At 44.3% G+C, this 144179-nt stretch overlaps 1 protein-coding gene across 1 annotated transcript; it reads left to right on the plus strand.

The window, feature by feature from the left end:
• Positions 1-216: 216 nt before the first annotated feature.
• Positions 217-99249, plus strand: FRMPD2 (FERM and PDZ domain containing 2). Its single transcript, XM_064269884.1, has 27 exons — positions 217-1509; positions 2151-2308; positions 6291-6356; positions 10218-10409; positions 12524-12635; positions 13314-13401; positions 16795-16930; positions 19125-19196; positions 21790-21964; positions 26458-26608; positions 27488-27626; positions 33253-33411; positions 39051-39236; positions 46907-47063; positions 58611-58797; positions 63398-63489; positions 65798-65890; positions 66620-66727; positions 66823-66936; positions 71395-71600; positions 75347-75451; positions 80328-80421; positions 82128-82213; positions 91446-91593; positions 93740-93954; positions 96250-96348; positions 98512-99249. The coding sequence occupies exons 1-27, from the start codon at positions 1287-1289 to the stop codon at positions 98857-98859; spliced, it is 3909 nt and encodes a 1302-aa protein (XP_064125954.1). The 5' UTR covers positions 217-1286; the 3' UTR covers positions 98860-99249.
• The last annotated feature ends 44930 nt before the right edge of the window (positions 99250-144179 follow it).

The raw sequence follows: 144179 nt of genomic DNA on the forward strand, positions 1-144179 counted from the left end.
AAAAGGAAAGAAAGGAAGGAAAGAAGAAAAGAAAGGCAATAGAGGCTCAGCCCCCAATCCATTCACCTTTACCTGGATTACCTTGCACTGCCTTCCTGCCTGCAAACGGAAACAATTATCCCTTCTTCCAAACTCCTCCTGATAAATCACATCACACACATGAAGCTTCTTGCCCATGTCTTGGAACGACTCTCTTCTCTTCCCTAGGGGATTCATTGGTTTATGCCATCTACCATGGTGGGCGGAAGTTCCTGGGAGGTAGAGTTAATGTGATAGGCTGCTAACCAAAAGATTGCTGGTTCGAGTCCATCCAGAGGCACCCTGGGAGAAAGGCCTGGTGACCTACTTCTGAAAAATCAGCCACTAAAACCTCTGAGGGGCACAGTTCTACTCTGACACACATGGGGTTGCCCTGAGTCCAGACTGACTCAATGGCAACCGATACCATGGTGGGGTGGTTTCCCTTTTAAGAGGTGGAGGAGCAAGGCACTTTCTTCTGGGAGGGCTTTCTCTTCCTGAGGCAGGAGGAGGCTGATGTTCCAGGGCTATGAAAGGAGCTAAGCAGCTGGTGAGTGGAGAGCTTGGATTAGCACATTGGATGGAGAGATGGGAGTGCTACCACGTGCCCCCTGCCCCGCCCCTGGCACAGCACACACACCCTCTGAAAGCTCTGGCTGTAGAGAAGGACAGTGACGTCAAAGGATTAGGAAAAGCCTGCTTGGCGTCTTCTGGGGCTCTCCCCGATGGAGATTAGCGGGCGGTGGCTCTGTCAGGGGATAAGCATTTCAGTGTCGCCTTGGTTGAAAGCTTGCTTCTGAGAAGGAATAGCAGACCTGTCTCCCTCACCCCTCCTCCAGCTCCTTCGTCTGGATGCGTCTCTGTGAGTCCACACCTGTTACTCCTTCTAGTAATTCTGGCTCTTTGGAAGATGCTGGGATCGTTAGAGAAAAGGCTGGTACCAGCAGCAAACCCAATTTTACATGTGGAAGCAGAGAGGAAATCATTTATTGGAAGCAAAAGTGGTTGTAAACCACTTTCCTAAGTCACAGGAGGCAAGTAGGCAACAAACCCTACCTGGTGACAGGTAGTTCTCTGCCGTGACTGGGCACCAGAGCGAGGGGTGTGGTTCCTAGGGCTCATGTGCTCAGGTATGTGTTTATTCACTTAACCGCCATTTATTAGTTGATTTATTGGCTCATTCACTGAGAACCAGCAAACCAGCCCCTCAAGGAGCGCTCATTAGGCTTCCCAGGGTGTCATGCCCTGTGCCCTGGCCAGGACTGGGGATGAGAATGCTGTTCTGCACGCTGTGGGGTGGGACTACTGCCCCGGGGGAGGCTGGTACTGACACAGACCGAGCCCGGCTACCACATGTCTTTGCAGGCATGAGCCCAGCCTCTGTTACTCTGGCCAGTGCTGTGCAGGTCAGGGGAGAAGCTCTGTCCGAGGGAGAACTCTGGTCCCTCTTGTTCCTGGCTGTGGAGCGGCTCTTGGAAGATCTTCATGACGGTAAGAGAGTGTGCTTGGGGCCGCTGAGGCTCACGGGGGTGGAATGGGAAGTTTTCCAAACAAACATACTTTTTGGCTGCTGCTTCTCAATCCGTGCAGTCCAAGCATGGGACCAGCCAGCCAGTGCCCACCCCTCCTCCCAGCAGCGCTGTGAGCCTAATGGCATCACCAGGAGTTGGGGGGGGGGGTGCGGATTGCACCCTCTGATACTGTCAGAGGTGGTGACCCCAAAGTAACCCCAGAGTAGCTGTGGCGGTGGTGGCGGGGGGTAAGCCCAAGCTGCCAAGGCCAGGGTCACCAAGCTAGTGGTGTCACTAGGGCTGGTGTCACCCATCATCCAGTGTGGTAACTCGTTACCAAGCCCCCCCACCCAACAGTCAGGGTGTGGGCAGCCCACCATGGTGCCCCCACTGAGCAAAGAGGAGAGACTGCCTTGGCCAGTGGGAGAGGGGACGAGCTGTGGGGAGCCCTGGGGACAGGGCCAGGAGGGACGGCAGCACAGTGTGCTCTGCTCCATGTTCTGCTGGGTCTTGCTCACGGCCCATCCCAGGGCCTGAGACTGCGAGGCTGGGCACAATGCCAGGATGGGCCCTCTAGGCAGTGGCACTGGTCTGCACTCCTGATCGCTGCCTTGGTTTCAGAGTCTTCAGACTACGTGGTCTGCCCCTGGTCGGCCCTGCTCTCTGTGACTGGGAATCTTTCTTTCCAAGACCATGTTTCTCACGTAGAGGCTGCTCCTTTCAAGGCCCCTGAGCTGCTGCAGGGACAGAGCAATGACGAACTGCCTGATGTGTCTCAGGTAAGGCCTGCGGCATCTCTGCAGCTCCCTGGGCCCTGTCTTCTGGGAAAGGCTGGTACTGGGGACAGTGTCCCCAGCTCCCAGCTCAGCCCAAGGAGCCTGGTTCTGAACACTGAATTAAGAGTTGGCTTAAAGAATTTTATTCCCAGGCTTTCTTTCCACTCCCCTTGAACAGGGACAAGTCAACTTCTCTGAGCTCCAATTTCCACATCTGTAAAGTGGGGTTAGCATTGCCTAATCCATCCGGTTATCACAAATATTAAAAAGAAGTGCCGGAAAAGGTGTGGTTAAATGATTTAACACAATGGTACCATTGCATGTAGCAAAAACCCTGCAAAGGACCCAGCAGTCTGTGTCTCAATCCTAAAGCGTAAGTGAAGACTGATTTAGCTGCAGCAATGTTCACTGCTACATTGCTGACATTAGTGATAAACTGGAAACCAGCTGAATGTTCAGTGAGGGTGGACATGAAATATGGACAGCCATTACAATAATGCTGTAGAAGTTTATTTAATGATTTGAAAAGAAATTCAGTATAAACATTAGAATGGGATACTAGTTTTGGATAAATATACACGCATACAGACACACACACGCACACACACACATACACAGAAAAAGTTCAAAAACTGTATATACCAAAGTGTTTGCAGTGATTATTTCTGGATGGCAACACCAGTGGGATTTTTGTGTTTCCTGCCATGGCCATGTTTTGCTTCTAACTTGGATGCATGCAGCCCAGATGCATGAAAACATAGAGGCTAGGGAGGCCCTATCCTCAGCTTCTGAGCATCCAAAAGAAAAGAAGTCCCAGTTCCAAGGATGCCTCCTGAGAGGGGCAGAATGTTCAGATCTGCATTTTTTTCATGCAAGGACAAGTGAAAGGAACAGAACTCATTTACTAAACGACCACTCTGCATCCTCTCTGGGCCTCACTAGCTTCTAGGTTTTCACATGTCGGGGCCCATGTGTCTCCAAGTCAGTCAAAGCCTGGCAGTCCCAGTCACAGTGGCTCTGGCTTCTCTACCCCCTGGCAGTCATGTGGGTATCCCAGGCCCACACATCCTTTCCTGCACTGCCATGATCCCCGAGTCAGTCACTGGAGTCTTATCTTGGACACCAATGCAGGTGTCTCTCAGACCCCCTCAGCCTGAGTCTCCTGGTCAGTGTTCCATTCACACCAAGTTGCCTCCTGCACTTTGGACTCAGCTAAATTCCACATGGCATCTGGCTTTCTGGCAATCACTGAAGGGGCATGCTGATGCAACTGGAAAATGCAAGGGAGTTAGTTTCCTATGAGGTGAATCTTAACCAATGGTGAGTGAGAGTTGGGAGGGAACAGAGAAGATAAATTTCCCACCCTCCCTCTCCTTGGTAGACGGCCTTGAAATATTGTTTATCCACACAAGCCTTCCAGAGAACTCTCGAATGCCAGGAAGAAGACGTGCTTGCTACATTTCCTGCTCTGCTCTGTAGCTTACTGTAAGGATGTGGGCTGCCTCCTCACATCTGTCCTTGCCTCCTTTCCCCCTCACTGCTCACCTCATTGCCCTGGGTTTACAGTTCCTGAATGAAGTGTCAGCACTTAATCCTTACCTCAGGCCCTGCTTTCTGAAGGACCTGAGCTAAGACAGATCTGGAGTGCTCCTAGGGACCTGCCTGGGTTTCTCTCAGCACTCACTGGTGAGTCATCCCTTCTCCTGACTGCATTTTTTTTCTCCATTGACTACCTTGTGAAGCTCTAGTCACTCCTCTGCTCAGAGCATCTTTGAACTGAGCTAGAGAAAAACACCCTCCTTTCTCCAGTCTCCTCTGTGTGGAGGAACCAGGTCTCCTCAGCTAAGGCAGTGGGAGTTCTGAGGCTAAAGGAACAAAGCAAGTTAAGAACTGGGGAGGTGTGGAGTTGAAAGTCTAGATCCAGAAGATAAGGGTGAGTTTGAGCTGGGAGAGAGCCAGTGTGAGGGAGAGACTGAGTTCTGAATGAACCAAACAACCAGTTTTGTTGAAGGATTAACTCTGTAGGCTTATGAGGTATGGCATGTGGGAATGGGCTTAAGGAGCCAGAAGCCACCAGCCTGGCCCTGTTTGTTAAGCCCAGAGGCAGGGTTACCTGGGCACTCGGTCTTTGACAGCACCCTAACACCCATTTCATTAATTGCTGCTCTCTTCCATTGTCACAGGCTCCTCTCTTTCAAACCGGTGGGCAAAGAGCCTGCGGGGTTGGGCTGGGGTCTCAGGAGGGGCTGTGCTCTGCATCCTCCCCCAGCCCCAGGCATCATTCAGAGGTTAGGAGGGTACACTCTGACTCCCTCTCTTCTCAGCCTTTCTCTAACCAGTACATTCAGACATTTCTCCCCTGTTGCTTGGAGCTTTAGTCACAGGTGGAGGTGGATGGTATGGGGTGGTCTATAGTTACAAGTCACTTGTGCCACCATTGCCCCATCCCATGGTCATGGCAGACATCACCAACCGATCATGGCATTTTTTTCCACTGAGCCAGGAGACATCATCCTTCTCCAGGAAGCTTCTACTAATGGACTGGAATTGCAACGAAGTATGTGGACATTGTGATCCCAGGCCTTGCCCTGGGACATATTTAGACAGAGCCCTCGGCATCCAGTGAGGCTCTGAGGTGTGGACGGTGCTGAGGACACGGCTCCAGCATCTGCTCTCAGGTCACCTCTCTGAAGACAAGAGCACATCTTGTCAACTCTCCTGCCTTGGTGTCTAGAAACTAGTTACATTCATCAGAAGGATGGTTGGCTGCTTTTAGGTGCAATCTCAGACCAAATAAGAGCTAATTGGCCCATGTCACACTGAACACATGCTGTTGAGTCAGGTAAAAACCCCAAAACAAAGACCACACATATTAAACTCAGTGCACTGCTCAATCAGCCACATGCTTTAATAGGCTGTGGTTCATTAATTCAATGTCTTGCTTCCAAGTCCCCCAGTTCCTGAATGAAGCAGTATGCCCTGTCAGTTATAATAGAGGCCCCATTATTATAATAAACTGACATTTATTGAGGACTTGATATAATCCAGAGGTGACATAGCAAAGTAGTTAAAGGCAGGATTGCCTGGGTTCAAGCCCTGGCTTTGGGACTTACTTGGCCAAGTTCTCTAACTTGTCCTTTTTTTCTCCTCTGTAAAATGAAGATGATAAAAATATCTACCTTAGGGTTTGTGAGAACTAAATAAGTTAATATAAACAAAAGACTTAGAACAAGGCCTGGTGTATTATAAGTGTTCTATGTACAATAAAAACAACAACAATAATTATTATCATTATTACCATCTCCTGATACTTTTTACTCTACCCTCATGAGTTTTCAGGCAGAATACTCGCTTTAAAGATGAAGAAACTAAAAAGGCTCAGAGAGGTCAGACAATGCTCTTCTCATCCCACCATGCTGCTTCCTGACAAGATATGATGCTTTTTAACAAGGCCGAACCACAGTGTGTCAAGTACAAATGATTTTGATGACAAGAAACAGCCTAAACCACAGTGGCTGAAACCACAGATATGGTTATTAATTACTTAATAAGAAATACCAGGATTGGTCAGCAGCTCAGCAATGTCATCCAAGATGATATTCCGCTCTGTTCCACCTATTGCTTCATGGTGAGAATATGGCTGCCATGACTCCATGTATCACATCAGTGTTCAAGGAAGGGACAATAGGAGGAGGGTGGGGCCAGACACATTTGTTCCTTTTGTCAGTAAAGCAAAAATTTTCTCAAAAGCCTCCCAACAGACTTCTGCTATGTCTTATGTCTCTTTAGCCAAAACTGAGTGTTATAATCCCTGCTAGAAAGCAAATTCCTGGCTCTCCAGCCTGTAGAGTAGGAGGCAGCAAAGTTGAAGGGAGTTGCAGATGCTTGTTAGACTAGCCATCCATCCACTTGAATTGCATTTTGCTTGCAGGACCATTGAAGAACACAATGACAGAATCTAACCATTTGCTTTTCTTTTGGGCAGATGCACGTCTATTCTTTAGGAATGACCCTCTACTGGTCTGCAGGGTTTCATGTTCCACCAAACCAGGTCTGTAAACAAGATCCTCAAAGTCTTGCCAGGTCATGCCTTTGGGTTTATTATGAGGTTTTCTCCAGGGCGGGACCACATCTATCAAACATACATGCCACCACTCTCTATTCCTAGGTTCTAGTAAGGCATTGCCCCTTGATTACAGAACACTTTCATGCTAAGTCCAGAAAAACCTTAGAATTCTACTCAACATAGTACTTCAGGCAGCCACAGTTGGGATTGGAAAACAAGGTAAGAGTTATTTGTCATCATTTCGCAGAGAAAATAGCAAGCTAGATGCTTTTATAGACACTGAGAAATGCAGATTCACAAATGAAGGCCTTTTTTTATAATAATATCTTATCATGTTTTCAGTGAAGGTTTACACAGCAGTTTAGGTTCCCATTCAACAATTTCTACACAAGTTGCTCAGTGACATTGGTTACATTCTTCACAATGCGTGAACATTCTCATTATTTCCGTTTTGGTTTCCATTTCTATAAGTCTAGTTTCCCTGCCCCCTTACATTCTCATCTTTGTTTTAAAGTTAATTATTGACCGTTTGGTCTCATATAGGTGATTTTTTAAAGGACCACAGGATTTTTTTTTAAAGGCAGTCGCTGGGTTATGAACATCTGACTTACATACACCCTGTAGTTACAAACCAACCCCCATAAAGCTTATTATATTTTGTTTTCTGTTGCTCATGCATTTGTTGTGTTGAAAAAAAATAGGTCCTAAAGCTTTGTTCCTCTATTTTCTTCCAAGAACTTTATAGTTTTAGATTTAGCATTTAGGTCCTTGATCCATTTTGAATTAGCTTTTATGTATGGTGTGAGGTATGGCTCTTGTTTCATTTTTCTGCATGTGGAAATCCAGTTTTGCCAGCACCATTCATTGAAGAGATTTTCCTTTCCCATTCGATGGATTTGGCACCTTTGTCAAAAATCAATTGGCCATAGATGTTTGGATTTATTTCCGGATTTTCAGTTATATTCCACTGGTCTATGTGTCTATCATTAAACCAGTACCAAGCTGTTGTGATTACTGTAGCTGTGTCATATGTTTTGAAGTCAGGAAGTGTGAGGCCTCCCACTTTATAAAGCAGCCCTTCCTGAAGGGAGATGCTTCCCTGAAAAGAGTTTTGTGCTGAACAAAATGGGAAAATGCTTCCTACAATCTCTCTCTCTAAGACTCTTCTGAGTAGTTTATTAAAGACCCTGAGAAGGTTTCAAGCATCAAACTTTTTTTTAAAATTGTTCATCATAGGATTTTACAACATTTTTAACTACAGAATGTGTGTGTGTGTGTACTTTTTAATTTAACACCTGTGAGTCTAGACTTCTTTCTTCTCTGTCCTTCCCTTCCTTTCCTTTCCCTCCCCCTCGTCCCTTCTTCCTTCCTTCCCTGCTGTCCTTCCTTCTGGGCTTCTGTAATTCAACATCCAACATCTAAGTGCTTCTGGAAGGCTCTTTCTAAAACAGACCCTCTCATGTTCCTCCCTCTGGGACTCTGTCCTCACTACCCACTACCCACAGGGCTAAGTTCCAGCTCTCAGCAAGGCCTGCAGGGAGCCCAGAATGAGGTCCTGAGGTCCTCCTGTGGCTCCAGTTCCTCTCTTGAGCTTTCCCACATGCAGACTCACTTCCTGGGTGTGTGGCCTGGGCAGTTGTCACACAGGCTCACACTTGGTTTAATCTTCTGCTTAATTTTCATCATTTTGCACAGGGCCCTGGTCCCACCCCAAACTCCCTTCCTTTGTGACTCATGACAACTCATTCACCCTCACAACTTTGCATACTGTGGTTCTTCTACCTGCACCTCACTCCCCCGCTTTCCCCCGGTTAGCTCCAGTATATGCTTAAGATTTGCTCCAAGGTCCCTCCTCAGCTCCTCCCCCAAGGTGGGCTAGCCTCTTGCTCTGTTATTACCACGTGCTTTGATTCCCTCAGCCAAGGCCCTTATCACTCTGTACTGTCATCGTCTATTTCACGATCATTTTTCGCATCAGACTGCGAACTTCTCCAAGGCAGGACTGTCTCCTTCATCTTTCTCGAGTCCCTGCGTAGGCCCTGTCCATGGGAAGCACTCCGGTTTGCTATTGAGTGTAGGTTGGCCACAGGCTAAGGTAGGAATTCACAAGGGATGCTTTATGGCAAGAAACCCTGGTGGCATAGTGGTTAAGTGCTACGGCTGCTAACCAAAAGGTCAGCAGTTTGAATCTGCCAGGCGCTCCTTGGAAACCCTATGGGGCAGTTCTACTCTGTCCTATAGGGTTGCTATGAGTAAGAATTGACTTTATGGCAGTGGGTTAGTGGGCTTTATGGCAAGAAATGGTAGTACAGCCCTTATCTGGAAAATGACTTTCTTGATAAACTATGGGTTGAGCACGAGAAAAAGCCTGATTTTTGGTCTGAATCTGAGGTCTTCCCTGTATAAATGATGGCCATTTAAGTGCATGAAGGAAGTGCTTAAAGAAATATCTACTTTTTTTCCTTTTGCTCGATGTGTACATGTGATATAAAGTTCAACCAACATTTGTTGAGCACTTGTGCTGACTGCTGGCAATTCCAGAATGGAAACGCCTCAGTTCTCCTGTTCCTGGAGCACACAGTCTAGGGTGTGTTAGTCAGCTGTGGCTGCTGTAACACAAATACCACAGCTGGGTGGCTTTCAAGGACACAAGTTTATTGTCTCACAGCTCTGGAGACTGAAAGTCCAAGTCAGGGTTTCAGCGGTATCGATTCCTTCCTTGTCAGTAGTTCGGGGTGTGTATTGCCTTTCCCAGTCCTGATTGCAGCTATGTGTGATCTGCTGAGAAGTGGTTAGATTTAACACACGTTCTAGTAAATGTGGCCTAATTAACATAGCAAAGAAAACTCTCCAAACAGGATTACATCCACAGGTATAAGGGTTAGGACTCCAACGCATATTTTGGGGGGACTCAATTCAATCCATAACACAGGGAAAAGGACCAATGAGACCTACACCAATAATCTAAGACATGATGGGCTCCCCAGGTGAGTGTGAGTCAAAGGCTGATCTCTGATTTGACCTGTATGCTTGGCCCAGGAGGAACTCTGCTTTTTCAAGCACCTGGTGTCATGAGCATTCCAAGCACAGGTTTGGGCTCTCTGGGAACTGAAAGACATTACAGGTTAAAAAGCAGCAAACGACACACAACTGATGCAGAAATAACTGTTTTGCATTTTGCGACTGCAATAATGTATCTGGTGTCCATTCTTAAATTCTCATGAAGGAGCAGCATCTTTTGTGGACGTTGTTTTAGTCATGTAGTGCTGTTATAATACCACAAGTGATGGCTTTAACAAAGAGAAATTTGTTCTCTCATAGTCTGGGAGGCTAGAAGTCTGAATTCAGGGTGCCAGCTCCAGGGGAAGGCTTTCTCTCTCTGTCAGCTCTGGAGGAAGGTCTTTTTCATCAATCTTCCCTGATCTAGGAGCTTCTCAGCACAGGGGCCCCAGGTCCAAAGGATGCACTGTGCTCCCAGCGCTCCTTTCTTGGTGGTATGAGGTTCTCCGTCTCTCTGCTCACTTCTCTCTTTTACATCTCAAAAGAGATTAACTTAAATTGTAGATTGAGTCTACATAACAGCTGCTAATCCCATCTCATTAACATCATAGAGGCAGGATTTACAACACATAGGGAAATCACATCAGATGACAAAACAGTGGACAATCACACCATACTGGGAATCACGGCCTAGCCAAGTTGACAGATATTTTGGGGGGGGTCACAATTCAATCCATGACAGACGTGATGAGAATGTCCGTTTTCATTAGTCTCCAGCTGCACACTTGACAAGATATTGAATTCAGTGGCACTCCAGCCTTCTCACCAGCCCTGTCTGCTCCCTAGCCTCTGCAGCTCTGTGAGCCCCTGCACTCCATTCTGCTAACCATGTGTGAAGACCAGCCCTACAGGCGGCTATCACTGCAGTCCGTTTTGGAAGCTTGTCAAGTTCATCAGCAGGAAGTGGCTATATACCCAGCCCCTGCTGCTCTCCATATAAGACGACTGGTTGGCTTGGTCCTGGGCACCATCACTGAGGTCAGTATACTACCAGTTGCCATCAAGTTGACTCTGACCCATGACAACCCATGTGTGTCAGAGTAGAGCTGTGCTCCATAGAGTTAACCTTTGGTTAACTGCTAGACTGCTAACCAAAAGGTTAGAGGTTCGAGTCTACCCAGAGGTACCTTGGAAGAAAGGTCTGGCAGTCTACTTCTAAAAAATCAGTGATTGAAAGCCCTATGGAGCACATTTCTGCTCTGACATACATGAGGCCACCATGAGTCAACATTGACTAGATGCCAATCCGAGGTTGTATAGACCTGCACTTTCCAATATGATAGTCACTAGGCACATGTAGCTGTTTAAATTTAAATTAGTTGAGTTTACATGAATTGATATGGGATAAAATTAGAAATTCAGTCCCTCAGTCACGCCTGCCACATTTCAAGTATGCAGCTGGTGACTACCATATTGGACAGGGTAGACCTAGAACGTGCCCATCATCGCAGTTTTGGTGGGCAGCTCTAGTGAAGGTCTTTGGGCAGCTAGATTCAATTCATCTATCAGAATCTAACTCTAGGCCTCACATGAGAAGCCTTCCCTGACCATGGCCATGCCGTCACCAGGTACCCTCCCCTCTACTATCTAGTACCTTGTGAGAGTCCCCTTGTAGCACTGTCACACTGTGCTGCTTGCTGTCCCATGCACACCAGTGCCTAGAAAGAGGCCTGGCATATAGTACATGTTTGGCTTAGGTCGGGTTCCCTAGGAGCAAATTCAGAGACAGGAGTCATTGTACAAGTTATTTATCAGGAAGGTGCTTCCAGGAGAGGGACAGTGATGGGAGAAAGATACCAGTACAAGTAGCTATGGAGTGAACTCCAACTCATGAGGGCCTTATGTGTGTCAGAGTAGAACCATGCTCCATAGGGTTTTCAATGGCTGTTTTTTTGGAAGTAAATCATCAAGCCTTTCTTCCAAGGCGCATCTGAGTGAACTTGAACCTCCAACCTTTCAGTTAGCAGCTGAGCATGTTAGTCATTTGTACCACCCTGGGACTCCAGGAGAAAGATAGGCTGGAGGAAAAGCTGATCAAGGAGGTGGTCTTTATTGGACCAGCCTCAGTTGGTCTCATGGGGAACTTCGAGGATTGATTGCACCACAGAGTTGGTCCCTTGTGAGGAAAGGGCAGGGCTGGGGCTAGGTCTAGGGTGAGGCAAGCCAGGTGCCTATGGTACAAAATTTAAATACGTTTGCACTCCAGAGGAATTAGAGGGAGACAAAGCCAGAGACCAGCTGGGTGGTCATTGCACTTGTCCAAGGACAAGCTGGAGAACTGAGACCAAGTCTAATGCTAAAGCTATGTGGCTGGAGATGCACGGACAGACTGGTGGGTGGCTGCCAACCTGAAGCTAGGCAGCGCCTCTCCCATCCTGCCCTCCCTCTTGGACTCTTCTCTCTTGGACTGTGAACGTGTTGTTCCTATTAACTGAGCCAAAAGATTTGGTGGGGAAGGGGGGTATATTCATGTGAAAGACATTGAAGCCTAAAGTCCATTAGTGTGTCACTGTCCTCTGATGGGTGCTGTGCCAACCTGCAGTGTCTCCATCAGGGACCATAAAGGAGATTTCAGTTACTGAGTTGACATACTTTGGGGCTCGGCACTGTGATAGGTGAGCTGCAATGGTGCAAACATCCAGCACACAGTAACGTGGAAGAGGGGTGAGGAGTGGGGAGACAGGCAGGCAAACTTCGCGATAGGACACGGTGCACAGTAACAGAGAGCTGTGAGTTCAGTGGTGGGGAAGGCCAGTAAAAGGGCGTTACATCCGCCTCAAGGGAAGAGGTGGAGAGGACAGAGCTGGGCCTCCTAGGCAAAGAGGAGCTTACCAGAGAGACTTCCACAGTGGAGGGGATTCCAGGCACTGCCATGTGTGGGTACTGGGAGAGCGGGGCTGGGGAGGCCCTATGGTGTGTGTGGGTGGGTGGGCACAGAGTGAGTTCTAGCTGTTAGAGCAGGCTTCATTAGGTTCTCACCGTGTGGGGCAGAGGGCTCTACACCTAGTTAGTCTAACAGCCAATTTGCATGTGTCCACATGAATGGCCCCTTGGACCTTGGGACACGGATGTACGATACACTTGACCCTCAGGTGGAGAGGAGAGTTGTGGAAGAGAACACCCCCTTACAGCAGGGCAGAAGCTACCTGCTTAGGAAGAGGCTGCAGCAGGCCAGCACACCACGGTCTTTGCATCCCAGCAGAGGTGGGTAAGGCACCCTCAGCATTCCCTGGGTGGGTGGGGGACACCTGTCTCCTGCCCGAAATGGACCAGATGTCTGGGTTGTAGGGCAGAGCCAGCCCATTTAAACCTCACTCTTCCAAGAAGCCCCTTAGGAGAAGGGGCGAGCTTAGGACCTATTAGTATTCTGAGGAAAGCTTCATTTGGGGATACAATTTAACAGAGTATATCAAATGAAACTCTTTTAATGAGTTCTAACTGTCCAAGTCGATAAAACAAATGTTAAAAACTTTCCCTTTAATTAGCATCTAGAGTTTTTTTAGAAGGAACAAAAAGAAGAGTAATTCCTGAGATTGATTTTGTTGCTGCATTCCAGGTGTGTTGAAAGAGTGGCTCTTTGGAATCATCTTTAAATCCTTTACTACTTTTCAGCTAAGTCTGTGTTTTCTTTCTCTCTTTTTTTCATTAATGTTGTTATTTGTTGTCCCTAAAACAAGGTCCTCTGCTTCATTAGGCTTCCTCCCCCACCCCCCAACTCTGCCTTTTTCTACGTGAGGAGATAGACTCAGAGAGGTTAAGTAATTTTGCCAGGGTTGCACAGCTAGCAAGTTAGAATGGTGGTATTTGCACTCAGGGCTACCTGATTCAAGAAAACCATGTTCTTTGCCTCTGCTCATGCCTTCCACCATGATGTTCGGTTAGTTTCAGAGAGAAGCACAGAGATCCAGAGCTCCCTGGAGCCCTGTTCCAGCGCCTCAGCGCACAGTGGCTGCAGCCTCTTTGTTAACAGGTAAGCAGCAAAGCCTTGTGATCTTGGTGTGGGTGCTGCTCACTTCATGCTTCTCCACTGATTATTCGTGGTAAGCTCCTTGCTTCTCTGGAGGCAACAAACATTGACACGTGAGGAAGCCACACTGGATACAAGGCTAAAGGCCTGATGGCAACTGTGCTGTCAGAGGGTTCTGTCTCCTTTGTTCAGGCCCAGTTTTAGAAAAGCAATGTGCTTTGATATTATTTTAATTATCTCTTGCCACATGATGCTGCATAACAAAAAATCACAAAGCACAGTGGCTAAAAACAGCAGTTATTTATTTAGCTCATGATTCTATGGGTTGGTTATTTAGGCTGTGCTCAGCTGGGGAGGTTCTTGATTCAGCTGGGCACCCTTGTGTATCTGTGATTAGCTGCTGCTTAGCTGGGCAGCTTTGCTTCTGGAGGTTGGCTGGCTATTGTCTGAGGAGCCCTGACTCTCCTCCAAGGAGCCTCTCCTCCACCAGCAGCCTGGCCTAGATTGTTCTCATAGCAGTGCCAGCACTCCGAGTGAGAGTGACAGCGAGCGTGAGAGAGAGTGAAATAAGAGTCTCTTTAGGCCTAGGCTCAGAAATAGCCCACTGACACTTGCATCACATGCTATTGGCTAAAGCAAGTCATAAGCCGGCCCACGTTCAAGGGCTGGGGAAATAGACTCCACCTCTTTATGGGAGGAATGGTAAGTTTACATTGCAAGGGACATGGATTAGAAAGAAGAATTAAGGCTATTTTTGCAATTAGCCTAACATAGATGCTTAAATTTGATTAAAACCACATGTGCCCATATCCTTCTGAATCTGAAACCATGGGTGTTTGGAAACTTTACAGATTTACTTTTGTATTGGTTTCTACCCCCACAGGTTTGTCAGTTTGTCGTACTGTAGGGGATTGCTCATTGCTATGATGCTGGAAGCTATGCCACCAGTATTCAAATACCCCAGGGTCACCCATGGCAGACAGCTTTCAGCTGAGCTTCCAGATTAAGACAGATTAGGAAGAAGAACTCGGCGGTCTACTTCTGAAAAGCATTAGCCAGTGAAAACCTTATGAATAGCAGCGGAACATTGTCTGATATAGTGCTGGAAGATGAGCACCACAGGTTGGAAGGCACTCAAAAGATGACTGGGGAAGAGCTGCCTCCTCCAAGTAGAGTCAACCCTAACGACGTGGATGGAGTAAAGCTTTTGGGACCTTCATTTGCTGATGTGGCACAACTCAAAATGAGAAGAAACAGTGGCAAATGTCCATTAATAATTAGAGTGTGGAATGTATGAAGTATGAATCTAGGAAAACTGGAAATCAGCAAAAATGAAATGAAACACATAAAGATCAATATCTTAGGCATTAGTGAGCTGAAATGGATTGGTATTGGTCATTTTGAATTGGACAATCATATAGTCTACTATGCCAGGAATGACAAATTGAAGAGAAAGGGTGTTGCATTCATCGTCAAAAAGAACATTTCAAGATCTATCCTGGAGTACAACGCTGTCAGTGATAGGATAATATCCATATGCCTATAAGGAAAATCAGTTAATACACACCAACCACTAAGGCCAAAGATAAAGAAATTGAAGATTTTAACCAACTTCTGCAGTTTGAAATTAATCAAACATGCAATCCGGATGCACTGATAATTACTGGTGATTGGAATGTGAAAGTTAGAAACAAAGAAGGATCAGTAGTTGGAAAATATGGTCTTGGTGATAGAAACGATGCCAGAGGTTTCATGATAGAATTCTGCAAGACCAACGACTTCTTCACTGCAAATACCTTTTTTCGCCCACATGGATGGTGACTATTACACATGGATGTCGCCAGATGGAACACACAGAAATCAGATCGACTACATCTGTGGAGAAAGACCATGGAAAACTTCAATGTCATCAGTCAGAACAAGGCCGGGGTGACTGCGGATCAGACCATCAATTACTCATATGCAAGTTCAAGTTGAAACTGAAGAAAATTAGAACAAGTCCTTGAGAGCCAAAGCATGACCTTGAGTATTTCCCACCTGAATTTAGAGACCATCTCAAGAATAGGTTTGACTCACTGAACACTAATGACTGAAGACCAGCTGAATTGTGATATGACATCAAGAACATCATACATGAATAAAGCAAGAGGTCATTTAAAAGACCGGAGAGAAAGAAAAGACCTAAATGGATGTCAGCAGAGACTCTGAAACTTGTTCTTGAAGATTGAGTAGCTAAAGCAAAAGGAAAAATGGATGAAGTAAAAGAGCTGAACAGAAGATTTCAAAGGGCAGCTCAAGAAGACATGTGCAAAGACCTGGAGATAGAAAACAAAAGGGAAGAACACACTCAGCATTTCTCAAGCTGAAAGAACTCAAGAAAAAATTTAAGCTTTGAGTTGCAATATTGAAAGATTTTACAGGGAAAATATTAAACGATGTAGGAAGCATCAAAAGAAGATGGAAGGAATACACAGAGTCAATATGTTCAAAAGAACTGATCGAAGGTCAACCATTTCAGGAAGTAACATATGATCAGGGACCGATTGTACTGAAGGAAGAAGTCCGAGCCGCCCTGAAGGCATTGGTGAAAAACAAGGCTCTGGGAATTGGTGGAACACCAGCTGAGATGTTTCAACCAATGGATGTAGCATTGAAGTGCTCGCTTGTCTATGCCAAGAATTTGAAAGACAGTTACCTGGCCAACTGACTGGAAGAGATCCAAGTTTATGCCAATTCCCAAGAAAGGTGTTCCAACTGAATGTGGAAATTATCAAACCATATCATTAATATCACATGCAAGCAAAATTTCACTGAAGATCATTCAAAAGTGGCTGCAGCAGTGTATGACAGGGAGTTGCCAGAAATTCAAGCCAGATTTAGAGGAGGACGTAGAGCCAGGGATATCATTGTGGATGTCAGATGGATCCTGGCTGAAAGCACAAAATACCGGAAAGATGTTTACCTGTGTTTTATTGACTATGCTAAGACATTTGAACAATATAAATAAGGAAGGAAGTAAAAAGCACCTGTGGTCCCAGCACCCACTTCAGGAATCGTTCAGGACTTGCCTGTTATTAGCACCCAGGAGCCAGGAGGCAGAGTCGTGGGGCGGTGAGGAAGCGGACTGCGGCATGGCGGGGCGGCGGTGGGGGGCTCTGGGTTCAATGCTCCCACAAGCCCCCACCCTCATCCTGTGGCTTTGCAACCTTCACTTCTCTGGCCTCAGTTTCCACCTTTGAAAAATTCATATGACAACACTCCCCTAGGTTTGGGGCTGAAGGGGACATGAGAATGAGGCTGTACCTGGCCCGCTGAGGGCCTGCACCTGATGAGCCTCTCTGAAATGGAAGCTCTGCCACGGCTGACAGTTTTCTTCCCTTCTCTGACCCTTGGCAGCGCTCTTCCTGCTGAAGTACCCCAGGACCTTCAGGAGGGCCATCGGTTCAGCTCAGGATCTGCTTTCTCTGTGGCGTCAGAAAACTCACGGCCAGCTGCTCCTTCGCAAAGGGGTTTCCTGCAAAGAAAAGAAAAGGTGAGACAAGAGGGGCCTGCAGGACACTCTCCCAAGAGGTTTGACACAGCAGCTGACATGAGCAGGGGCCTCCAGCAGCTGACCCAGACCATCCTCTCTGTGGGCCAGCAGAATCCAGGAGGGTCACACCATGATCTGATAGTCTGACCAGTGGAGTGGCTTGTAAGCAGTGTCACTGGCCTTTCTGAGCCCTTCATTTTTGGGCTGTGTGGACTGGGTGGGGGAGTTTTGGTGTGGGGTTTAAGTCTTGGTTTTTCCACTTAAAAGCTGTGAGATCCTGGAGAAATTTCACTTCCCTGAGTCTCTGTTTTCACGCCTCATTTGTCTCACAAAGCTGCTGCTATGAGGCTTAAGCTAGGCTGTACGTAGGAAGGAAACCCTGGTGGCATAGTGGTTAAGTGCTAGGGGTGCTAACCAAAAGGTCAGCAGTTTGAATCCACCAGGCACTCCTTGGAAACTCTGTGCGGCAGTTCTACTCTGTCCTATAGGGTCGCTGTGAGTTGGAGTTGACTTGACGGCAGTGGGTTTGGTTTTTGGTTTCTTGGGTGTGTAGGAAAGTTTTCTGTGCTCAGAGGCACAGACCAAGTAGACGATGGTATTTGCGTCACAGCCAACCACACACCAAGTTCTTGGTTGTTACTTGGGATATTGTGTAAGAACTCCCAGGAACCAAGCCCCTAGGTAGGGAGAAGGTCAGCGTGGGTATAGCCGTTGTTACTCACAAATGGCCAGTGTTCCGTGCACTGCAGGTTTCCAGGGATAGATAGATTTGTTGTTGTTTTTTTATGTTCAGGCTGAAACTTACTGAATTGGATTAAAATAGCCATGAATTTTACAATTCAGGCCAGTAGGTGGCCTCACTGATGCAGGCGCTGTGTAAGCAGTGAGCAGGATATAAAGGTGGAGATGGCAGGCCCACCCCTCAGGAAGCTCATAGGCATTGGGGTACAAGACAGTAGTAGTGATACCCACGCCATTTAAGATGTAAAAGAATGGACAAGCAAAGTGGAAGGTACTTGGAAGGGGCCTTCTGAGCAGAGGAACATGCAGGAGCAAATATAGGACAGGCAGGGAGGCTTGGTTAGGGGGAGACAGTCTCTCTTCTGGATGGTTAAATAGGATATGTTTGGGGGAGTGTGGGAAGTTAAGGCTAGAGAGTACCAGGGCCAACCCAGGCCTCGAAGCCCATGCTGATGGAACCCTGACTTCTCGCAGCAGTCTAGGCTTGCCTAAGGGGCCAACTTGCTGAGTCTGTGCTGGTAGAGCGAGGTCAGGGGATGCACCCTCAGGCCCAAAGGACCTGCCAAAAGCAGCCACTTGAGGTGATCAGAAAAAAGCACCCCCAGGTACCGTAGGCAGTGGGCTAGAAGCCCCATGCAATTTTATCACTTACTGGTTGTATGACACCGATAAGTTTCTTAACCACTTGGACATTCAATTTTCTCACCTGTAAAATGGGTTAAGAATATGCACCCATGGAAAGATGGTTGGGTAGAAACAGCAATGAGCATGAAACCATTCCTGAGTCAGAGGGCAAAGCAAACCAGAAGCACTGTGAAGCCAGGAACAGCTGCCTGTGCCCACTGCTGCTTCAAAGTCCAGAGCCAAGAAAGTGTTCCATCTAATTCAAATATTACGATTTTTTGTTTTTAAAAAATATTTCTCTTACATATAATATATAGTTGTATTGCCTAATATGATTTATGGAGCCATGGTGGCCCAGTGGTTAAGCACTCGGCTGCTGACCGAAAGGTAAGCAGCTCGAATCCCCAGCCGCTCCTTGGAAACACTAGGGGGCAGTTCTGCTCTGTCCCGCAGGGTCGCTGTGAGTTGGAATCGACTTGACAGCAGTGGGTTTACAGGCTAATGTGATTTATAGTTGTGAGACACACAGAAGACTATGTAGCTGTATGTGAATTATGAAACTCGTAATGACGGGGCCATCCCTGTGCCCAAGGTAAGAGCTAGAACAATGCCAACACCATTACCCGCACCGTGAGGCTTCCAACTGGTGACTCCCAGACAATTGTGGCCTCATCCAGTTAAGTCCTGTATCACTGAAACCTGCTTTCTGCCAGCCCTGGAGCGGAGTGCTACGGTGGTAAGCTCAGGGTGAAGCCGAGTCCCAAAGCTGAGGCCTAGCTCCGCAGCGCCTGTCTTTTCTGCCCTAAGTGACTTTGCTGTGTCCCCCCAGTTCTCTAGGCCCGAATTCGTCCGTCTTGCTGGAGAGGCCCCGGCAACCTTGCATCTGCCTGGATCGATTGCGGTAACTGTTAGCTTAGACTGGGCAGGGGTGGAGGGTGGCAGCAGCCACCACAGGCTGGCAAGCCCAGAAGGCTGGTGGAGCTCTCCCTGGACCTTCAGCCTGGGACATGGAGGGGCGGCTTCGCTCTCAGCCCAGGCACCTGTGCTGTCTCCTCAGACCCCACCAGAGTGGTCTGGTCACGTGGCTCCTGCTTCACGCCCTACATCAGCCTCCTCTTCTTTAAATGTGGGGGATTCTCCAACTTCTGGCCAAATCCTGCTTATCCTCCATACCCAGCTCAGTCTTTGCCTCTCCCACCAGGAGATATTTTCTAAGCATCCTGAATGTGCCAGGTGCCATCCTAGGCTCTGGATCTATGATGTGAACAAAGTAAAGTCCTTTTCACATGGCGCTTACATGCTAGCAGGGGGAGGCAGAAAATAAACAAATATGCAAACCTGAAAGTATGCCAGGCTGTACTGTGAGCTCTGGGGTGGAGAACGGCTGCAGCGGGGAAGAGGGGTTTGCTCTGTTAGAGAGGGTGGCTGGGGGGAGGCTGCTCTAGAGGTGCCATTTGAGCAGAGCCTGGGATGAAGTGAGGGGGTGAGCCCTGTGGGCTTTGTGGGGAGGATATCCAGGCAGGGGGAGCAGGAAGAGCAAAAGCCTGAGTCAGAACTCAGGAGCTGGTGGTCACTGGGCAGGACAGGAAGGAGGCCAGGTGGGCCTGGAGTCCCAGGGAGCAGGAGAATTGGTAGCCAAGACCCCAGCCCAGGTAAGTGGAGAGGCAGTGGGAGGCAGAACGCACAAAAGCCAAGGCTCCAAGCTCCCAGGGCATGCTCCATTGTCCATGGGACTTCACTAAAAAACACAAATCCAGAGAGATGATTATTAAGAATTTCAAGATTGCGACTGCAGGGCCTTATTCCCCAAGTGCAGGGCCCTGAGCAGCTATGCTGGTCACCCGGCCTCCTATTAGCTGCAGGGTTCCTCAGCTTTGCTCGTAAGAATCACCAGGGCAGCTGTAAAAAGTACCCATCCTTGGGCCTTGCCCCAGACCCATCAGATCATCCCTGGGGGTGGCTCCCCCGCACAGCAGAGTGGGAGCTCAGGGCTCAGGTGTGCTCCTGTAGTCACCTGTGCCCACTATGCTGGGGGAAATGCCCTTCCATGGAGTCCTGGGATCCACACTGACCTCTGGAGCATGGAGACTGCCCTCAGCGTCCAGAAAGGTTGGGGGTGCTACAGGTCTTGAGGGCACTAAATCCTGTCTCCCCAGTGTCCATCCATTGCTGTCCTTCAGTGAGGAGTTCCCCTGTAGGTCCCAGACTGGCTGAGGCCCTGTCTTTGGGGAGGTCTCCATCTGAAGGAGTAGACAACATAGCCTGACGGTTCCAGAAGTGCTTGGGAGGGCCAGGGGAGCTGAGTCCCAGGGGCTATGAGTGCAGAGAAGGCCACAGACAAAGGTCCTGAGCTGCAGCTGAAGACTCTCAGTGGTGTGCTGTGTGGGGAAGAGCCCTGCAGACAGTCGGAACAGCAGGAAAGGCCTGTGTGGCACAGAATGATGGGGTGGCCTGGGAGGCCTGAGCCAAGGACAGTCATGTTGGGCGGGGGGTGGAGGCTGTGGTAGGGATGAGCCTGGTAGTAATGGGAGGAGGGGGACGAGGCAGAAGGCAGGCTCCAGTAAGTGTGTTTGAATGTAGCCTTGCTGGCCAGTTTCTAGATGGTAAATAATCCACCACCCATCTGTCAGTCTGTTGTACCCTGGTGGCTTGCACGTTGCTATGATGCTGGAAGCTATGCCACTGGTGGATAAAAAACCAGCAGGGTCACCCATGGTGGACAGGTTTCAGGGGAGCTTCCAGACTAAGACAGACTAGGAGGAAAGGGCTGGTGATCTACTTCTGAAAATTAGTCAACGAAACCCTGTGGACTGAAGAACGCTGTCTGAGACTTCCACTCACTTTGGACACGCCATCAGTAGGGACTGATTGCTGAAGGACATCATATTTGGCAAAGTGAAGGACCAGTGAAGGTGAGGAAAACCATCAATGAGGCGGATTGACACGATAGCCACAGCAACGGACTCAAATATGCCAACAATTATAACGATGGCGCAGCACCAGGCCATGTCACCAACTCAAATATGCCGACAATTATAACGATGGCGCAGCACCAGGCCATGTCACCAACTCAAATATGCCGACAATTATAACGATGGCGCAGCACCAGGCCATGTCACCAACTCGTGCTCCGTGGAGGTGGGGGTGGCGTCAGGTTGGCCCGGCACCGTGGGGGAGTAGGACCCCCTGATGAGGATCCTGGGCGGCTCTCAGAGGTCGGAACCTGAGGGCAGTGGGATTTCCTCAGGGGAAAGACATCAGTCAGAGCTGGTCCTCAGCCTTCCTGGCCCCTGCACAGGCTGGCAGACGGTGGGGATTTGAGTCCAGGCTCTGCCTCTTACTAACTGTCCAACCATGGGCAAGTCCTTCCCATCTCTGAGTCTCGGTTTCTCATTTGCTAAATGGGAATAATAAACATACTTATGTCTTGCATGTGGCGTGAGCTCAACGTCTCATAGTTATCAATATAATTGAGACTGTTATTGCTCTTTCAGGCCAAGAAAGGGAAATGCTATTTGGCTCTCAGGGACCTCCGTGTGGTCCTGCTGAGTGGGCAGTGTTTGGAGGTGAAGTGTGACACTGAGTCAACAGTGGGTGCCATCTTTAATGCCATCACGTCCTTTGAGGACCTTGGGGAAGTCACCTACTTTGGCTTGGCTTACCTGAAAGGTAAGTATCTCCTGGGTAGTCCACATCTGAAATGTTTGCCTCTCTTGTTTTTTTTTTTTACTAACCCAGGTACCTGGGTACTTGAGCTCTTTTCCTTCTGGCAAGCTTCTTCAGGTTGCGATGCCTCACTCTGCACACTTAAACGTTAGTTAGCTTGGTGAAGGCTTCAAATGTTCCTGTGTAAAGTGTTAAGTGCAGAAGACCATAGTAAAATCCTGAACATGGGATATTGTGCTTGCTGTCTCTGGTTGACCAATCTCAGGGCATTGAAGATAAGAGAAGCAAATGCTAAGAATATTTCCATCTAATCATAGAGGATTAATGAGGAATCGTCACCACCCCCAACCCCAGCCTAAGAACCCATTCCGAAGATCCTGAGCGAAAGCATTTGTACATCTTCCCATCTTTGCCCTTCCTTTAAGGAACTCCTTATTCCCGTCTAGAGCCCTTTGATGGTACAAACATTATACACTCAGATGCTAACCGGAAGGTTGACAGTTTGGGTCCACCCAGAGGCACCTTGGAAGAAAGGCCTGGTGATCTACTTCTGAAAAATCGACCACTGAAAACAGGCTTCGCTTGTGTTCCGTGCTCCTGGGTGCTAATGACCACTGTTGCGCTGCAGCCAGTCCCCTGAGACCTGCTCTCTAGGCCTTCTGCACCCCTCTGCCCCTCCCTATCCCTCCACTGCTGTGTGCAGCTAATGCCCTGAGACCCGCCCTTTAGGCCTTCTACACCCCCTGCCCCTCCCTGCCCCTCCACTGCTGCCTACTCAGTTCACTGCTCCTCCCATGGGTCTCGTGAGACAGATGAGGAGTTTGATGCTTACTGGGTGACATAGTTCAACAAGCCAAATATCAATGCCTGGAACTGCATGAAGGGATGAACATGCTTGTTGGCTACGATTTGGTACCAGAACCTCAATCTCTATGCTGCTTTGTGGGCAGGCAGACAGTTAAACGATTTCACTAGTTAGTTCACATTCTGGAGGTTGTTAAGGACAAAGCAGGCCCCCATAACGAAATCTACCACTATTCCACCCAGGAACTTAGACCAACTTTGGATAAATTGAGAATTTCCACTCCAGAGGAGCTGGGCCTTAGCAAAATGTGAACTCCCATGGATGGGCTTCCCAAGACTTTATTGGTATTGCTTCTTGATTATAAATAGTCACCTGGAAATGCTGATAACATCTTACCTCATCTGAACAAGTTTTCCTTTCTTGAATACCAAACCATGTAATGGTAACTTGGGCTTTAATAAAAGGGAAAAGAGTTCCAACTGGAAAAAAGCCCAAAAACACTATGGAGCACAGTTCTACTCTGACACACACTCAGTCACCATAAGTTGGATTGATTCGAAAGACAGCAACTGGTATTCCTACCCACCCCAAATGCCCGTTTGGCACCCTTGCAGCTCTTTAACTGCTGTATGGGGTCTTAGGAAGCAGACAGGCCTTCAGCTTAAGTCCTGGCTCTACCAGCTATCTTGCTTATGTATCACAATCTTGTCATTCTCCTATTCTTCTATCCCTAATTGAAGATCATAGCATGAACCTCGTGAGCTGTGTTTGATCATTCAGCGTACCACAGGATGCAGGGATAGGGTGTCCTTATCTCCCCATAGTCTTTATCAGACCACCAAAAGACTCCTCCAGATAAATATAACCATAATATGCTTTGATGTACTCAATTGATGTTTATGTTATCTTTTGTAAAGTGTAAATAAAGCATCTTTAGAAAATGTTTTGTTTTTTTGATCTGTAACGTGAAATCTTACCCAAAAGAATTGGTCAATGTTCAACCATTTCAGGAAGTAACATATGATGAGGAACGATGGTACTGAAGGAAGAAGTCCAAGCTGCACTGAAGGCATTGGCAAAAAACAAGGCTTCAGGAACTGACAAAATACCAACTGAGATGTTTCAACAAACAGATGCAGCCCTGGAAGTGCTCACTCATCTATACCAAGAAATTTGGAACCCAGCTACCTGGCGAACTGGCTGGAAGACACCCATATTTATGCCTGTTCCCAGGAAAGGTGATCCAACTGAATGAGGAAATTATCAAAAAATATCATTAATATCACACAAAAGTAAATTTTTGCTGAAGGTCATTCAAAAGTGGCCGTAGCAGTACATCAACAGGGAACTGCCAGAAATTTAAGCCAGATTCAGAAGAAGATGTGGAACCAGGGATATCATTGCTGATGTCAGATGGATCCTGGCTGAAAGCAGAGAATAACAGAAAGGTGTTTACCTGTGTTTTATTGACTATGCAAAGGCATTCAACTGTGTGGATCATAACAAATTATGGATGACATTACGAAAAATGGGAATTCCAGAACACCTAGTTGTGCTTGTGAGTAACCTGTACGCAGATCAAGAGGCAGTCTTTCAAACAGAACAAGGGGATACTGTGTGTTTTAAAGTCAGGAAAAGTGTGTGTCAGGGTTGTATCCTTCCACCATACCTATTTAATCTATGCTGAGCAAATAATTCAAGAACCTGGACTATATGAAGAAGAACCGGGCATCAGGATTGGAAGAAGACTTATTAACAGTCTGCGATATGCAGATGACACAACCTTGTTCGCTGAAAGTGAAGAAGACTTAAAGTGCTTACTGATGAAGATCGAAGATCACAGCCTTCGGTATGGATTGCACCTTAATGTAAAGAAAACAAAAATCCTCACAACTGGACCAATAAACAACATCATGATAAATGGAGAAAAGACTGAAGCTGTTTATCTTTCATTTTCCTTGGATCCACTATCAACACCCATGGGAGCAGCAGTCAAGAAATCAAAAGATGCATTGCATTGGACAAATTCGCTGCAAAAGACCTTTTTAAAGAGTTCAAAAGCAAAGGTGCCACCTCGAAGACTAAGCTGCTCCTGACCCAGGCCATGGTGTTTTCAATCACCTCATAGGCAAAAAAAAAATTTTTTTTTTCATATGCATACAAAATCTGGATGATGAATAAAGAAGACCGAAGAAGAATTGACGCTTTTGAATAGTGGTGTTGGACTGCCAAAAGAACGAACAAATCTGTCTTGGCAGAAGTACAACCAGAATGCTCCTCAGAAGCAAGATGGTGAGACTATGTCTCACATACTTTGGGCATATTGTTAGGAGGGATCAGTCCCTGGAGAAGGACATCATGCTTGGTAAAGTAGAAGGTCAGCGGAAAAGAGGAAGACCTTCAACAAGATGGACTGACACAGTGGCTGCAACAATGAGCTCAAGCAGAACAATGACTGTGAGGATGGCGGAGGATCAAGCACTATTTCGTCCTGTTGTACATAGGGTCGCTGTGAGTCAGAACCGACTTGACGGGACCTAATAACAGTGCGGTCTAACTAAAAGCAGTGTGCTTGCTCTGTGAATACAACCTTAGGGCTTGGCCACTACCTGCTTCCTTCCAACCAGAGGGCCACTGCCGAACCCCTCCCATGCGGACATTCTCCAGCTTCTTAGCTGGGGACCACCTGAGAAAATCACTCAAAAGTGTGTGTATCTGGTGTTTGGGTCTAAACTAACCTGGGAGGTGTTTGCCAGCCAAACTCTAATGGGAACTGCCCATTTCTTGGGGGAGAGTTGACCCTAAGGAAGGGTGTGTCTGCTGCGGTGTTGGGACCAGATTCAGCCACAAGGGCTAACGGGCAGAGTGGGCAGAGGCCTGGGCACTGTCTGGTGACTTCTATTTAAGCCACTCTGGTGGACTCCTACCCCCTCACCCCCAATTCCAGCATATGCCTTTGGGAGGAAAAGCTGGCTGCCCAATAAAAAGCTCTGCCTTCCAGACACAGGGTTATTCCCCCACCCAGGTGGAACCGAGCAGGCCCCGGCAATCCTGCAGTGGTCTAGTGGGGTGGCCCAGGGTGGCCCAGGGCAGGGTGGGAAGGGTCGGCTTTGACATGAAGAGAGCAGAGTGTTTTGAGCAGAGGGGTACAGGTGGTTCGCTCAGCGGCATTCAGTGGCCAGGACCCCTTCAGCCTCTTTCCCCCTGAAGTCCGGAGTATTGTTAGTGTGGTTCTCGAGCTGTCAGAATTCAGGTTGAAGGGCAAATGTAAGTCTCTGTACAGCCCAGACTGGGGAGGCCCGGGAATGTTCTGGCTGACATAGATGGGTGTGGCACATGGCAGCAGCATAGCAAATACTCTTTCCTTGGTTTTTTTCTTTCGTTTTATCTCTGTAAGATGATAGTTGGAAGGCAGATAGTAAGTGCAATCTTCTTTGACCCAACTAATCGTGTCTTCTCTTCCCAGTGCCAAGTTTCTCTTGCTTGGCCCGCTCCTCTTTTCCTCCCCCTTTGGGCACCTCCCAGCCCAACAAAGGCCCAGGTGGTGCCAGGTTCCCAGTGCACTTGCTTCCTGCCGTCCCCTGCACAGACTCACGCCTGACCCTCTGGGCCTGGGCTCGGGGGCTGTACTCGCAGGGGCGGCGCCTGCCTGACTGCTCCTCCCTCCAAAAACTCACGATTTCCATTCCAGGCAAAGAGTTCTTTTTCCTGGACAATGAAACCAGATTGTGCAAAGTAGCCCCTGAAGGATGGAGCACGCGCCCCCAAAGGAAAACCCCCGCAAGTGTCTTCACGCTTTTTCTGAGGATCAAGTTCTTCGTTAGCTGCGTTGGGCTGCTCCAGTGAGTTCTGCAAACCCGTTTGACTGTCTTAAGACTGATGCATGTTCAGGCTGCCATCTGAGTCTCTGAGTGGTGCAAACGGTTAATATGCTCACTTCTAACCAAAAGGTTGGAGGTTTGAGTCCACCCAGAGGCACCTCAGAAGAAAGGCCTGGCTATCTACTTCAGAAGACTCAGCCATTGAAAACCCTGTGGAGGACAGTTCTACCCTGATACGCATGGGGTCTCCCTGAGTCAGAGTTGACTCAATGGCAGTTGGTAAGCTGGCATCAGGGATGGTGGTTATGAAGGTGCTTGGCAAACTGTTAAGTTACTTATAAATTACAGCAGCTATTGTGGTTGACCTGCTGGTTGGATTCCCATATGACAAAGCAAGGGGAAAACAGTCAATGCTTCAGAGGCAAGCCCTGGTCAAGATGAGAAGATGCCTTTAGTTTCAAGCCTAGTCTACTCGAGGTCAAAGCTCTCTCTTCCCCACCGCCCACATGCCCCCCGCACCTGCTCCACCCAGCACTCCAGTGAGGAGGGGTGAAGGAGAGGATCATGGCCTTGGAGTGTGATCCCTGCCTCTCTATTCCTTTGCTCGCTCCAAGCAACATCTAACTGAATACCAGTTTCTTCACTCGAACCACAGCAATGAACAGGTCTGTGGGTGTCTAGGGAAGGGCCTGGCGAGGAGCAGGGTTTAGCTAGCGGTAGGAGGCAAGGCGTAAGCGAATGGAGACCATGCTAGTCTGACTGGTGTTGCCTCTGCGTTCTGCTGGGTTGTACCCTGCTTTGCCTCTGCTCCCCAGTTCCTAGACAGGAAACCCTACAGTTGTAGTGCTTCCCTTCCCCTCAGCACCCCAGCAGCCTTCATTCCTGCATTTTCTTCTCCAGGCAGAGCCAGACAAGGCATCAGTTTTACCTGCAGCTCCGGAGAGACATCCTAGAGGAGAAGCTGTACTGTAACGATGAGACGCTCCTGCAGCTAGGGGTCCTGGCCTTGCAGGCTGAGTTTGGCCGTTGCCCTCGGGAGGTAGGGGCAGAAAGAGGGTCTGGGGACGGGTCACTGGAGAGGCAGTTATGGGGAGACTGTTAGTAATGTGGAGACTGTCTTTGAGAAGTACTTTTGGCATCGACCACTGAGATTGGGGTAAACTCTACCCCCCCACCCCCCCACCCCCCACCCCCCCACCCCCCCACCCCTCCACCCAGCCATTCAGCAAGCATTCACCGAGTGCTCTCTGCTAGGTTCTGGGGGATACAAAGATGAACAAGCCAAGGTTATACATTGTAATGTAGTTCTAGTCAAACAGAACTTCATAAAAACTGTAAGAGCCATTTAATGAGTTCCTATCATCATCATCATCAACAGGAATAACCAACCTTATACTGAGAGATCTCTGTGCACCTGCCATTGACCTGTAGTGCCAATGGTGCTAATTCACTTAATCCTCACAGTTATATTGCAAGGTTGATGTTATTACTCACATTTTCTAGAAAAGCGCTCTGAGGCTCTGTGGCTTATAAATGGCAAAGTCTAAATTTGAGCCCAGGTCTGCTGACTTGGAGGCCCGTACTGAATCTTCTAGGGTGCATTGTCTGTCCAGTAACAATGCCAGTATTCTTGGCCAAGCCCTTGCCAACCACATGTAACTTGCATTTGGTTTAATTTGGCCGTGGTGGTGCCGTGTCACAGTCTTCAGGGAGCTAACTGAGGCAACTGGCTGTTTATCCTGCAGATGCCTGAAAGCCGGGAGGGATGATGTCACATACATTGTTCACCTAATTATGATTCAGAATGGGGATGCCAGGCAGGAGGGAGGGGCCAACGAGGTGAGCTGTTACAGAGGGAAGTGCAGCTTTGCTCTCGAGTTCATCAAGTCCACTAATCAAGTTCAAGATGAGGTGGGAGAGGCTTGGCAACAAAACTCCACAGAGGCTGCGCGTTGTGACCCACCAGTGTGCCATGTCACCCAGATGTGGAGTCCATCACTAGATGCAGTAGGAACAGAGAGGGAAGAGCAAGGGAGGTGAAGGTTCCATTCATCTCTTCCTTGGTCACCTCCTAGCTGGTGCACTGGGCTTTGTCTTAGAGGGAACTCACCGCTGCCATGTGACAAAAGCTGAAGCCACTGGAGGCACAAGAGGGAAAGGTCTGCAGTGGACCACACGGGGGCAGCAGAGAGCATCTCAGGATGGCAGCAGGGTGGGCTTTAGGATCTTCAGAGGGAAATAAGGTAGAGATGGAGGTGGAGGATGAGATCAGGGGAGGCAGAGGCAGGGTGAAGTCAGTAAGAAACTGGACAAGCCCAGGGGGTCTCCAGAGTCTGAGCTTGGAATGGGGCTCACAGCAGCACGTCTGGACCCCTGGGGCCCTGAGGCAAGGTACCCATAGGAAGGATTCTGGGCCTGAGTAAAGAGGTCTCACTTGGCTCCCCAGCAGCCTTTAGTGGACTTGGCCCACAGTTTCCACAAACCCTGCGGTAGAGTTAGGGTCTCAGGTTTAACATCGAGTCTGAATCCAAAGTTGGACACTTAACCACTGTGTTGTTCACCGGGCCCTGCTTCAGGATCCTGGAGGGGGGGGGGCTCACACACTGAGCAGTCACTATGTGCCAGGTACCATAGGTGCATTGCTACCCCGCACCCTTCCAGCAGCTTTCCAAGGGCCCTATTATCACTTCCAATTTGCAGATGAAAAAGCTGAAGTTCAGAGAGAGAATGTGCCTGAGGTCACATAGCTACTAACCAGAAGAGGCAGGATTTGAACCCAGATCTACCTCTCTCTAAGACTTAGGCTCCCTCCTCTGTTCCATGGTGCCTGCTAAGGACTAAGTCTGCCCTGGAAGACATAATAACCTGCCTGCCTTAGCCATACCCAGCAAGGCTGCCAATCGAGCTTTCTCTCTTGTGTGTATAAAGGCCGTTGTTGTGTGCCATTGAGTTGATTCCAACTCATAGTGACCCTCTATGACAGAGTAGGTCTGCCCCATAGGGTTTTCTTGGCTGTAATTTTTACAGGAGCAGATCACCAGTCTTTCTCCCACAGAGTCGCTGGGTGGGTTTGAATTGCTAACTGAAAGGCTTGAACTGTTAATCGAACTGCAGCTGAGCACTTGGCCACTGCACCACTCGGGCTCCCTGTAAAGGCCATTCACAGACCCACTCATTTGCTTATCCCCCACTCAGCCCTAATTTATCAAGAGCCTGCTCTGTGCTTGGCATCATCTAATCCTTGTTACCCCTGCAAATCCCGTGGTGGTTCCATTTGCAGTTGGGAAAACTGAGGCTCTGGGAGGCTAAGTGAGCCGGTAAGATCCAGGCTGGGGTTCACTTCTGGGTTGACACGACTCTGGGCTTGGTCTTGCTGTGTGCCAGGCTCTTCAAAGCGCCATCAGGGGAGGCTTCAGAGAGGAAAGCCCCTCTCAAGTGCTGCTCAAGGGGCCGGAGAAGAGGACGCGGATGCTCACCACGGCTGGAGCGAAGGCGGGCGCCCCCAGGTTGGGTACCATAGCTTCATTACCACCTCTCGCCCTTCCAGCAGTTTTGCATCTCCAGAAGGACTTAGCATGGCCTCCCAAGGGGCTCACATTTTGTATGACAAACGGTTCTAATCCTGGGGGAAAACAAACAAGCAAAAACCACTGTTGTGAAAGATTGGGAGCCACAGAAGAATTCTAAACAGAGAAGTGACAATTTATATTACCTTAATGTTTTAAAAAGGGAGACAATTTAGTATAAAAATAAATCTTCCTTATCACGTCATCCGAGCAGAGCCACTTTCTTCTCTGCAGGCTCTCTCCCAGCCTCTCACCACGTGGGGGTACCTTCCACAGCTCGAAACTCTGCCACGTTCGATTTGCATCCTGCTTTCTCACTTTGCAGCACGTGTCTTCCCGTGGCCTTCCTAAGAACCGTTTGGGATGGCTGCACGCTATTCCTTAGCAGGGGTGGGCATCCGCATAGTCAGCGCCATGAGTGTGATAACTACCATTGCTATTCTTCATAGTGGTGCTTGTTTTGACCTTTCTCTTTCAAAAATGACTTAGAAATAGGTTTACCTGTGCCTGGAGCTGTTTGGCTCCATATTGAATACTTCTCTTGGATATAATCCTAGCAATGAGGTGCTGGGTCAAAGAGCCCAAATGCTTCTACAGACACTAAAGAGCTGAGCAATTTCTTTCCGTTCTTGCCTTGAAGCTGAGCTCAGAACCAGAGCTGGCCCCAGGACAGAGGGATCTCAGTCCAGAGCTGCATCCAGTCAGCAGGTGCACCTTGGGAACATGGGATGTGGTAGGATGTGAAAACAGCTGACATAAAGCTAGTTTCCAAATGTGATGATGCCTCCTATCCCTACTTCTCCATTATGCCACCCATGTGGTACTCTGCCTGACCCTAACCACCCAGGGCTGAGTCTCCGTAAGTCAGGACTCTGACCTTTCAGCCCCTGCCAAATAAGCAAATGCTAGCCTTTCTGCTGGTTCTCAGGGCCCTCAGTGGGTTCGATAACTCACTAGAATGACTCACAGAACTCAGGGAAACGCTTACCTACACTTACAGTGACCGATGTATTATAACCAGAAAGGATATAATTGAGGAAACACAGCAGGCAAGGTCTGAGGCTGCCCTTGTCCCCAGATGCATGCCACCCCCTCTCCCCTGCAGCCATATTCTCCCCAATCCCAGAAGCCCTAAAGGGGAAGCTCCAAGGTCCAGGGTCCAGGGTCCCTTAGTCATTGGGACCTCGATAAATATGTATGACTGGGACCTTAATGCATAGTTACGATCAATCCAATCAATGAATATGCATGACTGCATCATGCCCCTCCCTTCCTGAGGCCTGTTGTCAAGCTGGGGCCTGTGTCAAACGCTTCTCATTTACACTTGCTTAAAAAAAAAAAAAAAAAAATTTTTTTTTTTTTTTTAAGTTTGGCCTAAGGAGTCCTGATGGTGCAGTGGTTAAGTTCTTGCCTGCTAACCGAAAGGTTGGTGGTTCAAACTCACCAGCTGCTCCATAGGAGAAAGATGTGGCAGTCTGCTTCTGCACAAAGATTACAGCCTTGGAAACCCTATAGTACAGTTCTACTCTGTCCTCTGGGGTTACTATGAGTCAGAATTGACTCAATGGCGATGGGTTTGAGTTTGTTTTAAGTCTGGTCTGGCTGTTTTAGAAAGACAAAGATCACCGTAATTGCTCAGGCTATTTTAAGGAAAAAAAAAAAAAAAACAGAGACAAAAAGCCAAACTTAGTTTTTTTTATCTCACAAGTAGATACTCTGCTGTTTCCCTCAGGTCCCCTCATCAGGCCCACTGGCCCACTCTGGCATTGAGAAGGGCAGCTGCCACCCCTATAGGTCATTGGGAAGTGCCTTACGCAAGATAAGGCTAGGAGGGGTGAGCTGAGACCACCGTGGGCTGCTGCAAAGGCAGGAAGACTCAGAAGAGCAGTTTCAGCTGAGTGCCCCGCAGGATGGCCGAGGCCCCGGCTGAACCACTACAAGGGCTATGCCTTTCCCTGTCTAGCCTTACCCCCTTCATGCTGCATAGTGGACCCCAAGAGTATTCCTCAAGGTGCTCCCAATGTGCCACTTTGCCCAAAAGTCTGCACTCAGGGGGCCCCCATACCAGGCAGTGGGCAACGCCCATCCTCCAGCTGTTCCTAGTTCCCAAAAGTTCTAGTTCCTCTAGCCTCAGTTCTCCCAAAGAACAGACTTGATGAAGGTTAAGGCCTAGGGATGGGGGTAGGGGCATCAGGGGGCTACTGGACACAATAGCGAAGACTGCCCTCATAAGTGGACAGTGTGCTGGAAGCCCCTCGGCAGACATGCTGAAAGAATGAAGAAGAACAAGGCCAGAGCTATTTTCGCACCTCTCGGGAAGGGATCCATATCAAGTGAAGGCTTTGCACAAACGAGCCTTGTTTCTGTCACTCACAAGTGGTGGAACCCTGGCCCTGCCGAATGACTTCCAGAGCCTCTACTTGTCCATCTTGGCCAGGTACTAGTAATGCCTCCCTTAAAGCATTACTGTGAGGCTTGAAAGAGTTATGGTTTTCTGAGGACCAGCTGGCATGCAGAAAGGGCTCAAAATGGGGGCTCCTTTCTTCTCTCTCTTCTATTCATGCCATGAAGAGGGCGTTGGTGGTTCAGTGTCAATTCTCACCTTCCATGTGGGAAACCCAGGTTTGAGTTCTGGCCAGTGCTCCTCATTTGCAGCTGCCACCTGTCTGTCAGCGGAGGCTTGTGTGTCGCTGTGGTGCTGAACAGGGTTCAGTGGAGCTTCCAGGCTAAGATGGACTAGGAAGAAAGGCTCGGAGATCTACTTCCAAAATCAGCCACTGAAAATCCTATGGATCACAGTGGTTCAGTCCTCAGTGGATCATGGGATGGCACAGAACCAGGCAGCGTTTCATTTCTTTGTGCATGGGGTTGCCGTGAGTCTGGGGCCCACCAGATGGCAGCTAACAACAACGTTCATGTCATATGGTTTGACCCAATTTCCAGTACAGTAGAAAACGACATCCCCAGTAGGCACTTCAAAGGAGCGTCCTCTCACTGGGACCCTAGTGGGGGTTACAGCTGCAGACACGTTTCTGTTCAGCTCAGTGTTCCATGAAGGCGTTTGTGTCATGTCCCCTTTCTTCTGCACCTTACTTCCAGCAGGTCAAGGAGGGTAAAGCTTATTTTCAAGTTGAAGATTACATCCCAGCAAGTCTGATTAGGAGGATGACGGCCTCCCGGGTGCAACTGAAAATCTCAGAAATGCATTGTCTCATCCCTGCACTCTGGGGAGAAGACGCGGAGCTGGAGTTCCTGAGGGTAAGGGCTCCCTACCCTTGAAAAAGGGATGGTTCTCAAGGGAAGCAGTTTGGCCCTCCCCTCTGCAAGCCTTCTCTGAGGGAGGTAGGTAAGTTCAGATCACAAGGAGTAGGAGCAAGGGGGCCTCTATCCCACTGAGGGGCGGGTGAGGCAGCTGGAGGCAGGTGGCATCGCACCTGAATAATGGGTAGGATTTGGTGAGCTGGGGTGGGTGCAGTAGGGCCTTTCCTCAACTTGAGAGCAGCACTCGGTCATGTTTCTGTGGGTAGGGAGTCCACATTTCTCCTGGACCACATCTAAGACAATAAAAGACAACTGGGGCATGAGCTGAAAGCAAAGCCATTTGAAAAAGCCAAGCTCCAGCCATCCAGGCCCACTTTCTTCATACATTGCAGCCTCTGTGGTCAGTGGGCACATTGTGGCCAGTGCACACAGTGTGGCCAGTGTCCACGGTGTGGCCAGTGTGCATGGTGTGGCCAGTGCCCACAGTGTGGCCAGTGTGCATGGTGTGGCCAGTGCCCACAGTGTGGCCAGTGTGCATGGTGCGGCCAGTGTCCATGTTGTGGCCAGTGCCCACGGTGTGGCCAGTGTTCACGGTGCAGCTGTGTCCTGCTCTCTATTAATCCCTCAAGCAGAAGTGGTAACATTTCTATCCCACATCTGTGGTCATGCAGACCCTCAGATGAATAACTTCCACCTGCTGTGAGCCAGCGCTGCAGGAGATGAATCTAAAGGGCATGCTCCCTGCCCCCAAGGAGTCCCAAGGCTCATGGGAGGACAGACATGTCCCGGAGGTATGCAGCGATGACTGATAAATGCTCTACTGATAACAACAGTAATACCAGTTACTACTGCACAAAGGATGGTGGGGGCTGGAGGGCGGGGCAGGGGAGGGGGGAGAGACTCTGTGCCTGTGCAGAGAGAGCTGGGGAGGCCAGTGGGGATGATGCCCTCCTGTGCCCCAGGACCAGGACGAGGTCTTTGGCTGGAACTTCATAGATGGGGAACAACTCCAAAGGAAAGCTTAGGGATTTACATATTTCTCTGTACACAAATCTCCCAAGATGCGGAGAGGTGCTCGGAGCCTGCTTTCCCGCCGTTAACAGAGATCAGCACCTGAGAACAGCCGCCTAGGTAAGGTCTCGCCTTCCTCTGGTCAGTCACTGGCTGAGCCGTGCTCAGCCCCTTGGGTGGTGTGAGCCTGAAGTCCTTTCTGTGAAAAGTGCCGTCAGGAATATGCTCATTGCCTGCCATCGTCCAGCCTCACTGCATGTACTGCGCCCGGGGGACTCAGCCTTCCCTTGACAAGGGAGAGTGGGCGTTTCAACACCGCCTGGCACACATCACATCTGCATGGCCAAGGGTGCGGAGCTCCCTGTGGGATGGTCAGTGCTTGCTCTCCCCCATCCAGGCTTTGTGTGGCAGGCTCACTGTTTCTGTCCCTTGGTACCTGGTTTGAACGACGACAAGTGAGTGAGTCTAAAGGCAGCCACCATCTTTAAACCAAAATGCAGGAAATGCTTTCTCAGTCTTTCGTGGAAAACATTGAATAGTTTGATTGAATTTGCAGGCAGTCTTTGTCCATTCCTAGCACTGCTCCGGCTTCCACAGCTCCTCTGGGTAGGTGGGTTGGGTTGCTGTTGCCCTGTACTGCCGAGTACACAGAGAGGAACTAGACAGGGCATCATAACCCCTGCTCCCCAACACAAAACAAAAGTCCTCACAACTGGACCAATAAGCCACATCATGATAAGTGGAGGAAAGATTGAAGCTGTCAAGGATTTCATTTTACTTGGATCCACAATCAACCACCACGGAAGCAGCAGTCAAGAAATCAAAAGACGCATTTCACTGAGCATCTTTGCTGCAAAAGAAGTGTTAAAAAGCGAAGATGTCGCTTTGAGGTCTAAGGTGCGCCTGACGCCAAGCCATAGTATTTTCAGTCACCTCACGTGCATGCGAAAGCTGGATGATGAATAAGGAAGACCGAAGAATTGATGCCTTTGAATATGGTGTTGATGACGAATATTGAATTTATCATGGACTGCCAGAAGAACGAACAAATCTGTCTTGGAAGAAGCACAGCCAGAATGCTCCTTAGAAACAAGGATGGCAAGACATACTTTGAACATGTTGTCAGGAGGAACCAGTCCCTGGAGAGGGACATCATGCTTGGTAAAGTAGAGGGACAGAGAAAAAGAGGAAGACCCTCAATGAAATGGATTGATACAGTGGCTGCAACAATGGGCTCAAACATAGGAACGATTGTGAGGATGGGACAGGACTGGGCAGTGTTTCGTTCTGCTGTACATAGGGCACCTAACAACAACAATGACAATAACCCAGCACATTGTGACCCTTCTTGTTAAGGTTAAGGTGAGTGTTTGTTAAACAAAGCCCTGCTCCACACTAACCAATTGTAAAAATGAACATGTCCTCATAATTCTGCTACCTGGAAATAACGCTATTCCACATTGGTCTATCATCTTTCTTTGTTCTGTGAACGCACCTGTATATATGCATATACATTTAAAATTGGGATTATATGTGCAGTTTTGTGCATTCCTATATCCCATAACTCTAAAATTTTTGGAACTTTATTTTAAATCAACACCTGGTATACCATTCTTTTTTTCCTCAGTGCTCCATTGTTGATGTACAGTGAAACCTGTGAGAGCTGGAGCTCGATGAGACTGTCTTGTTTTTCTGAGTCTTCTAAGTTTTCTACCTGTGACAGGTGCAGTCTTACCACTTTCTATCACTCGTTTTAGTGGAAATATTTGAGTTTTCCTTCTCTGACAGGTTTCCCCCTTACACAGGTCTGGCTTTTGCAGGTTTCACTGTGCATGTTGTTTCTAACATGGGACCATTTTAAACAATACAGAAGGTAGCCTTTTCTACATAAATATTTAGCTGTATTTCTGCTTGATTCCTTGGGGAAAGAATCTCGTGAGTGAAACTACAGGGTCAAAGGTTATGAACATTTAAAAATTGTTGCTAGATAGATGCTAAGGCACCTTGCCTTGCGTCATTTCTGTCCATTTCTTTGTCCCTCTGCTCTGCTGTGATGCCCATCACAGAGCCCGTGACTCCATAAATGTTCACTGGTTATTTAGTTGCATTTTCCAGTGGTTCTTTGTTGCCATTAAAAAAAAAAAAAAACCCTTATCAGATGGTGCCGTCTTTGAAACAGAGGCCTGTTTGCCCCAGCTCGCTCGTGGTCATCTCCACTAGGTCATCATTTCACGCTGGAAGCAGGCTTGGCGCGAGTCCCTGTGAGGAATGCTGAGCACCATGTGTGTCTGGAAGATTCACAGCTGTGTTAGCATTCAATCTCAGGACAACCTGGAAAGGTTAACTCAGGGTTTTCCAAACGTCTTTAACCACAGAATCTTTTTTCCATGTAACTGGGGCTGTGATATGCTAGTAAAGTAGTTTTTTTCCACTGTTGAAATCATACCTATTGTATCCTGTTTTTTTCCCCACTTAGCATTATAACATATGCACTCCTGGATAATTACAAATGTTTTGTGAATATCTTTAGTAAAGGCTACCTGGTAAGGCTGTGTTTGCTTTAGGAAATCCGCTGCTCACGAGCTAGTCCCCCAACGCTTTGTAAAGAGCGTCATACTGAACATCACTTTGAGAAGAGTTTGTCTTCATTATTCAGTATGTTTTCTTCGGACAGAGTCCCAGGAGTGGAATTATAGGGTTAAAGGGTATGAATTGTTGCAAATCTCTTGATGAATATCCAGAAATAACAATTCATTTGTTTCCAGTGTCTTCAGTACATTTGTTTCCCAGTCTCTCCTGTACTGGGCTGGGAGCCAGAGCAGCCCGGCTCCAGTCTTGACTTTGCTGCCAGCTAGAGTGAGGGCAGGGACAACAGTGAGATGGTCCTACGTGCGTGCGTGGAGCTGGAGTGACCCTCTGAGAGGTAAACCAGTAATAGCAACTTAGCATGGATGAGCACATTCCCTGGTAGCCAGGGTATGGAGACATAGATGGTACCGTTTATTTGCTTACAGGTTGAAGATGTCCTTGATGGCTTTATGGGTATTGCCTATGTTTCCAGACTTTGGGGATACCCTGCATTTTAGGAGTTACGAGTGAAGACTTAGGAGCAAACACTTCTATTTCCATTCCTGGCTCCACCCCTTAGTAGCCTTGTGACCTTTGGCAGATTACTTAACCCTTTCGTGCCTCCATTTCTCATTTGAAAAGAGAGATTTATAGCTATCTGGTGTGATTGCTGGGAAGATTAAATGAAATAATGTATGTAAACCTTTTAGCATGGTGCTTTATCAGTTTGAGAATTTTGAGGCCCAAGGACTTGAAAAGTATCATATTCTCTGTATAATTAAAAACAAACTAAACAATTAAAAAAGTGTAAGCAAATCTAGCAAAGACATCTTTATTTTCACGAAGACTAATTTATTGCTGTAAATTAACTTTTTTAAAGAAATATCACATCAAATTCTTTGAAAGAATGTCCCTGTTTTACGTGAAGCTACTTTGTTAGACCTTCAGCACACGCCTAGCCTGAGCACTGGGTATTTCAGCACCAGTGCTCAGTAACTACTGTTTTTGAAGTTAATGGTGACGATGACAAGGATGAAGATGAGGTCTCTCCAAAGTTAAAAGAAAGAGGCTCAGGATACAGAAGCTCAATCAAGACCATGTGCAGAGCTTAGAAAGGAGCCGTCAAAAGCAGGAATTGGACCCTGCCTGAGGGCGAAGAACACTGGACCAGACATGGTGTTCTCTGCTGGCATGGAGAGATGGAACAGCAGGTCTCATCAATGAACCCACTTGCTGTGGGTCCTTGCTTACCAACCTTCTGATAAGGACTTGAGCCGTCTAGGTAGAGATGAAGAAGGGAGAGCCCTGGATGGAGACGTGACCACCATTCAGACATAAAAACTTTTTGTTACATTCGTACTCTAGTCTCTTAAGTAGTTGGCTGGCCTGATGCAGTCCTCAGCTCTGACTGGCCTTCAGACCCCTGACAGTCTGCTAGCCGGGTAAACTGCGGACAGACCTTGGTCTGTAGACACCCCACCGAGGTGCTGCCACATGGCAAGAAAAGCCAAAGTCACTGGCTAGTTTCTCTGCTGGGTGTTCACGGCTCATCTTGCTTTAATAGCAATGCTGAGAATCTGGGATGTTGCTTTCTGTGCCTTGGCCTCAGTTTTTACACCTGTAACATGAGCAGGTTTGGCTTTGATGGGCACAGTTGGGGCAAAGAAGTCCCTTACTTGGAGATGTCTCAGAAGAGTCTGAATTCTAAACTTGCTCAGAACATAATTATTCTATTGTACCGTTTCATAATAACTGTGTTCCAGGTGCTGTTGTAGGTCCTCCATGAAAAAGGATTCTTTAGGTTAAAAAAAAAAAAAACCAGAAAAACTCTTGGAGATTCACTCCGCACATTCCATATCAGAGATGGGGAGAATTTCTGTAGTAAGAAAACCTGTTTAACTCAATCTTTCCTAAACATATTTGGCAATCCTACCAATTTTTTTTCCTAGAACATTGTTGACGTATTTTTCACTGGATGATTTCATGGAATGCCTGGGAGCTTGTTATTTGAAACCAGTGTACCTGTCTCTTCTAAATTGGCTCTTTTTCTTGCCTAGGTCACTCAGCAGCTCCCGGAATATGGCGTGCTGGTTCACCAAGTTTTCCCAGAGAAGTCACAGCCAGAAACAGAGATGGCCTTGGGGATCTGTGCCAAGGGTGTCATAGTATATGAAGTGAAAAACAACGTCAGAATTGCAACTTTGCGATTTGGGTGGAGAGAAACTGGGAAGATTTCTGCCTGTGTGAGTGCCGCTCAGTTGAGAAATCACCTGTGTTCCATTTTCCTTTAACCTGTTGTTGCCCCTTCAAAAGAGCAATGGATCCTGTGAACTTCTCCTAACCAGATAGGCTCACAGAGTTGTCGGAGATTTGGAATAAGTCTATCAGGGGATTTTGAGAGCCCAGGAGGCCTTTTCATCCCTAACCCCCTGTTCCCTGCCCCTGCCCCACGGACAGCTGAAGGGCTCCACTTAAAGGGATATACTTTCCTTTGGGTAAAGTTCTTTTCATCTGAGGAGTCTTCAATGTTGTGAGGCAGTGTGGTTCTGTGGCTGAACTCTCACCTCCCACGGGGAGACCTAGATTTGATTCCTGGCCAACGTGCCTCATGCGCAGCCACCACCTGTCTGTCTGTGGTGGGTTGCAGGTGGCTGTGAGTCTGGAAGCACCACATAGGGATGGCAATAGGACCAAGCAGCATTTTGTTCCACTGTGTATGGGGTCACCATGACTTGGGGGCCAATTTGATGGCAGCTAAAAAGGATATCCACATCGAGAGCAAGACTGGAGGCGGAAGATGGGGAGGAGAGGGCTTCTAGATGGAGGAAAGTCTGTGTGGCTTTTTTTAAAATTAAAATTAAGAATTATTTTTCCTTATGTCTTAATTTTCCCTTTCCACACAGTGTGCCAAGGCACCTGATCTGCCCCCCGGACACCAAGGATTATAACCTTCGGTAGCCATTGAAAGTTTAAAATCCTTTTTTAAAAAAAACAAAAATCCCTATTAAACTCACAGCATTTCAAGACATACAAGAAACCCAAACCAAACCTACTGCTGTCAAGTCAATTCTGACTCATAGTGACCCTATAAGGCAGAGTAGAATTGCCCCATAGGGTTTCCAAGGAGTACCTGGTGGATTTGAACTGCTGACTTTTTGGTTAGCAGCTGAGCTCTTTAACCACTGTACCACCAGGGCTCCATTTGAAGACATATTGGGACACTATTTGCATGAATATTTATACTTCCTGAATTTTGTTACAATAAATTTGGCACTGAACATACTATGCGCAGCACCCACAGGCAGAGTGCCCGCTTGCCGAGCTCTGCACGCTACCAAGTTGTCCCTGTCACTGTAGCCATTACTGCACTCACGAGCACCTTGTAACGCACGAAGCTCTTTGTCTTGTGGCACATGAAAAAATTTCCTTTTCTCTTACAGTTTTTAAATTTGTTTTGTGGCTTTAATTTAATTTTCTTTTGTGTTTTCTAACATTTTCCACTCACTAGATTGCTATTTTTATTATCGTTATCTGATGTTGGGGTTTCTTAAGTAAAACGTAATTGGTTTTATTCATTTCCTCAGCATTTCTGTACTTTCTTCCTTCTTGGCTTTTGAAGTTGTCAAAATATGATCCTTGATAGAATTTCATGATATATTTATTATTGTTTGTCTTTAGGAAAAAAGTTTATGCCTAAAAATTAATAACTGAGCATGGATTTTAATGACATTAGTTCACTACAGTGGCCTTTATAATATCAGAAAACTGATTTTTTCCCCAGTATTTTTTTATCATACATAAATATAAATAGGAAACCCTGGTGGCATAGTGGTTAAGTGCTGCGGCTGCTAACCAAAGGGCTGGCGGTTCAAATCCGCCAGGCGCTCCTTGGAAATTCTATGGGGCAGTTCTACTTTGTCCTATAGGGTTGCTATGAGTCGGAATCGACTTGATGGCACTGGGTTTGGTTTTGGGTTTGTTTAAATATAAATAATATTTATATTATGTGAATTTTCAGAGCTTTAGCTCAATTATTTTAATTCAATTGAAAGGTTTTATGAAGAATTTAGTTATTGATATAATTCAATCCTTTTACGCTACTTCCTATTTTCTTTACATCATGTTTAATTGTTCAAAACTTTCAGTGTAAATTGTTTTAAAACATTCTTACAAATGCAGATAATGTAAAAAGTGATTTTGAAAATTTTATTTTTTTGAAGACTTAGAAGTTCCACAGTCCCCTTAAGCACTTTATATTTAAATTAAATTAGTTTTTATAGATATTCATTTTCCCCACTACCAGGGACAATTTCTTGGTGAAAGCTGGAAAGTCATGGAGTTCACAAGACAAATTTAGTAGCTTAAGAAAAAAAAAACAAAAACCTTGTCATGAATTAGGATTTCCATGCCCTGATGATTATCCTCTCCTCAGCATGAATGTATTATTTTTATGGAGAAGGCATCACCTAAAATAATGGCACTAGCTCCTGGCACAAACCATGCATCTAACACAGAAAATGACCTAATTCGTTGAACTCCTGCAAGCGTGGAACGGGAGCTCTGTGAACAATACGATAATGAGCTCAGGAAGCTGGTGCCACACTTGCCCAGTTAATAGCTGACGCCAGAATGCTTCAAACAATTGCGGATTTTCATCTAATCAGCCTGCACAGAAGTAGCAAAGGGAAGATGGAAAGGTGCCACTTTCTATGAACGTGATTCATAGGTGCGTCGGCAGCATGCCGAATGACAGAGAAAACACTAATTGAGAAGATCATTCAGTCAAAACAGTTCTCATTGACGAGTGATGAATCTACAAGTTAGTAACTGTTCTTGGTTATTGCTGGTGTTCTTAGCTGCCCCCAAGTCATGCTGACCCCACACACAAGGGAACGAATTTCTTGCCCGGACATGCACCATTCCCATGATTGGTTGCCGGCCAGACTGTTGTGATCCATAGGTTTTCACTGACTAACTTTTGGAAGTAGATCTCCAAGCCTTTCTTCCTAGTCCATCTTAGTCTGGAAGCTCTACTAGAACCTGTTCAGCATCAAAGCACACACAAGCCTCCGCTGACAGAAGGGTGGTGGCTGCACGTGAGGTGCACTGGCCAGGAACCTAACTGAGTCCCCCCTATGGAAGGTGAGAATTCTACCACTGATCCACCAATGTCCTCATTGTGGTTGTTAGCACTAGTTAAAATCTCTGAAGACAAACACATGGAAGCAGAAGAATACAGAGTTACAAGCACAAATTATGGCGTGAAAGTGAATGCTTACTTAGAATGAGAAAAGAAATCACTTAATTAAATTAAAAAACCTGAACAGATACTGCAAATCTCACAAAAGCCAGAAAATAACTTTTTTATTAATGAACTCCCTGGCAAACTCTGCAGTATTTTTTTTCTTTCAAATTTTTGGTTTCATGCTCTTTGATTACCTTTCTATATGATGATACTTCCGTAATATTCTTTAGAGAGAACAGAAATGTAGTTTTCCTTCTCCCATGGTTAACTGATTAAAATTTGTTTTTATTATTAATAGATGCATAAAATATGAAGCTTCCATAGAGGTACACTTTCTGTTTGTTGTGCGCCTATAGAGATCTACACTAAAACACAAAAAATCTAATACATTCTATTTTGTGTGATTCTGATAAAAAATAAAAATATTGTGTGGTGTATTGATAATTCAATGCATATGATTATAGAGTATATCCTTGACAGATAAACTTCCATTTGATTGAGCGGTTTTGAGAACTAAATTAGAGTTTTTCATTTCTGACTAGTAAAAAAATTACCCACAGACCAGCTTCTGGCTCTGTACATTTCAAACCTTGTTGTCACCTACAACGCACAAGCTTCTGGTGCTGGACATTCTATGATATGGTCCATTAGACGTGGCCACTGGCCCTGCACCTTTGTGCCAAGACGTTAGGTGAGTTGGCCCAATGGAAGGAGTATTCCTGGAGTGACTAGCACTAAATTAACTATTCAGAAGTGACTGCAAACCATATAAATCAATCCCCTGAATCCGTCTTAACTCCGTAGTGGGATCTGCTCCTGCGCCACCCAATGGCACCTGGTGTGAGGGAAATGGGGAGGAGGAGAAGGCAGAGTTGAAAGAGTCAGTGGTCTGAACTGATCAAGGGTAAAGCATCTTAAGGTCCAGATTTTCCACGAACACGCGAACACCTTGCCAGGGCCCCTCCTGGGAAAAGGCGTACACAAGCGAGGGGCCCTGAAGCTGAGGCTTCATTAGCTCCAGGACAAAGAGGCCTCTCTGCCTGGAAGAATATTATGGGTCTGCAAAGATGCATCAAAACAAACAAACAAGCAAGAGAGCAAACAACAACAATAAAAGAATTTTTAATGGTAAACCAGTGCTTTGAAACAAACATGATGTTATGGAAACACTAAGTATGTTTGTGCTGCAATGATGGGTGCAAATATGATGGGTTCATATTTGTGCTGAAAACCCTGAGATTCAAGTTATACATCATTTTATTCACGGAGATGCTTGCCCATGTGAAGGTTTGCCTACAGGTGTGAATTTCTCATTAGATGATGTTATCAAAACAGTGATAAATAGAAATAAATTCCAAGCCACTACCCATTGCTCAGTTGCTGTCGAGTCAATTTCAACTTGTAGCAATCCTATAGGACAGAGTAGAACAGCCCCGTAGAGTTTCCAAGGAGCGGCTGGTGGAATCAAACTGCCGACCTTTTTGGTGAGCAGCCAAACTCTTAACCACTATGCCACTACGGTCAACTCTATTTTCAGCCTTATGCCAAGAAGCAAAATCAGAATACCACTCTCTCTACTGTTCAGTACCTTAACGCATTGGCCATCCAAAAGGAAGAGTTTTGTCAAGAGATGACACGCTTAAGGAAGCATTGCTGCCCGCGTGTGTGCGAGCACACGCTCTAGCAAGTGAATCTCCCTTCCCAGATTTGTTAAAGACTAATTACTGGCTTTAAAAAAATGGCTTACTTATCTAATATTTTTTAACATCCAAATGAACTTAATATAAAATTGTCGGGATTGTGTGGAAGCACATCAGTGTACACAGAGAAGGTGCAGGAGTCCCAGGCAAATATTCAGTCTTGAAAAGGTGTGGGTAAAATGATCAGCTGGTGAAGTTTAGCCGTTGTTATAATCTGAGCACTGAAGAAGAATTATTAAGGCTGGTAGAACAGCATCTACGAATGCTTGAGAAAATATGTCGATGAAGTACAGCTCGATTGTATTAAAATCAATTCACATTAGCACAAGAACTGTATTGCATTTGCCAGTAAAAGAAAAGGTTTAGAGAATGATCGAATTATCTAAAATTTGGTTAATGCTAAACAAGAGTTTCTCAGAGGAAAAGGAAGTAATAGCCATGTGCCGTTTGTTACCATCTGATGTGTATGAACAGTTTCTCAGAAAAGATGGCTACCAAGAGCTAAAAGAAATCAGCATGAAAGAAGCTGAATCAGGAATCGCAGGAAGCCAATTCAAGAATAAACCCTGTTTTCACACAATTATCTTTACAGGATCAAACTCAAAGGTTCTTACTGAAGTATCTAAGAGAGACCAGAGAGATGTTTACCCGTGTTTTATTGACTGTGCAAAGGTGTGGATCATAACAAATTATGGATAACGTTGTGAAGAATGGGAATTCCAGAACACTTGATTGTGCTCATGAGAAACCTGTACATAGATCAAGAGACGGTTTGAACTGAACAGGGGTATACTGCGTGGTTTAAAGTCAGGAAAGGTGTGTGTCAGGGTTGTATCCTTTCACCATACTTATTCATCCTGTGTGCTGAGCAAATAATCCAAGAAGCTGTGCTATGTGAAGAAGAACGGGGCATCAGGATTGGAGACTCATTAACAACCTGCGATATGCAGATGACACAACCTTGCTTGCTGAAAGTAAAGAGGACTTAAAGCACTTACTGATGAAGATCAAAGACTACAGCCCTTGGTATGGATTCCACTTCAACATAAAGAAAACAAAAATCCTCACAACTAGACCAGTGAGCAACATCATGATAAACGGAGAAAAGATTGAAGTTGTCAAGAATTGCATTTTACTTGGATCCACGGTCAACACCCATAGAAGCAGCAGTCAAGAAATCAGAAGATGCATTGCATTGGGCAAAACTGCTGCAAAGGACCTCTTCAAAGTGTTGAAGAGCACAGATGGCCGCTTTAAGGGCTAAGGTGCATCCTTGCCAAGCCAAGGTGTTTCCAGTTGCCTCACATGCATGCGAAAACGGGGCGGTGAGTAAGGAAGACCGAAGAAGAATTGACATTTGAATCGTGATGTTGGTTAAGAATACTGAATAGACCACGGACTGCCGAAAGAATAAGCAAATCTGGTTTGGAAGACATACGGCCAGAATGCTCCTTAGAAGCAAGGATGGTGAGACTGCGTCTCACATACTTTGGAGATGTTATCTGGAGGGGTCAGTCCCTGGAGAAGGACATCAAGCTTGGTAAAGTAGAGGATCAGTGAAGAAGAGAAAGACCCTCAATGAGATGTATTGACACAGTGGCTGCAGCAATGGGCTCAAAAATAACAAAACCGTGAGGCTGGCACAGGACTGGGCAGTGTCTCGTTCTGTTGCATATAGGTTCGCTATGAGTTGGAATCGACTCAATGACACCTAACAACAACAGTAGGAGCTTTTATTTGGGAGTTACATATAAATTCACATTTAATATAATCTCTATTATTTTTATTTTATTCTTAGTAGAGTTATATAAGAGCTCTGGTGGTACAGTGATTAAAGTGCTCGGCTGCTAACCAGAAGTTTGGCGGTTTGAACCACCAATGCTCTGAAGGAGAAAGATGTGACAGGCTGCTTCTGTAAAGATTTACAGCCTTGGAAACCCTGTGGGACATTTCTACTCTGTCCCGTAGGGCTGCTAGGAGTCGGAATTAACTTTATGGCAGTGGGTTTTAGGTATTGGAATTATAAGTTGCAAAAAGTAAAGGATTTGTTTTTTTCCATGGAACTCCATGTTGATAGTTCCACCTAGATAATCCTCTCTCGTTTATCCCAGGGAACTGTGCAAATATCATCACTTTGTATGTGGGCCGTGAAGGTATGGATGTTATAAATGTAGAGTAGTATTTCTTGGTGATGTCACCTCAGTTTCCTCATCTGTAGCATCAGGAATAATAGAACCTCCCTCATTCTGTAGCTTTGAGGGCAAAATGAGTTAATATCCATGAGCAGTTAGAAGAGAACATCAGTTGCTCTTGAATCTATTCCAGCTCATGGCGGCCTCGTGTGTCAGAGTAGAACTGTCCTCTATAGGGTTTTCAGTGGCTGATTTTGCAGAAGTAGATCGCTAGGCACCTCTGGGTGGACTCAAACTTTCAACCTTTGGGTTAGCAGCCAAGTGACTTAACCGTTTGCGGCACCCATGGACTGCACTTAGAACAGAGGCTGGCCCATGATAGCAAGAAATAGTAGAAGCTATATAGTGCTTTTAACTTGTATACAACCCTGCTAGGTGAGATTTTGTCTACAACTTTTTAGAGAAGGTGTAATGAAAACAGTAGGTATATTTACTGGTCCTTTCAGAATACACACTCTGGATGATGTTCGTTCCTTGCTGCGGGGAGCTCCTTGAGGGCAAAGTGTACTAGACTCGTTTCATATCCTCTTCAGCTGGCACACTCCTCGGTATAGCAATTGCCCTATAAACAAACATTTGATTTATGAAGTAACGGAACAAATTAAAAGGGAGGTTTGCTTTAATCCAAAAAAAGATACAGACAACATCTGCAGAAACCTCTGGATGCTGGAATACTGCGTTGAGTTGAGCGGTTGAGCATTTGTCACTGCACAGTTGTGCTTCGATGGATGGGGTGAAGATGACAGTATATAAAAGTCTGTGTTTGCTTCCTTCAGCGAAAAAAGTTCACCATCACAAGCAGCATCACTGGGAAAAAATTCAGGGTTGTCACCGATTCAGCCAAGACCTGCCGATATCTCCTGGGCCTCTGCTCTGCCCAGCATGGGTTTGACGCACAGATGAGCTCCAGGCCGTGCCCCCGAGTCTTAACTGGTGAGTAACTGCTACATCTCAACCTACACTGGGAAGTTTGTTATTTCACAAAATGATTTGTAAAATAGGTGCAATTGACATGGAAACTTCTAAGAAGTCTTAAATCTCCCTAATAACTAAAGAACACAATTAAAATGAAATAGAATTCTTTTTCTCAGATTGGCAAATGTTAAATGATAACACTTACTAGGAGGGTAAATTGATATAATCTTTCTGGAGCGTAGTAGATTGTATCAAAACCCTGAAGATGACCATGTCCTATGGGCCCTGTAGTTTAGCCGGTAGGTAGGCGTTATCCTAAGGTAATACATAAAGAAGCACGCGGAAGTTTGATGCCCATGGGTGTTCACTGGAGCATATTTGTAACATTGAATATTTGGAAGCAACCTAAGCATCCAAACATAGAAGAGAAGTTAAATAAATCACAGCGTATCTATGTAAATAAGACATTAGAATCAGTGTTCACAGAGCTATGGTAAGCAAACCTGTACATGATGTGGGGCTAAGTGAGAAGATGCAGGATATGAGATAGCGTGCAGCACTGTCTGCTAGAACTTTCTGTGAGGGTGTGAATGCTCTATATTTGCCCTCTCCAGTATGGGAACCACCAGCCATATCTACCAACTGAGCACTTGAAAGGTAGCAGGTACAACTGGGGAACTAAGTTTTAAACTTAATTTAATCGATTTAAATTTAAATGGGCTAATACATCTCCTGTATTAAATAGCACACTACTATACCAATTTGGTTAACATTACTGTTATAAAACAAGAAAGAAAACAAAAATGAACTGTACCAAAATATTACTTCTTATTACCTTTGTGAATAATTTGTTATTGTTATTTGTCATTAGCTTTGCACCCATGATTGTTTTCTCTTCTTTATGTTTTTCAGTATTTATTAGAATTTCTAGGGAGCCCTGGTGGTGCAGTGGTTAAGCTCTTGGTTGCTAAGTGAAAGGTTAGCGGTTTGAACCCACTAGCTGCTCCGCAGGAGAAAGATGAGGCAGTCTGCGTCCATAAAAATTTACGGCCTTGGAAACTCCATGTTATTGTTGCTGTTGTTAGGAGCCGTCCAGTCAGTTCTGACTCATAGCCCCCCCATGTACGACAGAATGAAACACTGCCTGGTCCTGTGCCATTCTCGCAATCATTGTTATGCTTGAGCCCATTGTTGCAGCCGCTGTGTCAATCTATCTTGTTGAATGTCTTCCTCTTTTTCATTGGCCCTCTACTTTACCAACCATGACATCCTTCTCCAGGGACTGATACCACCTGATAACATGTACAATGTATGTGAGACATAGTCTCGTCTTCCTTGCTTCTAAGGAATATTCTGGTTGTACTTCTTCCAAGACAGATTTGTTCATTCTTTTGGCAGTCCACGGCATATTCAACATTCTTTGCCAACCCCATAGTTCAAAGGTGTCAAATCTTCTTTGGTCTCCCTTGTTCATTTTCCAGCTTTCACGTGCATAGGAGGCAATCTTCAATCTTTTCTCTGTTTATCATAATGTTGCTTATTGGTGCAATTGTGAGGATTTTTGTTTTCTTTGCGTTGAGGTGTCATCCATACTAAGGCTGATTGAATAGGTATGGTGAAAGATACCTGAGGCACACCATTCCTGACTTTAAACCATTTGATTGCCCCTCGTTCTGTTCGAACAATTGCCTTTTGATCTATGTACAGGTACCTCATGAGCACAAATAAGTGTTCTGGAATTCCCATTCTTTGCAATTTTATCCATAATTTATTATGATCTATACAATCGAATGCCTTTGCATAGTCAATAAAAAACAGGTAAACATCTTTCTGATGTTCTCTGCTTTTGACCAGGATTCATCTGACATCAGCAGTGACATCCCCAGTTCCACATCCCCGTCTGAGTCTGGCTGGAATTTCCGGCAGTTCCCTGTCCGAGTGCTGCTGCGATCGCTTTTGAGTGATCGTCAGCAAAATTTTGCTTGCATGCAATATTAATGATATTGTTTGATAATTTCCACATTCAGTTGAATCACCTTTCTTGGGAATAGGCATAAATATGGGTGTCTTCCAGACAGTTGGCCAGGTAGCTGTCTTCCAAATGTCTTGGCATAGATGAGTGAGCACTCCCAGTGCTGCATCCATTTGTTGAAAAATCTCAAATAGTATTCAGTCAATTCCTGCAGCCTTGTTTTTTGCCAACACCTTCAATGCAGCCTGGACTTTTTCCTTCAGCACCACTGGTTCCTGATCACACGTGACCTCCTGAAGTGGCCGAATGTTGACCAGTTCTTTTTGGTACAGTGACTGTGTATTTCTTCCATCTTCTTTTGATGTTTCCTGTGTCACTTAATATTTTCCCCACAGAACCCTTCAGTATTGCAGCTCGAGAGTTGAATGTTTTCTTCAGTTCTTTCAGCTTGAGAAACGCTGAGTGTGTTCTTCCCTTTTGGTTTTCCATCTCCAGGTCTTTGCACGTGTAATCATAGTAGTTTACTTTGTCTTCTCAAGCCGCCCTTTGAAATCTTCTGTTCAGCTCTCTTACTTCACCATTTCTTCCTTTCACTTTAGCTACTTTATATTCAAGAGCGAGTTTCAGAGTCTCTTCTGACACCCATTTTGGTCTTGTCTTTCTTTCATGTCTTTTTAATAACCTCTTGTTTTCTTTATGTATCATGTCCTTGCACAACTAGTCTGGTCTTCAGTCATTAGTGTTCAATGTGTCAAATCTATTCTTGAGATGGTCTCTAAATTCAGGTGGGATATACTCAAGTTTGTACTTTGGCTCTTGTGGACTTGTTCTAATTTTCTTCAGTTTCAACTTGAACTTGCACATGAGCAATTGATGGTCTGTTGCACAGTCAGCCCCCGGCCTTATGATACTGAGCTTTGCCATAGTCTCTTTCCACAGATGTAGTTGACTTGATTCCTTCACACTCTATCTGGTGAGGTCCACTTGTATAGTCACTGTTTATGTTGGTGAAAAAAGGTATTTGCAATAAATAAATAGTTGATCTTGCAAAATTCTATCCTGCAATCTCCAGCATCATTTCTGTGACCAAGGCCATATTTTCCAGCCGGTAATTATCAATGCATCCTGATTGCATGTATGATCAATGTCAGACTGCAGAAGTTGATAAAAATCTTTAATTTATTCATCTTTGGCCTTAGTGGATGGTGTGTAAATTTGAATAATAGTCATATTAACTAGTCTTCCTTGTAGGTGTATGGATATTATCCTATCACTGATAGTGTTGTACTTCAGGATAGATCTTGAAACGTTCTTTCTGGTGATGAATGCAATGCCATTCCTCTGCAAGTCGTCATTCCCAGAGTAGTACACCATATGATTGATTCAAAATGGCCAATACCGGTCCATTTCAACTCACCGATCCCTAGGATGTTGATATTGAATGTGTTCCATTTCATTTTTTACTATTTCCAATTTTCCTAGATTCATACTTTGCACATTCCGTGTTCCAATTATTAGTGGATGTTTGCAGCTATTTCTTCTCATTTTGAGTCCTGCCACATCAGCAAATGAAGGTTCCAAAAGCTTGACTCTATCCATGTCATTAAGGTTGACTCTACTTTGAGGAGGCAGCTCTTCCCCAGTTGTCTTTTAAGTGCCTTCCAACCTGAAGGGCTCATTTTCTGGCACTCTACCAGACAATGTTCCACTGCTATTCATAAGTTTTTCAATGGCAGGGTCCTTCTTCCTAGTCTGTCTTAGTCTGGAAGCTCAGCTGAAACCTGTCTGCCATGGGTGACCCTCGGGTATTTGAATACCAGTGGGATAGCTTCCAGCATCACAGCAATGCGCAAGCCTCCACAGTATGACAAACTGACAGATATGTGGGGGTGGAAATCCCATGGGGTAGTTCAAGTCTGTCCTACAGTGTCTGTATGAGGCAGTGGGTTTGATTTTTTGGTTTGGACTTTAGGGCTAGAGAGATGTGGCTTTGAATGCTGGCTTTCTCCCATTTAGCTGTTCATCTTACATTCAGCTGTTTCCTTTTCTTCTATAAAAGGAAGCATTATCACAAAGAGGTTTATACCCCTGACATTCAGTGTGGTCCCTGGCCTGCAGCATGTGCATCACTGGGGGAATTGCTATGAATGCAGAATCCCATGCCCCACCCAGACCTACTCAATCAGAGCCCCAGGTAATGTGGATAGACATTAGTGTGTAAGACACAGTGGCTTGGAATGTGGCCTGTGGAGTTCAGTGGACTGAGTGCCACTTATTAGCAGCATGACTTTGGACAACTTATGTCCCCTGTCAGGGCCTCTGCATCCTTATTAAAACACCACTGCCCATCTTGTGGATTTCCTGAGTGGCCCAAGTATTTAAGTGCTCAGCTACTAACCAAAAGGTTGGCAGTTTGAACCCACCCACAGATGCCTCAAAAGAAAGGCCTGGAGATCAGATTTTGAAAGATCACAGTTATTGAAAACCCTATGGAGCAGTTCTACCTGGCACCATGTGGGGCAGCCAAGAGTTGGAGGCAAATAGCTGGTTTGGTTGGTTGTTTCTTTTTGCCCATCTTGCCTGCCTGTGTTGAGAGTCATTGGGACAGGGTATGTAATGTTTCTACCTTGCTCTCTGCCGTTCATTTCTCAGTAAGATTAGCAGCAGTGATCTGCTCACTAAGGTTTTGTTCCATGCCAGCCAGTTCAGGTGGGAGCTTTGTCATTGGGTCTGGGGGTCAGAGGAGGAGAGAATCAACCGAGTCACAAAATAGCCAAGCATTCTGATGTAGAACCAAAATAGGGGGGTGGGGAAAAGGCTCTAAGGTGGCATATTATTTGCAAGAAAACCAAACAAACATATAAACATTTCATTGACACTGCTGGGTGGTGTTTCCAGGATGTTTCTAGGGAGCTGGAGATGATGAATATAAATTAATTATATCTGACTTACCTGTCACTGCTGAGATACAGTGTGTGAAATGATCAGTGTTGCTTTTATTGCCTGATTTCCCTGAATGTATTGTGAAATTGGTCCTTCTAAGCCTCTTTGGCTCATAATATACTATTTTCTCAAACTGCATATTCTACAGTTATGGCAGTTTTCAGGAATCTAACATTTGCATTACAAAGGATTATTTTAAACAAAATTTCCTTGCCTCTTTAGTATCTCGTCATGTGGGAATGCTCTCTGGAGACACCACCTTCAGTGACTGGGTCCAGCTGAGGACCAGTCATCGCTGTCTGATGGCCCTGTCTTAGTTACCTAGTGCTGCTATAACAGAAATACCACAAGTGGATGGCTTTAACAAATAGAAATTTATTGTCTCACAGTTTAGGGGGCTATAAGTCCAAATTCAGGGCACCAGCTCCTGGGGAAAGCTTTCTTTCTCTCTGTTAGCTCTGGGGGAAGTCTTTATTATCCCTCTTCCCCTGGTCTAGGAGCTTCTCAGTGCAGGGACCACAGGTCCAAAAGATGCACTCCACTCCTGGCTCTTCTTAGTGCCATGAGGTCCCTCTTCTCTTTGCTCGTTTCTTTTATGTCTCAAAAGAGATTGACAAGATACAACCTAATCCTGTAGATTGAGTCCTGCCCTATTAACATAACTGCCTCTAACCCTGCCTCATTAACATCATAGAGGTAGGATTTACAACACATAGGATAATCACATCAGATTGCAAAAGGGTGTACAACCCCACAATATTGGGAATCATGGCCTAGCCAATTTGACACACATTATGGGGGGATACAATTCAACCCATAATGGCCCCATACAGTCCTCTAGCTCAGTGTGTCCATACAATCTGCCCCGATGAACTCCCTCCACTGTGATCTTTGTCTTCCTCTAATGAGACCTCCCACCTACCATGCAGGAAACTGGTGGTGGGGGGGTGGTCAGGAAGAGTGTCTGGATCTGCACCATCTCTTGCCACAGGTCACCAAGTCCTCTTAAGTGGGCTTCCTGCCAGGAGTCAGGTCCACCCTGATCCCCCTTTTCTCAACCTTCAGAATGGCCAATCCAATCAAGTTATTCTGTCAATGGCGCTCCTTGCCTGCAGGGACAAGCCCACACTCACTGGCATGTCAGATGCCTTCCAGTCTGGCGCCACCCTGACTGACTTCTTGCTGTCACTCCTCCGATCTGCTCTCCAGCTGTGCTGCATGCTGACCTGCAGGATGCTGGCCACATGGATGTCTCAGTGTCCTTGGCCTTTGGGGCCACACCTACAATGCTGTTCCTACCCCCCTTCCAGATTCAGACCATACTCCAAGACTAAGTCAAGGACACTTCCCCCTTGAAACCCTTCTTGGTATGTTGCCCCCCATTCTTCGTTCCTAAGTAGGGTTGGCCACTCCCTTTTTTCTGTAGATCTCTGCCATCTCACCTTAATATTCTACGACTTTAATTTGTTGGTACATCTGCCTACAGGTGCACCATACTGGGAGTTCCTGAGGCAAGGTAGTATCCCATTGCCTCACAGCCCCAGTGTGCAACAGAGCTGTGTCAAGTAAGAGGCAATTATAAATCTTTTCTATATGAATGAGTGACTTATGTGCAAATACAATCATTTACTTCATCGTTCTTCTATTTTGAATATTTAGTTTGCTTTTGATTTTTCAATATTATAAGTAATATTAAGGAAAAACATTATTGGAAAACATATTTTTCTATACCTCAGGTTATTTCTTTAAGCAAGGTCAGAAATGTAGTTATAATTGTATAGGTATAATTGTATGACAGCACAGGAAAATTTTAATATGAGGCCCTCGGTAGTTTTCTCAATGCCATTCCTGTGCCCAGTATCATCATGTCTGTTTGTGGCATCCTGGCCGGAATAGATAGCATCACATTTATCTTTATTCGTTTGATGGATAAAAATGGTTTGTCACTGTTGCATTATTTTGCATTTCTTTGATTGTTGAGAAACTGAACATTTCCCAAATGTTTCCTAGTCATTCTTCAGTGAATTTTCTCAACAAACATATTACTTTATAGTTATATTTGGTTCCCTGGCAAAAGACAAAAATCATCGAGCTTTTTGAAGCATATAATTTCAAGAATAAATTAGGCAGGATTTGTCAACATGACAGAGTGGGTCTCAACAGCCTTTCTCAGCCCTTTCAGATGGGAGACTTGGGGCTAGAGGGGTGATCTTGGCCCCTCTCATGAGCCCTGTGGCTCTGAGACTCTAGATTTACAGTGGGCTGCCCAGGATTCCTTCCTGGCTCCTTTTTCCTTGGATCTCATGGCTCTTAGCTCTGAGCATCTCCTGTGCCCTTGAAACACTTGGACTTCAGCCCTTGCTGTGCAGATGGATTTGAACATTTGACAGCTCTTCTCTGGTGCCATGATTATGCTGTAAGTCACCCATGGGTCAGTGAACAGATACCATTCACTCTTCTCAGTGTGTCAGTAGCTTTGGGATGTTCTTTGAGACTCTTCCTTCCGTTCCTAAAAGGTTATCAAGTGCTCCATTCACTCATTTCTTGGCTCTCTTGCTATCCAAGGCATCTTTCTCCCACTGTCTGTCCTCCAAATTGCCCCCATTAAGCTGAGGCCTAATAATGTTAATAGTGCTCACCCCAGTCCCACCATCCCCTCTGCTGTTAACCAGCACTGCTTCAGGTTAAGTTTATAATGCTAAGTTCTTGACATCCCTGATCTAGTTTTCTGACCCTCACCATGTGGCCTCTGCCTTGATAACTGGGTTCCTCCTTACTCTCCTGATGTGCTCCAGTTTCTTGCTGGGAGCAGAGTCCTGTCTAGAACCCAGACTCTTGGGGCTTTCCCTCCTCATCTACCTTCTGTGAGCTCCCCTCCCCTGGAGTCAGCCCCTTATTCCTGTGTCCCCAGCCTCTGGACAGGGTCTTGCTTCTAACCAGCTAAATCTCTCTGTGCTGAGATCCTGCTACCACCACACATGTGCCTGGAGCATGCCACTGCTGCAGTGTAGACACCAGACCAGATCCCAGTAGGCCTTAATGTATGATAATGTCAGCTAAGGTCACTGTCCCTTTGGGTACTGGTTAAAAGGTGAATCTACTACGTTGCTGTATTTGTCTTTGTATTGTTGACATCTCTGTGGAGTCAGTCAGTCTGGGCCTGAGTCCTGTCTCTACCACTTTCTAGCCTTGGAACTCCGAGCAAGCTATCAACTCTCTCTTAGCCTCAAGTTCTCTTATCTGTAAATGGGTGTACTATTATCTATCCCATGGAGATATTGTGCGGATTAAATGAGGCAATGCAGATAATGTGCCTACCATTGTATATACAATAAAATCTTTTATGGTTAGAATTGTGTCCCCCAAAAGTGTGTGTCAACTTGGCTAATCCATGATTCTCAGTATTGTGTGATTGTCCACTGTTTTGTGATCTTATGTGATAATCCTATGTGTTGTAAATTCTACCTCTATGATGTTAATGAGGCAGAATTAGAGGCAGTTATGTTATTGAGTCAGGAATCAAACCTACAGGATTAGGTTATATCTTGAGTCAATCTCTTTTGAGACATAAAAGAGAGAAGCAAGCAGAGAGGAGAGGGACCTCATGCCACCAAGAAAGAAGAGCAGGGAGCAGAGTGCGTTCTTTGGACCTGGGGTCCTTGTGCTTAGAAGCTCCTAGACCATGGGAAGTTTGATGACAAGGACCTTCCTCCAGAGCTAACAGAGAAAGAAACCATTCCTCTGTTGCTGGCACCCTGAACTTGAACTTCTATCCTTCTAAACTGTAAGAGAATAAATTTCTGTTGGTTAAAGGCATTCACTTGTGGTACCTCTGTTACAGCAGCACTAGATAACTGAGACAGAGTTTGGTACTGAGAGTGGTTTTAGAGAAACAAAATTGTAAGGATGAGTTTCCCAAATTGATTCTTAAGTCTGATTAGTCTTCAAGATGTCGATGACTCTGCCTCCAGTAGTAAAGAGGGCTCTGCTAATAAATGATGTGAGGCGACAATAGAAATACACAAAATATCACCACCCATAGATCAAGTGAAAGGCAAGGCTCAGGGTGATTGCATGTTTGATGCCTTTCTACAATTTTCTCATAATGAGAAATATAAGGAAGCTGGTTGATTGGTCCTGGTTTTGCTAGACAAAGTGTTAAAAAAAAAAAAAAAAGATGAGCTTAGGGCTTCAGAGTCAAAGTTCAACCTCCACATAAATGACCTCAGAGTTTCCACTCGTGCCTTGAAAGAAAGTCTTATTTCTTGTAGTAACAGAGTTGATATTGCTGAAAACAAACCCAGAGTCTTATTGTAAGAGTGGCTGAATTACAATGCCAATTGAATTCACAACCTCGAGTGCTGTCCAGTTAAAGTGAGGGCATTGATTGGGAAAAAATGGGATCCTGAACTTGGGATGGGGTCATATAGACAGATAATCAGAAAGCTGGGGACATTGAGCCCCTAAATTTCATTGAATCACCCCTACTAATAGACCAGCCCTCTCCTATCCAAAGAGATTACTCCATGTTTGTAGGCTAAATCACCCTTCCCAGTAAAACCATTAGTCCCTCCACCCCCATCTGATGAGATTAACCCAGCAGTGTCTGAAGAGCCTTTGTCTAAGTCATCGCCTGGGGCATCACCTGAGGCAGATACCTTACCAGAGGTTGCTGAATGTTCTCAGAACACATCCCCACCACCAATTTTTGTTTCTAGACCTATAACTGGACTTAGTTCCCAGTGATCCCCAAAAGGTGAAGAACAACTTGTGACCCAAGAGGAGGTGCAGTAGACTCCAAAAGAACTACAACCAGCTGAGGTGCTTGCTGAGGGTAAAGGGAATACAAAATGGGTGGTGGAAGGAGGGAGTTCTAAATACCAGCTACTACCAGTTGCAGAAATGAAGGCTGTAATTGTTGTGAATATGTCTTCCTTGTATGTGTGCATCAAATATTTTTGTTTTCTTCACTTACAAAATATAAGATGTAAACAGGGCTACTGCATTTTTTTTGTACACATGTTGGTTGTATCGTGTTAGGTGCAAGTATGACTTTATGGTTGTCTTTATTTAGAGCGTGTACAGGTACCAAGATGAAAAGGGGTAGACTGATATGGTTAAGGTTATGTGTTAACTTGGCTGGGCCGTAATTCTCAGTGGTTTGGCAGTTATGATATAGTTTGGTGGGTTTGTAATAATGTAATCACCTTGATGATGAGATCTGTTCTGAGCAACCAATTAGTTGAAAGGGAGTTTCCTTGGAGGTGTGGCCTGCATCCAATATAGGTGGACTTTCTGGCAAAGCTCATTGGCTCTTGCTCACTCTGGATCCTGCAGCTGTCTCCTGTTTATCTGACCTCCAGTTCTCGGGACTCAAGCTAGCAGCTTACCTGCCGATCTTGGGATTAGTTAGCCTCCATATCCTGTGACCAAGAGGCCTGCTGTCTGACCTATCACCCTTGGGTTCATCAGCCCCTGCAGCTACATGAGTCGGGAGAAGCCTCCAGCCTGACCCACAGACTTGGGAATTTCCAGCCTTTACAACCACATAAGCTATTTCTTTGATAAAATCTCTCTCTACACATGTGTTTACATCCTTCGCTGGTTTTGCTTCTCTAGAGGACCCAGCCTGAGGCAAAAAAGTTGTTGGAGTTGGTGTTACTGTTGTCGGTGTTGATGTTACTGTTGTTTGTGTGATTTTTTTGAACAGACCCAAGTTCTGTAAAAAGATATCATGAAGTCGGTGCAAAAGGTGCAGGTCCTATTCACATTGCTTAAACTCCTCAATAATTTCTTGTCTACTGCATGTGATGATGGTACCATAATTTACTGGAAATACAGGAAGTTCTCAAAAAATGTTTTTTAAAGGCTAGATTTTTCAGAAGGCATAGTCCTGGCAACAAGCCAGACTCCAATGCAGGGAAGACAGGGGGTCTGATTGATGAGATAAATACCCTCAGAGACCCTTGTGGTGGAGACAATTTACAGTGCATTAGATGCGCACGCACACACATTCACAGAGAACGCAAGTCACACGAGTGCTTTGTGCTCGAGCATTCTTTCCTTCTCTATTTTAGCAGGGAGCAGATGGTCAAAATGTAATCATCATTTTCCATTTTAGAAATACAAACTAGGCTTGGTGTCAAGCCCTGTTATTTTCAGAGTCTATCTATCAAACCCAATTTCTTATTAATGACATGAATCGTGAAGTGGTGAGAGTCACTCCCATGCATGGTGTCATGTTAAGGAATCCATCTGAGATATTTATTAAGCCCGTGTGTGCAAAGGGAGGAAACCGGTCAGAGCTGGGAGACCTAACACGTTTCATATGTACTTATATTTCAGAAAATATGAGCTACGACATTCTCATGGATGCTCTTGGGCTAGCACCATCAGAACAGGCTACTTGGCTTGGAATTCCGTCAGCTACAGGGGGAGGAGAGCATCTTGTTTCTTTCTTCTTCTCTCTCTGGGGTTCCTCTCATCACAAGAATTCCCCGAGTTTGCATGAGGCAAATAGCAGGACTTTCAGTGCAGAAGAAGAAAAGGGAGAAAGGATATGGGCCTTTGATGTGCTGTGGCCACAAGAGTAGTGGAACCAGCATCATTCTTACATGTATTCATGTTTGTCTTTTTCTCTTCACATTCAGACCATGAAACGCCTGTGCAAAGGGCCAGCTTGAACCCTGCACGGCAGGCCCAGGTCAGGCCATGCTCAGAAGATGCACTGTTTGAGCCCAGGCTAGATGAAGCCCCTAGAAGCCTGCAGAGCACATCCTTGGATGGCCTCAACGTGGAAAACAGCAAGGAGGCTGGCAAGGAAGGAACCAGAGGCAGGTGGGTTTGACACATCTGTTCCCTGGGCCCCAAGCCATCATGTGCTTGGGGCCATGGAATTATCAGTACCTGAAAAAACTGTTCAAAGGATGTCAGGTGTCTGAGGGATGTGTAAACTTATTGGTTGACTGTCAACTAAAACAAAAGCCAGTAGCTCCGGAATCGATTCTGAACAATGACCACCCAATGTTCTACAGAAATCTATGAAGGCCAGCTATGGGCTGTTGTTGTTAGTTGGTGTCAAGTTGGCTCTGACTCAGGGCAACCCCATGTACAACAGAGTGAAACATTGCCCGGTCTGGCACCATGGTATTGGACAATATTCTGTTGTGATCCATAGGGGTGTCATTGGCTAATTTTCAGAAGTAGATTGCTAGACCTTTCTTCCTAGCCTGTCTTAGTCTGGAAGATCCACTGAAACCTGTCCAGCATGGGTAACCCTGCTGGTATTTGAAATACCAGTGGCATAGCTTCCAGTATCATAGCAACATGCAAGCCATCACAGTACGACAAACTGACAGATAGGCGGTGGAGCTATGGGCTAAGTCTATGCTAAAATACCCTCTTACCCTTTATTACATCCCTCCTATTTTTTGGTGCAGAAAGAACTAGGTAGTAATATGACACTGAAGAGATCAAAGTAAACAAGTCGTGATAAACCTGTTTGTTTGGTTTTATCATAAGCCCAGATATTGTTCTAAGAACTTATACATATTAACAAGTTTAACCCTCACGCCCTATGAAGCAATTTTGTATTGTTCTCCCCAGTTTACAGATGAGGAAACTGAAGAGCTGGGATTCTAACCCATCCAGCTGGCTCTGGAGTCTGTTCTCCTAACCTCTACACTATGCTACCTTTCCTATCAAGGAATTGCTTGTGTTTTAACTTATATGTGGAAATTAGGAGCTTATATACATCATTTTACATTATAAAACAGTGACTCATGAATTTAAAAATAGCCTAGAACCTTGATTACACATCATGCTTTGCAAATTTTGTAAATAGCACAGATCCACAGGCAGCACGTGGCCAAGGAAGGCTGCTCTGTGAGCCACTTTTTTTTTTGATAAGTTATAGATCTGCTTCAACAATAGGGTATGGATGATCCATCTGAACCAAGATGTACGTGTATTTTAAGGTAATTTTTGGAAAATTATTACCCCAAATTCTGTTAATGCAAATGTGTGTTGCTACCCACTGCAAACAAAATCAATAATGAAGAAAACCACCCTGGGCTTCCACTGTTGTGTGACAAGCCACTGCAAAAGGCAGTGGTTCAAAACAACTGTTTTATTACCGTTTCTCACAATTTTGTGGGTCAGAAATTCAGGCAGGGTTTAGGTGGATGATTCTTCCACTTTCCGTGGTGTTCACTAGGATCACTTGATAGTACTCAGCAGGCAGCCTGACAGCCTGGAGGGCCCAAGATGGCTTTCCTTACCTGCCTGGCCTTGGGTAGAGATGGCCGAGATCATGGGCACATCTGGGCCCTGCTCTCTTTCCCTGTAGTCTCAGGCCTCTTCACCTGGTGATTCCAGCAAGGGCTTCAGACTTCTTACATGGAAGCTCAGGGCTCCAAGAGCCCACGGTGGAAGCTGCCTGTCCTATTAAAGCTTAGGTCTGGGGCTGGCATAGGCGGCTCCTGCCGTATTAACAGAGTGCAGAAGAAGCTTTAGGCAGAAAGAGGAAAGACAGGCATTTGAGGCAAGACATTGTCAGCGTGAGTTGAGCTTGAGCTCTCATGGGCAGAAAAGCTAGAAAGCCCTTCCTCTTCTCCAAAGGCCCCCCAAAGGCCACCACCCCCTTGTAGCCTTTCTTGGCTCCTCTGAGTCTGCCATGATTTCTCCTTCCTCTGACCCCATAAGCACTCTGCTAAGGCCTCTTGCTTAGCATTTTGGTCAGTTCTAGGCAGTACGAAAGTGTCCCTGCGTGGTGCAATGGTGAAGTATTCAGCTGCTAACTGAAAGGTTGGTGGTTTGAAACCACCCAAAGGTACTTTAGAAGACAGGCCTAGCTATCTTCTTCCAAAAGGTTATAGCCATGAAAAACCTATGGAGCATAGTTCTACCCTGACACTCACGGGGTCCACAAGTTGGAATCAACTCAAGGGCAACTGGTTATGTGGCATGAAAAGCATCTTCCTCACATGCTGCTTGGGTACTCCCAGAAGGCAAGGCCACATCTGATTCACCCTTTTCCCCTCGATGCCTTGGCAGGCCAGGGCCTGACACTTGGTAGATTCTTGGTCAACTTGGGTCAAAATTGCTAAAATACACAGCTCTGTGCATGCCCCTTGCTGCTCCACTCGCTGTCTCGCCTCCATCTCTCTTGTTCTTCCTGTTCTGGCTCTGATTCCTCTCAACAGTGCAAGCTCCTTGCTGAGGATGCCTGGTATCACTGATCCATGGATACAAATAGAAGCTGTCTGTGGCCAGCACCCCCTGCCTTAGCCCAGCTGCCTAAAACCAGGGTGCAGTGTGGGCTCAGTGATGCTGTATGACCAAGGGCGACAGAACCTGCTCAGGTGGTTGGTGATGGGCTCAGTGACGCTGTGTGACCAAGGGCGACAAGACCTGCTCAGGTGGTTGGTGATGGGCTCAGTGATGCTGTGTGACCAAGGGCGACAGGACCTGCTCAGGTGGTTGGTGATGGGCTCAGTGATGCTGTGTGACCAAGGGCGACAGGACCTGCTGAGGTGGTTGGTGATGGGCTCAGTGACGCTGTGTGACCAAGGGCGACAGGACCTGCTCAGGTGGTTGGTGATGGGCTCAGTGATGCTGTGTGACCAAGGGCGACAGAACCTGCTCAGGTGGTTGGTGATGGGCTCAGTGACGCTGTGTGACCAAGGGCGACAGGACCTGCTCAGGTGGTTGGTGATGGGCTCAGTGATGCTGTGTGACCAAGGGCGACAGAACCTGCTCAGGTGGTTGGTGATGGGCTCAGTGACGCTGTGTGACCAAGGGTGACAGAACCTGCTGAGGTGGTTGGTGATGGGCTCAGTGATGCTGTGTGACCAAGGGCGACAGAACCTGCTCAGGTGGTTGGTGATCCTGGGCAGGCCCAGCATCAGCTTTTGTCCAGGGCTTTGAGCAGCCCCAACTTTGCATTATTCCTCCTTCTCAGCTGGAATTTTTCATTTTCTACTTTGTTTATCCCTGAATTTATCTTATCTCTGGGCAGAACTGATCTTGGGATAGGGCAGAGCCCCCATTTGATTAATTATTCTCCTGGCCTGGAATATGGAAAGGCCAGTTGAATGCCTACATGAAAGGTTCTTGTTCTTAGCTTGGTATGATCAAGCCAAGCAAGCCAGCTGTTGTCAAGTCAATCCCAACTCGTGGCCACCCCATAGACTGCAGAGCAGAACTGCTCCATAGGGTTTTCAAGGCTGTGACTTTTCAGAAGCAGGCCTCCAGGCCTTTCTTCCAAGGTGCCTTTTGGGCATATTCAAACCACCGACCTTTTAGTTGATATTGTAGTTGAGCAGGTAACCATTTGTGCCACCCAGAGACTCCTTGGTCTGATCAAAGCCAAAGCCTGTTGCATTGAGTTGATTCTGACTCCTAGTGACCCTATACGACAGAGCAGAATTGCCCCATAGGGTTTTCAAGGAGGAGTGCCTGCTGTATTCAAACTGCCAACCTTTTGGTTAGCAACCATAGCTTTTCATCACTACACCACCAGAGTTTCTTTGGTATGATCAGAGGGTATCAAATCCAACTGGCTGCAAGGCTCAAGCAGGTGATCGTGTGAAGCCCTCAGGTGCAAACTGAAGGTGGGCCTGTGGGGCTGGAGCATGCCCAGTCCAGCTAAAGGCAGTCAGCTAAAAACAAAAATAATAGACAAACAAAAAATCAGAATCATTTATTAGTATTATTATCAAAATTAATATTAAATGTCAGATATTTTACACTTACTATTTTATAACCCATCTGTCAGGTTGTCGGACTGTGGTGGTTAATATGTTGTTAGGATGCTGGAAGTGCTGCCACCAGTATTTCAAATACCAGCAGGATCACCCATGGTGGACAGGTTTCAGCAGAGCTTCCAGACTAAGACAGACTAGGAAGGAGCCTGGTGATGCATTTCTGAAAAGTAGCCAGTGAAAATATTAAGGTTCATAACAGAATATTTTCCAGTGCAGTGCTGGAAGAGGAGCCCCTTAGGTTGGAGGACAGCAAAGAACTCAAGCATGCTGGCCATCGTGAGAATGGTGCAGGACTGGGTAGCATTTTGTTCTGTTGTACGTGGGGTCGTCATGACGTGGAGCTGACTCCATGGAACTAACAACAACAAAATCTTTTGGTATCATAACAACCCTGGGATGTAGGAATATTAATCCTACTTTATGGCTTTAGGTTTTGAATGGCTGAGTAACCTACCCAAAGCTGAAATTGTGGGGATTTTTACCGGGCCTGGGTAACCCCAGTGTCTCCCGCTAAGACAGTAAGTCATTCTTTTCAGTGCACTCCCGATGAAGAGATGAGTCCTTGATGGGGGCTGCCTTGTGAGGCTGCCTTCCTCAGGCCAAGGTCCACATTTAGAAAGCCCAAGAAGTTGCCTTATAATGGCACCTTATCTTGTTGCCTTTCCCCGCAGCCCCTCCACTGGCCCGGAACAGCTAGAGAGCGCCTGTATGACCCTGAAGCCAAGGAGTTCTGACCCTGTCTGTGCACTGCCTGTTCAGAACGGTATGGAGCTGGCCATGGGCTAGGTTTGGGGCAAAGGAGACTTTCCACGTGAGGCTTGCTTTAAATCTTTTGTTACCACTTCATTTTGCTTCCCAAATAATGTTCACAACCTTTTCATTTTAAAAATTATTTTCCAAACCACTTCTGGCTAGGAAGAGCTGTGCAGTCAACGTCCGGCTTTTGCTGGGTAGCCAGATCAGAAGTGGCGGTAGCCTTGACTAAAACGTTCCCAGTGCTCTGGCGCAGAACGGGAATACCTGCCGTGGAGCGGTGTGATCAGAAAGACGCACCATCCACTTTGGCTGCATGTCTTCATGCAGGCCCAGGTGTGCCGTCTCTCAGTTTTCACCAGAAAACTTGTGCAGGATACACAGCATTCTCTTGTCAGGCATCCTCCCGCAGGCTCCCGACTGAGTGCAAAGACAAAGTCATTCTAAATTAGAGAAATACCGACACTAGAGAAGGGTGAAGGCTGTGAGTTAGATCTGGGACGCCACCAGGCAACTCATTGTCATTAACTGTCTACCAGTGTCCTTCACGGTTCCTGGGGGAAGGGACAGATGTCAAAAATTCTGCTGTGGTGGGTCACCATTTGGGGATTTTCCCATGTGCACTTTTGTCAGCATTGGACTCCAGCTTGCCTGCAGCTTCCTGAAGGCTGTGCTCTGGGTCTCTTCCAAGAGCTGGGGAAAGTGCTCCAGGGTACCCAGGCCAGGCCGCGGCCAGTATCACCCTTGGTTATTAGAGGCGGGAGAAGGGGTGGCTGTGCTGCTGCACCCCTGAGCTCCTGTGTAGATGTCACTGCCAAGCAGGTACATCTCTGCCCATCCTCTGCTTGTCCCCAGACCAGTGCAGAGAAAATCAACCTAGAAAACTAGCGGAAAACGACCCCCTCCTTCCAGGCAAGCACCGCTGCCCACCCTGCCTCACCTCTGCTCTTTTGGTGCAAACTTGACCAACGCCAATGCAGTGAGTGCTTCAGAACTATGCGTTCAATGATTTAGTCCTAGTATTGTTGGGATATTAAATTTGAATTGATTTTGCTGTCAGGTTTGCTTGTTTTTGTAGTCAAATATCATTAACTTCTTTTGTATTTAAAAAAAAAAAAAACCCTAGCAAACACCAGTTGCTATCGAGTTGGTTCTGACTCATGGCGACCGCAGGTGTGTCAGAGTAGGACTGTATTCCATTGGTTTTCAAGACTGTGACCTTTCAGAAGCAGGTTGCCAGGCCTTTCTTCTCAGGCACCTCTGGGGGGGGGGTTGGACCACTGAAAGTCAACAGTCCAAATCTGTGTGGTTCTCACAGGTTGTACCTGATTTCTAAATAGCCAGGAGGGCATCAGAAAAGGGCACTAAGAACTAATATGGTTTGCTCCATAAACATCACATCCTGCTGATTAGAGCCTAAACACACATTAGAAAGTGGAAACCCACGGCCGTCGAGTCGATTCCGACTCATAGGACAGAGTAGTGGAAAGTAGCTTTTATTACCTGTAAGAACCACACAGCATACAACCAGAAAAGTTCCACCAGGACCAGTCCCCCTCTCAAAAGCTGTCTGGGCAGAGATGATGACTCTTCCTTGTACACCCCACTTTGTGTCATGGGTGAGGGGCTTAAGTGGTACCCTACCTATGCTGGTCTGCCCCTGGTCAGGTCCCACTTAGGTGGACTATAGGCTTATGCTGTGTGTGCCCAACCTGCACCGTATCTTAGAAGACTGAGAAAACTTCGTCTCCTGGCTATTTTATACCCCAGCGTAGGTGACTAATTGTGTCTTTTTAACCTGTTAACAAGCATCCTACTGCACTGTGCCCCCCTGACTTCCTAAGGAGGGGAGTGGTTAGCTCAGAATGCTATCTTTCTAACCTTGCTAGCAAGACCTCAGGCCTCAGTGGTGGTGATGGTTTGTTCTGAGGCCCAGAGATGCCAGCAGGTAGAGGAACGGAGAAAGCTTGCCCACCTGCTGTCAGAAGGACTTGTTCTTCACAGCCACCAACCTTTTAGTGACTAGCTGATTACGTAACCATTTGCATCACCCACAGACCCCCCCCACCTTTGTATTAAAAACCAAAAAAACCCAAACCCATTGATATCAAGTCAATTCCTACTTACAGTGACCTTATAGCACACAGTAGAACTGTCCCCACAGGGTTTCCAAGGAGTGGCCAGCGGATTCAAACTGCCAACCTTTTGATTAGCAGCCATAGCTCTTAACCACTGAGCCTCCAGGGATCCCCTTTGTATTAGGTCCCTGATAATAATTACAGGGAAAACACAATGTATTGCTTTGTTTCCACTTCCAGGGTCTCAAAATAACAGGATAAAGACTTTTGCAACTAAGCCGGATTGTGAAATTGTGTGTGTGACGCTGAGACGTGACCCACGTCATGGTTTTGGTAAGGAGTCCCCCCAGATGAGACCCGAACTCTGCTGCTGGTCAGAGGGCTTAACCCTTCCCATATGACTTTTCTACTTCCCTTACCTGACCTTCCTATCCCAGTCTACCTTTTTCAGTGATCACTTCTGCTGTTTCTTACCTTTAAATGTCCCTAAAGAGTAAAGGAACCCTGCTGGCATAGTGGTTCAGAGCTATAGCTGCTAACCAAAAGAGCAATTGGACTTTTGAGTCAAAGTTTTCCTTTTAGGCCTGATAAATCTTTGTATATCTTGAGTATCTAGGTACAAGACAGAGAAAGACTTCCTAATGGCTTTCTCTAGTGTATTTAGATTCTTCATGATGGGGAGGGAGGAATAATCAATCTTCTTCCCCTCTTACTAGGGAGCACATTTTATAGCCCTTGAAACCAAACAATAAGCAAGATACTGAGACAGGGTGTCTGATTAAAAAACAGCTCATTCCTATCTGGTTATAGGCTGGAGCAAACTCCAGTGCATGTTAGGGCTGTGTTCCTAGCTTGGCTGTGCTAACAGGGAGGGAACACTCCCCCAGTTTTCTCCCTGTATAGTTGTGGAGGAAAAAGAGCTGTTTGAGAATCACAGGAACTGTGTGCAAATATCAGCCATACCACTTGCTAGTTGTGTGACCTCAAGCAAATACCCTAACCTCCCTGAACTGCAAAGTCAGGAAGCATCATTTTATCACTAAATATCACCTTGGATTACAGGTTTTGTCATTAATGGAGGACAGGGTGTAGGCAAAACTGACCCTGGCATCTTTATATCTTCCATTTTACCTGGGGGACCAGCAGAAAAAACTAACAAGATCAAAACAGGTATGTCTTCTTGGTAAATTGCCAGGGGTGCTGCCTTAAGGACCTGCCCTTTCTTATTTCCTTGATGGAATTGTGGAGATGTTTTGTTTTTCCAGGGGGGCAGATACTTGCCTTGAATCACATCAGCCTGCAGGGCTTCACCTTCAGCATGGCTGCTAGAATGATTCAGAACGCTGACAACATAGAACTAATCATTTCTCAGTCAGAAGGTACGTCTTAGCCTACTTTCCAAATATGAAGACACACTTCTGTTTTCAGAAGCACGTTATTACCGTGGGGTACCGGGTCGTTAAGTCTCATAGTTCTTTTGTATTGCTTTCTTCATGGTAATGGCTTGCCAAGAAGCAATGTAGTGGCACAAATCAATAAGCCCTGAATTTCAGGGGCACAATGGGCTGTATCTTCATTGGTCCTGCTGAAAGGGGATGCCCCACTCTAATTCTTTATTAAACATTCTGGATCCACCCATGGCAACTGTTTCTGTCCATTCTTCCATGTGTGACAGGGAGGACACTCTTACTGTCACCTGAGTCTTTACTGGAAGGAGCTCTACATAGATCTCTATGTAGCTGGGCCTTAGGCGCGGCAGTCGGTGGGGAAAGGGTTGGGCACGTTTCTTGAAGCTGAATATGTCTAGCAACCATGCTGTTCTTGCTTTGTGTGTACGTTATAGATTAGCCAAAACAGTAATTTTTTTAAAAGATGTTTTTATTCATCCTCCAGATAAGACTGAGAGAGCAACAACTGTCTATATCAAAGAATATTATGGTTATGTTTGTTTGGAACAGAGGGGGTCGCTGGTGGAAATGGTTCATGCTGAACTATTAGCTGAAAGTTTGGAGCTTCAAATTCACCCAGAGCGTGAATTTTAGAGTGAGTTTTAGAAGAAAGGCCTCTGCTTCTCAAAAGTCACAGCCATGAAAACTTCATGGAGCGCAGTTCTACTGTGACACACATGGGGTTGCCATGAGTCAGAATAGACTCAATGGCAATTGTTTATTTATTTATTTGGGACAGGATTGAGGGGCTCGATGGAGATAAGGGGGAAGGTTACCTGAGACCACCACTGCTTTTTGATTGGGTGGTCCTGCAATTTAAGAGCAGGTTGCCTGCAAATTCAAGTTCATGACTTTCTTCCTCACACTTCAGGGCATTGTGCAACGTCCCCTTTACGTGCAGAAATGCTTCACGTCCCATCAGCCTCATTTTCTAAGTCCTAAATGTTGGCCTCCTCCTCCTGTTTGCCTTGCCCTCTGGAAAACACGTGCACTCTCAGGCTCACGTGCATAGACCGCCATCAGAGGGCTTTCTCAGGTGTCGCAGACTCCATGAAAGGATGCAAGGTGGCCACCGGGGCCTCGCAACGTGCCCTTCACCCTGAGGTTAGAGTTGTCCATAGCCCACACCAGCGTGCCCACGAACACCAGCCTCCATTCACCATCTCCACTGGATTCCCGGCATTGCTTGTTTTTCTCACAATATTTCGGCTCTTCCTACATTTCCGTCCACACTCTCCAGAAGAGTAGGACTGAGAAGAGCAGTCCAACCGTCCAATTTGTTGTCAGGAGACATCTAATCAAATCTCATTCAGAGTAGTTCTCTGATGGCCTGCTATGATGGGTATCAGAAATTGCCCAAAGCCTGTGGTGCTCCAGCCACCATCTCAGTGTTAGAGTTTTATGTGATGTGTTCTCCACAATGCCTGTGAGTTCCACCACGTCTGCTCACTGTGGGGTCCCAGCCCCCTGTTGGCCACTCTGTTGCTGTCAGAGTTTGGGTTCCTTACACAGCAGTTCCTGCATTACCATTGCTGTGGATATTGTTTTCAGGGTGATGCTGGCTGGATCTCCAGGAACAGAGACTGACTACCATGAATTTTTATCTGGCTAGGCTGCCATTGGAGTGGCTGGTCTAGGCTGGAAATTAGGGCCAGGCAGATGACATTCCCATCACAAGCAGCCATCATGGTCCCCAGAAAACTGAGTTTTAACTACCCATAGGAGGTCTCTAGCTTGTACTGCTATTAGTCAGGACACAAGTTGCAGGGCTTGACTTTTTAATTCAGTTATAAATCTCACCCTCCTCTCTTAAGGATAGTATGGAAAAAATTCACAGTTGCTTACAAAATTACCAGAAGGACGATGACAATAGTATATGTACATGAAATGGCCAGGAATACGGTGGTAGGGAATGGTGGCCCCACCACTCCTTACTAGATATCTTCAGATTTGAATAACTTCGTTTAAGACATGAGTTTGTGTACTTCTCTGGGTGCTAATGTGCCTGTATCAAGAAGTAGTAACTCTGCTTGTATGTTTATAATCCAGATCTAAATAAAATCAATTGTGTATTCCTTCCGTATGTATTTATAGAAAACCTAATATTAACAATAAATATACTTATTGAGGCTCTATCATGTACATTAAGCCATGTACATATATTTCTATATGATATATAGAATATATTCTCTCTCCATTATATATAAATATATAATCTTTCTATATAATCACTATTATTTTAATATTATGTCCATTTTAGATATAAAGAAATTGAGGTCCAGAAATGTTAAGTACTTGGCCCAAGGTTTTATCTGTTTGATTTCCCACCTTATGGTTTTTTCCTCTGTCAAAGGTTAGTTTTTTCCTCTGTCAAAGGTTAGACATAGGTAAATAGGAATCAGTGGCCCAGCCTTCACTCACGGGCACCCCACTGTCTGGTAATTACCAAGTACCCCAAAAGGACCCTGGATGACTTGGTGGTCACAGATGTGCTCAGTGGAGTCTCCAGGACAGCCAGCTTACCAAGCACTTTTTTACATGCTGGCATGGAATCTTGGGCAAGCTACTTAATCGTTTTTGTTGTTATTGTTTTTTAAATAATATTTTATTGTGTTTTTGGTGGAAGTTTACGCAGCAAGTTAGGTTCCTGTTTGAAAATTTCCATCCAGTTTTTTCAGTGACATTAGTTACATTTTTCACGATGTGTCAACATTCTCTTTAATTGTGTTCTGGTTGTTCCATTTCCAGTACTCTAGTTTCCCTGCCCCCTTACCTTCTCATCTTTGCTTTAGAGTAATTGTTGACCTTTTGGTTTCATACAGATGGCTTTTCAGTAGGACACTAGTCCTATGGGTAATATCTTTTATTTTGTGAGCCACTCGGCTATTTCACTTAAAGGTGATCTCAGGGGATAATTTAGGTTCAAGGTTTAAAGAACGTCTCAGGGTGAAAGTCACAGGGAGTCCTCTGGTCTCAACTGGTCCAGTTAGTCTGGACTTTTTTAGGACTTTGAGTTTCATTTTACATTTCTCTCCTATTCTGTCCAGGACTATCTATTGTGACCCCAGTCAGAATAGTCAGTGGTGGTAGCCGGGCACCGTCTAGTTCTCCTGGTCTTAGGGTAGATGAGGTCATGGCTCTTGTAGGCTGTCAGCCTTATTTTTTCTCTGAAATTCTGGTTGCCTTCTTATTCTTTCACTCCTGATGAGTAGAGACCAATATTTATACCTTAGATAGCTGCTCACAAGCTTTTAAGACTCTGGTTGCTACTCACCTTACCAGGAAGCGGAACATGAGCTTTGTGAAGTGTATTATGTCATCGAGAGTTGTCCCATGAGACTGTGGTCCTAAGCTTTCAAACCTGGAAAAGCAATCTTGGAAGGTATTTGGTTAAGTCTGAGGAGTGTCTGTAGTTGCGTCTTCGATGAATGTATGTGCCTACATACACATACCTGTATGTACATGTACATATAGATACTTCTATCTGTTCTCACGTATGTGTACACCTGTACCTACCCATACACCTATATACCTATACCCATCTATATGTGATCATACACTCATTTTTTTGGTCTTTGTTGGAGTTGTTGCCATCTTATATATGTCAAATTCTTTAGTACAGGTACACTTTTCTTTTGAACGCTTCTCAGAGGCATCATTTACTTTGGTCATGCTGTCTCACTACACTTAGATTTGGTGCCACTTTTTCCCATCACCGAAAATAACAAGTAACTATCATGCTTCCCTGCCCCCTACTTGTTTTTGACTGTGTTAAACTGGATAACATCTTCCTGGTGGGTCTGTTGAGAAGATTGTTGGGTACCATCGAGTCAATTCTGACTCATAGTGACCCCATGTGACAGAGTTGAACTTCCCCATAGGGTTTTCTTGGCTATAATCTTTACCAAAGCAAATTGCCAGGTTTTTTTCCTGTGGAGTTGCTGGGTGGGTTCAAACTGCCAGCCTTTCAGTTAGCAGCTGAGTGCTTAACCGAGTGCTCCTTGTTGAGAAGATAGTAGGATATATATATATATACACACACACGCACACATATATATACATACATATACGTATATATGTCTGATGTGTGTGTGTGTGTATATATATATATATGTATATGTGTATATATATATACACACACAGTACCCAGCACATGGCAAGGGCTTAATAAGGAGGAGCTGGCATTATTAAATCTCCATTGCTCTTGTGTCTTCATAGTTGGATCACAAAAGCTTTATTTACTTGGGTTTTGAATCACATACAGAATCTTCCGTTCCTCTGTTCTTAAGGCAGTGTCCTTCATGAGGTATTAACTTCACCTCATGTAGAGATGCCTCCAAGATTCCAGCCTTTCCAAGCTGTCGACTTATTCTTGGCTTGTTTTTATAGGTGTTTGTGAATATGCCCCAAGGGAGGAAAAGAATGGCACAGCCAATCCTGAGGTCTTCACTGCAGACAGCCTGAGCCATGGGCACCAGGAAAGTTTTCCATCGCACGCACAAGACCAGAACAAAAAGATTGAAAAACAGGAAATGGCTCAGGCTCCGAGCTTAGTGGCCAGGCTAAGGCCTCAGCTTTCACCTCTGCCACTAGAGGTAATCATCTCCCTTGTTCACTTTCTAGAATTTGGAGGAAAGAGGCTGTGGAGCACGAAGTCCTGCTTTGCTCTTTATTTGCCACATCAGGTGGACTTTAGCATCGTCATCTGCAAAACGGAAATAAATACCTGCATTAATGCATACTTGTTGAGAAGAGTCTGAAGGGGAAAATGCAAAGTTCCTAGCACAGTGCCTGGGTCACAAAGAGTCAGGGTTTGAGCCTCAGTGTCCAGGGCTGTTAATTGTGATTATTACTGGGAGTAACCACAGGAGGAGAATGATTCCTGCCAAGGGCAATGAATGGACAATCAGGCCTTTCGTACTCTTGGCCTCTTATTGGTTCCCAATTTGGTGACTCAGCGGCTTTGCTCTTAACCATATCATGTAAGAAGATGATGAAGCCGGGCTTTGATATACAGAGCCATGCGCTTCCGTCCTAGGTCCACCATTCTCAGCTGTGTCACCTTAGATATGGCTAGGAGAGTCTCCCTCTGCCCTTCCAGGTCCCTCTTCACCCTCTCCACACTGCTCTGGCCAGTGTTAGCAGTCTCCCTTTTCTCTGTCTGCTGGTTGGCTCTGCCCAGGAGAAGCCCCAGCAGGAGGCTGCAGGTAGGGAAGAGAGAGGACAAGCTTGTCATCTGCTCCTGTATGGTGGCCCCAGGTTGGCTATGTCCTTCTACTGAAGACCATGACTCTATCAGGTGGTCTTGCTGCATGACTACTCTCTCCAGGCTCCCTCCTCTTGCCCCTTCATGCTGGGGTGTGGTGACCGCTCCCACTGTTTCTAGCCTCATAGTCTTTAACTAGTAAGCTAGTTGCCGTGGAGTTGATTCTTACTCATGGAGACCTCATGTGTGTCAGAGTAGAACTGTGCTCCACAGGGTTTTTAATTGTTGATTTTTTGTAAGTAAGATCTCCAGGCTTTTCTTCCGAGGAGCCTCTGAGTGGACTCCAACCTCCAGTCTTTTGGTTAGCAGCCAAGTGTGTTAACCACTTGCACCGTCCAGGGACTCTGTCCAGAGTACTTAGCCTTTTCTTACTGGTTTCTCTAAGTGCCGCCCACACCTTTGAAAACAAGCCTTTTGTTAAACCCTCTTTGCCCAGGTTGAGTGTGTATGCCTTCTGTTTTTTGTGAGGACGCTGATTAAAACGGATGGGTTGCTTCACCTCTCTGGACTTCATTTTCTCTCTTATGAAGAGGGATGATGCTGCCCATCCCTCCTAGCTGTGGTGAGACAAGTGCTGTGCCAGGACCCTGCACACAGTAGGGCTTCACTGATGCGCGTTTCCTCCTAATTGGCTGTGGTGATCACCCAGACAGTGCATCCCATAAAGGACGAGATGTAGGGGGTCAGCAAGAGCTGAATGATAATAATAGCTGACACTTACTGAGTGCTGAACTATGAGTCAGGCCATGTCCCAATCACTTTTCACGTATTATCTCGTGTGAGCTTTGAGGCAACCCTAAGAGTTCCTGAGTCGATGCCGACTCGTGGTGAACGCATGTGTCAGAGTGGAACTGTGCTCCATATTTAATGACCGACGCCAACTCGTGGTGAACGCATGTGTCAGAGTGGAACTGTGCTCCATATTTAATGACCGATTTTTTGGAAGTAGATCACCAGGCCTTTCTTCTGAGGTGCCTCTGGGTGGACTCAAACCTCCAACCTTTTGGTTAGTAGCCGAGTGCATTAACCATTTGCGTGGCCCAGGGACTCCGAGTTACTATTCTTAACCTTTTTGTAGATGGGGTGTCTGAGAACAGAGAGGAAAAGGAATGTGCCCGAGGTCTCACAGGGAGAAAGGAGCAGAGCTAGGGTTCAAATCTGTGAGGCCCGATTACACAGCCCAGACCTGAGCCCTGGACTGCACTTGGCAGAAAGCAGGGCAGAGGGGCCTTCAGGCTGGGCTCCCCTGAGACTGCACACCTCTGACTGTGCTCTGGGTGGGGGCTGAGGTGGAGTGATGGTGCTCCAAGCCCAGGGCTGACCACCACACAGGCTGCAGGACCTGTACACCCCAGACTCTTCTGGATCACGTGGCAGCCTCGTGGCATTGTCAACACTCTCACGTGCGGCTCACCCCTCAGTGGTTGTTTTAGTCTGTGGATTTTAAAATTTAGACAAAATTTCTTGCCAGGCCATGGGGTGTGAGGGTCTCTGGAGTGATTAGGTTTTGTTGTTACCATCTTTTTGGAGCCTCTTCTGTTCGATTGATAATCTTTTAGCTTACTTCAGCTTGTTTATTTCCCTACATGTTAACTATATCTTCCAGTGTGGTGACCAGGAAGCGGCTAAGCAAAGGGGACAGAAAGGACAAGAGACTGGGTAGGGACCCTGTGGCTAGTGGAACATGAACAGTGAGCCCCCGGCATTCTCTGCTTACAGACACTGATCAGCCCAGGCCAGGGTGTGACTCTTCGGCTCCTTCTCTGCTGTTGTTGGCAAGATATCACTGCTCCTTAAGCTTTTGTGCCTGCCAGACCTGAGTTTGCATTTCAGTTCTCCCCCTTACTGGCTGCATTATGTCCCTGAGCCTCCAGATAATAACATGCACTTTATCACTATCACACTTATTATCACAGGGTATTGGTCAATTACTCGGGAATCTGTCCCACACTAGACAGTAAGTTCAATATGGGCAAGTCTGTCCTATCATTGCTACCCACCCCATAGAATTTGCACAGTGCCTGGCATATCAATAAGTGTTGTCAAATGACCAGATGAATGAGTAAATTTTATGTGATTATGTCACAGTCTACCACCTATCTGTCAGTTTGTTGTACTGTGGTGGCTTGTGTGTTACTATGATGCTGGAAGCTATGCTACTGGTATTTCAAATACCAGCAGGGTCACCCATGGTGGACAGGTTTCAGCTGAGCTTCCAGACTAAGACGGACTAGGAATAAAGGCCTGGTGATCTACTTCTGAAAATCAGCCAGCGAAAACCCTACATATAACAACAGAACATTGCCCAATACAGTGCTTAAGATGAGGCTTCTAGGTTTGAAGGCACTACACACCAGCCACAACAATGGACTCCAACACAGCCATGATCATGAACATGGCACAGGACCAGACAATGTTTCGTTCTGTTATGCGTAAAGTCACCATGAGTCAGAGCTGACTCAGAGGCAACTAACAACAACAACAAATGTCACAGTACCAAGCAAAATGTCTGGCACATAGTAGATAATTTTTCTCTTCTGTCTTTTTCTAAAGCATTCAACGTTCATAAAGTAGAGCCCCAACGCAGCCAGTATTACTAGGAGTTATTGAAGACCCTGCTGAGATTTTCTTCTGCCCAAAGAAGCTTCAGTCTCTCTCGTATCCAGTGTGCAACCACTTGGCTGTGTGTCACGTATAAAGCTACCAAGAAGTATCTGGATAACTTCAGTTTTAATATGGATATTTGTATGATGAGTGGAGACAGGGGGAACCTAGATTTATTGACCTGATACTAAATGCTGGGCACCATTCATAATCACACTGTCAGGATGAGATCTCTCATTCCAATTCTATGATTTGGGAAACTAAGGCTGGAGAGATGGAGAGACTTGTCCAAGGTCATAAAGGATGAAGCCAATAAAGCTGGAAATTAATCACTTTTGGCCCAGCTCTGACGCTCATGCTCTTGCTGGTGTGCAGTGCTGTCTGCTCCTGCAAGCAGTGAGAGTTCAGGATGTGCCACTGCTTAGACAGAGCAAATCCTCATGCCTTCTACTTTTTTCTTTTTTGGCACAGAGTATCGATTCCTCTAGTCCTTCGTCACCCTCAGAAACCAAAGCCAGTGAAATCTACTTCGTGGAACTGGTTAAAGAAGATGGGACACTTGGATTCAGCGTGACTGTAAGAGTTGTTAGGAGGGCTTAGAAAGTAAACAGTTGAAAAGACTCCCATTTGGAGCCCTGATGGGAATTCCACTCTTAGGGGAGCCTTTGATAAAGTGCTCATTGTGTACTAGTACCACATGGGAAGTAGACAAACCCAGGAAGTCACTGGGGGGCCTGCAGTGGGGATGGGAGTTCAAAGACAAACTGGGAGACACAGGTCAACCACCAGCTGGAAGAGGCGGTGTGAGTGGAATTGAGTGATGTGTTCTGACTCTGAGGTTAAGCTGGACAACAAGGCCGGAGCAGGGAGGGTGGGCTGCAGGGAGACAAGGCCAGAGGTGAATGGAGTAATTCATGGTCATCCAGAGCAGGGTCAAAGTGGAGCCTTGTGTTCCCCAGTTCCAAGGTCCAGGGCAAAGTCAAGTCAGTATTTACACTTTGCATTTCGTTTCTGAGCTCTGTCAGACTCCCAGGAATAGTTGGGGAATGGTCTGCAAAAAGGGTGGTGAGAACTCAGAAGTTGAAAGATACTGCTTATTGTTAGTGAGCGTTGAAAATAATCCGTTACCCTGAGTCTCTGGAATGGGTCTGGATTTCTGGAACTTCACCGTTGAATTTAATTGTTGATTGGAAACAGAATAGAATTTCCCAGCAGGTTAAGAAATGCCACGGGTTGTGAAAACTTCCCAATGGGACCCAAGAAGTAAGTGAATAGAGGGCATTCTTTGATTTCCTACTCGATAATGCCATGTGCCTAGGGCAAGGACACCTGAATTGTCAGCCGCCTAGCCTGCAATAAATTTGATGTTAGTTAGTGGAAGAAGATTTTAAGCGAGCAAGTAAGAAACAAACAAAAAAAAAAATTTTTTTTTATCACGCTTTAGGTCAAAGTTGACAGTGCAAATTAGTTTCTCATTCAGAAATTTATACACAAACTGTTTTGTGACATTGGTTGCAATCCTCGCAATGCGTCAGCCCTCTTCCCCTTTATACCGCAAGTTCCCCATGTCCATTCATCCAGGTTTCCTGTCCCTTCCTACCTTCTCATCTTTGCTTTTGGGCAGGTGTTTCCCAGTTGGTCTTGTATTCTTGAATGAACTAAGAAGTACTTTCTTCACATGTGTTATTGTTTGTTTTATAGGCCTGTCTAATCTTAGGCTGAAAGGTGGGCTTTGGGAGTGGCTTCAGTTCTGAGTTAGTAGTGTTTCCGGGTACCATAGTCTCAGGGTTTCTCCAGTCTCTGTCAGATCAGTAAGTCTGGTGTTTTTTTGTGAATTTGAATTTTGTTCTACGTTTTTCTCCCACTCTGTCTGGAACCCTCTCTTGTGATACCTGTCAGAGCCATGGGTGGTGGTAGCTGGGCACCATCTAGTTCTTCTGGGCTCAGGCTGGTGGAGGCTGTGGTTCATGTGGTTCGTTAGTCCTTTGGACCAATATTTTCCTTGTGTCTTTGGTTTTCTTCATTCTCTTTTGCTCCAAATGTGATGGGACCAATAGATGTATTTTAGATGGCTGCTTGCAAGCTTTTAAGACCCTAGACACTACTCACCAAAGTAGTACGTAGAACATTTTCTTTATGAACTATGTTATGCCAGTTAACCTAGATGTCCCCCGAGACCATGGTCTCCAACCCTCAGCCCTAGTAAATTGGTCCCTCAAGGTATTTGCGTATGTCTAGGAAGCTTCTATGGCTTTGCCTTGTTCAAGTTGTGCTGACTTCTCTTTTATTGTGTGTTCCCTTTCCCTTCACCAGAGTTAACACCTGTCTGCTATCTTGTTAGTGATTTCCTCTTCCCACTCCTCCCCTCCCTCGTAACCACCAAAAATTTTTTTTTTTTTACCCCTGTGTGTAAACCTTATCATGAGTTTTTATAGTAGTGGTCTCATACAATATTTACCCTTTTGTGATTGATGTATTTCACTCAGCATAATGGCCCCCAGATCCATCCACGTTGTGAGATGTTTTGCTGATTGATCGTTGTTCTTTATCACTGCGTAATACTCCATTGTGTGTATGTACCACAGTTTATCCACTCATCTGTTGATGGGCATCTAGGTTGTTTCCATCGTTTTGCTGTTGTGAACAGTGCTGCAGTGAACATGTGTGTGCATGTGTCTATTCATGTGATGGCTTTCATTTCTCTAGGATATATTCCTAGGAGTAGGATTGCTGGATTGTGTAGTATTTCTACTTCTGGCTTTTTAAGGTGGACAACTTATTCTTGGCTTGGGGTAAAAATCCTATCAGGCATCAAACATAGCTATTTCTTGACTAAAAAACTTGCTCAATTTTGGATTATTCATAAAAAAATGTATATGCTGTGAAGAGGCCAGTGACTTCCTTTGGGTGGTGACAAATATGTTTTCTTGTCTTTGGGGAAATTTAATATCAAAAATAATTCTTGAAATGTCCCACTCAAATCCACATGGCCATTATACAAATGGAAAATGTTCAAAGCCATAAAAATCCATAGGAATACCAATGAAATTGAAACACAAATTTAAACTACGTCCAACAGATTGGCAGGAAAAGGGTATTCTCTTACAATACAGGTAAAAATGTGAATAATTATATTCACATTCACACTGGGATTCAATCTGGCAACATCTGTTATAATTAAAAGCATGCGTATCCTTTGACCCAGAAATGCTACCCCTGGGAGTATCTTTAACATAATTAAAAGTCCCAGTAAGTATGCCGTGTATGTGAGGACGATTCATGCAATGTGTTTATATGGCAAAAGGAGAAAATGACCGTGGATGAATAGGTGACTCGTTGTGTATACCATGGCACATGTATACATAGATAGTAAGTTCTGCCATTAAAATGAATGAATCAGAGCTGGCCCAGGGCACACGGAAAGATTCCCAGGAGGTGAGCAAGAAAGCAAGATGTAGACAACTGTGTACATGATCCCATTTCTGTGAAACATACAACCCAAGGTGAGTTTGTATTGTCTGTGTTTGTTACTAAGAGGAGTCACTGGGTAGTGCAAACAGTTACTGAGTTCAGCTGCTAACCAAAAGGCTGGAGGTGCGAGCCCACCCAGTGGTGCTACAGAAGAAAAGCCTAGCAATTTAGTCCCTGGGTTATGAACATCCGGTTTATGTACAACCCTTAGTTATAAACTAACCCTGTAGGGCCTATTATATTAAAAATTTTAGGTACATACAATGGTTTGTAATAACAAACGGGCACTACTTTGCAACCCAGAACCCAGTGCCCTCGAGTCGATTCCGACTCATAGCGGCCCTATAGGACGGAGTAGAACTGCCCCATTGAGTTTCCAAGGATGTACTTTGCCAAGCATATCAAAACATTATTATTAATATTATTACTGTATTATCATAAGGTGTTTTAGTGTATCTGGAAGTGTTTCTTTAATGTTTTTATGCATAGGAAGGTACACTACATGCTATATAGTAAGACAAAAATTTGACTAATGTTAGGTACAAACTGTACCTGACTGTTCTGATTTATGTACAAATTTGACTTAAAGACAGGTGTGGGGATGAAACTCATTCGTAATCTGAGGACTGCCTGTACTTCCGAAAAATCAGCCACTGAAAACCCTGTGGAGCATAGTTCTACCTTGACATGCATGTGGTCGCCATGAGCTGGAATAGACTCAATGGCAACTGGTTTTGTTTTGTTAGTAAGAAGCAGAGACTACCCAGTAGTGTTCTGAAATCAAGTCAAAGTTGCTGTTTCATCAGCAAGCGAGAGCTGCCTGACTCTGGGGCAAGTTTAGCAAGTCTCTCTGAGCAGAAATCGAAAGAACTAGATACAGGGCAAGTCCACCAAACAAGGCAAGATTCTGAGTCGCGTGTCTGGATAGCTTCTGAGGTGGATTATAAACCTTTTTTTTTTTTTTGGTGATAGGTCATTGTGAGGCTTTCCTCACTGGTGCTGGGCAGCCTGGTTTCAAGTCTGGGATAAGATGAGTAAAACTCCAGTGGGCCTTAGGGTGATTCAGCTGACCTGCTTGTGTGCCTGTGCTTGAAGCTCAGAAAGATTTTTTAAAAATCATTTATATGTGATCATGTGAGCAAGGAGGAAAGTACAGAAGGATATACACACCCAGTTACTAGCATGTTGCCTGTGGTGGAGTTAGGGGTGGAAGGGGAAAAGGGTAAAGGGGAGGATGTACGAAAATGAAGGAAAAAGAAAATCTGCACAAGAATGGTATGTTTCCACTGATGTAAGAACCTGTATAAATGTGTGTATACAGGCATAAAGTAAATTAGAACAAATAAAACAGATGTTTACCTGCTGACCCTAGAGATGTTCATTATCTATTGTAGAGTTTAATGCTAGTTCTGTATACACAAACCAATGCACAGACGTCCAGGGTGTGCCAGGCTCTTCAGGCCAGGAGCCATATCCACAAACGCTGGTTCCTACCTATGGAGACTGTGTAGTATATTCCTGTGAGTCTGATTACTCAGCATGTGTGTCCCAGTGCTGGGTGCTGGAGATCCGACAAACCTCGCTCCAAAACTAAAACCAAACCCAGTGCCGCCGAGTCGATTCCAACTCACAGCGACCCTGTAGGACAGAGTAGAACTGCACCATAGAGTTTCCAAGGAACGCCTGGTGGACTTCAACTGCCATCCCTTTGGTTAGCAGCCATAGCACTTAACCACTACACCACCAGGGCTTCCAAAGCTCCCTCATGCACCTTATATTCTTATAATTCTCATAAGCCTCTTGCCTTGTTGCTCAGTGGACAATATAGCCTAACCAAATGAGCAAATACATATGATAGCATCAGATGGTGGTGTGGCAATGGCCTAGGGTGGAGGGCGGGTGGTGGCTTCACTGGTAAGGGGAAAGCTTCCCCCAGGTGGGGACAGACAAAGGTGGTAAATTGTGTTGTTGTGTCTTTCAGGGTGGCATTAACACAAGTGTGCTCCTTGGAGGAATCTACGTGAAATCTATCATTCCTGGGGGGCCAGCTGCCAAAGAAGGGCAGATCCTGCAGGGTAAGGGAGGGTGTCTTGTTGAGAACTTGGCACTCTGAAATGTAAGTGCCCTGGACAAGGTGTTAGAGCATCCTGACTCCAGATGCCAGCCTCATCCACACCTTCTTTTCGAGACCTTGTGCACATGGCTGTCCTTTCCTGGTCTTGGTTTCATCACCTGTAAAAGGGAATAATTTAACTTGCCTGCTCATAGGGCGGTGGTAACCTGGTGGTAGAATTCTCGCTTTCCATGCTGAAGACCTTGCTCCAACGCTCAGCCAGTGTACCTCATGCACAGCTACCGCCCAGCTATCAGTGAAGGCTTGGGTGTTGCTATGAAGCTGACCAGGTTTCAGCAGAATTCCATGCTAATATGGGCTGGAAAGAAAGACCTGGTGATTTACCTCCAAAACTCAGCCCATGAATGCTGTCTGGGTCGTAGTGGTCCTGATCCCCAGCTGAGCGTGGGGATTGTGCAGGACTGACCAGGATTCCATTTCATCGTGCACAGGGCCCCCATGAGTCGGGGGCTCAGCTGACAGCTAACAACAACCGGCTCGATAGGGTTAATGTGAGTATTAAATGTTTGTAGCAGGGCTTTGAACCAGTTCATTCTGGTTTGAACGCCTGCTGAGTATTTGCATTTCTAACGAGTTCCCACTGGATGGATGCTAATACTGCTGGTTAGGGACCAGTTCTGAGAATTGATTGTACCTAAGAACCACCTGGGGATCTTGTTAAACTGTAGATTCTAATTCAGTGTACCTGGGGTGGAAATGCAAATTCTCAGCGGTGGTTTGAACCAAGATGGTTAGGTTAGACACCCTGGTTTGTAGTGGTGTAATGGAATGTAAACCAGTTGCCATTGAGTCATTTCTGACTCGGGGCAATACCGTGTGCGTCAGAGTAGAGCTGTGCTCCATAGGGTTTTCAACGTCTGAGTTTTCAGAAGTAGATCCCCAGGCCTTCCTTCTGAGGCATCTCTGGGCGGATTTGAACCTACGACTTTTCAGTTAGTAGCCAAAAGCTTGACAGTTTATGCCACCCAGGGACTCCATATATTGGAGAGCATAAGTTGACAAAAAATACAAGATTTAAAATAAGCTTGTTGCTACCTGGCCTTAACTGGAAAACTTAGTGCTTCCCTTTGAGAACAGGGCTTGCACTGGTTTCTTACGCTTTATGTCTGGGGAGGACGCTGGCAAACCTCTCTGTCCTTCCTCGCTTTCCACTGCTATAAAAGAAGGGGGAGAGGGAGGTCTGTTGTTCTCCAAAACTGCCAGGATGGAACCAAAAAGGGCACATAGAATTTTACTTACCTCCATTGCCCCTAGAATTCCATTGTCCTCAACATCAACCAACATGTCCCTGACCTATTCAGAAATAAAAAATATTCTGGAAATATGAAATAATACCCCTCAATGACTTGAAAATACTATCAAAAGCCATTTCACAGGAAAACAGGAGCAAGGATAAGGTCGTACAGAGCTGGGTCAACCATTTTGAGCCCGTAATATAAGAGTTTTTATATCACTGATGTGTTTGGAAGGAGGGAGTGAAAGTGTTACCTAGTGTTCAGAGAGAGGGACTAGTGCTCTGCCCCAGGCTATGATTCCCTCTGATTCCGTAGGCTTCTCGCCTCCCCTTGCTGAGCGCCCCCGGAAGGTTGTGGGGCAGGGCATGGGAGAAACACTGGGGCATGCTGATGCCGTTTGCCCCTCTTGCAGGTGACCGGCTCTTGCAGGTGGATGGAGTAAGTCTGTGTGGCCTCACCCACGAGCAGGCTGTGCAGTGCCTCAAAGGCTCTGGGCAGGTGAGTGTACCATCCCAGGGTGGGGCTGGGGGGTCCCTTCCTTCTAAAACTTTCCTGGATAACAGCAGGAGCTACAGCTGCCTGTAGGTGGGAGGGAAGCAGGCAGGAAACAAAACAAGATTTTCTTCTTCTCTCTCTCTCTCTTTTTTTTCTTTTTCACTTTTCATTTTATGGGGATATGAAATCAGGAGGAAGCAGACAGATGTTTCTGAGCAGTGAAAGGCTCATCGCCTGCCTGGACCCTGGACTCAGCTGAGCAGTGCTGGTGGGGAGAAACGGCTTCTCTCGCTCACGCTCTCTGCTCCAGCCCCACTCTAGCCCTCCTGACCCCCGGGCTTCCATTTGTTCTCAGGCCTTCTGCCTCCTTGTCTGTGCCCATGATGGCCCCTCCTTGCAGTGCATACCTATTCCCCATGGCCCTGTGTTTATCTCCGCCAGGACCTGGCCAGACTCTGCTTGTATTCTTCTTATTGAAATGGGGTAAAGATTCAGAACACCCATTCAGGTTTCACCCATCGTGTGCTCCTTATCCCATGTGGTGCCAGGTAGCACCTAAAGGTCGCTGCGTGGTATTTGGTCCTCTGCCTGAAGGTGGCAGCCTTTAATTGCCCAGGAAGGTCACCTATAGGCTCCAGCTATAGGGGCCCTTCCAGCAAATGGCTAGGTGTAGTTCTGCCCCTTTTCTGCTTTCTTTCTCAAATCAGGTGAAATTTACTTATATTGACAACCTTGGTTGATATATAGCAAGAATAGTCATAATTTTATTAATACCCTCTAAAGGGTGGGTAGTTTGAATCTACCAGGTGCTCCTTGGAAACTCTATGGGGCAGTTCTACTCTGTCCTATAGGGCCGTTAGGAGTCAGAATCTACTCGGCAGCACTGGGTTTGGCGTTGGATTCTTATAAGAAGGAAAAATGATAACATGGCCAATGCCGTGAGGGACATCTCCTATCCCTCCCTCCCCACTGCGTTTGCTTGACTAACTTCAGGTTAGGTGGTGTGTCCTTGAGTAAGACCCTCCCTAACTTCTCAGGCCTGGAGGCATACCCTTCCCCTCTGCCCCCAGAGCCCCCTGCTCACCGTACAGCACTAAGGAGTGCAGATTCCCTACCGTCCTCCCCTGCTAGGGTACAAGCATCTACAAGAAGGATTGGGGGCTTTTTTTTTGTCCTCTAAACATATAGCTGGTCCCTAAGGCCTGCAGCCTCTACTTCAGAAATGTCTCCCCCATTCCTTCCCCCTCCTCCATCCTATCCTACTGTCAGTGCCCAGCGGAATAAGCCGAGCACGTGGCCCAAGCTCATAACCACCTGTTAGTTACTGATCCGTCTAACTCCCTACTCAGTACATATTTATTGAGCACCTACTACATGCCTGGCACTCTGCTCAAGAAATGGGTGCATGTATAATTGACTGCCAAAACCTTAAAGACCCTGTAGACCTTTGTACTGAACAGAGTTAAAGAAGAAGCTTTACTGGCCTCCTAGGGGTGACGATGGCAGGAATTATCACCCTGGGATCATGGGCCTTGTGCTGAGTGACAGTCGCAGCAGGGCCAAGTCCCCAGAATGGAAGCATGGCATTTCTAAGGAGCTTCCAGGAGGTGCCAAGCTACTGCCCCTGGAACCACATTTTGGGTTACAAGGGTCTAGGGTGTATGTGTGGAGAAATCAAACCAGAAAGAAAGGGGAGGCCAGATCAGAAAAGGCCTGAATGTCATGTCCAGGGTTTGGAGTTTAGGTGATGGGAAACATTGGAGATTTTAATGAAGGGTGTTGCCTAATTAATTTGCATCTTAGACCAATCCATTGGCAACCACCAGGAAGGTAGACCGAAGGAAGCAAAGGCAGGGTCCAGGGAACTGTTTAGCTGGAGCTTGGCACAGCCTAGCTGGGCATTGGCAACGGAGAGGGAATGCAAGAGTGGGAAGAACTGGAGGAGATGTTTATGATGGGGAACTTGCAAGCCTTACAGACCAAATGGCTATTTGGAGGGCAGAAGGTGAAGAGCTGTACAACTCCAAGTGTGGTCCCTGTTGGGTTATGGCCCCATGGGCCGAGACAGCAAATACAAGGGGAACAGTGTTTTAGGCAGAATGAGGGAGGGGACTGAGACGGAATATGGAGAAGACGATGAGTTTGCCCTTTCATATGCTGAAATGGAGGAGTGTGTGTTAATTCTACGTGTACTTGTCCAATAACCAGTTGGTATCAAGTTGATTCTGACTCATGACAACCCCATGTGTTTCAGAGTAGAACTGTGCTCCACAGGGTATTCTTCTCTCTCTTTTTCAAATTTTATTTTGTTGTTGTTGAGAATATACACAGAAAAACATACAGCAATTCAACCATTTCTACTTGTGCAGTTCAGTGACATTGATTACATTCTTTGAGTTGTGCAACCATTCTCATCCTCCTTTTCTGAGTTGTTCCTCCTCCATTAGCATAAACTCCCTGCCCTCTAAGGTTCATATCTAATCTTTTGAGTTGCTGTTGTCAATCTGATCCTATGTGCATAGTTGTTGGAAACCCTGGTGGCATAGTGGTAAAGTGCTATGCCTGCTAACCAAAAGGTGGGCAGTTCAAGTCCACCAGGTGCTCCTTGGAAACTCTATGGGGCAGTTCTACTATGTCCTGTAGGGTTGCTATGAGTCGGAATTCACTTGAAAGCAATGGGTTTTTTTTTCCCCCTTTTTAATTTTTATTGTGCTTTAAGTGAAAGTTTACAAATCGAGTCAGCCTCTCACATAAAAACCCATATACACCTTGCTACATATTCCCAATTGATTTCCCCTAATGAGACAGCCCACTCCCTCCCTCCACTCTCCTTTTCATGTCCATTCCACCAGCTGCTAACCCCCTCTACCCTCTCATCTCCTCTCCAGATAGGAGATGCCAGCACGGTTTCGAGTGTCCACCTGATCCAAGAAGCTCACTCCTCACCAGCATCCCTATTCATCCCATTGTCCAGTTCAATCCCTGTCTGAAGAGTTGGCTTTGGGAATGGTTCCTGTCCTGGGCCAACAGAAGGTCTGGGGGCCATGACCACCGGGGTCCTTCTAGTCTCAGTCAGACCTTTAAGTCTGATCTTTATACAAGAATTTGGGGTCTGCATCCCACTGCTCTCCTGCTCCCTCAGGGGTTCTCTGTTGTGTTCCCTGTCAGGGCAGTCATCGGTTGTAGCTGGGCACCATTTAGCTCTTCTGGTCTCAGGCTGATGTAGTCTCTGGTTTATGTGTCCCTTTCTGTCTCTTGGGCTCGTAATTGCCTTGTGTCCTTGGTGTTCTTCATTCTCCTTTGCTCCAGGTGGGTTGAGACCAATTGATGCATCTTAAATGGCCGCTTGCTAGCATGTAAGACCCTAGATGCCACTCTACAAAGTGGGATGCAGAATGTTTTCATAATAGATTTTATTATGCCAATTGACTTAGATGTCCCCTGAAACCATGGTCCCCAAACCCCCACCTGTGCTGCGCTGGCCTTCGAAGCATTCAGTTTATTCAGGAAACTTCTTGGCTTTTAGTTTAGTCCAGTTGTGCTGACCTCTCCTGTATTATATGTTGTCCTTCCCTTCACCTAAAGTAGTTCTTAAAAAAAAAAACAAACTACTACCTAATTAGTGAGTATCCCTCTCCCACCCTCCCTCCCCCCTCTTGTAACCATCAAAAAATGTTTTCTTCTCTGTTTAAACTATTTCTCGAGTTCTTATAATAGTGGTCTTACATAACATTTGTCCTTTTGCAACTGACTAATTTCATTCAGCATTATCCCTTCCAGATTCCTCCATGTTATGAAATGGTTCACAGATTCATCACTGTTCTTTACCCATTGTGTGAATATACCATAATTTATTTATCCATTCATCCACTGATGGGCACCTTAGTTGCTTCCATCTTTTTGCTATTGTAAATAGTGCTGCAGTGAACATGGGTGTGCATATATCTGTTCATGTAAAGGCTCTTATTTCTCTAGGATATATTCCAAGAAGTGGGATTGCTGGATTGTATGGTAGTACTATTCCTAGCTTTTTAAGGAAGTGCCAAATTGGTTTCCAAAGTGTTTGTACTATTTTACATTCCCACCAGCAGTATATAAGTGTTCCAGTCTCTCCACAGCCTCTCCAACATTTATTATTTTGTGTTTTTTGGATTAACGCCAGCCTTGTTGGAGCGAGATGAAATCTCATTGTAGTTTTGATTTGCATTTCTCTAATGGCTAAAAATCCTCATGTATCTGTTAGCTACCTGAATGTCTTCTTTAGTGAAGTGTCTGTTCATATCTTTTGCCCATTTTTCAGCTGGGTTATTTGTCTTTTTCTAGTTGAGATTTTGCAGTATCATGTAGATTTTAGAGATCAGCCGCTGATCGGAAGTGTCATTGCTAAACACATTTTCCCAGTCTGTGTAATCTTTTTACTTTTTTGGGGAAGTCTTGGATGAGCATAGGTGTTTGATTTTTAGAAGCTCCCAGTTATCTAGTTTTTCTTCTGCATTGTTAGTAATGTTTTGTATACTGTTTATGCCATGTTTTAGGGCTCCTAACATTGCCCTATTTTTTCTTCCATGACCTTTATCATTTTAGATTTTGGTCTTTGATCTATTTTGAGTTCGTTTTTGTGCTTGGTGTGAGGTATGGGTCTTGTTTCATTTTTTTTTGCAGATGGATATCCAGTTATGCCAGCACCATTTGTTAAAAGGACTATCTTTTCCCCATTTAACTGTTTTGCGGCCTTTGTCAAATATCAGCTGCTCATATGTGGATGGATTTATGTCTGGATTCTCATTTCTGTTCCATTGGTCTAGGAATTTGTTGTCGTACGAGTACCAGGCTGTTTTGACTACTGTGGCGGTATAATAGGTTTTAAAATCAGGTAGAGTAAGGCCTCCCACTTTGTTCTTCTTTTTCAATAATGCTTTACTTATCTGGGGCCTCTTTCCCTTCCATATGAAGTTTGTGATTTGTTTCTCCATCTCATTAAAAAATGTCGTTGAAATTTGGGTCAGAATTGCATTAAATCTATAGATTGCTTTGGGTAGAACAGACATTTTTACAATGTTGAGTCTTCCTATCCGTGAGGAAGGTATCTTTTTCTACTTATGCAGGTCTCTTCTGGTTTCTTGCAGAAGTGTTTTTTAGTTTTACATCACTGGTAAGATTTATTCCTAAGTATTTTATCTCCTTGGGGGCTACTGTAAATGGTATTGATTTCGTGATTTCCTCTTCGATGTTCTTTTTGTTGGTGTAGAGGAATTCATCTGATCTTTGTATGTTCATCTTGTATCCTGATACTCTGCTGAACTGTTGTATTAGTTTCAGCAGTTTTCTGGAGGATTCCTTAGGGTTTTCTGTATATAAGATCATGTCATCTGCAAATAGAGATACTTTTACTTCTTCCTTGCCAATCTGGATGTCCTTTATTTCTTTATCTAGCCTAATTGCTCTGGCTAGGACCTCCAGCACACTGTTGAATAAAAGTGGTGATAAGGGGCATCCTTGTCGGGTTCCTAATCTCAAGGGGAATGCTTTCAGACTCTCTCCATTTAGGATGATGTTGGCTATTGGCTTTGTATAAATGCCCTTTATTATGTTGAGGGGTTTTCCTTCTATTTCTATTTTGCTGAGAGTTTTTATCATGATCGAGTGTTGAACTTTGTCAAATGCTTTTTCTGCATCAATTGATAAAATCATGTGATTCTCGTCATTTGTTTATGTGATGGTTTACATTAATATTTTTACTAATGTTGAGCCATCCCTGCATACCTGGTATGAATCCCCCTTCGTCACGGTTTATTATTTTTTTTGATATGTTGCTGAATTCTATTGGCTAGAATTTCATTGAGGATTTCTGCATCTAAGTTCATGAGGGATATCGGTCTGTAATTTTCTTTTTTTGTGGTGTCTCTACCTGGTTTTGGTATCAGGGATATGCTGGCTTCATAGAATGATTTTGGGAGTATTCCATCCTTTTCTATGCTCTGAAATACTTTAGTAGTAGTGGTGTTAACTCTTCTCTGAAAGTTTGGTAGAACTCTGCAGTGAAGCCGTCTAGGCCAGGGCTTGTTTTTTTTGGGGGGGGAATTTTTTGATTACCTTTTCAATCTCTTCTTTCATTATAGGTCTATTTAGTTGTTCTACCTCTGTTTTTCGTTATGAGTTGGAATCAACTCAACGGCACTGGGTATCTCTGTTTTTGTTAGTTTAGGTATGTAGTGTGTTTCTAAGAATTCATCTATTTCTTCTAGGTTTTCAAATTTGTTAGAGCACTATTTTTCATAGGAATGTGATATGATTCTTTTCATTTCAGTTGGGTCTGTTGTAATATTGCCCATCTCATTTCTTATTTGGGTTATTTGCTTCCTCTCCTGTTTTTCTTTTGTCAGTTTGGCCAGTGGTTTATCAATTTTGTCGAAGAAGCAGCTTTTGGTCTTGTTAATTCTTTCAGTTGCTTTTCTGTTTTCTATTTCATTTAGTTCTGCTCTAATTTTTGTTATTTGTTTTCTCCTGGTACCTGAGGTTTTCTTTTGTTGCTCTCTTTCTATTTGTTCAAGTTGTAGGGATAATTTTTTTATTTTGGCCCTTTCTTCTTTTTCTATGTGTGCATTTATTGATATAAATTGACCTCTGAGCACTGCTTTCACTGTGTCCCAAAGGTTTTGATAGGAAGTGTTTTCATTCTCATTGGATTCTATGAATTTCTTTATTCCGTCCTTAATGTTTTCTATAATCCAGTCTTTTTTGTGCAGGGTATTGTTCATTGTCCAAGTGTTTGATTTCTTTTCCCTGCTTTTTCTGTTATTGATTTCTACTTTTATGTCCTTATGGTCAGAGAAGATGCTTTGTAATATTTCAGTGTTTTGGATTCTGCTAAGGCTTGCTTTATGGCCTAATATGTGGTCTATTCTAGAGAATGTTCCATGTGCACTAGAAAAGAAAGTATACTTGCTTCCTGTTGGGTGGAGTGTTCTGTATACGTCTATGAGATCAAGTTGGTTGATTGTGGCATTTAGATATTCCATGTCTTTACTAAGCTTCTTTCTGAATGTCCTGTCCTTCACCGAAAGTGGTGTGTTGAAGTCTCTTACTACTATTGTGGAACTGTTGATCTCACTTTTCAATGCTCTTAGAGTTTGTTTTATGTATCTTGCAGCCCTGTCATTGGGTGCATAAATATTTAATATGGTTATATCCTCTTGGTATATTGTCCCTCTAATCATTATATAGTGTCCTTCCTTACCTTAAAAAAATTTTTTTTTTTTACATAGTTCTTAAAAGAGCATAATGCTCAAGGCAGACATTTTTTACTAGTAAGCTAAACTATTGTTTGGTTTTAAGAAACCTTCAGGAGATATTTTTGGTTTAAGGTTTAAAGATTATCTCATGGCAATAGGGGTTCATCCAGCCCCCTTGGCTCCAGAAAATCTGGAGTCCACCAGAATTTAAAATTCTGGTCTGTATTTTCCCCCTTTCGATCAGGATTCTTCTATAGAATCTTTGATCAACATGTTCTGTAATGGTAGCTGGGCACCATCCAGTTCTTCTGGTCTCATGGCAATGAGGCAGTTGTTCATGGAGGTAATGAGCCACACATTTCATATCCCTCTCCTATTCCTGACTGTCCTCCTTACTCTGTTCCTCCAGGTGAACAGAGACCAATTGTCGTGCCTTGGATGGCCACTTGCAAGCTTTTAAGACCCCAGGCACTGCACAACAAACTAGGAGGTTGGAACAGTACTAAACACGGTGTTAGGCCAATTAACTGGGATGTCCCATGAAACCAAGGCCCTAAACCTCCAAACCAGGGAACCAAATCCCCTGAGTTGTTTGGTTGTACATAAGCAGCCTCAGCAGCTACTCTTTTTCTTTTCTTTTTTGTCATTGTAAATATATCTATCACACAACTTTTGCCTGTTCAACTTTTTATAAGTGTACAACTTATTGACAGCAATTACAATAATCAACTGTCCAACTCTGTCCTTAATCAGTGCAATTTTTTTCCATCACTGTTAGCTCCCCTTCTCCTCCTCTCTCCCACCCCTGGTTACCATTAATAAACTTTGGTCTCTATACATTTGCCTTTTCTTGTCTTTTTATATGAGTGAGGTCATACGATATTTGCCCTTTTGTGATTGACTTATTTCACTCGGCATACTGTCTTCAAGCTTCATCCATATTGTAGGATATATCAAGACTTAATTTCTCCTACTGGCTGAATAGTATTCCGTTGTATTTGTATACTACATTTTGTTTACCCAATCATCTGTTTATGGGCATTTAGGTTGCTTCCACCTTTTGCTATTGTGAGTAGCACCACAAGTCTTTGTGTGAGTCTCTGCTTTTAAGTCTCTTGGGTATATCCCTTGGAGTGGAATTGCTGAGTCATCTGGTAGTTCTATTTTTAGATTTTTGAGGAACCACCATGCTGTTTTCCACAATAGCCATACCATTTTGCATTCCTACCAGCAATGGATAAGGATTCTGATTTCCCCACATCCTCACCAATATTTGTTATTTTCTGTTTTTTTTTTTTTTTTAATTCTTAGCCACCCTAGTGGGAGTGAAATGGAGTCTCATTGTGGTTTTGATTTGCATTCTCTGTGACGGATAATGATGTTGAGCATCTTTTCATGGGTTTGGTGGCTGTTTGAATGTTCTCTTTGGTAAAATGTCTATTCACGTCCCTTGCCCATTTTATGATTGGGTTATTTGTCTTTTTGTTGTTAAGTTGTTGAAGTTTTATATATATTTTGGTTATTAGATTCTAATCAGATATATGGTTTCAGAAGATATTCTCCTCATCGGTAGCTTGTCTTTTCACTTTTTTGGCGAAGTCTTTTGATGAACAGAAGATTTTAATTTTTATGATGTCCCATTTGTTTATTTTGTCTTTTACTTTTGTGGCTTCATAGGGTTTTCAATGGCTGATATTTTGGAAGCAGTTCTTAAGGCCTTTCTTCCAAGGAGCCTCTGGGTGGAGTTGAACCTCCAAGATTTGGTTAGCAGGCGAGCGTGTTAATTCTTTGCACCAATCAGGGACTCCACTATCCCAACAGGCAGTGAGAAATATGGGTCTGGATCCCAAGAAATAGGTTAGATTGGAGATTTTGATTTGAGACTCAAATGACATAGCTTACTGGAAGCCTCAGAAAAAATGAATAAGCATTTGCAAGGTGAGGGAAGTGCCTCCTGATTGCCATATGTAGTGTGAATTGAGTTTGTTAACCTGTCCTTCTAGGTTGCAAGACTGGTCCTAGAGAGAAGAGGCCCCAACACTGTACAGCAGTGTCCTTCTGCCAATACCAGCATGGGAGAAGGACGAGCGGCTGTTTCCTTGGTAACAACCTTGCCTGGCAGGCCCATGAGCTGTGTCTCAGTGACAGATGGTGAGAGAAGACAGAATTGCTTGTTACTATTGTCATGTCATCATGGGCTGCTTTTGAATTTTCAGCTCAAAAGGGAAAGGCAGGGAGGCTTCCTCTGGGTTCTCAAAAGAAAGAGCAGTGGGGGTGATGTTTCTAGCTTTTGAACGGGATGGAAGCCAATCTAATGGAACATGTTTCTGCAAAAAAAAATGTATTATCCCAAAATGATTATCAAGCATAATTTTGCTCCCAGTCCTTAATAAGTCTTCTGATCAGCTGCCAGAGTGTTTGTGTGTAAGTATTTCAGGATGAGATTAGTGTGTAAGGGACATGTGTTTTCTGACCCAAGGTCTACTTTCCCAACAAGATATTTGTAGCAAAGGATCTGAGGAATGATTAGGCAGGCTGGAAGATAAGGGTGTTCAGGAACTCTAGCCTTGTTATCTTATAATTTTTAAAAGAAAACCCACAATCAGTTTCTTACTGAGTTGATTTTGACTCATAGTGACTTCATATGATAGAGTAGAACTGCTCCATACGGTTTTCTAGACTATAATCCTTACAGGAGCAGATTACCAGGTCTTTTCTCCTGCAGAGCCATGAGTGGGTTTGAACTGCTGACCTTTTGGTTAGCAGCTGAGCACTTAATGGTTGTGCCATCAGGGCTCCTTGCAATCTGTTTAGAGTGGCATAATTACACACCTTCTGATGGGTTATCTCTCTGCACTTTCGTCATGATTTTGCTTTCTGCTAAGAAAATGTGTATTTCCTTAGTATGTCATGATTTGGAGGTTAGGCATTTTTCAGTCTCTTTCTAGAGATTTTCAGTCCTGCAGCAGAACCTGTTATAGGCCAGATTGAAGGTAGCCATAGCAGTGGAGGTGCCTGGTGGAGCTGGGAGAACACACATCCGTACTGTTCCTTCTTCCGTTTTTCCTCTGCTCATTCCAGTGAGGACATTTGAGAAAGTGACTACAAAGTGAGCCGAGGATCTCAGATGATGATGATGGTAAAGCTGGTTGTATAGCACACCTTCACTTAGATTGCTTCAAAGGCTTTCACACTTGCCCCAAACCAAAAGTTATAAGTGAGGGCTGTATCCCTCAGTTTGTTAATTGCCAACTGGGTTGGTGAAAGCAGACCAAGGGAGGTGCAGAGGCCTCTTTGAGTTTGAGGTGGCCTCGGTTTCAGAAGCTGTGTCCATCCTTGGTGTATCAAGGCAGCCATTTCACCTGAAGTTCAGTCCACCCAGCTAAACAAAACGGCAGCTAAAACATTGTCCATAGAGTTGGTGGTAATTTTCTCCATGATCTAATTACGTAAAATTTAGTTTTAAGTATACTAAAATATGATTGGGATTCTAAAGGTTAGATAAGACTCTATGTGATACAAGTTCTACTGACTGCCAGGGGCATGTATATATGTTATACATATGCATTAACTGTGTCTTTACACATAAACTTTGTTGATTATCTGTAATTGCACTGTCCAATATGATAGGAGGAGTCCCTGAGTGGTACAAATGCTTAACACGCTTGGCTGCTTACTGGAAGGGAGGAGGTTCAAGTCCATCGAGAGGCATCTTGGAAGAAAGGCCTGGTGACCTCCTTCCAAAAAAAACATTGAAAACCCTATAGAGCACAGTTCTTCTCTGACATAGATGGGGGTCACCACTGAGTCCGAGTCAACCAACTGGTCTGGCCTAATATGACAGTCACTTGTCATACGTGGGTATTAATTACTACACATGTGGCCTATCTAAGTTAATAAAATATATACTGGATTTTGAAGACTTAGTATGAAAAAAAATGTATAGTGTCTCATTAATATTTTTTCATATCTATTACATGTTGAAATGGTAATATTTTAGATATAGTGGGTTAAATAAAATATATGATTAACATTTATTTTAGCTTTTTTATTTTAACATGGCTATTTGAAAGCTTTGAAATTACATGTGTAGCTTGCATTTGTAGCTCACATTATATTCTGTTGGTAGCACTGACCTATAACACGTAAAATGGACTCTGTCATAAAAATTAGCAAAATGAAATCTTTTTATGTAGAAGAGAAATAATTCATCTATTTGAAAGCTTGCAATTTGAGACTGATCAATGTCATTTGTAATCTACTGAAGGACTTATTTTATTAACATCCCACAATACAGGTCGCAAGTTCGAAGTCAAACTGAAAAAGAATTCCAGTGGTTTGGGATTCAGTTTTGTGCAGATGGAAAGAGAGAGTTGCGGTCACCTCAAAAATGATCTTGTGAGAATTAGGAGGCTCTTCCCCGGGCAGCCAGCTGAGAAGAATGGGGCCATTGCAGCTGGGGACATCATCCTGGCCGTGAATGGAAAGCCCACGGAGGGCCTCGTCTTCCAGGTCTGGGAGGCCAGGAGGCACACAGCTCTGAGTGGAAGCTAACGTCCCGTCCTAGCTGATTCTTCCAGGCCCACTGCCCTAGGGAATCCTCTGAGCTCTCAAAAGCCACACATGGAGCCTGGTCTTTGATCATACAAAGACAGCAATTTGCAGAATATTCTCGCATTTCATTTTCCACTTCGGTTTTTAATATCTGTCCTTGAGATTTGGGGCTATAAGCATTGAGAAGTATTCCCTTTTCATGGTCTCTGTCTTTTTATTAATTACATTTCTTATCTTATGGAGAACAATTAGAGCGATATTATGTATTAGAAGCCTTGCTTTTAACTGAGCTTGACATTGGGGAAGATAAAACACTGGCTTCTGTGTTGGCGAAAGGCCTCTTAGCACACACTCAAGGTGGTGGGATTTGAGAGCCTGAGTGAGTCCCTTTCTGCTCCCCTTTCCATTTCTCTGTTACTTTACTGCTTTTGACACATAGTGTTACACTGATTGCCCTGCGTATGATCAAAATGTACTTTAAAAAAAGGGAGCATTTAAAGGGGACACTTCTCAATACTTATAGCCCCAAATCTCAGTGAAATATTGACTATATATCAGTTCAGATTCTGGTAGAGATCGAGTGACCAGAGGAGAGCTTAATAAAGGTGTGGACACTTGCTGGGAAGCTCAAGGGAGAGTATAGAACTCTGGGGCAAGAAACTGCGGGGTGCAGTTACCCACCCCAGGCCTGAAGGAGCCTGGAAAGGAGCAGTTACCCAACCCCAGAAATGGAGAGGACTCCCTGACGTGAGTGATGGCATCAGCCGAGGGACACAGTCACCTCATGGCAACCCGACACCCACCTCCCTCTTCTCCCTGTCTTGGGTCCCCTGCCCCTTCTCCAAGTAGATGAACCCACACAGGTACAGGTGAAGTGCACAGAGCAGAGTAGACAATATGTGCCTGAATGGAGAGGCCCTCCCTTCAGCCATCCATCCTTCTACCCAATAACCTCTGAATAGTTTGTGAAGAACCGAAGACACAGAGACAGAGAGTTCTGTGGTTGTAGAGCTCACAGTGTGGGTGGGGACAGACAAGGAAACCACAGTGACTGAAGAAAACAAGTACTACAGAGAGAAAAGCCCATGTTGCAGTCTGCCCCAGAGAGCCAGGGAAGGAAGAGGGTTCTGTGAAAGTCCCTTGTGGCTACGCAGGTTTGAAGTAGAGTCTAGATCAGTGGTTCTCAATGGGGATGATTTGCTAGTGCACTAGGCAATGTCTGGAGGCATTTTGGGTTGTCAGACATGGTGAAGGGAGTATCCCAATGCCATCTAGTGGGATTACTGTTCAGTATTCTACAATGCACAGGATGGCCCCTACAACAAAGAATTACCTGGCCTCGCATGTCAATAGCACTGAGGTTGAGAAACCCTGATCCAGGTAGGAAATGGAAGGCCTTACAGCCAAATATTAGAAGAGGGACTCAAGAAAGAAAACCTCATGCCCTGGGGCAGCTGTTGAGAGGGCAGCTTGGAGCAGGAGGTTCAGCAGGTGGAACTTGAAGGTGGGAGCACAGAGAGCCAGAGGGAGAGAGGCAGTGGCAGTGAGGACAGGCTCTGCGTGCTGGGTCATGGGGGTTAATGCTGAGGGGCACCATTGAGAGGGGTCAGCAGGAGGAAGACTTGGCTATGTCTGCATTTTGGAAAGACCACCCTTGAGCAATGTGGAGGGTGGGGGGTGGCCCTCGAGAGGGCAGGGAGCAGGGAAGAAGCTATTGCAATATCGTGGGTGAGAAGCTGTGAGGGCCTGAAGTGAGACGAAATATGGTGGGAATATGGGAGCTGAGAGTCAGGTTTTAGGGACTGCCAGGTGGGGAGCCTACACAATTGGTGGATTAGTGACCTCTTAGATGAGGGTGGGCTGGGAAGGAGGGAGACTGAGAGGGGAACGGTCATTTGTGTGAGTCATATTTCTCTCTGAAGAAAAGGCATCGGCCTCTGCAGACACTGCCACTAAGGGCCCTGGGCAGACACAGGCCGTTTCCAGCCCAGCATCTGTGCATGGCCCACGGGGTGGGGGTGGGGGGCAGGCTGGAGGCCTCGGCTTCTCACACTTCTGGGAAATCATGTTCACAGCACTGTTCTCCAAAGTTCTCTGGAGCCAAGAAACAGATCAAGATGGGAGAAGGTGGAGGAAATGACACCAGAGAGATAGTGGGGAGCAGAGAAGAAAGAGAGTCCGGGGCTCTCCTGGTAGCCAGCCCACAGGCAATGCCCAGCCCCAGCTCAGACAGTGTCATTTGGTCTCTCCTAGGAGGTGCTCCATTTACTGCGGGGGGCCCCTCAAGAAGTCACGCTTCTCCTCTGCCGGCCCCCACCAGGTGCACTGCCTGAGATTGAGGACGGGTGGCAGGTAAGATGCAAAGCTGCTGCTCTCTACACATGGTTCGTGTTCAGGCATCACCTTTCCTGTCTGGTGGACCCTGAGAAGTCCAACTTTGCTTGTAGGTAGGGTCAATGCCACCTTATTTTACTGGGACATCTGACCCCATTGGGTGCTCTGAAGCTGGGATGGCCCTTCAGACTGTCCGAAATTTTGGCAAGAGCGACAAGACTCTTTTACCCTTGTATCAACCAGTGTTGGAATGTGGGCTGCCCTGAGGGAGGGGGCCTGACTTTGGGTGAGGTAACTCCCTTCAGCTGAGGGCAACTCCTGACCTTGAGAAGCATACATATTAGTCTATGGTGGAAGATAGAAAAAAAAAACAAGTATGTAAATAATGAAATAAAGTAATTTGAGATAATGACCAGTGTAATACTATAGAGAGTCCCTGGGGTTTAGCTAGTGTGTGGTCAGCAAGGTCTTATTTGAGACCTGATGATAAGAAGGAGGTGGCCATACAAAGATCTAGAATAAGATCATTCTAGAAAGTGCAGAGGCTCTGAGACAAGAATGACATTTGAGTGGCAAAAAGAAATCAGGTGTGCCTGGGCTGTAGCGACTGAAGGACAGGGTGGAAGGGAAGAAGTTGTAGAGATGGGCAGGGACCAAATCAGGAAGGGCCTTGTAGCTCATGGTGAGGTACTGATTCCATCTTGTCTCCAAGGGGAATCCACCAAAGGTTTAAGAAGGAGAGTGGCCTTATCGGGTCCATACCTTAGAAAGATGATTCAGGTTGCTTGTAGAGATGGGCTGGAGAAGGAAAACCAGTTGGGAGCTATTTCAGTCATTTGGGCAAGATATTATTGTGGCTTGGACTAGGATTGTAGATGAACAGTTGGTGAGAAGTAGTAAGATTTGGAATATATTTTAGAGGCAGAGCCCATGGGATTACTGGTGGATTACATATGAATATAAGAGAAAGAAAGCAAAAAATGGTTTGGCTTGAGCGACTGAACAATGGCAGTACCATTTACCAAGCTGGGGAGCAATTGTTTAGATAAAAATCCTGGCTCTCACACTGATGTGAAATGAATATATGTTAAAGATTTTATTTAATTTATTCAGTGAGAGAAACAGCAGGTAGATGTTATAATTGGTTCAAGAGAAATTTTAAAGAACAATGTATTTATTTATAGAGCCGTAAAAGAGCTCAAAGACAATGAAAATGGACGGCTAGGAGCAGATAACACAGAAGGTTGTGCTGTAGACAAGGCATAGTTTTCTACTGAAACCCAGAAGGCTGAGCAGTGATAGCTGGTCATAGAGGGCCATCAAAATCAGAGCTGAAAAGGCCCTGTGTGTATGGAAGCCATTGTTAAAGAGAAATTTTCACAATGTTAAATTTGTATATGAACTCATAAGCTTATTATACAGTTCACGAACCAAGGAAAGTCCGAAAGTCAGACCAGAGTTCCGAAGCTTGGTACAGGCAGAAAACCTTTTGTTTAAGGGTAGACAGTCCTGATTAGCTAGCTTAGGTTTCTATTTCTGGGAGAGTCAATTGATTGACTTGGATTTCAGCTCCTGGGAAAGCTAGGTATTTATATGAATGGAAACTTAGGTTTTGGTTTACCTACTTGGGGCTCAGCACAGGGGCTCCATTTTGAGCCTAGTTCAGTCAGTTTTCACCATTGAGGCAACTTAACTAGTGTTTGGAGAGGTGAGGGGGAGATCCAGAAAGGGCATCACAATGGTAGGGTGGATGAGTCAGAAGAATGCTCTATCTTGGATAAGGACAGATGAAGACAAGGAAACTTAGACTAAAAAAAAAAAAAATGCTTGTTGGAAAGTGGGATAAAATGTCATTATTACTTCTCTTTTTATATTTGTCTAAAATTCCAAATATTTTTCATAAAAAAAATAATGCTCACATTTATTGAGAGCTTCCAACGGTCTCCAGGCTAAGGGCTTAGAGATGGTTAAGTATGTGGCCCCAGGTCCCAGTTGGAGAAGTGAAGGAGCTAGGATTTTAAGGAAGGTAGATGGGCCCCAGAGCCCATCTCATAATTTTGATCTACTTACTATCACATAGAAAAAAAAAAAAAAAAAACTTTTAATTTTTTAAAGATGTAAGTTTTAGATTTTGCTCAGGTGTGCCATGGCTCCAGTAATCTTTTCCATTCCTTTCAATAGACGCCCGCACTTTCAGCAGTCGAGGAATTTACCAAGTCAACAGGCACTGACTTGGAGCTGAGCCCCAGCCTAGATCAGGAGGGCAGCCCGAGAGACGGTGCCTCCCCAGACACAGGGGAAGGCCTGGATCTCAGGCCAGAGTCCTTCCAAAAGGTGCTCTGGGACCAAGACACCCACCTAGAGAGACCTTGGGCCTCTTGCTCGACCCATCCTTGTCCTCAAGATGCCCACATTCTTTTATACAGACTTAAGCAGGAAATGGATGCATCGCCTTCAGCCACCTCCTTGGAGAAGGAGGTGAGGCAAAACTGCTATTCAGTTTGTGATATCAGGAGATTTGAAAGGTAAGAACCACCACGTTAACAGACATTTTATGAATTCCATGCCTTTCATTGTTAGAAATTATAATCGAGCAATCAGTAACTGTGCTCGGATGCCTATTTCACGAAGCAGCATTCCAGGCATTTGGAGGAGAGGTGAACCCATGGAAGAAGCATAAGGCCAGGAGCTGCTGCAGCTAGAACTTGGGATCTCTAAGGGAAGCAAACCCCACACAGACCACAGGTGCCCTCAATATGCCTCAGAGGCAACAGGTAGCAGGTTTTTTTTTTTTAATCAACATACAGCCCTTTGTCCTGCACCCCTCCAGGCCTTTTAAAACAATGTGGTAAGTAAAAGTTTCTGTATATGCCTCTTCATTTTTATTATTAATATGATGCTTTATAATCAACACCTGCTTTAAGAAAAAAAAAGACATCTGCATCTCCAAAGCCAAATGCAAACATTCATTTTAATAGCCATTTTTAACTGAATCTGCACTTTGTTTCCATCCAATCATTTGTGTTTCTAGTGCTCAGCCCCACTCTGATGGAAAACACTTTTCAATTCCACTTGACAAGTATTTATTGCACTTTCTGAAGGTGCTTGGAAATGCTAAAAGATAACCAAAACTGAAAAAAAAATGAAACTTAAGGTTTATTTTGAGCAGTTATTCTATATGCATATAGGGATACCATTCTAATTCTAAAAAACAAAGCAAATGAACAAAAAAAAAAAAAAAGCCTCCATGTGGGATAGTTACAATGAAGCTTATGAAAAGAAGAAGGAAAAGAACAGAAGATCTACAATTGGCCAATCTTAACATGATTGACTGAACCCTGCCCCACCCCCCTTTACTAAGAACAACTGATACCAGGTTACTAGGTGGTATCTGGAGCCCTGGTAGTTGCAGTGGTTAAGAGCTCAACTGCTAACCATAAAGTTGGCCATTCGAATCCAGTGGCCACTCCTATGTGTAAGATTCGATGGCAATAGGTTTGGTTTGGTTTCTGGTTAGGTGGTGCCTGGCCAGGCTGTCCCTTCCCCCATTATTTGCACAAGTCTTTAAGTGTAGTCTGTAGGTTTAAAGATGACAAAAGGTGCTTCATCTCTCAGGAAGCAAGGAAAATTACCTAAAGTTACATTTTGTTTTGAATTAGATAAACTGAGCTAGCTTATGGTTAACGATGTCTTTGTCACAAAGGAGTTTGCAAAGATTTAATCACTGTATTCAACTGAGCCTTATTAATACTCTTTAAAAACAAGTAAATAGCTTACTTTAAAAACGAATTAATAGTTTTACAGTTTTTGGGTCAGGCTTTTACTGTTAATTTTTGGCTTCGTGGGTAAGAAAAAAATCCACTGCGGACGTAAGATGTCTGTTATTAATTTTTTTTCTCTGACAGAAACTTGGTACCAGCAGAGGGAGTACAAGTGCAGGCTAAGCGACTGCTTCTCAGAGCTTGCTAGCTAGCTGCACAAACACCAAGCAGGAGAGTTTGTGGTTTGAGACTACATAAACCCGCTGTTAAAAATCAAAACTTACCGAAATTTGAACACAAGGTTTATTCTGAGCAGTTATTCTGTACGCATTTAGGGAGATAATTTTGATTCCAGGAAAGCAAATGGCTCGAAGAAGCTTGGTACAATGAGGCATATAAAAAGGAGAAATATAGACGATCAACCATTGGCTAATCTTTTTTTTTTTTCCTTTTTTTTTTTAAATTAATTTTTATTGTGCTTTAAGTGAAAGTTTACAAATCAGGTCAGCCTCTCATACAAAAATTTACATACACCTTCCCATACACTCCTAATTGCTCTCCCTCTAATGAGACAGCACACTCCTTCCCTCCATTCTCTCTCCTCGTGTCCATTCGGGTAGCTTCTGGCCCCCTCTGCCCTCTCATCTCCTCTCCAGACAGGAGATGCCAACATAGTCTCATGTGTCTACTTGATCCAAGAATCTCGTTCTTCACCAGTATCATTTTCCATCCCATGTTCCAGCCCAATCCCTGTCTGAAGAGTTGGCTTTGGGAATGGTTCCCATCTTAGGCTAACAGAAGGTCTGGGGACCATGGCCTCCGGGGTCCTTCTAGTACCAGTCTGACCATTAAGTCTGGTCTTGTTATGAGAATTTGGGGTCTGCATCCCACTGCTCTCCTGCTCCCTCAGGGGTTCTCTGTTGTGTTTCCTGTCAGGACAGTCATCGGTTATAGCCGGGTACCGTCTAGTTCTTCTGGTCTCAGGCTGATGTAGTCTCTGGTTTATGTGGTCCTTTCTGTCTCTTAGGTTCATAATTATCTTGTATCTTTAGAGCTCTTCATTCTTCCTTGCTCCTGCTGGGTTGAGACCAATTGATGCATCTTAGGTGGCCGATTGCTAGCATTTAAGACCTCAGACACCACTCTCCAAAGTGGGATGCAGAATGTTCTCTTGATAGTTTCTATTATGGCAATTGACTTAGATGTCCCCTGAAGCCATGGTCTCCAAACCCCTGCCCCTTGTATGCTGGCCTTGGAAGCATTCAGTTTATTAAGGAATCTTCTTTGCTTCTTGTTTAGTCCAGTTGCGCTCACGTCTCCTGTACTGTGTGTTGTCTTTCCCTTCACCTAAAGTAGTTCTTATCTGCTATCTAATTAGTGAATACCCCTCTCCCTTCATCCCTCCCTGCCCCCTCTAGTAACCATCAAAGAATATTTTCTTATCTGTTTAAACTATTTCTCCAGTTCTTATAATAGTGGTCTTATACAATATTTGTCCTTCTGCAACTAATTTCACTCACTATAATGTCTTCCAGATTTCTCCATGTTAGGAAATGTTTCATGGATTCATCATTGTTCTTTACCAATGTGTAATATTCCATTGTGTGAATGTATCATAATTTATTTATCCATTCACCCACTGATGGGCACCTTGGTTGCTTCCAACTTTTTGCTATCGTAAACAGAGCTGCAATGAACATGGGTGTGCATATATCTGTTCGTGTAAAGGCTCTTATTTCTCTAGGATATATTCCAAGGAGTGGGATTGCTGGATCGTATGGTAGTTCTATTTCTAACTTTTTGAGGAAGCACCAAATCCATTTCCAAAGTGGTTGTACCATTTTACATTCCCACCAGCAGTGTACAAGTGTTTCAGTCTCTCCACAACCTCACCAACATTTATTATTATGTGTTTTTTGGATTAATGCCAGCCTTGTTGGAGTGAGATGGAATCTCATTTTAGTTTTGATTTGCATTTCTCTAATGGCTAATGATCATGAGCATTTCTTAATGTATCTTTTAGCAGCCATTGGCTAATCTTAATGTGGTTGATTGAACCCTGTCTTCCCCCCTGTACTGAGATCAACTGCTATTGGGTTATTTCTGACCTGGCTGCTAATAATTTGGCCCTCCACCTACCTGCGGAAATCCTGGTGACATAGTGGTTACCCAAAAGGTCCACAGTTTGCATCCACAAGGTGCTCCTTGGAAGCTCTATGGGGCAGGCCTACTCTGTCCTACAGAGTTGTCATGAGTCTGAATCGACTCAATGGTGATTTTTTTTTTGGTGTCCATCTGCAGCCAAGAGACTTTGAGATTTAAATTAGGAGGTAATTGTTTGTTGAATATCCTTTTCTAGCAAGATAAGACAAATTTACATTGTTGTAGAGGTTTTTGCTGGTTAATATTTGGTTTCATGGATAAGAAAATATCAAAGTAAGATGTCTGTTATTAATTTTCCTCTTCAACATTTCCGCCTTCTGATTATGATTCAGTTAAATCTTTGATCACCAAGCATTGCAGGCACCAATCTGGGTTTCTCTGGGTTTCCTAAATACTGTTTTGTGGGATACCTTTTTGTGAAACATGTTATTCTTGTTGGTTCTTTAGCTCCTTCTCTTCATTATTCCTCTAGTCATAATGAGACCATTTGCTGTACCTTTGGTAACTGCTCATAAGCTTTTTACATCCCCAGATGCCAGGCACCTTAGTAGCTTAAGATAAAAAATCACAATGAGGAGAATTTCACAAGCCAGTGGTCAGAAAGTCTTGTCTGGTCCACTAAGCCGAGTTTCTTAACCACGACCACAAATTACCAGAAAATGCACGAGGAGCATCTGCAGCACGCGTCGCAGCTCTAGTCGTGAACTGCTGGAGCTGGTCTCAGTATATTTCCACTTAGGTGTATTAACATGTCCACAACAACTTGTTTTTTTTTTTTTAACCAAAGTACAAATTTCTCCTTAGGAAGTAGGTAAATAATCAAGAACTGATCTATTTTAGTCTGTAATTATCTTTGTATGTACTATTTCAGAGAGACAGCATGTACAGCATGGTCTACACTATTAACAGAGCTACTTTGATATCATTTGTAATGTTGAAAAAAAAAGTATATTTATATTTTATGTAATTTAAACCAATTTCAGTAACTAAGGGTATTATGGCTGTTATACCCATTACCATCAAGTTGATTCCAACTCTTAGTGACCCTATAGGAGAGAGTAGAACTGCCCCATAGGATTTCCAAGGAGCAGCTGGTGGATTTGAACTGCTGACCTTTTGGTTAGCAGCCAAGCTCTTAAACACTGCACCATCAGGGCTCTATGGCTGTTATAGAACAGCCAATTAATGTTCTCTTTTTGTCAATGGACTCATTTGATAGCAGTTTAGTCAATTATTCAATGGCTTCTAGCCTTAGCCTCTCTCATATTTCCAAAGTTTCCTTTTGGTCAATTGCTTATGTAGAGAACATAAACCAGGTAATAAGAACAATTTTAATCTGTAAATAGAAACCAGACTCATTTGTTGTCTGTGGTTTCTCAAAGATGATAAACAAAAACCAATTTTCAATAGTCCGCAAAAGCTTGCCATAATTTCTGATTGAAACATAAAATTTCTCTCTACCATCATTCTCCATTCAATCAAAAGACAATCTCAGAGCAAAGTTTTTCTTGATTTAAAATACAGCTATTCCTTATTAGTTGCATAGGTGAAGCAAGAATGATAATTTATCTAAACTGCCTGGAAGGAAGTTCTGGCCATACCTGATTCTCTGAGCACCATTCTCAAATATGACATTCCAGTCAAAGCTTGGCTACATAACTGAGATTTCCAATTATGCCTTGTTAACAAGGCAGACAGATTCTTATTGAATTTATGCAAATAACTATATTGACATAGAAAGTAAGAACATGCATTAATAGTTTACTAATCCCTGAGGGACTAGGGAGAGAGAAATCATGTTTCATCTTTGTTTGTATAAACATATCCTATAAGTTATGGCTAGTTTAGGAGAAAAGAGAAAATGATTTCTTATATTTAGGAAAAAAATAAAAAAATAAACAGAACATTAAAACATCAGTAATATCTTCCCCCATAAAATCCATAATAGGCTTTTAATCCACTCGATCCTATAATTAATTTCTGTTCCATTTTTCCTGGATCAGCAGTTGTGAACCCATCAACTTCTCCATAAAAACTCTGGAAATCTCAATTCAGTCCAGTGGTATAAGCAGTGCCATTTAGAAGCCTGTGTCCAAATACCTGGCATAGTCCTTTTTAGGGGCCCCTTTTGGTGAAAAAAACTCTGGCCTGTGGTTTATTGTGGGTGCTTTCAGGACATCAATGTAAGAACTATCTGCAGATGATAAGACTTAAAAATAACATGGTTAATTTATTATTGATAATAATTCATGTAAGTGAAAGACCTGATGAGAATTGATTAAATAGTAATGCAAAGCAAAATAAGTCAACCCCAAATAAAACTTCAGACAAAATATCTCTAAACATTGTGTTAACATTAATTTCTAATTTTTGAAAATGGGTGATCAAAATCTAGTGAGAAAAAACTTCAGATGTAACATAATAATCCAGAGACATAACAAAATATGAACACAAGGAATATTGTTAGGATATAACAAGAATATACCAAGATGGGAAACCCTGGTAGCATAGTGGTTAAGTGCTATGGCTGCTAACCAAAAAGTCAGCAGTTGGAATCCACCAGGCGCTCCTTGGAAACTCTATGGGGCAGTTCTACTCTTTCCTATAGCGTAGCTATAAATCAGAATTGACTCAACCGCAACGGGTTTGTTTTTGTTTTTTTATAGCAGGATGATCAAGTTTCTAAACATATGAATATTAATAAAAGAGAGGTAAGCAGAGTTAAACCTCAGTTGAAATTACTTGACTTCAACACTGTTAGGTTTAACTTTAGGAATAAAATTGAAACAGTTAGCAATAAAAAAATAACTAAAATTACAACGATAATATTATGCTCTCATTGTCTAATATTAGGCAAAATATAAAGGATACTTACACATAAATTTTAACCCAAAGAAAATTAGACACTTAACCTGATTTGGCCACATGTTTCACGTAACTCAACACATTAAACAAGCCTTATTATATTTTTTTCTAACACTTTTTTTCACAAAGCAAGAGCAAATCCTTTTGTGGTTTTCATAAAGTTTCAGAGTTGTCAGGAGTTTATCATAGGTCACCAAGAAACAATAGTTATTTTACCAAAGATTTTGAAGGAAAAAACCATAGTTTTTTCAAAGCCACGTGGCTTGGTTTCTTAGTCAAGGGCTTAAAAGTCAACATAAACTCAGAGATACAGAATCTTTGCCTCCTAGGCGGATTCTACAGAACAGAAAAATAACTTTTCATGTTATAGGTAAAGGCACTAAACAGTAAACCAAGGCAAGACTATGAAAATTGAGCAAACTTTGTTAAGGTTTTAACATATTTCATAGCTTTTCAGACTCAAGTATTATAAACCAAGGCAAAGAAATTTTTTCCGAGTTTTGCCCTTATAGGTTCTTATTTTCTGGAAAAAATAGACACTTTATTTTTGATCTGCCCTTGGAGGGTCCATGAGGTCAGAACTAATTTCACAGTATTATCAAGAAGTTATCAACAGGCAGTCCGTTCATCGTTGCTGTCTCCAAATGATTTAAAAATCAGTATTTTAATTAAGTGTTCCTCAATTTTAATTTCTGATGTGGTTAACATGAGTAGTTACCCCTCCTGCCAATGCATTCACAAACTCTTTTATGTCTCCAGAGTTTGAAGAGTGCGAAGGCTTTCGGAGACAAAAAAAAAAAAAAAAAAAAAGTAAATAAATAAAACAAGCATTGCTTTTTAGAAATAAAACTAACCCATTTCCTTAAAAAAAAAAAAAATCCAGAAGCGTATACATATTTGTGTTCCTCTGAAACTATTTCTTCCCAGTAGTCTCAGCCCCTAACTAATATCAGAATTTTTAAGAAAAGTAATTTAGTTTTATTACACAGAGAAAACTGAGGGGGGATGGTGAATTTTTTAAATTGTGATTCTAAATTTTGGCCTAGGTATTTTGAAAGACAGAAGACACTGTAAATTTTCAGGAAACAATTTCTCTTTAGGACAAAATTACTATTTTTCCTTAAATAAAACATATTTCATGTAACATCCAGCCTAAGTTGTTTAGAAAGATTTCATTTTTTAAGAAACTACTTTTAAGGTTGGCATAGCACAAAATATAAAAACTTTTTTCCAGAACAAATTCACTTTTATTAATTCCTGGGAATATTAGGACTACGAAATTATATAAACATTTATTTATGACTAAACCAATCAGAATAAAGCTCTTAAAAGGAATATTACACTCTAATTTTAATACCACCCTGAGGTATGAAAATATTCCATTTTCATAACCCTGTCTTCTGCATGCTTTGGAGAGTATTTTAGAGAAGTAAATTTAGAATAATTTTTATCCTTTTGAGGCCTTGTTACACCAGCCAAAATAAATGACCCACCCTTTTATTGGTGCACTTTTCAAACGAACCGATTTGTATCAAAGTTTCTCAGAGCAGCTACTGAAAGCCCAGTTCGTAACAGAGGCACAAGAAGCACTTTTCTTGAACCCGAGGCTTAGGGTGACCTTATGATGATGCATAGAGAAAAACAACAAACAAACAAACAAAAACCTAGACCAAATGCTCTCTCTAGATCAAAACTGAAGTCCTCAAGACAAAACCTCATCTACCTCTCCAGACGGCCCGCCCCAGGTTTCGTCCAAGGGGGCACCATCTTGGGTGAGAATCACGTATTCACTGGGTCTCTGGAGCCCGCTCAAACAACAAGATTTATAGGGTCTATGCCTCTGATCTACCTTATGATTTTACATTTTATGATGATCAACAACAGCATAACACTCTTAAAACAGTGTAGCACAAAAAGGCAACACACACAAAAGTAGCTACACAATTCAAGCTGTTTCAGTCAGGTCCACCCATCTTAAAATTACTGGAAATCTCCCTTGGATCCAGTCCGAGTTCCCCTGCCCAAAACCTGGACAAGTAACGTTTGCCCCAAAACTGGGACAAGTAACCCTTATGTATAAATTGATGTAAGTAACCCTCGCATCCAAACCAGAGCAAGTGTTTTCTGAGGCCTCTCCCAAATCAAATCCAATAATTTTTACTGAGGTCAGTTTGATATCCCTAGAAACCAGTTCAAGGAGAGTATTCAGACAATGAGAATGGGAAAACTCCCTACAAACCCTGAGCACCCAACAGAGAGCCCTCAAAAGTAGAAAGAAAAGGACAGAGCAGATGGAAATCCAGTTTCCCAAAGAGACAACATGAAAGGGTAACTTACCAAGAAAAAGGAACATCTGTAACTGCTCAGATATAAACTCAGAGAGTTCAACACAAAAGGAGCGGAACTCGAACCCAGTGGATTTTTACCAATTTTCCCAGCTACGGTGAGGGAACAATTGGACACAAGGGGCCCACGTTTGGTACCGTGTGTTTGAACTCTCTCCACAAAATGGGGTACTCAGCTTGGTGATCTTGTCTGGATGGATCCCTGATTTTCTCTGCATCCCACTTCTGGCACTAAACTGTTAAAAAATAATCAAAACTTGCCAAAATTTGAACATAAGCTTTATTCTGATCGGTTATTCTATACGCATATAAAACCGCACGTAGGGGGGTCCATTTTGATTCCAGAAAAAGCAAATGGCTTGAAGAAGCCCGGTACAATAAAGCTGGAGTCCTGGAAATGAAGCTAAAGTTTCTATACACCTTATGGGGAGGGCACTAACTCCTAGAATGTTGTTAGGTGCCATCCTATCGGTTCCGACTTATAGCGTCCTTATGAACAACAGAACAAAACACTACCTGGTCTTGTGCCATCCTCACGTTCGCAGAATACCAAATGATATCTAGGAGGCTGAAGGTCTAATTTAGTGGCAGCTGCCTTGCCAGGCGTGACATCAGAGTAGCTAGCCAAGGAATGAGGCTGCCGGGGGCATTGTAATGTCAGTCATATGTGAGGCTGCAGGGGCCTCCTGTGAAGGATTGATCTTGGGCCAGACTGTGGCTGAGGCTGAGGGGAGTAAGTGAGGCAGGAGCCCAGCCAGGAACAACAGGAGCCTAACGCTGAGCAGAGCAGAGGCCGAGGTGGGCAGGGGCCTGGGTGCTATCTTCAGCAGGATTCTCACCACACATTTACACTCCCCCAGGTGAATCCTTGCACCCCTCACAAAATACAGACACCTATCCCTGTCACTCCACTCTGATGACTCCTAAATGTTTCTGTGCAGCCTAGGTTATCTTTGGTGCTTCACGTCCAGTAGTACATTGAACCTCTCTACCTTGAGACACTACAAACCGCTTTTGCCAAGCTCTAAGCTCAGCACTGTCAGGAGCAGATGTCCTGATCCCTCAGTTGCGCTCACCTAGGCTAATAGGTATTTGACTCTGGCAGGTGGGGCCTCAGGGCAGGGCTGATGCTGAAGAACTGGAGAAGGTTGAGTAGCACATCAAGAGACACAGCTGAACTTTGTTGTGAGTTTAACAAAAACACATGGAATGATTATAGTATCTTACTGTTTCAACCCTGAAGTATTAATCTACTAATTTGGCCTGTCCTCCAGAAACGTGGAGATGATTTGGGTGGCCCAAGTCTTTAAGAACAGCTGCCCAGGGAAATCAGGCATGGTATCTTCTTCTTTCAGTTAATACCTGGGAGCAAGCAGAGACTTCAGAGTAATTTACTGACCTGAGAGCTGCACACAGTGTGGGGATTCCTCTCCTCAAAAATAGCCACTGGAGAATTGCAGGGTTTGGTGGGCCCTGAAACCCGGAACCAGCTTGTGTGGGGGAAGCAGCTGGGCAGGGGTCCATGTGGAGTCTCAAATTCTCCTCTAGTTTCCATCTGTCTGTAAAAGACTTCTGTCAGAGCCAGTTGGTAGGGAGGAAACCAGGGCAGGGAGCAGCCAATGGTATTAAACGTACCCAGGAAGGTGAGCAGAGAGCTCTAAGCTCTCAATGAAAAGTCTCCCACGGCTTCAGGCTCTAGAGAGGAGTCCTGCTGTGTTAGCCCTGATGCCCTGAGTTGGCCATGAACGCCAGGTGAAGAAGGATTTTGCCTCTACCTGTTGTGCCAGTGGCCAGCCCACCTGCCAAAGCATTTTGGTCTTGCTCTAAAGAAATGCCACTGCCCTTAGCAAATCCCCCAACTCTCCAAGTCTTGCTGTCTATAGAACAGACTCTGGCTCAGGACTTGGGCTGGCCTACTCGTTCCTCTTTCCTTACCCACCTTCTCTGCCCTATAAACACAAGTGACATCCCATCTCCACAGGCAGCCCGGCAGTACATATGCAAGGAGAAAATGACTTGTGGTGGGGTGATAGACCAAATTTCAGCCCTGGGGCCATCGTTCCCTCTCTGGACAATCTAACCACTTTTGCTGTCTTAGGCTGATGGCCTCCCTGAGATGCTGTCCAGGCAGACCAGTAGCTGGAGACCCAAATTGAGACTGGAGATCAGAGAGCTTACTAGAAAGTATGGAAAGAGTATGGTGGGGAGAGGTGAAGCATGGAGAATGGGATGAGAAGAGGGATGCAGCTTGTGAGGTGGTGGGTCTGGGCCTAGGCAACAGGCCGCATCTCCCACTTTTTGACAAAACCACCGTGGGTGTTTCCTCCCTATGTTTATAAAAAAGAATGCATTTTCCACACAGTTTACATTTCAAACCAATTTTCCGTCAAAGTGATCAGCAATTTAAAAATGTTTTTTTTCTTAAAGTGAGTGCTCCTTTTAGTCCTTGTAGTTTCCTTTTTATACAACCCCCAAAACAAACAAACAAACAAACAAACAAACAAACAAACAAACAAACAAACAAACAAACCCATTGCCCTCAAGTTGATTCCGGCTCATAGTGACCCTATAGGACAGAGTAGAACTGCCCCATAGGGTTTCCATGGAGCACCTGGTGGATTCAAACTGCCTACCTTTCGGTTAGCTGCCGTAGCTCTTAGCCACTATGCCACCAAGGTTTCCTTTTATATATACAAGTGGATGTATACTTATGTGAAATACACATTTATACAAACCTGTAACTCTCGTGAGCAGAAGTGATTTCTCTTTCACAAAGAAACTCAGGTGGGCACAGACGCTCCAAGGCTCCACTGGCGAGGAGGATGGCTCTATATGTGTATGGGGATGGGCAGTGACTGGGAGGAACCAGAGCTGATTTTAAGAGAAAGAGGCATTTCTGGAGAGGGGAGGGGAGGAGAGGGGGCACATAACAAAGCACAAAGCCAACCCACTAATTTGGGTGTAGGAAGCTGGCTGATAAACAGTGATTCCTGCATGTAGCTAAAAGCGAAATCTTTGTGCTTTTCTCTTAGATTTTCCTACTCATCCTCTCTAACCAGACTTCTGACAGATCTTGTCTGAGCTCCTTCTCTGTGTATTTGAAGTGCTGTGCAGAATGCTTTGCTGTTTGTGGGAATTGCTCTTGCTAATGAAAAAGCGTGGGTGGCAACCTTTGAGCAACCCCTGGGAAGGCTGAGTCTCTCACTATTGCGTTTGAAGCTGCATCAACAGAAAACAGACAAGGAGACTCACCATTCAGCCAGCTTCCTGCATCCTTCCTGGAACCCACTCCAGCTAGCTGAGTGGGTTCTTCAGGGTCCTGCAAAGGACTTGATATTTGCACGAAGCACTTTAGACGTCTCCTACTTGGGTTGTGGCTGACCTCCTTCTTTGGCCCTTTCCATCAGATTCCTCTGTTGAACAGTAATCATAATCATTGCAGTAACCAGAGCATCTAAAATTTGCTGACAACTTGCCACGTACCAGGAGCCGTGGAGGGGCTGCCTCAGAATACTTTACTGCGTCAGAAGGATTTAATTTAAGCATCCCAACAATTCTATCGGTTTCTTGACCTCCCCATTTTTCAGATGAGAAAACTGAAGCCCCACAGTAATTAGTAAACTTTCCCAGGGTCTGACTGATTCTGCTTACCATGTGAAGAGTCAGTCCTGGCCTGGGTCATAGCTCTGCTTTCAACGCCCTGTCCTTGGGCCAGCACTCCACGGTCTCCTGGGCTTGATAAGACACTCTCTGCTCCTGTCACGCCCTGTGTTGCCTCGCGTAGCACTTGCTGCCTGAATTACAACCCTTGTTTACTGATCTTTCTTCCCATTAAATTGGGTGCTTCTCGAGGGCAGCGGCCATGCCTTATTCATTGTTTACTTCCTGGTATCCAGAGCGGTCTCTGACTGGCTGGTGATGGGTCATGGTGGGCATCCTGGAAGGTAAGGGGGAGATGGGAGAGAAATTTCAGATCAGTGTCGGAAGACACATGGGTTTCTGTTTTCTAGTCCTGAATTGGATGGGGACAATGAGGAAGGTCACGTGTATCATCCACTGGAGCCCCCTTCTCCCACCGTGATGGATAAAGAGCACCTCCCCTTTAACTCTACCTCTGCAAGCCAGTGGCCCTGTGGAGCATGTCTGGAGGCAGATTCAGGGACCATCCCCTTGCCGCAGTTCTCTTTTTGGGGTGCTGTCTCAGAGTCTTTGCCTCCGGAAGCGTCCCATGAGAGTGAGAGTGAATGGGAAGATCTAGAGGAGTCCGCGGACCCAGAGGATGGCACTCTGAGGTGGGTACAACTCTCTCTGTGTTCTTCTAGTGGGGCTCAGTGTTTTCAGTCCACTTAGATGGATGTGATGATCAGCTCCCCTTACCTGTCCTCCGAGGGCCCTCATCATCGTGGGAGCCACTTTTCACAGAGTGCTTACCATGGTCCATGTTTCAGGACAATAACCCTACAAGATGGGGAATATCATCATCCCCATTTTCCAGATGACAAATTTGGGGCTTTCCCAGGGTCATACAGTGAGTGACAGAGTCAGAATTCAAGCCCAGCTCTCTCTTCTCCACGGCCCACAGGTAGCTGCTCACCTGTGTAGGCTCCAGTGTGTGGGTGGGTGCATCTCCCTCCTCAGGCCCCTGTCTTTTGGCGGGATGCAGTTTAAGTGATAATACCTGTTTTGACGGCTCCTGCCTGCCCTGGGCTAGGTATATTTCAGAGGAGAGACTGGATGGCACGTGTGCAGTGGGATCCTTTTCGTTGACTTCTGTGGCTGGGTAAAGACCAGCATTAAGGAAGCCAAGTCAAAGTGTTAACATGAGGGGTAACCAGATGTTGCATCTAGGTCCCTAGGCTGGGGTAACAATCAGATTGATGAAGACACAGAAGTCATAAATGTAACAAAAGCCCTGAAACTGGGAGTTGTTAGCTGCCATTGAGTCAACTGACTCATGGCAATCTTATGTACGACAGAACAAAATATTGTCTGTTCCTGCATCATCCTCACAACTGCCAGCATGTTCAAGTCCATTGATGTGACTATTATGTCAGTCCATCTCACCCACAGTCCCCACACCCTCACTGGCCCTCTACTTTACCCAACCTGATGACCTCCTCTAGCAATTGATCCCTCCTGATGACGTGTCCAAAGCAAGTGACTCAGACAGTGTTCTGTTGTGATCCATTAGGTTTTCATTAGCTAATTTTTGGGAGTAGATTGCCAGGCCTTTTTTCCTAGTCTTTCTTAGTCTGGAAGTTCTGCTGAAACTTGTCCACCATGGTTGACCCTTCTGGTATTTGAAATACCAATGGCATAGCTTCCAGCATCATAGTAACACACAAACCACCAAAGTGCAACAAACTGACAGACAGGTGATAGAGACTGGGAGTAAAAAAAAAAAAAAAAAATTTTTTTTTTTTGTAGAAAGGTTCAATTCGTGACAAGTCAGTAAACCACCCAAAACCAAAACAACATTCTGTTAAAGTGCCTACAGTGCGTGTAGTTTCAGTATATATATATATATATATATAAAAGATGCTGAATATTCAAGAAACTTTAACATAAACACATTTTTGAGGCATACTGAAACTTACTGAGGCATTGGTCTGTAAAATTTCAGGGAGGATAGTTCACTTTCACCCCATTGTGTCCCAGCTACATTTTCTCAGCTCTGTAAAAGGAAGGTCAGTTGACACAAATGATTAAACTGGATTCTCAGAGGACAGTGGCAAGCAAGCTGATAAGGAGGGTGAATATTTGAAACTCAAATATCGCAAAAGGGCTCACTCTTATCTGAAATAAGAAGCAACAAGTTAATAGAGTGGATGACATGAAGGCTTTGGAGACTGTGCACTGTCACTTATGGGGAAGTCAGGCCCTTTCATGAAGTAGGAAATAATGCATTATGGGTTCACAAAAGTGTGCAATGTACAGGGATTGGCTTATATGAGCAAGGCAATCTTCTTGGGGTGATGGAAGAGGACTCTACAGAAAGGCTAAGCAATACTTTCCAAAACCAACCAAAACTGTCACCGTTGAATCAATTCCGGAGTAGAACTGCCTCATAGGGTTTCCAAGGAGTGGCTGGTGGATTTGAACTGCTGATCTTTTAGTTAGCAGCCAAGTTCTTAACCACTGTGTGACCAGAGTTTGGGGACCCACAAAAAGCAGTTAAGGAACCACCAAACCAAAAACCAAACCAATGGCAATGCCATGCATGTCAGAGTAGAGCTGTGCCTCATAGAATTTTCAATGGCTAATTTTTCAGAAGATCACCAGGTCTTTCTTCTGAAGTTCCTGTGGGTGGATTCGAACCTTCAACTTTTGGTTACCAGCTGAGCTAATGTTCCCCAGGGATTTGCTGTGCCTTTAAGCAGGGTGGCCAAGGGCAGAGTAGATGGGAGCAGGGTCTTGTGCTTAGAGGTGCCCAGGCTGGACGTGTGGCTCCACAGTTCACTAGCTGGGTAGCCTTTGAATGGAGTCTTATAATCCTCTAAGACTTACCTGACTGAAATGGAGATAACGAAACCTACCTCATGAGGTTATTGTAGGATTAGATGACAATGCATGTCAACAGCTAGCACCCAGCCTAGTTGTAGTCAGCCCTCAACAATATTTGCTCTTCTTACCATAAATAATGAAGGGGAAAACGGCTTCAGTAACATGACATGAGTCTGTCGGTTTGTCGTACTGTGGTGGCTTGGATGTTCCTGTGATGCTAGAAGCTATCTCACCTGTATTTTAAATACCAGCAGGGTCCCCCATGACAGACAGGTTTCAGTGGAGCTTCCAGATTTTAAGACAGACTAGAAGGAAGAACCTGGTGGTGTACTTCTGAAAAAAATGGCCAGTGAAAACCTTGTGGATAACAGTGGAACATTGTCTGATATAGTGCCAGAAGATGAGCCTCTCAGGTTGGAAGGCAGTCATAATATGACTGAGGAAGAGCAGCTGCCTCAAAGTAAATTCAACCTTAATGATATGAATGGAGCCAAGCTTTCTGGGTATTCCTTTGCTGATGTGGCATGACTCAAAATGAGAAGAAACAGCTGCAAACATCCATCAATAATCAGAACATGGAATGCACAAATTGTGAATCTAGGAAAATTGGAAATCCTCAAAAATGAAATGGATGCATAAACATCAATATTCTAGGCATTATTGAGCTGAAATGGAGTGGTGTTGGCCATTTTGAATCAGACAATCATATGGTCTACTATGCCAGGAATGACAAATTGAAGTGGAATGGCATTGCATTTATTGTCAAAAAGGCCATTTCAAGGTTTATCCTGAAATACAACTCTGTCAGTGATAGGATAATATGCATATGCCTATAGGGAAGACCTTTTAATACGACTATTATTCAAATTAATGCACCAATCTCTACTGTTAAAGGTGAGGAAATTGAAGAATTTTACCAACTTCTGTGGTCTAAAGTTGATCAAACATGTAATCAAGATGCGTTGAAAATTACTGGTGTTTGGAATGTGAAAACTGGAAACAAAGAAGAAGGATTGGCAGTTGGAAAATATGGCCTTGGTAGTAGAAAAGACCCTGGGGATCACATGATATAATTTTGCAAGACCAATGATTACAATACCTTTTTTCAACAACATAAAAGGAGACTATATGCGTAGACCTCACTGGATGGAAAACACAAGAATCAAATCGACTACATCTGTGGAAAGAGACAATGAAAAAGCTCAATATCATCAGTCAGAGCAAGTCAAGGGGCCGACTGTGGAACAGACCATCAATTATGCATTTGCAAGTTTACATTGAAGGTGAAGAAAACTAAACCAAGTCCACAAGAGCCAAAATATGGCCTTGAGTATATTCTACCTGAATTTGGAGATAACTCAAGAATTGATTTGACACGTTGAACACTAACGACCGAAGAACAGACCAGTTGTGGGAAGATATCAAGGACATCATATGTGAAGAAAGCAAGAGGCCATTAAAAAGACAGGAAAGAAAGAAAAGACCAAAATGAATGTCAGAAGAGACTCTAAAACTTGCCTATGAACATAGAGTAGCTAAAGTGAATGAAAGAAATGATGAAGTAAAAGAGCTGAACAGAAGGTTTCAAAGGGCAGCTGTAGAAGACAAAGTATTGTAACTCCAAAGACCTGGAGTTAGAAAACCAAAAGGGAAGAACACATTTGGCATTTCTTAAGTTGAAAGAACGGAAGAAAAAATTCAAGCCTTGAGTCGTAGTTTTGAAGGATTCTATGGGCAAAATATTGAATGATCCAGGAAACATCAAAAGAAGATGGAAGGAATACTCAGTCACTGTGCCAAAAAGAATTGGTTGACATTCAATAAGAACATATAATCAAGAACTAATGGTATTGAAGGAAGAAGTCCAAGCTGCACTGACTACAGTGGCAAAAAACAAGGCTCCAGGAATGGACAGAATACCAATTGAGATGTTTTGACAAATGCATGCAGCACTGGAAGTACTCATTTATACCAAGAAATTGGAAAGACAGCTACCTGGCCAAACAACTGGAAGAGATCCATATTTGCACCTATTCCAAAGAAAGGTGATTCAACTGAGTGCCGAAATTATCAAACAATGTTGTTAATATCACATGCAAGTAAAATTTTGTTGAAGATAATTCAAAAACAGCTGCAACAGTACATCGACGGGGAGCTGCCAGAAATCCAAGCCGGATACAAAAGAGGGCTTGGAATATGGAATATCTTTGCTGATGTTAGATGGATCTTGGCTGAAGGCAGAGAATACCAGACAGGTATTTACCTGTGTTTTCTTGAGTATGCAAAATCATCCAACTGTGTGGATCATGATAGATTATGAATAACATTGTGAAGAATGGGAATTAGAACACTTGATTGTGCTCATGTGAAACCTGTAAGTAGACCAAGAGGCAGTCATTTGAATGGAACAAGGAGATACTGCATAATTCAAAATCAGGAAAGGTGTGCGTCAGGGTTTTATCTTTTCTTATTCGGGTTATTTGCTTTCCCTCCTGTTTTTTTTTTTTTTTTGTCAGTTTGGCCAATGGTTTATCAATTCTGTTAATTTTTTCAAAGAACAGCTTTGGTCTTGTTAGTTCTTTCAATTGTTTTTCTGTTCTCTATTTCATTTAATTCTGGACAATATTGCAACAGACCCAACTGAAATTAAAAGAATCATATCAGACTACTACAAAAAATTGTACTGTAACAAATTCGAAAACCTAGAAGAAATGGATGAATTTTTAGAAACACACTACATACCTAAACTAACACAAACAGAGGTAAAACAACTAAATAAACCCATAATAAGAGATTGAAAAGGTAATTAACCCCCCCCCAAAAAAAAGCCCTGACCCAGACAGCTTCACTGCAGAGTTCTACCAAACTTTCAAAGAAGAGTTAACACCACTACTACTAAAGGTATTTCAAAGCATAGAAAATGATGGAATACTCCCAAACTCTTACTATGAAGCCAGCATATCCCCGATACCAAAAGCAGGTAAAGACATCCCTCATGAACTTAGATGCAAAAATCTTCAACAAAATTCTAGCCAATAGAATTCAACAACATATCAAAAGAATAATTCACCATGATCAAGTGGGATTCATACCAGGTATGCAGGGATGGTTCAACATTAGAAAAACAATTAATGTAATCCATAATATAAATAAAACAAAAGACAAGAACCACATGATCTTATCAATTGATGCAGAAAAGGCATTTGACAAAGTTCAACACCCATTCATATAAAAACTCTCAGCAAAATAGGAATAGAAGGAAAACCCCTCAACATAATAAAGGGCATTTATACAAAGCCAACGGCCAATATCATCCTAAATGGAGAGAGTCTGAAAGCATTCCCCTTGAGAACAGGAACTAGGTAAGGCTTCCCTTTATCACCACTCTTATTCAACATTGTGCTGGAGGTCCTAGCCAGAGCAGTTAGGCTAGATAAAGAAGTAAAGGGCATCCAGATCGGTAAGGAAGAAGTCAAAGTATCTCTATTTGTAGATGACATGCTCTTATACACAGAAAACTCTAAAGAATGCTCAAGAAAACTACTGAAACTAATAGAAGAGTTCAGCAGAGTATCAGGATACAAGATAAACATACAAAAATCAGTTGGATTCCTCTACACCAAAAGAACACGCAAAGAACATCATTTACAGTAGCCTCCAAGAAGATAAAATACTTGGGAATAAATCTTACTAGAGATGTAAAAGACCTATAGAAAGAAAATCACAGGACACTACTGCAAGAAACCAAGAGACTTACATAAGTGGAAAAAATGTATCTTGCTCATGGATAGGAAGACTCAACATTGTGAAAATGGCTATTCTACCAAAAGCCATCTATAGATACAATGCGATTCCAATCCAAATTTCAACGACATTTTTTAATGAGATGGAGAAACAAATCACCAACTTCATATGGAAGGGAAAGAGGCCCCGGATAAGTAAACATCACTGAAAAAGAAGAGCAAAGTGGGAGGCCTCACACTACCTGCTTTTAGAACATATTATACCACCACAGTAGTCAAAACAGCCTGGTACTGGTACAACAACAGACACATAGACCAAATGGAACAGAATTGAGAATCCAGACATAAATCCATCCATGCATAAGCAGCTGATATCTGACTAAGGCCCAGAGTCAGTTAATTGGGGAAAAGACAGTCTCTTTAACAAACGGTGCTGGCGTAACTGGATATCCATCTGCAAAAAAATGAAACGAGGTGGAGCCAAGATGGCGGACTAGGCAGACGCTACCTCGGATCCCTCTTACAACAAAGACACGGAAAAACAAGTGAATCGATCACATACATAACAATCTACGAACCCTGAACAACAAACACAGATTTAGAGACGGAGAACAAACTAATACGGGGAAGCAGCGATTGTTTCCAGAGCCTGGAGCCAGCGTACCAGTCAGGTACGGCACAAGCACAGAGAGCTGCTCCACCACCCTGAACTAACCCTGGGAGGGGGACCAGCCGGTTCCACGGGCGGCGTGGGACGCAGCCGGTAGGAGAAGTCCCCGGGAGGCAGTGACTGGTCTTGGAGCAGAAAGAGCAGCGTCCGAGCCGGGGAACCGTCCTGCAGGGATTTGGACTGGACGCAAGTACAGCATAAACACAGAGAGTTGCTCCACCCCCCTGAACTAACCCTGGGAAGGGGCCCAGCCGGGTCGTGCGGGCGGCGTGGGACGCAGCCGGTAGGAGAAGTCCCCGGGAGGCAGCGACTGGTATTGGAGCGGGGAGAACAGCGTCCCAGCCAGGACACTCGGTCACGGCACAAGCACGGGGAGCTGCTCCACCCATCTGAACTAACCCCGGGAGGAGGCCCAACTGGCTCTCGGGTGTGGCATGGCCACGCGGCTGGAGGGACGAGAAGTCCCCGGGAGGCAGCGACTGATTTTGGAGTTGAGAGTGCACCGTCCCAGTAGGGGAGCCTTGACGCTGGGCGTGGGGCTGGAAGCGGAGGATCTGACCGTGACTCCAGCGGGCCAGACCCCCTGGGGGCAATCTCCACACAGCCAGCACATATAGGCGAGGCGCCCGCGGGAATCTCAGATATAATAGTCATTACAAGCAAGACAAGCAACTCTGGCTATATTCTGAGGTGCTACTCTCCTATCTCTCTGTTCCCTCCTCCACCCTCCCCAGGCAGCTTCATTAACATCTGAATAGCCTGAGCCAGAGGGAGAACTCTGAAAGGGATCTGACTGCATTTTTTTTTTAGCGGATTTTCTGGGAAAACTAGTTTCCCAGTGATGGCTCGGAGACAACAATCCATATCAAACCACTTAAAGAAGCAGACCATGACAGCTTCTCCAACCCCCCAAACAAAAGAATCAAAATCTTCCCCAAATGAAGATACAATCTTGGAATTATCAGATACAGAATATAAAAAACTAATTTACAGAATGCTTAATGATATCACAAATGAAATTAGGATAACTGCAGAAAAAGCCAAGGAACACACTGATAAAACTGTTGAAGAACTCAAAAAGATTATTCAAGAACATAGTGGAAAAATTAATAAGTTGCAAGAATCCATAGAGAGACAACATGTAGAAATCCAAAAGATTAACAATAAAATAACAATTAGACAACGCACTAGGAAGTCAGAGGAGCAGACTCGAGCAATTAGAATGCAGACTGGGACATCTGGAGGACCAGGGAATCAACACCAACATAGCTGAAAAAAAATCAGATAAAAGAATCAAAAAAAATGAAGAAACCTTAAGAATCATGTGGGACTCTATCAAGAAGGATAACCTGCGGGTGATTGGAGTCCCAGAACAGGGAGGGGGGACAGAAAACACAGAGAAAATAGTTGAAGAACTCCTGACACAAAACTTCCCTGACATCATGAAAGACGAAAGGATACCTATCCAAGATGCTCATCGAACCCCATTTAAGATTGATCCAAAAAGAAAAACACCAAGACATATTATCATCAAACTCACTAAAACCAAAGATAAACAGAAAATTTTAAAAGCAGCCAGGGAGAAAAGAAAGGTTTCCTTCAAGGGAGAATCAGTAAGAATATGTTCTGACTACTCAGCAGAAACCATGCAGGCAAGAAGGGAATGGGACGACATATACAGAACACTGAAGGAGAAAAACTGCCAGCCAAGGATCATATATCCAGCAAAACTCTCTCTGAAATATGAAGGCGAAATTAAGATATTTACAGACAAACACAAGTTTAGAGAATTTGCAAAAACCAAACCAAAGCTACAAGAAATACTAAAGGATATTGTTTGGTCAGAGAACCAATAACATCAGATATCAGCACAACACAAGGTCACAAAACAGAACGTCCTGATATCAACTCAAATAGGGAAATCACAAAAACAAACAAATTAAGATTAATTAAAAAAAATACACATAACAGGGAATCATGGAAGTCAATAGGTAAAAGATCACAATAATCAAAAAGAGGGACTAAATACAGGAGGCATTGAACTGCCATATGGAGAGTGATACAAGGCGATATAGAACAATACAAGTTAGGTTTTTACTTAGAAAAATAGGGGTAAATAATAGGGTAACCACAAAAAGGTATAACAACTCTATAACTCAAGATAAAAACCAAGAAAAACGTAACGACTCAACTAACATAAAGTCAAGCACTATGAAAATGAGGATCTCACAATTTACTAAGAAAAACGCCTCAGCACAAAAAAGTATGTGGAACAACACACATAAAAAGGCATCAAAATGACAGCACTAAAAACTTATTTATCTATAATTACCCTGAATGTAAATGGACTAAATGCACCAATAAAGAGACAGAGAGTCACAGACTGGGTAAAGAAACACGATCCATCTATATGCTGCCTACAAGAGACACACCTTAGACTTAGAGACACAAACAAACTAAAACTCAAAGGATGGAAAAAAGTATATCAAGCAAACAATAAGCAAAAAAGAACAGGAGTAGCAATATTAATTTCTGACAAAATAGACTTTAGACTTAAATCCACCACAAAGGATAAAGAAGGACACTATATAATGATAAAAGGGACAATTGATCAGGAAGACATAACCATATTAAATATTTATGCACCCAATGACAGGGCTGCAAGATACATAAATCAAATTTTAACAGAATTGAAAAGCGAGATAGATACCTCCACAATTATAGTAGGAGACTTCAACACACCACTTTCGGAGAAGGACAGGACATCCAGTAAGAAGCTCAATAGAGACACGGAAGATCTAATTACAACAATCAACCAACTTGACCTCATTGACTTATACAGAACTCTCCACCCAGCTCCTGCAAAATATACTTTTTTTTCTAGCACACATGGAACATTCTCTAGAATAGACCACATAAAACAAACCTTTGCAGAGTCCAAAACATCGAAATATTACAAAGCATCTTCTCAGACCACAAGGCAATAAAACTAGAAATCAATAACAGAAAAACTAGGGAAAAGAAATCAAATACTTGGAAAATGAACAATACCCTCCTGAAAAAAGACTGGGTTATAGAAGACATTAAGGAGGGAATAAGGAAATTCTTAGAAAGAACGAGAATGAAAATACTTCCTATCAAAACCTCTGGGACACAGCAAAAGCAGTGCTCAGAGGCCAATTTATATCAATAAATGCACACATACAAAAAGAAGAAAGAGCCAAAAGCAGAGAACTGTCCCTACAACTTGAACAAATAGAAACTGAGCAACAAAAGAATCCATCAGGCACCAGAAGAAAACAAATAATAAAAATTAGAGCTGAACTAAATGAATTAGAGAACAGAAAAACAATTGAAAGAATTAACAAAGCCAAAAGCTGGTTCTTTGAAAAAATTAACAAAATTGATAAAACATTGTCTAGACTGACTAAAGAAATACAGGAAAGGAAACAAATAACCTGAATAAGAAATGAGAAGGACCACATCACAACAGAACCAAATGAAATTAAAAGAATCATTTCAGATTATTATGAAAAATTGTACTCTAACAAATTTGAAAACCTAGAAGAAATGGATGAATTCCTGGAAAAACACTACCTACCTAAACTAACACAATCAGAAGTAGAACAACTAAATAGACCCATAACAAAAAAAGAGATTGAAACGGTAATCCAAACACTCCCAACAAAAAAAAGCCCTGGCCCGGACAGCTTCACTGCAGAGTTCTACCAAACTTTCAGAGAAGAGTTAACACCACTACTACTAAAGGTATTCCAAAGCATAGAAAATGACGGAATACTACCCAACTCATTCTATGAAGCCACCATCTCCCTGATACCAAAACCAGGTAAAGACATTACAAAAAAAGAAAATTATAGACCTATATCCCTCATGAACATTGATGCAAAAATCCTCAACAAAATTCTAGCCAATAGAATCCAACAACACATCAAAAAAATAATTCACCCTGATCAAGTGGGATTTATACCAGGTATGCAAGGCTGGTTTAATATCAGAAAAACCATTAATGTAATCCATCACATAAATAAAACAAAAGACAAAAACCACATGATCTTATCAATTGATGCAGAAAAGGCATTTGACAAAGTCCAACACCCATTCATGATACAAACTCTTACCAACATAGGAATTGAAGGTAAATTCCTCAACATAATAAAGGGCATCTATGCAAAGCCAACAGCCAATATCACTCTAAATGGAGAGAACCTGAAAGCATTTCCCTTGAGAACGGGAACCAGACAAGGATGCCCTTTATCACCGCTCTTATTCAACATCGTGCTAGAAGTCCTAGCCAGGGCAATTAGGCTAGACAAAGAAATAAAAGGTATCCGGATTGGCAAGGAAGAAGTAAAGTTATCACTATTTGCAGATGACATGATTATATACACAGAATACCCTAAGGAATCCTCCAGAAAACTACTGAAACTAATAGAAGAGTTTGGCAGAGTCTCAGGTTGTAAAATAAACATACAAAAATCACTTGGATTCCTCTACATCAACAAAAAGAACATCGAAGAGGAAATAACCAAATCAATACCATTCACAGTAGCCCCCAAGAAGATAAGATACTTAGGAATAAATCTTACCAAGGATGTAAAAGACCTATACAAAGAAAACTACAAAGCTCTACTACAAGAAATTCAAAAGGACATACTTAAGTGGAAAAACATACCCTGCTCATGGATAGGAAGACTTAACATAGTAAAAATGTCTATTCTACCAAAAGCCATCTATACATTTAACGCACTTCCGATCCAAATTCCAATGTCATATTTTAAGGGGATAGAGAAACAAATCACCAATTTCATATGGAAGGGAAAGAAGCCCCGGATAAGCAAAGCACTACTGAAAAAGAAGAAGAAAGTGGGAGGCCTCACCTTACCTGACTTCAGAACCTACTATACAGCCACAGTAGTCAAAACAGCCTGGTATTGGTACAACAACAGACACATAGACCAATGGAACAGAATTGAGAACCCAGACATAGATCCATCCACGTATGAGCAGCTGATATTTGACAAAGGACCAGTGTCAATTAACTGGGGAAAAGATAGCCTTTTTAACAAATGGTGCTGGCATAACTGGATATCCATTTGCAAAAAAATGAAACAGGACCCATACCTCACACCATGCACAAAAACTAACTCCAAGTGGATCAAAGACCTAAACATAAAGACTAAAACGATAAAGATCATGGAAGAAAAAATTGGGACAACCCTAGGAGCCCTAATACAAGGTATAAACAGAATACAAAACATTACCAAAAATGACAAAGAGAAACCAGATAACTGGGAGCTCCTAAAAATCAAACACCTATGCTCATCTAAAGACTTCTCCAAAAGAGTAAAAAGACCACCTACAGACTGGGAAAGAATTTTCAGCTATGACATCTCCGACCAGCGCCTGATCTCTAAAATCTACATGATTCTATCAAAACTCAACCACAAAAAGACAAACAACCCAATCAAGAAGTGGGCAAAGGATATGAACATACATTCACTAAAGAAGATATTCAGGCAGCCAACAGATACATGAGAAAATGCTCTCGATCATTAGCCATTAGAGAAATGCAAATTAAAACTATGATGAGATTCCGTCTCACACCAGCAAGGCTGGCATTAATCCAAAAAACACAAAATAATAAATGTTGGAGAGGCTGCGGAGAGATTGGAACTCTCATACACTGCTGGTGGGACTGTAAAATGGTACAACCACTTTGGAAATCCATCTGGCGTTATCTTAAACAGTTAGAAATAGAACTACCATACAACCCAGAAATCCCACTCCTGGGAATATACCCTAGAGATACAAGAGCCTTCATACAAACAGATACGTGCACACCCATGTTTATTGCAGCTCTGTTTACAATAGCAAAAAGTTGGAAGCAACCAAGGTGTCCATCTGCAGATGAATGGGTAAATAAATTGTGGTATATCCACACAATGGAATACTACGCATCGATAAAGAACAGTGACGAATCTCTGAAACATTTCATAACATGGAGGAACCTGGAAGGCATTATGCTGAGCGAAATGAGTCAGAGGCAAAAGGACAAATATTGTATAAGACCACTATTATAAGATCGTGAGAAATAGTAAACCTGAGAAGAACACATACTTCTGTGGTTACGAGGGGGGGAGGGAGGGAGGGTGGGAGAGGGTTTTTTATTGATTAATCAGTAGATAAGAACTGCTTTAGGTGAAGGGAAAGACAACACTCAATACATGGAAGGTCAGCTCAATTGGACTGGACCAAAAGCAAAGAAATTTCTGGGATAAAATGAATGCTTCAAAGGTCAGTGGAGCAGGTGCGGGGGTCTGGGGAACATGGTTTGCGGGGACTTCTAAGTCAATTGGCAAAATAATTCTATTATGAAATCATTCTGCATCCCACTTTGAAATGTGGCGTCTGGGGTCTTAAATGCTAACAAGCGGCCATCTAAGATGCAGCAATTGGTCTCAACCCACCTGGAGCAAAGGAAAAGGAAGAACACCAAGGCCACACGACAACTAAGAGCCCAAGAGACAGAAAGGGCCACATGAACCAGAGACCTACATCATTCTGAGACCAGAAGAACTAGTTGGTGCCTGGCCACAATCGATGACTGCCCTGACAGGGAGCACAGCAGAGGACCCCTGAGGGAGCAGGAGATCAGTGGGATACAGACCCCAAATTCTCATAAAAAGACCAAACTTAATGGTCTGACTGAGACTGGAGGAATCCCGGCGGCCATGCTCCCCAGACCTTCAGTTGACACAGGACAGGAACCATCCCCGAAGACAACTCATCAGAAATGAAAGGCACTGGTTAGCGGGTGGGAGAGAGACGCTGATGAAGAGTGAGCTAATCATATCAGGTGGACACTCGAGACTGTGTTGGCAACTCTTGTCTGGAGGGGGGATGGGAGGATAGAGAGAGAGGGAAGCCGGCAAAATTGTCAAGAAAGGAGAGACTGAAAGGGCTGACTCAAGAGGGGGAGAGCAAGTGGGAGTAGGGAGTGAGATGTATGTAAACTTATATGTGACAGACTGATTGGATTTGTAAATGTTCACTTGAAGCTTAATAAAAGTTATTAAAAAAAAAAAAAATGAAACAACACCCATACCTCACACCATGCACAAAAGCTAACTCAAAATGGATCAAAGGCCTATACATAAAATCTTAAACAATAAAGATCATGGAAGAAAAATTAGGGACAATGCTAGGAGCCCTAGTACATGGCATAAACAGTATACAAAACATTACTAACAATGAATAAACACCGGAAGAGAAACTAGTTAACTGGGAGCTCCTAAAAATCAAACACTTATACTCATCCAAAGACTTCACCAAATGAGTAAAAAGATTACCTACAGACTGGGAAAAAGTTTTTAGCTATGACATTTCTGATGAACATCTGATCTCTAAAATGTACATGAGACTGCAAAATTTCAACAACAAAAAGATAGATAACCCCATTAAAAAATGGGCAAAGGATATGAACAGATGCTTCACTAAAGAAGACATTCAAGTAGCTAACAGATACATGAGGAAATGCTCACGATTATTAACCGTTAGAGAAAGGCAAATCAAAACTACAATAAGATTTCATCTCACCCCAACAAGGCTGGCATTAACCCAAAAAGCACAAAATCATAAATGTTGGAGAGGTTGTGGAGAGACTGGAACACTTATACACTGCTGGTAGGAGTGTAAAATGGTACAATCGCTTTGGAAATTGATTTGGCACTTCCTTAAAAAGCTAGAAATTGAACTACCATATGATCCAGAAATCCCACACCTTGGAATATATTCTAGAGAAATAACAGCCTTTACATGAAGAGATATATGCACACCCATGTTCATTGCAGCACTGTTTACAATAGCAAAAAGATGGAAGCAACCTAGGTACTCATCAACAGATGAATATGGATAAATAAATTATGGTATATTCACACAATGGAATACTACGCATCCATAAAGAACAGTGAGGAATCTGTGAAACATTTCATAACCTGGAGGAACCTGGAAGGCATTATGCTGAGTGAAATTAGTCAGTTGCAAAAGGACAAATACTGTACGAGACCACTATTATAAGAACTCAAGGAATGGTTTAAACAGAGAAGAAAATATTCTTTGATGGTTAGGAGAGTCGGGAGGGAGGGTGGGAGAGGGGTTTTCACTAATTAGATAGTGGATAAGAACTACTTTAGGTGTATGTAGGGAAAGACAGCACACAATACAGGAGAGGTCGGCACAACTGGACTAAACCAAAAGCAAAGAAGTTTCCTGAATAAACTGAACGCTTCTAAGGCCAGTGTAGCAGGGGAGGGGCTTGGGGACAATGGTTTCAGTGGACATCTAGGTCAATTGGCATAATAAAATATAAGAAGAAAATATTCTGCATCCTACTTTGGAGCGTCGCATCTGGGGTGTTAAATGCTAGCAAGGGGGCATCTAAAATGCATCAACTGGTCTCGAACTACCTGGAGCAAAGGAGAATGAAGAACATCAAAGGCACAAGGTAATTATGAGCCCAAGAGACACAAACCAAAACCCACTGCTGCCAAGTCAATTCCAACTCATAGCGACCCTATAGGACAGAGTAGAACTGCCCCCATAGAGTTTCCAAGGAGCACCTGGCAGATTTGGACTGCTGACCTCTTGGTTAGCAGCCGTAGCACTTAACCACTACGCCACCAGGGTTTCCAAGAGACACAAAGTGCCACATAAATCAGAGACTACATCAGCCTGAGATCAGAAGAACTAGATGGTGCTGGGCTCCAACCAATGACTACCCTGACAGGGAATACAATAGAGAACCCCTGAGGGAGCAGGAGGGCAGTGGAATACAGACCTCAAATTCTCGTAAAAGGACCAGACATAATGGTCTGACTGAGACTAGAAGGACTCCAGAGGTCAAGGTCCCCAGACCTTTGGTTAGCCCAAGACAGAAACCATTCCCAAAGCCAATGCTTCAGACAGGCGTTGGACTGGACTATAATATAGATAATGATACTGGTAAGGAGTGAGCTTCTTGGCTCAAGTAGACGCATGGGATTATGTGGGCAGCTCCTGTCTGGCGTGGAGATGAGAAGCCAAAGGGAGACAGAAGCCGGCTGAATGGACACGGAAATAGAGGGTGGAGTGAAGGAGTGTGCTGTCTCATTAGGGGGAGAGCAATTTTTTTTTTTAGCAAGGTGTATATAAATTTTTGTATGAGAGACTGACTTGATTTGTAAACTTTCACTTAAAGCATAATAAAAAAAAATAATAAAAAAAGAAATCAAATGACGTATTGCATTGGGCGAATCTGCTAGAAAAGGCCTCATTAAGCATTGAAAAGCAAAAATGTCACTTTGAGGATCAAGGTGGGCCTGACACAAGCCACGATATTTTCAATCACATTATATCCATGCAAGATGTAGACAATGAATATGGAAGACTGAAGAAGAATTGATGCCTTTGAATTATGCTGTTGGTGAAGAATATTGAATATAGCACGGACTGCCGGAAGAATGAACAAATCTGTTTTGGAAGAAGTACAGCCAGAGTGCTCGTTGGAAGTGAGGATGTAAGACTTTGTCTCACGCACTTTCGACATGTTATCAGGGGAGACCAGTCCCTGGAGAAGGATATTATGCTCAGTAAGTTTTTTAGTCATCTAGTGCTGCTGTAACAGAAATAGAAATACCACAAGCAGATGGCTTTAACAAAGAGAAATTTATTCTATCACAGTCTAGTAGGCTAGAAGTCCAAATTCAGGGAGTCGACTCCAAGGGAAGGCTTTCTGTCTCTGGACTCTGAAGGAAGGTCTTTGTCATCAATCTTCCCCTGGACTAGGAGCTTCTCTGTGCAGGAACCCCAGGTTCAAAGGAGTGGCTCTGCTCCTGGTACTGCCTTCTTGGTGGTACCATGTTTCTCCGCTCTCTGCTTGCTTTTCCTTTTATCTCTTGTAAGATAAAAGGTGGTACAGGCCACAGCCCAGGGACACTCCCTTTACATTGGATCAAGGATGTGACCTTAGTAAGGGTGTTACAATCCCACCCTAATCCTCTTTAACATAATCTAATCTTGACTCTTTAACCATAGACAGAGATCAGGATTTACAACACATAGGAAAATCACAATCACAAAATGGGGATTCCCATATTGGGAATCAAGGCCTAACCAAGTTGACACATATTTTGGGGGGACACAATTCAATCCACAACAGTAAGGTAGAGGGTCAGCGAAAAAGAAGAAGACCCTGGACAAGATGGATTGACACAGTGGCTGCAATAATGGGCTGAAACATAGCAATGATTGTGAGGATGGCACTGGACTGGGCAATGTTTTGACCTGTTGTACATAGGGTCACTCACTATGAGTTAGAACTGACTCGACAACACCTAACAAGATCAACATGTTGAAACCTTATGAACATTTTCAGCCCTGTTGCCTTTTTCCATATAGGCAAAGAAATGAGGGAGTCAGAATTTTGCCCACACGTGAGGGTTAGGGTGGTATGGGCAGAAGTCCTTGCCCTTGGTGAAGGAGTAAGGATCTGGGGTAGACTGAATAGCCCTCAGCTCTGAGCAATAGCTTGGGATGTAGTTAGGGGAAGACCCGACACCATAATTTATTCTGCACAAAAATGCATCCAGCAAGCCCTACTCGCCCCTGCTGATGGAGTGCAGAAGTGCAGCTCTAGTGCTTCCAGGGAGAGTTCTTCTCCTGGGCTCACGGGGCAGCCCACAGGGGTGCTCACAGCATCCATGGACTCCTGCATCCAGACTGTCAACTTCTGGGATTCTTTTGGAAAAAACAGCTCTTAACACTTTTTAACTTCTCCAAGGAGTCCATAAACTCCAATGGCTAAGGAACTCCGTGGTATATATTATCCCATTGTTTCTTGGAAGATATAAAGAGGCTGTGCTTACGGATGGAGTAGTACAGCCATTAAATCTGTATAACAAACTGTTTTGTTTGGTCCTTTTAGACATAAAGCAGTAAAATACATAGGTAGTTTCTCCACCTATATGGAAATATATATAGGCAGTTTCTATAGTGATTTAATTTAATCCTCATACCAACTCAGAATGGTATTTTTATTTCTCTTGTATAAAGGAGGGGCAGATTCACACTACATCTGTCTGATTCTACTTTCGGTGCATCTTTACATTTCCGCTGTAATGTGTCTTTTCACAAGGGTTTGTGTGACACACACACCTTTCCATCAAGAGGCATGCTTGTACTTTTTCCTCACAAAAGATTTCTCTTTCATGTGACTAACAAGCTGTACTTTCCTGTGGGATTAGGAAGACTGTTGAACTCTTCTTTGTAGGGAAGGCTGCTGGTGGAATGGGGAGACCACCTATTCAAAACCTGCTTATTGTTTTAGGTAAACGCAGAGAGTGAGACATTTGCCAAGGAAGAAACTGAGGGTTTCTGCTTGGTCATCCTTCTGACCATGATTCCGTGGAAGAGCTCTCAGATGTCCCTGGTTCAGAGAATGTACCCACCGACTCCACCACCAGAAAAAGGGCCATGGGAAGGTGACCTGGGTTGGAGAACCTGGCCCCAGTGGTTAACAGCAGCGGCAAAGAGATCGTGCCTGTCATTTCTGAGACTCATTTTGAATAGTGGCCTTGATGTTTCCTCACTGATGGGGTTATATTAAGTAAAGCTTTGTATGTGTGTATGTATTGGGGGAGGACTTTCCCTTGTGAAAGGATTTGAAAACCAACCTTCTTCATCAAGATGAACCAGGCAGGGCGAGGTCTTGCTCAGCACTGGCACAAGCTTTCGAGGGGCAGAAGCAACGTCCCTGGAGGTTTTTGCTCCCCATGGGTCGAAGGAGTTTGCGTGGTTTCTAAAGTGTCCCAGTTTTCTGAAAGGAATCTACAAAGCGGCTTGACTCAGAGGCCATCACATAATATGTTTTCACTCTTTCTGTGCCCTTCCTATATAACCCTGTGAACTATTTTAAAAAGATTTTCCTTTTGGACTCAACAATGTGACTCAAGAGTATACAAAGAAAAAGTAAGATGGAAATAATAATAAAAAGGGAAGAGTGAAGTAGTAGATCCAGCATTTCCAGATATTAGGACATATAACCACCATCATAACAAAAAGTAGAACCATGTGGTATTAGCAAATGCACAGAAGAAATGGACCGGGTAGACCAAGGGGAGAACCAAGGAGCACGCCCAACTCTGTACAGCGGGGGAGCATATGGCGGGGCCAGACGCTCACTAGCAGGGAAGGAAGGGCAACTTCAGAAATAGAACTGGGGTCGCTGGGAAAAAGATTAAGATTCATAGCTCACTTCATTTACTGGAATTAAATACAGATAAATATAAAAAACTATGTCAGGGAAAAGCTGGTAGAAAACAGAACATAGTTTTATTAGCTCTATACAGGAAAGTTAAATTCCTTTGGTTAAAAAATTGTGAATAAGGATTAATATCTACAATATTTAGAAAGTCTGTTTTAATTCATAGTAGATTAATAAATAATTTAAATAGACAATGTATACAATAACATAGGGTTGCTATGAGTTTGAATTGACTGGACGGCAATGGGTTTTTATACAAAATAAACGGTAGGTAGGCCAATTGCTGTCTAGTCAATTCCAGCTCCTGGCAACTGAGGTGTTACACAGTAGAACTGCTCCATGGGGTTTTCTTGGCTGTAATTTTTGCAGGAAGAGCCTGGTAGTGTAATGATTAAGTACTAACTGAAAAGTTGGTGGTTGGAACCCACTCAGTGGCTCCGTGGGAGAAGGACCTGGTAATCTGCTCCTGTAAAGCCTAGAAAACCGTATGTGGCAGTTCTGCTCTGTTACCTGGGGCTGCTACAAGTTGAAATCAGCTTGACAGCATCTAACAACAACAACGATCTTTACGGAAGCAGATCGCCAGGCCTTCCTTCTACAGTGCTGGATGGATTTGAGCCGCATACCTTTAGGTTAACAGGCTAGTGCAAACCATTTGCACCCCAGGGATCTTACGCGGTAGACAAATATCCACAAAATATTCTAATCAAAATAATGTCAACGTGTTAATTTGCACCCATTACATTTGTAAAATTTTAAAAAAGACTAATGTTGGCAAGATTGTAATGAAACTGGTATACTCAGAAATATCAAAAACTATAGAAATGCTTATGTCCAATGGCTCAATAATGCCACTCCTGAGAATTTATCCTGAAGAAATAAATTTTAATTAGAAAAAAATCCACTTATTTTAAGATATTCATTTTACTGCTCTCCATAAAAGCAACAAATTGGCAATGACTAAGATACCTTAGAATACAGTAATATTAAAGACAGTTACGGCACAGTAGCATAGTGGAATATTATGCAAAGAAGAAAACAATAAATAACCACAAAAAGTCACAACTTAGAAAAATTGGCGAAGTAGTAACTTAAGATTGTATGCCAACCAGCTGCAGCTCCTGTATCTCACAAGAGAAGTATGAATAATAGAAGGGAATGTTCAGAAGTGAACTAGAAATCACCCAGTGTTTAGGTGGTGGGATTAGGAGAATATATTTTGTTAAAAATTCCTTTATTGTTTTTATAATAAATTTTACATTGAAAAATGAAGCAATTACAACAGAAAAAACAAAAGCAAAGATTTTAAAAAGTCTGTGCTCTAAAATGTAATTTATGAACTCTTCTTTATGAGTTTTTTTTTTTTTTTAGTTCTCATTTTCCTGTTCTCTTTATGACAAAAAAAAAATCATATGGGTCATTTGGTTTGTTCTTCTGTTAATGAAAAAGAATTTTCTAGGGACCTGAAAAGTCTTGTTTCAGATGCTCTCAGGACTAAGGCCAGCTCATTTTTGCACTACTACACAGTTTCACAGGTCTCAAGGTTAAAGAATTAATCAAGTATGCAATGAAGTGAATAAATAATAGCATTTAGAATTCTGGAACCGCTTTCACTCTGGTTGCCTAGAAATGGGTGGACACAGGTTCAAGATGAATCTAGTCATCCTCCTTTTAAGAGTGAACTCCCCAGGCCTGTATACTCATTTTTGAGCCATATCTCGTGAAAAACATGCTAATTTGCTTCAGGCCGACTCTACCGCAGCCACCACACACAATATGGCACAGGTAAAACTTGGAGAATCTGCACAAGATGTGTGCATCGCATCAATATCAAATCCTGGTTGTGACATTGCCTTCGGTTTTGCAAAATGTTGCCATTGGAGCAAACTGAGTAAAGAGTACAGGCTGTCTCTGCATCCTTTTCACAGCTGCGTGTGACTCGACCAAGCCAAACCAGTTGCCACCCAGTTGACACCGACCCACGGTCACTCCATGTGTGTCAGAGTCAAACTGTGCTCTGTAGGGTTTTCAGTGGCTGATTTTTTGGAAGTAGATCACCAGGACTTCTTTCTGAGACACCTCTGGGTGGACTTGAACCTCCAGAGTTTTGGTTAGCAGCTGAGCGCTTAACCATTTGTACCACCCAGGGATTTCATGTGAATCTATACATATCTCAAAATTTGGAAAATTTACGTTAAAAAAAGTGAGTTTCCCAACTCTGCTTTAACCATTCCACAGACTCTCCACACATTGGCATGGGGTGATTGCTGTAGGAAGTTACAGATTCATTGACTGAAAGCGAGCATACCTCAACTGCCAACTGCACGTGAATTGTGTGTGATTCCCTCACTACCCATCTACGTAGCGCCATCACTGTGGCACTTGTAGCATTTCTTCATCAATTACAATGATCTAAACCAACTCCACGCATAATTCTGCTGCAGAATAATGGCCTCAATGTCAGAGGCAAACCATCTCAGAGACAAAGGAAACAGGAAAAATACTGGAACATCTCTATGTGTCTCTGTTCCATTTTCAGTTTGACACAGGTTCATTGAGCACTTGTTGTACATCAGGCTCTGGGCGAGGGTCAGAGGGTAGAGGAACATGGGTGACGATTGCCCTTCAGGAGCTTGCTCTCCAGTGAAAGAGGTAATGCAACCCCATTACTGTCATCAATGGGGTAAGTGTTGTAGTGATGGTATGGAAATTAGTGCTGTATAGAAAACAGGAATTTTTCCCAGAAAAAAATATCAGTCCTGCCTGAGGGGAGGGCCTGGGATGGAGGAGCAGGTCATTCCTCTGGAAGAAGTGGAGTAAGCATTAAAGGCTAAGTACGCCCGGCATGGGGAGGAGGCAAGACGAGATGCAGCACATAGACAAGGGGCGTGTCTTAGGCTGCGTTCTCTAGAGAAGCCAAACTAGCAAAGCATATAAATATATATATAGAGAGATCTGTATCAAGGAAATGGCTCACACAGTTGTAGAGACTGGAAAGTCCCAAGTCCATGGGTCAGGATAGAAGCTTTTCCTGATACATGTAGCTGCAGGGTCTGGCAAACCCAAGATAGGCAGCTCAGACAGCAGGGATCCTGCTCACAGGCTGCAAAGATTGATGAATCCCAAGATCGGCAGGCAAGACCGAAGGTAAGCTGCTAGCTCAAGTCAGAGGAACAGGAACCAGCTCCAGGATCCAGCGTGAGCAAAAGCCCTTGAGCCTTGCTAGAATATCCACTGATATTCGATGCAGGCCACACACTCAAGGAAACTGCCTTTCAACTGATTGGCTACTCACAGCAGACCTCATCATGGAGGTGATCACACTATATCAAATCTCACTATGGAAGTGATCACAGCATCATACGACTGTCAAACCACTGAGAATCATGGCCCAGCCAAGTTTGACACATGACCTTAACCATCACGGGGCTCACGGAGCTGGAGGGGGAGGGGGATGGGTTGAGGACAGACTGTGAACTAAGAAGCTTGCGTTTTCAGCAGGTATTTGTTATAATAAGAGCCCTGTTTCAGAAAGATTAGTCTGGTTTATAGGGTGGAGGAAAGATTGTATGGGAGAGACAAGTATTAATAAGACCACTTTACAGATCATTGCTGATTCCAGGTAATGGGTCATCCAATGAGATGGGGGATATTGAAGGAATATTGGTGGTCAGTTTGGTTTTACAAATTTTTATTTTGAGATATGTCTAGATATGAGGTACCACAGAGAAACATGGCTCTTTTCACTAAGGTGGGGTCATCTTGAACATCATTGCACCAATGCAGTTACTGAGGTCTCAAAGCAGTGTTCTGATGTAGCTTTGTCTACAAGAGATTCTGTGGAATGGACCCTAAAGACAGATGTGTTATTGAATTGTAAAGCCTAAAATTTCATGTGCTGCCTTGACATCTTTCAGCCTTACACGTCCCCAGAGGCTCACCCATGTGTTCACCTGTTTTCACCAGATATGCCCCCCCATGCGGGGGGAAAGGTTTCCCCACGTGGCTAGATCCCCTATCTGCAGGACCAGGTGCACCTCACCTGGTCCTCAACCTGACAGGTGTCGTCTCCCTGCCAGTCTGTAAATTATTCAAACAAGTCAACTTCATTCTACTGCAGGAACCAGGGGTCACACACCCCCTGCCCCCGTTACCACAAGCCTGTCTCCCACAGCCTCTGTGGTATTCTCTATTCCTGAGTGCACTTGTGTGGCCCTAAGTCTCCTGCTGTGTCCTTTTCTGGGGCTGAGAGTATTTTTGATTTATAAACTTCGGTTTGATTTCATCTGTCCAGTGTCAGGTGTCCTGTGTTCTGCCGTCTCATGCTATTTAGGGCAGGGAATCCCTCTTTCACCAGTGGGGTGACTAGGAGGTGATGAGACTGTTATGAAGTGCTAACGTACAGGGAGTGCTAGAAGTAGAAGTGTTTAAAGGGAGGTGTCAATGCACACATTTCCTGGCCTGGGATGAATATGAGGAGAGGTGTGTGAGGGATGCCGTGTCTCCTACATGGTTCTTTATTTACTCCTTCTCTGCTAACTGACAAGCTCTACCAAGTTTTGCCATCTGTGATTAGAAACTGCTGAAGATCACAGTTGAAACTTTCTATCTCCAAGTGAGTTCCTAAATCCAGGCCTGACTGTTCTCACTGAGAAACAAAGTAGGCTACTATTTGCCTCGTCAGCACCCTTTCCTCCTTTTTACTTCCGGGGTAATTCCCAATTGGGCTAGGGGCAATCCCTATTTTATAAAAAATAATATTTTATTGTATTTTTGGTGAAGGTTTACACAGCAGTTTAGGTTCCTATTCAATAATTTCTACACAAGTTGTTCAGTGACACTGCTTACTTCCTTCACAAAGTGTGAACATTTTCATCATTTTATTTCTGGTTGTTCCATTTTCATTAATCTGGTTTCCCTGCCCAATTACGTTCTCGATTTAATTTTAAGGTAATTGTTGACCATTTGGTCTCTTACAGGTTATTTTTTTATTTTATTTTATTTTTAATAATAGGGGGCAATCCCTTTTGCTACTGAAGGAACTGATGATTAAATTTAAGCCAAAGAGATATAAGCAAATATTTTGCAGGGACTTTTAGAAAAGTTCCCCAAGCATCTTTTTGGAAAGTTCCCAGAAAGCAATTGCTTATCTAACCTCACTGGATAGCTTCTGACAGCCTTTTCATGACCTCTGAAGGAACCAGTCTTAAGATGAAGCCAAATGAAATCAACCCTGTGGATGTCAGAGCAGAAAGATGGGAAGAACCTGGGCTCTTGTTGACATAACTGAGCTGCTGAATCGACCCACCTTGAACCCGGCCTTGCAGTGGGAGTTGGAGTTCTTGTGACAAAAAATTTACTCATGCCTAAGTCATTTTGGGTTGCATTGCCTGTTTACTTGCCGACAAAAGCTTTCTAACTTACTCAAGAGATTTTTCAACTGCCTTTTCCCAAATTCTGTCCTTGAAGGTCCTCATTATCTATGACTCAAAAAAAAAAAAAAAATGACTCAAAGATAGAGGTATATGTTGATACTGATCTTTTTGGACTTCTGTTTCCCAACCAGGCTTTCCTTCACTGGAATTTTCAAATTTTACAATTTTGAATGAATTTAGAAATGGAATGGCCTACGTTTACCTGTGTTATTGAGGTTACAATATTTGTTCTAAAGTGCTTAGCAGTTAAAGTACTTAGTGCAGGTCTTAACTATAGCTGCCCGGCCTGCATTTCAGCTTCCACGTACCCATTTGTCTGGCACCTTAACTCATGGCCATACCAAACCAAACCTGTGGCTGTCAAGTCGATTCCAACTCGTAGTGACCCTATAGGACAGGAGTAGATCTGTCCCATAGGGTTTCCAAGGAGCGGCTGGTAGATTCAACTGCTGACCTTTTGGTTAGCAGCCAGAGATCTTAACCACTGCACCACCAGGGCTCCCTAAGTCTTGGCACAAACCTATAAATATACTGGCAGTCCTAGAGTGGACCCTCGGAAGCGCAGGGGCTTAGAGAGGGCCCTGTAAGCAGCTGGCTAGAGGGATAGCACCAAGTGAAAGGAGCTGCACTTGGTTATTTCTCCCAGTGGGATTCCCAGGGAGCTCACAAGATTCTCTCTGGGGAGAAACGGCCAGCTCAAAACACCTGCCAAGCCCAGAGGGCCCAGTAGTAGGCTCCAGCTGAAGAGGCATCTGATGCTGGGCCTGGCATGTAGGGTATGGAGAAATTAATCACACTTTCCCCTCACTGTCTGTTTCCAGCCTCAAGCAGTCCTGGCCTGGAGGCGGGGTGCCCACTAATTAGAAAAGAATTCCGAAGGGTTCTCGCACTGCCATGGGACTGTTTTAAACCAAAAAACCCAAACCCGTTGCCGTAGAGTCGATTCCAACACATAGCCATCCTATAGGACAGAGTAGAATTTCCCCATAGAGTTTCCAAGGAGCGCCTGGTAGATTCGAACTGCTACCCTTTCGGTTAGCAGCCATAGAACTTAACCACTATGCCACCACGGTTTCTGGGACTCTTTTAGGTGCTTAAAGTGACTGGAGCTGCCCATGATCCTATGTACAAGCAACCAGGATAAAAGTGAACCTGTGTCTTATGTTTGAATGGGCATTGGAAAGGAACCAAGAAGTTGCCTTCTGCATGCACCTGACTAGGTCCAGCTGATAAGATGCAATAAGATGGCAACATCTGTAGTCTTGCCATAAAGCGCAGGGCTTGGCACAGACTGAGTAATAATACACAAGGCTTGAAATGTATCAAATACAGACTCTCAGATTCTGGCAGTCTTTGACAGTCTCTGCAGGCCACATCATTATATTAGTGTTAATAAGAGGAAGTGGAAGGCGGGGCATTACATCTAAGAATCTGTGCCAGGATCTCCTGCCCAAGATTCTATTCCTTGTGGTGTATGGGTACACCCATCCAGCAGGGTGAAGCTTTGCAAATTAATGCATCAATCAATTGGTATTTATTGGGCATCCACCATGTGCCAGGCTCAGGGTCCAGGCAGCCAGATAATTCACAAAGAGGTAAGTGCCTGTCCTCCTGCTCTACAAATAACTTCCAGCCTCCATTGGGATGCTATTGGCAGTGGCCCTTCCTCAATTTAATTTTATAGTCTTTTATGTGAAGTGTCTGAAAGTTGGGCAGAGAGAGAAAAAGCAGAAAGGATCTGCGACCTCCTTCAAAGCTCACTGTCCTCGCAGGTTCTCACTCAGTGGTACTGGGGGTGAAGAATGCGGTCTGAAAATAAACCTGCGGCCAAGCAGAGGTTTCTGCCAGGGTCAGTCCTGTCCAGGGTAGGGATACTGAAATGATTCTTTTTTTTTCTGTGTTTCTTGTTCTTAGTTGTCTGCCCAGGGCCCAGGATTAGGAAATCCTGAAATTGAGCGTGGGCCTTGGGGATGGTGAAGAAATGATTGTGGGTCCTACAGTCCTGGGTTGTGAGCTAACCACTAGGATCCTGGAGGCCCTCATGATTGCATCAAGAGACCCAGGGCTTGGGATGAGGGGCTGTCTTGGCAACGGGGTTTTTTTTTTTTTTTTTTTTTTTGGTTTAAGAATGAAACACAAAGAAGAGCATTTAGGTTTGTGGGTCTCGGAGTACTGCGTGGTCTAGTAGGACATCTTCGTCTGAGCTCCTGAGAGAGTTGAGATGAGATCTCAGTGCCTTCTCTCACCAAATGTTCAGCTAATCTCCATGCAGGAATTTTCTGCTGCTGTGGGTGGGAAATCTTCCCTCTGTTTCCCCAGATCTACTACCTATGTAGGGACGCAGCAATATCCATAGCATTTCAATTTATTCCTGCTGCTCATGTTTGTGAAATGGTGACCACGTGCACAGTCTTTGTTATGGACTGAATTGTGTCCTCCAAAAAGGCATGTGGGAGTTCTAACACCACCCCCAACCTGTGAATGTGACCTTGTTTGGAAGTAGGGTCTTCGAAGATGTTATCAGTTAACATCTTATGGTGGGTCCCAATCCCAGCTGAGTAGAGTTCTATAAATAAGAAAAGACACAGAGAAAAGGCAGGCACGTGCAGATGCGTCTACATATCGAGGAACTCCTAGGGCCCCAAAAGTTAAGCGAGACAGGAGATCCTCCCCTAGTGCCTTCAGAGAGAGTGTGGCTCTGTTGGTCCCCTGAGTTTAGACTGCAAGCCTCCAGAATGTGTGAGACAATAAATTTCTGTTTTTATAATACCCAGTTTGTGGTATTTTATTATGGCAGCTCTAGGAAACTGATACAGTCTTGATTTTGGGCACAAGGAGGTAACAAAAGAAACCTAAGACACAGTGGCCTGCTTGCCTGGAGGGTGCCCTGGATGCTGGGGGAAGGCTGGACACTTACTCTCTCACACCTGGACAGAGGGTGGCCGTCCTTGTGCAGCTTCAGTCGAGCTCAAGGCTGTGGCTCTTCTCCTTGGACATCAACACTGACAGTGGTGGGCTATGTTACGTGAGGCAGGTGTCGCCACGCCTTCAAGGGAACTGGATCTGCCGGAGTTGGCTTGGGTCAGGATCAAATGTACCGAGGTGTGCTTGGCAAGATGAAAAGCCCCTGGCCTTAGATTCTGAGGCAATGTCTTCACCCTGATTCCGTCTACACTGAGCACCCCAGCTACGACTCTCTCGAACTGACCTTATATTCCGGCACAGGCGGGGGACTCCGGCAACGGTCTGCCCTGTCCAAAGTGCCCCAACACTCTATCTGCCCTACCCTGACACTCAAAACTGAGTCCCACCCCAACCCGTCCTGGACTCAGTAGGCGGCTTAGGGGGGAAGTGTGGGCCAGGGAACTGCCCCTGGAGAACACAACAACCTGCTCACTAGTGGGCATAGACAACATACGGTGGAGTCCTCAGTGGTTTAGAAGGTGGGCACGGCTCAGAGTTGCCGGCATTACGAGCCTGGCCTGGGAGAGCAGCGGGTAGCGAGTGCGGCGGGCCCTGCAGCACCACGGAGAACCAGCAGGGGGCGCCCGGCCGGCAGGGGTGCCCGGCCGGCAGGGGGCGCCAGCGCCACGAGGCTCCAGTGCGCAGACTCGCAGGTGACGCCGGCGTTGGGCTGAGGCAGCCTCGAAGGGCCTAGCGGGCGCAGACGCCGAACCCAACGGGAGAGGCGGGCGGGGGCGCCACCGGGGCGGTTGGGGTCCAGCCGGGCGGGGCAGGTCCAGGTGAGGAAAAGTGGCTGGGGGCCCAGGGGGCTGAGGCCGATGCTCAGGGTCCTGAGAACTCGCGTGGGCCCCTAGAGGGCGAGGCCAGGATGCGTGTGGCCTGGTCCGGCCTCCGGGAAGGCCCGTGGCTCCCAGACGAAGAGGCCGTTGGGGTGCTGGGGCCGGAGGACTGGTTGCTTTGTGGCCCGAGACGCCGTGAGGCCTGCCTGGGCCGGGCCTGAGTGGGAGGACAGCGGTAGGCCGGCAGCGTGAGCCAGACGCTGGGGACGCCTTTGGGGAGCGCTCAGCCCTGGGCCGTGGGATGCCCGGCCATGCTGTGACGTGTGCTGTGGTGCCTGCCTGTGTGACGGGCTTGGGATAGGGAACACTGGCTCTGTGGTAGGAAAGGCTTCCAAGTCTCGGTTGGGGAGCATGGATCTGATTTGACTGCTGAGAAACCATAATCAGGTACCAAGAGGTGGTCTCCACAGGCTTGGGGCTGGAGACCCAGAACTCCATTGTGATTCAAGCACCAGTGAGGGCTGAGCAGCCTAGAAGGAAACTGAGCATTAATTAATCAATTCATTCAACTTCTTCTTTTTTTTTTTTTGATCACCTCTTGTATACTGGGCAATGTTCTAGAAGCTGGGAATATCAATGAGCAAGATAGCCAAAATTCCTGGAACCAGTCAGGGCTGAGTCCTGGATTTTTCCCTAGTCCATTTTTTTTTTTTTTTTAATAATTTTTATTGTGCTATAAGTGAAAGTTTACAAATCAAGTCAGTCTGTCACATATATGCCTATATACACCTTACTACGTACTCCCATTTACTCTCCCCCTAATGAGTCAACCCGCTCCCTTCTTCCAGTCTCTACTTTCGTGACCGTTTTGCCAGTTTCTAACCTTCTCTACCCTCCCATCTCCACTCCAGACAGGAGATGCCAATACAGTCTCAAGTGTCCACCTGATAAAAGTAGCTCGCTCTTCATCAGCATCTCCAACCCATTGTCCAGTCCCTTCCATGTCTGATGAGTAGTCTTCAGGAATGGTTCCTGTCCTGGGCCAACAGAAGGTTTGGGGACCATGACTGCTGGGATTCTTCTAGTCTCAGTCAGACCATTAAGTCTGGTCTTTTTATGAGAATGTGGGGTCTGCATCCCACTGGTCTCCTGCTCCCTCAGGAGTTCTCTGTTGTGCTCCCTGTCAAGACAGTCATTGGTTGTGGCCGGGCACCATCTAGTTCTTCTGGTCTCAGGATGATGTAAGTCTCTAGTTCATGTGGCCCTTTCTGTCTTGGGCTCATAGTTATCATGTAACCCTGGTGTTCTTCATTCTCCTTTGATACAGGTGGGTTGAGACCAATTGATGCATCTTAGATGGCCGCTTGTTAGCATTTAAGACCCCAGATGCCACAGTTCAAAGTGGGATGCAGAATGTTCATAAAAGAGTTTATTATGCCAATTGACTTAGAAGTCCCCTTAAGCCATAGTCCCCAAACCCCTACCCTTGCTCCGCTGACCTTCAAAGCATTCAGTTTATCCCGGAAACTTCTTTGCTTTTGGTCCAGTCCAGTTGAGCTGACCTTCCCTGTATTGAGTATTGTCCCTCCCTTCACCTAAAGTAGTTCTTATCTACTAACTAATCAGTAAATAACCCTCTCCCACCCTCCTCCCTCCCCCCTCTCGTAACCAGGACAGAATGTGTTCTTCTCAGTTTATACTATTTCTCAAGAACTTATAATAGTGGTATTCTACAGTATTTGTCCTTTTGCATCTGACTAATTTCACTCAGCATAATGCCTTCCAGGTTCCTCCATGTTATGAAATGTTTCACAGGTTCATCACTGTTCTTTATCAATGCATAGTATTCCATTGTGTGAATATACCATAATTTATTTAACCATTCATCCGTTGATGGACACTTTGGTTGCTTCCAGATTTTTGCTATTGTAAACAGAGCTGCAATAAACATAGGTGTGCATATATCTGTTCGTGTAAAGGCTTGTATTTCTCTAGGGTATATTCCAAGGAGTGGGATTTCTGGGTTGTATGGTAGTTCTATTTCTAACTTTTTAAGAAAACGCCGGATAGATTTCCAAAGTGGTTGTACCATTTTACATCCCCACCAGCAGTGTATAAGAGTTCCAATCTCTCTGCAGCCCCTCCAACATTTATTATTTTGTGTGTTTTGGATTAATGCCAGCCTTGTTGGAGTGAGATGGAATCTCATCATAGTTTTAATTTGCATTTCTCTAATGGCTGATGATCGAGAGCATTTTCTCATGTGTCTGTTAGCTGCCTGAATATCCTCTTTAGTGAAGTGCATGTTCATATCCTTTGCCCACTTTTTAATTGGGTTGTTTGTCTTTTTGTGGTTGAGTTTTAACAGAATCATATAGATTTTAGAGATCAGGCGCTGGTCGGAGATGTCATAGCTGAGAATTTTTTCCCAATCTGTAGGTGGTCTTCTTACTCTTTCGGTGAAGTCTTTAGATGAGCATAGGTGTTTGATTTTTAGGAACTCCCAGTTATCTGGTTTCTCTTCGTCATTTTTAGTAATGTTTTGTATTCTGTTTATGCCTTGTATTAGGGCTCCTAACGTTGTCCCTATTTTTTCTTATATGGCCTTTATTGTTTTAGTCTTTATGTTTAGGTCTTTGATCCACTTGGAGTTAGTTTTTGTGCATGGTGTGAGGTATGGGTCCTGTTTCATTTTTTTTGCAAATGGATATCCAGTTATGCCAGCACCATTTGTTAAAAAGACTATCTTTTCCCCCAATTAACTGACACTGGTCCTTTGTCAAATATCAGCTGCTCATATGTGGATGGGTTTATATCTGGGTTCTCAATTCTGTTCCATTGGTCTATGTGTCTGTTGTACCAATACCAATACCAGTCTGTTTTGACTACTGTGGATGTATAATATGTTCTAAAATCAGGTAGAGTGAGGCCTCCCACTTTCTTCTTCTTTTTCAGTAATGCTTTACTTATCTGGGGCTTCTTTCCCTTTCTTATGAAGTTGGTGATTTGTTTCTCCATCACCTTAAAAAATGACATTGGAATTTGGATCGGAAGTGCATTGTATGTATAGATGGCTTTTGGTAGAATAGACATTTTTGCTATGTTAAGTCTTCCTATCCATGAACAAGGTATGTTTTTCCATTTATGTAGGTCCCTTTTAGTTTCTTGCACTAGTACTTTGTAGTTTTATTTGTAAAGGTCTTTTACATCTTTGGTATGATTTATTCCTAAGTATTTTATCTTCTTGGGGGCTACCGTGAATGGTATTGATTTGGTGATTTCCTCTTTGATGTTCTTTTTGTTGATGTAGAGGAATCCAAGTGATTTTTGTATGTTTATCTTGTAACCTGAGACTCTGCCGAACTCTTCTATTAGTTTCAGTAGTTTTCTGGAGGATTCCTTAGGGTTTTCTGTGCATAAGATCATGTCATCTGCAAATAGAGATAATTTTACTTCTTTCTTGCCAATCCGGATGCCCTTTATTTCTTTGTCTAGCCTAATTGCTCTGGCTAGGTCCTCTAGCACAATGTTGAATAAGAGCTGTGATAAAGGGCATCCTTGTCTGGTTCCCGTTCTCAAGAGAAATGCTTTCAGGCTCTCTCCATTTAGAATGATGTTGGCTGTTGGCTTTGTATAGATGCCCTTTATTATGTTGAGGAATTTTCCTTCAATTCCTATTTTGGTGGGAGTTTTTATCATGAATGGGTGTTGGACTTTGTCAAATGCCTTTTCTGCATCAATTGATAAGATCATGTGGTTTTTGTCTTTTGTTTTATTTATATGGTGGATTACATTAATAGTTTTTCTAATATTAAACCAACCTTGCATACCTGGTATAAATCCCACTTGGTCATGGTCGATTATTTTTTTGATATGTTTTCGAATTCTATTGGGTAGAATTTTGTTGAGGATTTTTGCATCTATGTTCATGAGGGATATAGGTCTGTAATTTTCTTTTTTTGTGGTGTCTTTACCTGGTTTTGGTATCAAGGATATGGTGGCTTCATAGAATGAGTTAGTTAGTATTCCATCATTTCCTAGGCTTTGAAATACCTTTAGTAGTAGTGGTGTTAACTCCTCTCTGAAAGTTTGGTAGAACTCTGCAGTGAAGCCGTCTGGGCCAGGGTTTTTTTTTGTTGGGAGTTTTTGGATTACCTTTTCAATCTCTTTTTTTGTTATGGGTCTATTTAGTTGTTCTACTTCTGATTGTGTTAGTTTAGGAAGGTAGTGTGTTTCTAGCAATTCATCCATTTCTTCTAGGTTTGCAAATTTGTTTGAGTACAATTTTTCATAATAATCTG

This window comes from Loxodonta africana, chromosome 16 (genome assembly GCF_030014295.1).
Source record: "Loxodonta africana isolate mLoxAfr1 chromosome 16, mLoxAfr1.hap2, whole genome shotgun sequence".
In the NCBI taxonomy this organism is placed as follows: domain Eukaryota; kingdom Metazoa; phylum Chordata; class Mammalia; order Proboscidea; family Elephantidae; genus Loxodonta; species Loxodonta africana.

Coding starts and splice junctions, on each gene's coding strand:
- FRMPD2 (XM_064269884.1), top strand. CDS start 1,287: ATGAGAATGCTGTTCTGCACGCTGTGGGGTGGGACTACTGCCCCGGGG. Junction 1,510..2,150: donor CTTGGAAGATCTTCATGACG/GTAAGAGAGTGT, acceptor CCTTGGTTTCAG/AGTCTTCAGACTACGTGGTC. Junction 26,609..27,487: donor AGCTGCGTTGGGCTGCTCCA/GTGAGTTCTGCA, acceptor TTTCTTCTCCAG/GCAGAGCCAGACAAGGCATC.